This window comes from Larus michahellis, chromosome 30 (assembly GCF_964199755.1).
Source record: "Larus michahellis chromosome 30, bLarMic1.1, whole genome shotgun sequence".
Lineage (NCBI taxonomy): Eukaryota > Metazoa > Chordata > Aves > Charadriiformes > Laridae > Larus > Larus michahellis.
In genome coordinates, this window is record NC_133925.1 from 895,030 (window position 1) to 1,030,770 (window position 135,741).

The window sequence follows — 135,741 nt, forward strand, 5'->3', positions numbered from 1 at the left end:
CGGCTCAGGATTGGTAGATCGGGGGGGCGGGGCCCCGGGGGGGCGTGGCTCCAAACCACCTCCTGCAGCTGGAAGGGGATTGGGGATTGGGGGGGGGGGGTGTGGGCGGGGCCTAACCCAGGCCACGCCCCCCTTGGCGCGCAGCCCCGCCCTCTCCCTAAGCCCCGCCCCCCTCCCCCCGGGGCTTTTTCCCACGCTCTCCATTCACGCTTCCCCCTGGGATATGGGGGGGGGGGGGAAGGGATGGATTAAGCCCCGCCCCTCCTCCCCCCCCGGGCCCCGCCCGCTCCGGGGCCACGCCCATCCCCCCCCAGGCCCCGCCCACCTGGCGCAGGTCGGGGGGGGGCAGGGCGCTCTCCAGCCGCTCCAGGCACTCGTGGAAGAGCCGCTCCAGCGCCTCCAGGAACGGCTCCCCGTACTCCTCCCGCACCGGGCCCTGCGCGGACTGGGAGCTACTGGGAGGCACTGGGAAGGGGGGGGGGGGGGGGGAACTGGGAGGGAGGGACTGGGGAGCACTGGGAGGGACGGGGAGGGGATTGGGGGGCACTGGGAGGGATTTAGGGGGTGGGAAGGGCGACTGGGAGGGGACTGGTGCGCACTGGGAGGGACTGGGAGGGACTGGGAGGGACTGGGAGGGGATTGGAGGGGACTGGGAGGGACTGGGAGGAGTGGAGGGGCAACTGGGAGGGATTTAGGAGGTGGGAGGGGCAACTGGGAGGGACTGGGAGGGATTTAGGAGGCGGGAAGGAGAACTGGGAGGGGACTGGTGCGCACTGGGAGGGACTTGGAGGGGACTGGGAGGGGACTGGGAGGGACTGGGAGGAGTGGAGGGGCAACCAGGAAGGATTTAGGGCGTGGGAGGGGCAACTGGGAGGGACTTGAGGCAACTGGGAGGGACTGGGAGTTTACTGGTGTGTACTGGGATGGGACTGGGAGGGGACGGGTGGGCACCGGGACACGCTGGGAGGACCTGGGAGGGAACTGGGAGGGACTGGGATGCACTGGGAGACGTTCCCCAAGGAAGCCCGGACCCGTCGAGAGGGACTGGGGGTCCAGGGGGGTACTGGGAGGCACTGGGAGGCACTGGGATGGACTGGGAGAGCACTGGGAGGCCCTGGTCCATATGGGGAGGGCACTGGGGGCACTGGGAGGGGACTGGGATGGACTGGGAGGACACCGGGAGGCCCTGGTCTGTACTGGGCTGTACTGGGAGGGCACTGGGGACACTGGGAGGGGACTGGGCTGTACTGGGAGAGCACTGGGAGGCACTGGGAGGGGACTGGGATGTACTGGGAGAGCACCGGGAGGCCCTGGTCCGTACTGGGAGGGCACTGGGGGCACTGGGAGGGGACTGGGTTGTACTGGGAGGGCACTGGGGGGCCTTGGTCTGTGCTGGGATGTACTGGAAGACCACTGGGATGGCACTGGGAGGCCATGGTCCGTACTGGAATGTACTGGGAGGCACTGGGAGGGAACTGGGATGTACTGGGAGGGCACCGGGAGGCCCTGGTCCATACTGGGAGGGCACTGGGAGGGCACTGGGCTGTACTGGGAGGGCACTGGGGGGCTCTGGTCTGTACTGGTCTGTACTGGGAGGCCATTGGGGGGCTCTGGTCTGTACTGGGCTGTACTGGGAGGGCACTGAGGGGTTCTGGGCTGTACTGGGCTGTACTGGGAGGGCACTGAGGGGTTCTGGGCTGTACTGGGCTGTACTGACAGGCCACTGTGGATACTGGGAGGAGACTGGGCTGTACTGGGAGGGCACGGGGAGGCTGTGGTCCGTACTGGGCTATACTGGGAGGGCACTGGGCACACTGGGAGGGGACTGGGCTGTACTGGGAGGGCACTGGGAGGCCCTGGGAGGGGACTGGACTGCACTGGGAGAGCACTGGAGACACTGGGAGTGGACTGGGCTGTACTGGGAGAGCACTGGGGACACTGGGAGAGGACTGGGCTGTACTGGGAGGGCATTGGAGATACTGGGAGGGGACTGGGCTGTACTGGGAGGGCAGCGGGGATACTGGGAGGGGACTGGTCCGTACTGGGAGGGGACTGGGCTGTACTGGGAGGGCAGCGGGGATACTGGGAGGGGACCGGTCCATACTGGGAGGGCACTGGGAGGGGACTGGGTTGTACTGGGAGGGCAGCGGGGATACTGGGAGGGGACTGGGCTGTACTGGGAGGGCACTGAAGGGCTCTGGTCCATGCTGGGCTATACTGGGAGCACACTGGGGACACTGGGAGGGGACTGAGCTGTACTGGGAGGGCAGCGGGGATACTGGGAGGGGACTGGTCTGTACTGGGAGGGCACTGGGAGGAGACTGGGCTGTACTGGGAGAGCACTGGGGACACTGGGAGGGGACTGGGCTGTACTGGGAGGGCACTGGGGACACTGGGAGGGGACTGGGCTGTACTGGGAGAGCATGGGGAGGCCCTGGTCCATACTGGGAGGGCACTGGGAGGGGACTGGGCTGTACTGGGAGGCGCTGGGAGGGGACTGGGCTGTACTGGGAGGGCACTGGGGACACTGGGAGGGGACTGGGCTGTACTGGGAGAGCACTGAGGGGCTCTGGTCCGTACTGGGCTGTACTGGGAGAGCACTGGGAGGCACTGGGAGTGGACTGGGCTGTACTGGGAGAGCACTGGGAGGCACTGGGAGGGGACCAGGCTGTACTGGGAGGGCACTGAAGGGCTCTGGTCCATGCTGGGCTATACTGGGAGCACACTGGGGACACTGGAAGGGGACTGGGCTGTACTGGGAGAGCACTGGGGACACTGGGAGGGGACTGGGCTGTACTGGGAGGGCACTAGAGATACTGGGAGGGGACTGGGCTGTACTGGGAGGGCAGCGGGGATACCGGGAGGGGACCGGTCCGTACTGGGAGGGCACTGGGAGGTACTGGGGCGGTACCTGCAGGTAGGCGTCCCGCCGGCGGGGGTCGGCCAACAGCCCCAGCACCATCTCGCGGAAGCTCTCCTGCGCCTCCCCCACCATGGCCAGGTCCCGGGGGCTCTGCCGAGGGGGGAGGGGGGAGGGGAGGGAGGCGTGAGGCCACCCCTGGGACCCCCCCCCCCCGCCCCCCCCCCACCCACACCCCCCCCAACGAGGTCACTCACGGCCGGGCCGTGGCCGCCCCCCGCCGCCACCTCCTCCTCGGGGAAGAAGGTGTCGATGGCGTCCAGGATCTTCCCGGCGGGCCGGGCCTCCTGCAGCATGTGCACCACCACCTGCCGGCAAAGATGGCCGCCGGCCCCGGGGGATGATGGGAAGATGGCTGCCAGCGCGGGGAACCTCGGCAAGATGGCCGCCGGCCCCGGGGGATCATGGGAACATGGCTGCCAGCGCGGGGAACCTCGGCAAGATGGCCACCGGCCCCGGGGGATCATGGGAAGGTGGCTGCCAGGCCCGACAAGATGGCCGCCAGCCCCGGGGGATCATGGGAAGATGGCTGCCAGCGCGGGGAACCTGGGCAAGATGGCCGCCGGTCCCGGGGGATGATGGGAAGGGGGGGAACGGCCACCTTGGGCATGTCAGGGCGGGCGGGGCCATCTTGGGTGCGGCAGGGGCGGGGTGGCGGCCATCTTGGGACACCAAGGCGGGGCAGGGCGGGGCGGCGGCCATCTTGGGAGGGACAGGGGCTGCCCGGCGGCCATCTTAGGACACCAACGTGGGGCGGGGCGGGGTGGCGGCCATCTTGGGAAGGACAAGGGCTGCCCGGCGGCCATCTTAGGACACCAAGGCGGGGCGGGATGAGGCGGCGGCCATCTTGGGAGAGACAGGGGCTGCCCGGCGGCCATCTTGGGACACCAAGGCGGGGCAGGGCGGGGCGGCGGCCATCTTGGGAGAGGCAGGGGCTGCCCGGCGGTCATCTTGGGACACCAAGGCGGGGCGGCGGCCATCTTGGGAGGGACAGGGGCTGCCCGGCGGCCATCTTGGGACACCAAGGCGGGGCGGCGGCCATCTTGGGAGGGACAGGGGCTGCCCGGCGGCCATCTTGTGCCGCCAGGGTGCTGGGGGGGGGAGGGGGGCGTTACTCACGGCGGCCTGCAGGCCCAGGCGCAGGCGGGCGGCGTGGCGGAAGTGGAGGGCGCCGGGGGCCGCCCGCCCCACGGCCTCCAGCAGCGCCAGCACCCGGGGGAACCGGGCCGGGCTGCGCCCCCGCACCACCCGCCAGGCGGCCGCCATCGACAGGCGCAGGGCCACCGCCGGGCTGCGGGGGGGGGGGGGGGCGGGGTCAGGGCCAGGCTCCGCCCCCCGGGGCACTAAACCCCGCCCACAGCCCCGTAGCCCCGCCCACAGCCTCTTCCCCATAGCCTTAGCCCCGCCCACAACCCCTTAGCCCCACCCACGGACCCACCCCACCGCCTTAGCCCCGCCCACAGAGCCGTAGCCCCGCCCACAGACACACCCCACAGCCGTAGCCCCGCCCACAGCCTCCTCCCCATAGCCTTAGCCCCGCCCACAGCCCTTTAGCCCCGCCCACAGACCTGTAGCCCCGCCCACAGACTCGTAGCCCCGCCCACAGCCTCCTCCCCATGGCCTTAGCCCCGCCCACAACCCCACAGCCCCGCCCACAGACCCGTAGCCCCGCCCACGGACCCACCCCACAGCCTTAGCCCCACCCACAGCCCTTTAGCCCCGCCCACAGCCCCGTAGCCCCGCCCACAGCCTCCTCCCCATGGCCTTAGCCCCGCCCACAACCCCTTAGCTCCACCCACGGACCCACCCCACCGCCTTAGCCCCGCCCACAGCCCTGTAGCCCCGCCCACAGAGCCTTAGCCCCGCCCACATACACACCCCACAGCCGTAGCCCCGCCCACAGCCCCGTAGCCCCGCCCACAGCCTCCTCCCCATAACCTTAGCCCCGCCCACAACCCCACAGCCCCGCCCACAGACCCGTAGCCCCGCCCACGGACCCACCCCACAGACTTAGCCCCGCCCACAACCCCATAGCCCCGCCCACAGCCCTGTAGCCCCGCCCACGGACCCACCCCACAGCCCCGTAGCCCCGCCCACAGCCTCCTCCCCATAGCCTTAGCCCCGCCCACAGCCCCTTAGCCCCGCCCCCGAGGCTTTTAGCCCCGCCCCCGCTCCGTAGCCCCCGCCCACCCCTCCGTAGCCCCGCCCCCTGCCTGTGACCCCGCCCCCCGGGGTCCGTAGCCCCGCCCCCCCTCCCGCCCTCCTCCCCCCCCGCGGCCCCTCCCGCGCCGCTCACCTCACGTCCTTTCCGGCCATGTCGCGGTGGCGTCACTTCCGGGGCGACGGGGAGGTAGGCCCGCCCCGCCCCCCCCCCCCAGCCCCGCGCGAGGCCGCACCGGGAACCCGCCGGCGCCCGCCGCGCGCCCGCCGCGCCGGAAGCGACGTCAGCGCGCACACGCGCGGGCCTGGGACCCGCCCCCCCCCCCCACACCCCGCCGCTCTCCCCCATTGGCCGCCGCGCGCCCCTTCGTGACGCCGCTTCCGGTGTCGCCGTTCCCCGCCCTCCCCCCCCCCCCGCCTTCCTTCTTCGCGCCTTTTATTGACGTCACGGAGGCGGCGTTTCGTCACGGCGGTTTTATTGAGAACGAGGTGCCGGGGGTGGGGGGGGAGAGGGTCGGTGACGTCGTCGGGGAGGGGGTTTGGGGCGGAAAAGGGGGGAAATTGGGAGCGGGGGGGGGAGGGGCGGGGGGCGGGGCCCGCCCAGTGCTCCCAGTAACGCCCCAGCGCTCCCAGTGCCCCCCAGTCCCCCTCCCAGTGCTCCCAGTAACGCCCCAGTGCTCCCAGTAACCCACACCAGTGCTCCCAGTAACCTCCCAGTGCTCCCAGTAACACACCCCAGTGCTCCCAGTAACACCCCAGCGCTCCCAGTGCCCCCCAGTCCCCCTCCCAGTGCTCCCAGTAACGCCCCAGTGCTCCCAGTAACACCCCAGTGCTCCCAGTAACCCACACCAGTGCTCCCAGTAACCTCCCAGTGCTCCCAGTAACACACCCCAGTGCTCCCAGTAACACCCCAGCGCTCCCAGTGCCCCCCAGTCCCCCTCCCAGTGCTCCCAGTAACGCCCCAGTGCTCCCAGTCCCCCTCCCAGTGCTCCCAGTGACCTCCCAGTGCTCCCATTCTCCCTCCCAGTCCCCTCCCAGTGCTCCCAGTGCTCCCAGTTCCCCTCCCAGTGCCCCCAATCCCCCTCCCAGTGCTCCCAGTAACCTCCCAGTGCTCCCATTCTCCCTCCCAGTCCCCTCCCAGTGCTCCCAGTGCCCTCCCAGTGCTCCCAGTCCCCCTCCCAGTGCTCCCAGTGCCCTCCCAGTGCCCTCCCAGTGCCCCCAGTTCCCCTCCCAGTGCTCCCAGTCCCCCTCCCAGTGTCCCCAATCCCCCTCCCAGTGCTCCCAGTGCCCTCCCAGTGCTCCCAGTCCCCCTCCCAGTCCTCCCGGTGCCCTCCCAGTGCCCCCAGTCCCCCTCCCAGTCCCCTCCCAGCGCTCCCAGCGCCCTCCCAGTGCCCTCCCGGCGCTGCCAGCGCCCCCCCGGTCACCCCCCGGTGCTGCCGGCGGGGGGCGCCGCTCTCCTCCGTGCTCTGCGCGGCCTCCGGGGGGGGCTCCCGCCGCTGCGGGCGCCGGGGGCGGCCTCGGCGGGGGCGGCGTCGAACTGGAGGGAGCCGTGGAGGGGCCCCAGGCGGGGACTCTCCAGCGCCGCCACCAGCCGCCGCCGCCCGGCCCGCAGCGGCACCACGGCCTGCCGCAGCCGCACCGTCTGCCCCGCCCCCACCGACCTGTCGCGACAGGGGACACACACTCACACCCCCCCATTCACGACGGGGCACTCCCCCATCGCGATAGGGCGCCCCCCGGTCGCGATAGGGCACCCCCCGGTGCGACACGGCACCCCCCCATCGCGATAGGGCACCCCCCCCATTGTGATAGGGCACCCCCCCGTCGCGATAGGGCACCCCCTGGTGCGACACGGCACCCCCCCATCGCGATAGGGCACCCCCCCATTGTGATAGGGCACCCCCCCGTCGCGATAGGGCACCCCCTGGTGTGACACGGCACCCCCCCATCGTGATAGGGCACCCCCCCATCGCGATAGGGCGCCACCCGGGGCGACACGGCACCCCCCCATCGTGATAGGGCACCCCCCCATCGCGATAGGGCACCCCCCCATTGTGATAGGGCACCCCCAGTCGTGACATGGCACTGCCCCATCGCGATAGGGCGCCCCCCGGTCGCGATAGGGCACCCCCCCATCATGACAGGGCCCCCCCCCCCGGTGGCGACACAGCACCCCCCCATCGCGACAGGCACCCCCCCCCCGTCGTGACACGACACCCCCTCCCCCCCCCCCCCAAGGATTTTGGGTGCCAACCCTGGGATTTCGGGTGCCCTCCCCCGGGGGGTTGCGGGTCCCCCCCCTCGAACTCCCAGCTCCCCCCCTCCCCCCCCCGAGGTGGCCCGCGGGCTACTGACCCCAAGGAGAAGGGCTTGGGGCAGGAGAGACCGGCCCCCTCCATGCGCAGGGTGGCCCCGCTCAGGGCCTCGGGCAGCGGGTTCTGGAAGACCACCTGGACCGGCACCTCCTGGCCCACCACCGCCGGGGCCAGCAGCTGCGGGGGGACGGGAGTCACGGGGGGGGGAGGGGACAGGAGCCCAACCCCAGCCCGGAGAAGCCGGGTCGCCCCCCCGCCCGGCCCTGCCCAAGCCATGGAGGACCACGATCTCCTGGAGGAGGACCACGATCTCCTGGAGGAGGACCCAAGAGTCCTGGAGGACCGTGGTCTCCTGGAGGACCCAGGTCTCCTGAAGGACCATGATCTCCTGGAGGAGGACCATGATCTCCTGAGAAGGACCCAAGTGGCCTGGAGGACCGTGGTCTCCTGGAGGACCCAGGTCTCCTGAAGGACCATGATCTCCTGGAGGAGGACCATGATCTCCTGGAGGAGGACCATGATCTCCTGAGAAGGACCCAAGTGGCCTGGAGGACCACAGTCTCCTGGAGGAGGACCCAAGCGTCCTGAGGAGGACCCAGGTCTCCTGGAGAAGGACCCACGTGTCCTGGAAGACCCAGGTCTCCTGGAGGACCCAGGTCTCCTGGAGGAGGACCACGATCTCCTGGAGGAGAACCATGATCTCCTGAGAAGGACCCAAGTGGCCTGGAGGACCCAGGTCTCCTGGAGGACCCAGGTCTCCTGGAGGAGGACCATGATCTCCTGAGAAGGACCCAGGTCTCCTGAGAAGGACCCACGTGTCCTGGAGGACCATGGTCTCATGGAGGACCGTGGTCTCCTGGAGGAGAACCCAAGTGTCCTGGAGGACCGTGGTCTCCTGGAGGAGGACCCAGGTCTCCTGGAGGACTGTGGTCTCCTGAGAAGGACCCAAGTGTCCTGGAGGACCACGGTCTCCTGGAGGAGGCCCCAGGTGTCCCAGAGGACCCAGGTCTCCTGGAGGACCATGGTCTCCTGGAGGACCATGATCTGCTGGACGAGGACCATGATCTCCTGAGAAGGACCCATGTGTCCTGGAGGACCGTGGTCTCCTGGAGGACCATGATGTCCTGAGAAGGACCCACATGTCCTGGAGGACCATGGTCTCATGGAGGACCCAGGTCTCCTGAAGGAGGACCATGATCTCCTGAGAAGGACCCAAGTGTCCTGGAGGCCCATGGTCTCCTGGAGGAGGACCCAGGTCTCCTGGAGGACCGTGGTCTCCTGAGAAGGACCCAAGTGTCCTGCAAGACCCAGGTCTCCTGAAGGAGGACCCAAGTGTCCTGGAGGACCCAGGTCTCCTGGAGGAGGACCATGATCTCCTGAGAAGGACCCACGTGTCCTGGAGGCCCGTGGTCTCCTGGAGGAGAACCCAAGTGTCCCAGAGGACCCAGGTCTCGTGGAGGACCATGGTCTCCTGGAGGACCCAGGTCTCCTGAAGGAGGACCCAAGTGTCCTGAGGAGGACCCAGGTCTCCTGGAGAAGGACCCACGTGTCCCAGAGGACCCAGGTCTCCTGGAGGAGGACCCACGTGTCCCAGAGGACCCAGGTCTCCTGGAGGAGGACCACGATCTCCTGAGAAGGACCCACGTGTCCTGGAGGACCATGGTCTCATGGAGGACCCAGGTCTCCTGAGAAGGACCATGATCTCCTGAGAAGGACCCAAGTGGCCTGGAGGAGGACCATGGTCTCCTGGAGGAGGACCATGATCTGCTGAGAAGGACCCAAGTGGCCTGGAGGACCACGGTCTCCTGGAGGAGGACCCAAGTGTCCTGAGAAGGACCCACGTGTCCTGGAGAAGGACCCACATGTCCTGGAAGACCCAGGTCTCATGGAGGACCCAGGTCTCCTGGAGGAGGACCATGATCTCCTGAGAAGGACCCAAGTATCCTGGAGGACCCAGGTCTCCTGAGAAGGAGCCACGTGTCCTAGAGGAGGACCCATGTGTCCTGGAGGACCATGGTCTCCTGGAGGAGAACCATGATCTCCTGGAGAAGGCCCCAGGTTGCCCGGAGAAGGCCCCAGGTTGCCCGGAGAAGGCCCCAGGTCTCCTGAAGGCCCGTGATCTCCTGGAGAAGGCCCCAGGTCTCCTGAAGGCCCATGATCTCCTGGAGAAGGCCCCAGGTGGCCCAGAGAAGACCCCAGGTTGCCCGGAGAAGACCCCAGGTTGCCCGGAGAAGGCCCCAGGTTGCCCGGAGGAGGCCCCAGGTCTCCTGAAGGCCCGTGATCTCCTGGAGAAGGCCCCAGGTGACCCAGAGAAGACCCCAGGTTGCCCGGAGAAGACCCCAGGTTGCCCGGGGTCGCCCCTCACCGTCAGGGTGAGCTCGGGGGTGTGGAGCCGGACCCTCAGCTCTTTGGCCACCACTTGCCCCGTCTCTTCCACCACCCCGGCCGCCGTCAGCTTCAGGGCGTCCTGTTCCCCGACGTGGGGCCCGTACTCCTCGTAGGCCACCGTCATCGTCACCGTCTCCTCTGGGGGGGGGGGGGGGAGGGGGTGTCACCGTGGGGGTCGGGGGTCGCCGTGGGGTGGGGTTGGGGGTCGCGGAGGGGGGGGGTCTCACCTTGCCCCGGCGGGAGGACGCGTCGATGCTGTTCCTGCCGGAAGGGGGCGCCGGCCACCCCCGTGTACCGGACGGCCCCCAGGGCCAGGCGGAGGCGGAGGGTGCGAGGTTCCGCCCCCCCGTTCCCCACCGTCGCCCGTAATTCCAGCTCCGCCCCCGCCACCGCCGGCCCCGCCCCCACCCGCACCGTCACCTCCCCCGCTGAGGGCGACCCCCCCCCGGCGCGGGGGCGGGAACCGTGGGAGGTGGCGGTGGAGACGGCCCGGCGTTCCTCCTCCGAGCCTGCCGAAGGGGGGGTCAAAGGTCAAGGGGTGAGGGGGCGGGGGGGTCAAAGGTCAAGGGGCGAGGGGGCGGGGGTCATGGGGGGGGTCAAAGGTCTTGGGTTTGGGGGGGGTCGATGGCCATGGGTTGGGTCAACGGTCAAGGGCTGACGGGTTGTAGGCCTCGGGAGGCCCGAGGGCGGGGGTTACGGGGTCGGGGGTCAAAGGTCAGAGGTCAGGGGTCAAGGGTCAGGGGTGGGGGTCAAGGGTCGGGGTCATGGGGTCAAAGGTCATGAGTTGGGGGGGCGCGGGGTGTCAACGGCCATGGGTTGGGTCAAGGGCTGACGGGTTGTAGGCCTCAGGAGGCCCAAGGGTGGGGGTTACGGGGTCGGGGGTCAAAGGTCAAGGGTCAGTGGGTCAAGGGTCAGGGGTGGGGGTCAAGGGTCGGGGTCATGGGGTCAAAGGTCATGAGTTGGGGGGGGCGGGGGGGTGTCGATGGCCATGGGTTGGGTCAACGGGTCAACGGCTGACGGGTTGTAGGCCTCGGGAGGCCCGAGGGCAGGGGGGTTCCGGGGTCGGGGGTCAAAGGTGAAAGGTCGGGGGGGCGTGGCCTCGCTCTGACCCTCGGGGTGCTTGTATTGGTGGGTGATGTCGAGGCGGGCGCCGGAGCCCGCCCCCAGGGTGCTGATGCGCCGCCCGATGGCCCCTTCCTCCACGTGCACCACGGCGAAGGCGCCGCCCGCCTGCCGCTGCCAGTACACCTTGTCGCTGTTCACCTGCGTCGGGCGGCTGACGTCACCCCCCACGGCCACGCCCTGGCCACGCCCGCCCCGGCCACACCCACCCCGGCCACGCCCGCCCCGCCGGCCCCCACCTCGGCGAAGACGAAGGGGGTGTCGTACTTGAGGAAGACCTCGCCGTTCTTCACCGCCGTCACCGAGCACGGCCCGCAGCAGAACAGGCCTGGGGGGGGGGGAGGAGGGGGACGGGTCACCAGTACGGACCAGTACAAACCAGTATAGACCAGTACCAACCAGTATAGACCAGTAGGAACCAGTATAGTCCAGTATAGACCGGTACGGGGTTGGTAACGGGCTACTGGGAGACGCCGAGCCCCTTTGGCGGCTCGTCCCTCCCCCACCAACCACCCGCCCCCAGGGACCCCCTCCCAGTATAAACCAGTATAGACCAGTAGGAACCAGTACAGACCAGTACAGACCAGTATAGACCAGTACGGGGTCGGTAACGGGCTACTGGGAGACATTGAGCCCCTTTGGCGGCTCGCCCTCCCCCACCAACCGCCTGCCCCCAGGGACGCCCTCCCAGTATAAACTAGTATAGACCAGTAGGAACCAGTACGGACCAGTATGGACCAGTACGGACCAGTATAGACCAGTACGGGGTCGATAACGGGCTACTGGGAGACGTTGAGCCCCTTTGGCGGCTCTTCCCCCCCCTTCAAAGGCCACCAACTGCCCCCAGGGACCCCCCCCCCCCTCCCAGCGCCCCCCCCAGTATAAACCAGTATAGACCAGTAGAAACCAGTTACCGCTGCTGGTCTCCTGCGGGGTGGCGTCGACGACCTGCCAGCCGTCGTAGCCCTCGGGGAGGTCAGGGCGCTTCATCCAGCAGTCGTTCCACACGTGGAAGTTCCTGCGGCAGCCCAGTATAAACCAGTATAGACCAGTATAGACCAGTACGCGGCAGAATGGCCGCGGACGGGCCCCCCTTTTCCCCCGCTTTTCACCCAAACCGCCTCCCGCCGCCTCTTGCCCGGTCCCCCCCCGCCCGGTCCCCACCCCGCCCCGGTGCAAACCAGTCCAAACCAGTCCAAACCAGTATAAACCAGTATAAACCAGTACCAGACGGAGTCGGTGTTGAGGCGCTCCAGGGGCCGCATGTTCTCGTCGAAGTAGATGTCGGTGGTGAGGGAGACGTCGGTGTCGTGGGCCGAGTTGTAGTTGGTGACGGTGCGGGTGGGGAGGCCCAGGCACCGCAGCACTGGGCGGGACACCAGTATAAACCAGTATAAACCAGTACAAACCGGTGCCGCCCCAGTGCCGTCCCAGTACAAACCCCACCACTTCACCCCCCATTTCCCAGTTTTCCCGTGACTCCACCCGCGTTTTCCCGCTGCCGGCACCCCCCGCCGCCCTCCCCGGCCCCCTCCGAGCCCACCCCAGTATAAACCAGTACAAACCAGTGCCGTCCCAGTACAAACCAGTGCCGTCCCAGTACAAACCACTACAAAACCCACCACCTTACCCATAATTTCCCAGTTTTTCTGTGACTCCACCCGCGTTTTCCCACTGCCGGGACCCCCCGCCGCCCTCCCCAGCCCCCTCCGAGCCCACCCCAGTATAAACCAGTACAAACCAGTGCTGTCCCAGTACAAACCAGTGCTGTCCCAGTACAAACCAGTACAAAACCCACCACCTTACCCATAATTTCCCAGTTTTTCTGTGACTCCACCCGCGTTTTCCCGCTGCTGGGACCCCCCGCCGCCCTCCCCGGCCCCCTCCGAGCCCACCCCAGTATAAACCAGTACAAACTAGTGCCGTCCCAGTACAAACCAGTGCCGTCCCAGTACAAACCAGTGCCGTCCCAGTACAAACCTCACCACCTTACCCCCAATTTCCCAGTTTTCCCGTGACTCCACCTCTGTTTTCCCGCTGCCGGGACCCCCCGCCGCCCTCCCCGGCCCCCTCCGAGCCCACCCCAGTATAAACCAGTACAAACCAGTGCCGTCCCAGTACAAACCAGTGCCGTCCCAGTACAAACCACTACAAAACCCACCACCTTACACCTAATTTCCCAGTTTTTCTGTGACTCCACCCGCGTTTTCCTGCTGCTGGGACCCCCCGCCGCCCTCCCCGGCCCCCTCCGAGCCCACCCCAGTATAAACCAGTACAAACCAGTGCCGTCCCAGTACAAACCAGTGCCGTCCCAGTACAAACTTCACCACCTTACCCCCAATTTCCCAGTTTTCCCGTGACTCCACCCGCGTTTTCCCGCTGCCGGGACCCCCCGCTGCCCTCCCCGGCCCCCTCCAAGCCCCCCCCCAGTACAAACCAGTATAAACCAGTACCCGTGGTCATGACGCCGGCGAAGACCCAGCACTGGCCGTAGCGCACGGGGCCGGTGCGGTGGAAGGCCCGCAGGATGGCCACCGAGCCGGCCCAGGCCGAGGGGTTGGTGCCTTGCCCGTAGTCCCCCGTCCAGTTGCCCACCAGTACCCCGTTGTCGTCCAGCGAGTTCACCTGCCGGCGACGCCCGCCTTACTGGGAGCCCCAGCGCCCCAGACTGGGAGCCCCCCGGGCCCAGACTGGGAGCCCCCCCCCCGGGCCCCCGCACTGGGGACCCCCCAAAAACGGCACCGGGAGGCCCAAAAACGGCACCGGGAGGCCCGAATCCTTACTGGGAGGCCCAAAGTCCTAACTGGGAGGCTCAAATCCTTACTGGGAGGCCCAAATCCTTACTGGGAGGCCCCAAAGGTGGCACTGGGGACCCAAAAATGGCACTGGGAGCCACCAAATCCTTACTGGGAGGCCCAAAGTCCTAACTGGGAGGCTCAAATCCTTACTGGGAGGCCCAAATCCTTACTGGGAGGCCCAAAAACGGCACCGGGAGGCCCAAAATCCTTACTGGGAGGCCCCAAAGGTGGCACTGGGGACCCCAAAATGGCACCAGGAGCCCCAAAGTCCTTACTGGGAGGGCCAAATACTTACTGGGAGGCCCAAATCCGTACTGGGAGGCCCAAAATCCTTACTGGGAGTCCCAAATCCTTACTGGGAGGCCCAAAATCCTTACTGGGAGGCCCAAAATCCTTACTGGGAGGCCCAAAATCCTTACTGGGAGGCCCAAAACGTGGCACTGGGGACCCAAAAATGGCACCGGGAGCCCCAAAATCCTTACTGGGAGGCCCAAAGTCCTTACTGGGAGGCTCAAATCCTTACTGGGAGGCCCAGAATCCTTACTGGGAGGCCCCAAAGGTGGCACTGGGGACCCAAAAATGGCACCGGGAGCCACCAAATCCTTACTGGGAGGCCCAAAGTCCTTACTGGGAGGTTCAAATCCTTACTGGGAGGCCCAAAATCCTTACTGGGAGGCCCAAAAACGGCACCGGGAGGCCCAAAAACGGCACCGGGAGGCCCAAATCCTTACTGGGAGCCCAGAATCCTTACTGGGAGGTCCAAAATCCTTACTGGGAGCCCAGAATCCTTACTGGGAGCCCCAAAAATCCTTACTGGGAGTCCAGAATCCTTACTGGGAGGCCCAAATCCTTACTGGGAGGCCCCAAAACGGCACCGGGAGGCCCAAAAATGGCACCGGGAGCCACCAAATCCTTACTGGGAGGCCCAAAGTCCTTACTGGGAGGCCCAGAATCCTTACTGGGAGGCCCAAAATCCTTACTGGGAGGCCCAAAATCCTTACTGGGAGCCCCCAAAGGTGGCACTGGGGACCCAAGAATGGCACCGGGAGCCCCAAAAATCCTTACTGGGAGTCCCGAATACTTACTGGGAGGCCCAAAATCCTTACTGGGAGGCCCAAAAACAGCACCGGGAGGCCCAAATCCTTACTGGGACTCCCGAATCCTTACTGGGAGGCCCAAAATCCTTACTAGGAGGCCCAAAAACGGCACTGGGGACCCAAAAGTGGCACCGAGAGCCACCAAATCCTTACTGGGAGGCCCAAATCCTCACTGGGAGGCCCCAAAGGTGGCACTGGGGACCCAAAAATGGCACTGGGAGCCCCAAAAATCCGTACTGGGAGTCCAGAATCCTTACTGGGAGGCCCAAATCCTCACTGGGAGGCCCGAATCCTTACTGGGAGCCCCCAAAGGTGGCACTGGGGACCCAAAAATGGCACTGGGAGCCCCAAAAATCCTTACTGGGAGTCCAGAATCCTTACTGGGAGGCCCAAATCCTCACTGGGAGGCCCAAAATCCTTACTGGGAGGCCCCAAAGGTGGCACTGGGGACCCAAAAATGGCACCGGGAGCCCCAAAATCCTTACTGGGAACCCCAGAAACCCTACTGGGAGCCCCCCAAAATGTCACTGGGGAGCCCAAAAAACGTACTGGGAACCCAAAAATGGCACTGGGAGCCCCAAAATCCTTACTGGGGAGCCCCCAAGACGCCACTGGGGACCCCAAAAATGGCACTGGGGACCCCAAAATCCTTACTGGGGAGCCCAAAAAACGTACTGGGACCCCCAAAATATCACTGGGGACCCCCAAAATCCTTACTGGGAGCCCGGAATCCTTACTGGGAGGCCCAAAATCCTTACTGGGGACCCCCAGAAAACCCCCGAACCCCCCCCCAACCCCCGCCCCATGACTCGCCCCCCTCCCCCCACCCCAGTCCCCCCGCCCCGGCGGACGCACCATGGCGGAGACGACGCGGGACACCATGACGGGGTCCCCCCGGGCGCTGTGGGGCATCCCCCGGCGGTCCAGGATGTACAGACAGGCCTCCAGCACCCCCGCGTCGAACTGGGGGGGGCAGGACGGGGGCCCCCACGTCAGGGGAGCCCCAAATCCCCCCCCAAAATCCACCCCCAAACCCCCAAAAATGCCCCCGAAGCCAAAAAAGCGGTTTCGAGGACCCCCAAAAAGCCAAAAAGCGGTTTCGAGGACCCCCAAAAAAGCCTGAAAGCGGTTTCGAGGGCCCCCAAAAAGCCAAAAAGCGGCTTCGAGGACCCCCAAAAAAGCCTGAAAGTGGCTTCAAGGCCCCCCCGAAAAGCGGTTTCAAGGTCCCTCCAAAAAGCCAAAAAGCGGTTTCAAGGCCCCACAAAAAGAAGCCAAAAAGCGGCTTCGAGGACCCCCCAAAAAAGCCTGAAAGCGGTTTTGAGGCCCCACAAAAAGCCAAAAAGCGGCTTCGAAGACCCCCAAAAAAGCCTGAAAGCGACTTCAAGGACCCACAAAAAGCGGTTTCGAGGCCCCACAAAAAAAAGCCAAAAAGCGGCTTCGAGGACCCCCAAAAAGCCAAAAAGTGGTTTCGAAGCCCCACAAAAAGCCAAAAAGCGGCTTCGAGGACCCCCAAAAAAGCCTGAAAGCGGTTTCGAGGCCCCTCCAAAAAAGCCAAAAAGTGGTTTCAAGCCCCCCCCCCAAAAAAAAGCGGTTTCAAGGCCCCTCCAAGCCCCCCCCCGCCCCCCAAAAAAGCGGTTTCAAGGCCCACCCCAAAGACAAAACGCGGTTTCCCCGGGAGCCGCGAAACAGCCGAATTTCACCCCAAGGAGCCCCCCCCAAAAACCGCCCAACTTCACCCCGGGGAGCCTCGAAACTGCCATTTTTTGGGGGTTTTTTTTTCCCTCCCCCCGCCCCGGGGAGCCCCGAAACCGCCGGGTTTGGGGGTACCTGCCCGTAGTTCCAGGAGCGCTCGGCGATCTGGTCCTCGGTGCCGTAGAAGATGCGCCCCGTCTCGTTAAGGACGTACTCGTTAAGGTCGCTCGTTTTCTCCATGTAGACGTGGTCATCTGCGGGGGGGGGGGGGGGGGCACCCCGAAATCGAGGGGGGTGTCCCCAAACCCAATCCCCGCCCCCAAATTGAGGGCGGGGAGCCCCGAAACCGCGAAATTTCGCCCCGGGGAGCCCCGGAAAGCCCGAATTTCACCCCGGGGAGCCTTGAAACGGCCAAATTTCTCCCCCGGGGAACCCCGAAACCGCCACGTTTTGCCCCGGGGAGCCCCGAAACCGCCGGATTTCGCCCCGGGGAGCCCCGAAACCGCCGGATTTCGCCCCGGGGAGCCCCAAACCCACCCAATTTCGCCCCCGGGGAGCCCTGAAACTGCCGAATTTGGCTTAGGGGAGCCCCGAAACCGCCACATTTTACCTAAGGGAGTCCCGAAACCGCCCAATTTCACCCCAGGGAGCCCCGAAACCGCCCAATTTCACCCCGGGGAGCCACGAAACTGCCAAATCCCCCCTAGGGGAGCCCCGAAACTGCCAATGTTATTCCCGGGAGAGCCCCGAAACCGCCCAATTTTACCAAAGGGAGCCCGGAAACCGCCGAATTTCACCCCGGGGAGCCCCGAAACTACCGAATCTCACCCCGGGGAGCCCCGAAACTGCCAAATCTCACCCCGGGGAGCCCCGAAACTGCCAAACCTGACATAAGGGGTCCTGAAACTGCCAATGTTATTCCCAGGGGAGCCCCGAAACCGCCCAATTTTACCAAAGGGAGCCCGGAAACCGCCGAATTTCACCCCGGGGAGCCCCGAAACTGCCGAATCTCACCCCGGGGAGCCCCGAAACCGCCGAATCTCGTCCTGGGGGAGCCCCGAAACCGCCCGAATTGGGGGGGGGGAGGGGGGGGGGGACGACGACGACTCACCGGGGCACCAGGGGTTGAAGAGGAGGAAGAAGTCGTTGGCGTCGTCGAAGGGGGGGGCGTAGTCCCCCGCCCCCGTGCGGGTCTTGACGCTCAGGCAGTAGCGGCCAATGGGGGCGTCGGGCGGGGCCGCCACCCGGAGGCTGAGGGCGGGGCCGGCGGGAGGCTCCGCCCCTTCCCCCTCCTCCACCTCCGCCGTCCAGCCGGTGGCCGAGGTCTCGCCCAACGGGATGAGGACGTGGGTGCCCTTGGCCACCTGCGGGTTGGGGCCTGGGCGGGGGGAGGGGTGTGACGTCATCGCCGGGGGGAGGGGGGGGTGGTGACATCATCGCCTGGGCGGGGCTGACATCATCGTGCCCCCCCCCCCCCTCCGCTTCCAGCCCCCCAGGCCCCAATTACCCCCCCAATGAACCCCCCCGCCCCGCCCCTAATTCCCCCTCCCCCGGCCCTAATTAACCCCCGCCCCTTAATTAACCCCCCCCCAAGCCTTAATTAACCCCCCCCCCCCCCCCCCACCGAGGGTGAGCTCCACGCAGAGGGCGTCGTCGTCGGGGTCGAAGGGCCGGGGCAGGAGGACGCGGAGGCCGAAGGGCTGCCCCCTCCTCAGCACCGGCCGGGGGGCCTGGAAGTCGGCGGTGTGGTGGGCTACCCGATCGGCCGGGGAGGCCACCACCAGCCCCCGGGGAGCCAACAGGCCTGCGGGGGGGGCGAGGGGGGGGGCGGGACGGTGAAAACCCCGCGCGAATCGGACCCCCCGAAGCCCCAAAAACCAATAAAAAAAGGATGGGGGGGGGGGGCCTCGAAACCGTCATTTCTGCCTGCAAACGGCCCCAAAACGGCGCTTTCCCGCCCAAAATGGGGAGTAGGGGAGAGAAGGGAGGGGGCAAACGGTGAGGACACCCCCCCCCCCCCCGCAATCTGCCTGTGGGGGGAGCCCCGAAACCGCCCTTTTTTCTCCTGGGGAGCCCCGAAACTGCCCTTTTTCCCCCTTTTTCGTCTCGAGGAGCCCCGAAACCGCCCTTTTTCCGAACGGGGAGCCCCGAAACCGCCCTTTTTCCTAATGGGGAGCCCCAAAACCGCCCTTTTTCCGAACAGGGAGCCCCGAAACCGCCCTTTTTCCTAATGGGGAGCCCCGAAACTGCCCTTTTTCATCTCGAGGAGCCCCGAAACCGCCCTTTTTCCTAATGGGGAGCCCCGAAACCGCCCTTTTTCCGAACGGGGAGCCCCGAAACCGCCCTTTTTCCTAATGGGGAGCCCCAAAACCGCCCTTTTTCCGAACAGGGAGCCCCGAAACCGCCCTTTTTCCTAATGGGGAGCCCCGAAACTGCCCTTTTTCATCTCGAGGAGCCCCGAAACCGCCCTTTTTCCTAATGGGGAGCCCCGAAACCGCCCTTTTTCCGAACGGGGAGCCCCGAAACCGCCCTTTTTCCGAACGGGGAGCCCCGAAACCGCCCTTTTTCCTAATGGGGAGCCCCGAAACCGCCCTTTTTCCGAACGGGGAGCCCCGAAACCGCCCTTTTTCCGAACAGGGAGCCCCGAAACCGCCCTTTTTCCTAATGGGGAGCCCCGAAACTGCCCTTTTTCATCTGGAGGAGCCCCGAAACCGCCTTTTTTCCTAACAGGGAGCCCCGAAACCGCCCTTTTTCCTCTCGAGGAGCCCCGAAACCGCCCTTTTTCCTAACAGGGAGCCCCGAAACCGCCCTTTTTCCTCCCGGGGAGCCCCGAAACTGCCCTTTTTCCTAATGGGGAGCCCCGAAACCGCCCTTTTTCCGAACGGGGATCCCTGAAACCACCCTTTTTCGTCTCAAGGAGCCCCGAAACCGCCCTTTTTCCTAACGGGGAGCCCCGAAACCGCCCTTTTTCCTAACGGGGAGCCCTGAAACTGCCCTTTTTCATCTGGAGGAGCCCCGAAACCGCCTTTTTTCCTAATGGGGAGCCCCAAAACCACCCTTTTTCCTCCTGGGGATCCCTGAAACCGCCCTTTTTCCTCCCGGGGAGCCCCGAAACCGCCGCCGCTCCCCTCCCCTCCCCCCGCCCCATCACTCACCGGGCCGCAGGGGCTGGGGGGGCCGTCGGCCCGGCACCTCCCCGGGGGGGGGCTCCCAGTCCTCGTTGCCGCGGCGACAGCAGCCGCAGCAGCCGCAGCAGCCGCCCAGGCGGCGCCAGAAGCCCCGGCGGGGGCGGGGGGCGGCGGTTTCGGGGTCCCCCCCCCGCGCCCGGAAGCTGGCGGCCGCCCAGCGGCCCGGGTCCAGGCGGGGGTCGGCGTCCGGCATCGCCTGCGGGGCACCGGCGAGACCAGTTGGCACCAGTACGGCCCAGTAGGAAGCCACCAGAGACCAGTAAGGTCTTCCGGAGCGGCCCATTGGTGCCTCCAGACCCTTCCCAGTATGACCAGTACGGACCAGTACAGTCCACTAAAGACCAGTACGGCCCCGTAAAGACTAGTATGGACCAGTACGGCCCACTAAAGACCAGTATGGACCCATAAAGACCAGTACAGCCCAGTAAAAGAGCAGAACCCAAGAGGAACCGCCAGGAACTGGCAACACCTTCCAGAACGGCCCTTCCCAGTAAGACCAGTATGGCCCAGTATGGTTCATTCAAGACCAGTACGGACCAGTACGGCCCACTAAAGACCAGTACGGCCCCGTAAAGACCAGCGCAGACCAGTAAAAGACAGCGGAAACCAGTAGGAACCACCACCAACTGGTCGTACCTTCCAGAACGGCCCGTTAATGCCTCCAGACCCTTCCCAGTTAAGACCAGTATGGCCCAGTACAGTTCACAGCAGACCAGTACGGGCCCGTAAAGACCAGTACGGCCCAGTACAGTTCACTGAAGACCAGTAGGGACCCATAACGACCAGTATGGACCAGTAGAAGGCAGCAGGAACCAGGAGGTGCCACCACGGACTGGCAACACCTTCTAGAATGGCCCATTGATGCCTCCAGACCCTTCCCAGTAAGACCAGTAAGACCAGTATGGACCATTACAGCCCATGAAAGGCCAGCACGGGCTCGCAAAGACCAGTATGGACCAGTAAAAGAGACAGGAAACCAGTAGGAGCCACCACGAAGTGATAAGAGCTTCCGGAGCGACCCGCTAATGCCTCCAAACCCTTCCCAGTACGACCAGTAAGACCAGTATGGACCAGTATGGACCAGTAGAGCTCATTAAAGGCCAGCACGGGCTCGCGAAGACCAGTATGGACCAGTAGAAGACACCAGAAACCAGTAGGGACCAGTAAGACCTTCCAGAACGGGCCACTAAAGCCTCTAGGCCCTTCCCAGTACAGCCCAGGTCCCCCAGTCCCTCCCAGTATGGCCCAGTAACCCCCTCCCAGCCTCCCAGTAGGGCCCAGTTAAACCACGCCAGGCCCCCAGTATGGCCCAGTAACCCCCCCGTCCTCCCCAGTACAGCCCAGTAACCTGTCCCAGGCTCCCAGTATGGCCCGGTTAACCCCTTCCAGCCTCCCAGTATGCCCCAGTAACCCCCCCGTCCTTCCCAGTACAGCCCAGTGACCCCTTCCAGCCTCCCAGTATGCCCCAGTAACCCCCAAATCCTTCCCAGTACAGCCCAGTAACCTGTCCCAGGCTCCCAGTATGGCCCGGTTAACCCCTTCCAGCCTCCCAGTATGCCCCAGTAACCCCCCCGTCCTTCCCAGTACAGCCCAGTGACCCCTTCCAGCCTCCCAGTATGCCCCAGTAACCCCCAAATCCTTCCCAGTACAGCCCAGTAACCTGTCCCAGGCTCCCAGTATATCCCGGTTAACCCCTTCCAGCCTCCCAGTATGCCCCAGTAACCCCCCCGTCCTTCCCAGTAGAGCCCAGTGACCCTCCCAGCCTCCCAGTACGCCCCAGTAACCCCCAAATCCTTCCCAGTACAGCCCAGTAACCCGTCCCGGGCTCCCAGTATGCCCCAGTAACCGCCAAATCCTTCCCAGTACAGCCCAGTGACCCTCCCAGCCTCCCAGTATGCCCCAGTAACCCCCCCGTCCTTCCCAGTACAGCCCAGTGACCCCTTCCAGCCTCCCAGTATGGCCCAGTAACCCCCAAATCCTTCCCAGTAAAGCCCAGTGACCCCCTCCCAGCCTCCCAGTACGCCCCAGTAACCCCCCCGTCCTTCCCAGTAGAGCCCAATAACCTGTCCCAGGCTCCCAGTATGGCCCAGTAACCCCCAAATCCTTCCCAGTACAGCCCAGTAACCCGTCTCAGGCTCCCAGTACGCCCCAGTAACCCCCCCGTCCTTCCCAGTACAGCCCAGTGACCCCCTCCAGGCTTCCCAGTATGGCCCAGTAACCCCCAAATCCTTCCCAGTACAGCCCAGTAACCTGTCCCAGGCTCCCAGTACGCCCCAGTAACGCCCCCGTCCTTCCCAGTACAGCCCAGTGACCCCTTCCAGCCTCCCAGTATGCCCCAGTAACCCCCCCGTCCTTCCCAGTAGAGCCCAGTGACCCCTCCCAGCCTCCCAGTATGCCCCAGTAACCCCCAAATCCTTCCCAGTAAAGCCCAGTGACCCCCTCCCAGCCTCCCAGTACGCCCCAGTAACCCCCCCGTCCTTCCCAGTAGAGCCCAGTGACCCCTCCCAGCCTCCCAGTATGGCCCAGTAACCCCCAAATCCTTCCCAGTACAGCCCAGTGACCCGTCCCAGGCTCCCAGTAGGGCCCAGTAACCCCCCCGTCCTTCCCAGTAGAGCCCAGTGACCCCTCCCAGCCTCCCAGTATGGCCCAGTAACCCCCAAATCCTTCCCAGTACAGCCCAGTGACCCGTCCCAGGCTCCCAGTAGGGCCCAGTAACCCCCCCGTCCTTCCCAGTACAGCCCAGTGACCCCTCCCAGCCTCCCAGTATGGCCCAGTAACCCCCAAATCCTTCCCAGTAAAGCCCAGTGACCCCCTCCCAGCCTCCCAGTACGCCCCAGTAACCCCCCCGTCCTTCCCAGTACAGCCCAGTAACCTGTCCCAGGCTCCCAGTATGGCCCAGTAACCCCCAAATCCTTCCCAGTACAGCCCAGTGACCCGTCCCAGGCTCCCAGTACGGCCCGGTTAACCCCTTCCAGCCTCTCCCAGTACGGCCCAGTTCCCTCCCAGTGCCCCGCCCGGCGCCGGAGGGACGCAGGCGTCTGGGCCTGCCCGAGCAGCTCCCCCCCCCCCGCCCCCCCCCGCCCCCCCCAGTCCCGTCCGGGAACGCTCCCAGTCCAACCAGTTCCCCCAGTTCGCCCAGTTCCCCCCCCCCCCAAACCGCTTCCCGTAGCCCCCCCCCCCCCCCAACAGCCCTCCCAGTAACCCCCCCCAGCGCTCCCAGTAAGCCCAGTTTACCCCTTCCCGGGGCTCTCGGTAACCACAGGTGCTCCCAGTTGGCCCCTCCCAGAGCTCCCAGTAACCCCAGTTACGCCCTCCCAGCACTTCCAGTAACTCCAGTGCTCCCAGTGACCCACCCCCCCACTCCCAGTGCTCCCAGTAACCCCCTCGGAGTCTTCCCAGTGAGCCCTTCCCAGTGCTCCCAGTAACACCCCCCCCCCGGCCCTGGCCTGTGTCCTCCCAGTAACCCTACTAACCCCTCCCAGTGCTCCCAGTTTGCCCAGTAACCCCCTCCCCGTGCTCCCAGTAGCTCCAGTTAACCCTTCCCAGCGCTCCCAGTACCCCCCCAGTCCTCCCAGTATCCCCCCCCGGCTCTTCAGTAACCCCGCTAACCCCTCCCAGTGCCCCCAGTTTGCCCAGTAACCCCCTCCCCTTGCTCCCAGTAGCTCCAGTTAACCCTTCCCAGCCATCCCAGTGCCCCCCCCCCGTACCTCCCAGTAGCTCCCAGTGCTCCCAGTGCCCCGCACTCCCTGGCGGGGGGTAGACCAAGGGAAAGGGGCGTGGCCCTGGGAGGAAGGGGCGGGGCCAAAGCAGACCACGCCCCCTTATTGCCCCACACTTGGGGGGCGGGGGGGAACCCTGGCGTCTGGGCGCTCCCTCGGCCCCTCCCGGGATCACTATGTGGCAGGGGGGGGCCTATGGGTTGGGCAATGGCTCACTATGTGGCGGGGGGGGCCTATGGGTGGGGCAATGGCTCACTATGTGGCGGGGGGGGCCTATGGGTGGGGCAATGGCTCACTATGTGGCAGGGGCGGGGTCCATTGAATGTCATAATGGCTCACTATGTGTCGGGGGGGGCCTATGGGGCAGGGCGATGGCTCACTATGTGGCAAGGGTGGGGTCCATTGAAGGTCATAATGGCTCACTATGTGGCAGGGGGACCCTATGGGGGGGGGGCAATGGCTCACTATGTGGCAGGGGTCCCTATGGGGGGGGGGCAATGGCTCACTATGTGGCAAGGGTGGGGTCCATTGAAGGTCATAATGGCTCACTATGTGGCAGGGGGACCCTGTGGGGTGTGGCAATGGCTCACTATGTGGCAGGGGGACCCTATGGGGCAGGGCAATGGCTCACTATGTGGCAGGGGTGGGACCCATAGAAGATCATAATGGCTCACTATGTGGCAAGGGTGGGGTCCATTGAAGGTCATAATGGCTCACTATGTGGCAGGGGGACCCTATGGGGGGGGCAATGGCTCACTATATGGCAGGGGTGGGACCCATAGAAGGTCATAATGGCTCACTATGTGGCAGGGGGACCCTATGGGGTGTGGCAATAGCTCACTATGTGGCAGGGGGACCCTATGGGGGGGGCAATGGCTCACTATATGGCAGGGGTCCCTATGGGGGGGGGGGCAATGGCTCACTATGTGGCAGGGGTGGGACCCACAGAAGGTCATAATGGCTCACTATGTGGCAGGGGGACCCTATGGGGTGTGGCAATAGCTCACTATGTGGCAGGGGGACCCTATGGGGGGGGGCAATGGCTCACTATATGGCAGGGGTCCCTATGGGGCAGGGCGATGGCTCACTATGTGGCAAGGGTGGGGTCCATTGAAGGTCAAAATGGCTCACTATGTGGCAGGGGGACCCTATGGGGTGTGGCAATAGCTCACTATGTGGCAGGGGGACCCTATGGCGGGGGGGCAATGGCTCACTATGTGGCAAGGGTGGGACCCATTGAATGTCATAATGGCTCACTATGTGGCAGGGGTCCCTATGGGGGGGGTAATGGCTCACTATGTGGCAGGGGGACCCTATGGGGGGGGTAATGGCTCAATATGTGGCAGGGGTCCCTATGGGGGGGGACAATGGCTCACTATGTGGCAGGGGGACCCTATGGCGGGGGGGCAATGGCTCACTATGTGGCAAGGGTGGGACCCATTGAATGTCATAATGGCTCACTATGTGGCAGGGGCACCCTATGGGGGGGGCAATGGCTCACTATGTGGCAAACTTGTCCTGTGGGGCGGGGCGCTGGCTCACTATTTGGCACGGGGCCGCTATGGGGCTGGGGGGGGGGGGGGGAGGTCAGCGCCGGGTGAACTATGGGGCAGGGCCGGCGGCTCACTATTTGGCAAGGGGGGGCCTTAGGGCACGGTGCCTGTCGTGCTCCCCCTGGGGGGCGGGGAGGGCTCACTATTTGGCAAGGGGCTGAGGAACGGGTCCTGCCGCTGCCCCGCCCCGCCCGGCCATGGGGCAACCGGGGTGTGGGGCCGGTGAAGCAACCGGGGAATTGAGGAACTGGGAGGGACTGGGGGGGGCACAGAGCTGTACTGGGAGGGACTGGGGGGGACTGGGAGGGACTGGGGGGGCACAGAGCTGTACTGGGAGGGACTGGGGGGGCACAGAGCTGTACTGGGAGGGACTGGGGGGGACTGGGGGGATACAGAGCTATACTGGGAGGGACTGGGGGGGCACAGAGCTGTACTGGGAGGGACTGGGGGGGCACAGATTTATACTGGGGGGGACTGGGAGGGACTGGGGGGGGCACAGAGCTATACTGGGAGGGACTGGGGGGGCACAGAGCCGTATTGGGAGGGACTGGGGGGGCACAGAGCCGTACTGGGAGGGACTGGGAGGGACTGGGGGGGCACAGAGCTGTACTGGGAGGGACTGGGGGGGCACAGAGCCGTACTGGGAGGGACTGGGGGGGACTGGGGGGGCACAGAGCCGTACTGGGAGGGACTGGGGGGGCACAGAGCCGTATTGGGAGGGACTGGGGGGGCACAGAGCCATACTGGGAGGGACTGGGAGGGACTGGGGGGGGCACAGAGTCATACTGGGAGGGACTGGGGGGGCACAGAGCTGTACTGGGGGGGACTGGGAGGGACTGGGGACCCCCCCCTCCCTCCCCAAGCCCCTCCCCCACTGCCAAGCCCCGCCTTTATGACATCACTTTATTGGAGGACACCCCCCCTTTAAAGGGCGGGGCCGGGGGAGAAGGGGCGGGGCACCATCCTCTGTGGGGGTGGGGTGGGGGCGGGGCGGAGCTCGGCGCGCCGGCCAATCAGGCGAGGGCGACCTCGACGTGGGGGAGGAGCCGGGCCAGCTGGGCGGCGGCTTCGGGGGCGGCGGCCAAGGGGGTGTCGGCCAATCGCAGGCGAGCCAGGCGGGGGCAGGCGGCCAATGGGGCGAGGGCGGAGGCGTGGCTTATGGCTGCGGGGAAAGGGGGGGGGGCGGAGTCAAGGAGAAGCCCCTCCCACCTCCCCTTAGGCCACGCCCCCTTCCCCGGCCCGCTATTGGCTACCACAAGCCCCGCCCATTCGCCCCAGACCACACCCCCCCGCCCCCAGGCCCCGCCCCCGCCTCGAAGCCACGCCCCCCGTACCGCAAGCCCCGCCCCTTCCCATAAGCCACGCCCCCGTCCTTTAAGCCACGCCCCCTTCCTTTAAGCTGCCGGCCAAGCCCCGCCCCAGACCAAGCCCCGCCCCCTTCCCCCTAAGCCCCGCCCCCGCTCCAAGCCCCGCCCCTTCCCCTAAGCCCCGCCCCTGCTCCAAGCCCCGCCCCCTTCCCCCTAAGCCCCGCCCCCGCTCCAAGCCCCGCCCTTCCCCAGCCCCAACCCCCCCCGGCCCCTTCCCCTAAGCCCCGCCCCTGCTCCAAACCCCGCCCCCTTCCCCCTAAGCCCCGCCCTCAGGCCAGGCCCCGCCCCTTCCCCTAAGCCCCACCCTTTCCCCCAAGCCCCGCCCCTGCCCCAAACCCCGCCCCTCCCCAGCCCCAACCCCCCCCGGCCCCTTCCCCTAAGCCCCGCCCCCAGGCCAGGCCCCGCCCCCACAAGCCCCGCCCCTGCTCCAAACCCCGCCCCCTTTCCCCCAAGCCCCGCCCTCAGGTCAGGCCCCGCCCCTTTCCCTAAGCCCCGCCCCTTCCCCAGGCCCCGCCCCCACTCCAAGACCCCGCCCCCTTCCCCCTAAGCCCCACCCCCGCTCCAAGCCCCCGCCCCTCCCCAGCCCCACTCCCCCGCCCCTTCCCCTAAGCCCCGCCCCCAGCCCCGCCCCTTCCCCAAGCCCCGCCCCCGCTCCAAACCCCGCCCCTCCCCAGCCCCCCCCGGCCCCTTCCCCTAAGCCCCGCCCCCAGGCCAGGCCCCGCCCCCACAAGCCCCGCCCCTTCCCCTAAGCCCCGCCCCCCCCGGGCCCTACGGTTGCCCTCGAGGCGCAGCTCCTCCAGGCGGGGGAGGGGCGGGAACCCCCCCAGGGTCGCGACCTCGTTACGTGACAGGTCCAGCACCTGCAGGGGAGGGGGAGGGGCGAGCCCGCCCCATAGATGTGGGTCCCGGACGCCGGGGTCCCACCCCCCGCCCCATAGATGGGGGTCCCGGAGGCCCGGGTGGCCCTTAAACACCTGGGTTCCCTCCCCCTGCCCCATAGATGTGGGTCCCAGGCGCCGGGGTCCCACCCCCCGCCCCATAGATGCGGGTCCCGGATGCCTTGGTTCCCCCCCCGCCCCATAGATGGGGGTCCCGGAGGCCCGGGTGGCCCTTGAACACCTGGGTTCCCTCCCACTGCCCCATAGATGTGGGTCCCGGGCGCCAGGGTCCCACCCCCCACCCCATAGATGCGGGTCCCGGATGCCTTGGTTCCCCCCCCGCCCCATAGATGGGGGTCCCGGAGGCCCGGGTGGCCCTTAAACACCTGGGTTCCCTCCCCCTGCCCCATAGATGTGCGTCCCGGACGCCTGGGTCCCCTATAGATGTGGGTCCCACACACCCGGGTGTCACCCTCGCCGCACCCCGCCTCCCGCCGACCCATAGATGTGGGTCCCGGACACCTGGGGCCCACCCTCTGCCCCATAGAAGTGGGTCCCGGAGGCCTGGGTGTCCCTTAAACGTCGGGGTTCCCTCTCCCTGCCCCATAGATGTAGGTCCTGGATGCCTTGGTTCCCCCCCTGCCCCATAGATGTGGGTCCCGGACGCCTGGGTCCCTTATAGATGTGGGTCCCACACACCGGGGTGTCATCCCCCCCCCCACCCCGCCGCCCCATAGATGTGGGTCGCGGATGCCGGGGTCCTCGTCCCGTTCCCCCCCTGCCCCCCCTACCTCCCCCTTCCCGCCAGCCCCATAGATGTGGGTCCCACCTGCAGGCGCCGCAGCCCCCCGATGGCGGGGGGGAGCCCCCCCAGGCCGTTCCCCCCCAGCTCCAGCCGCGTCACCAGCACCAGCCGCTCCAGCAGCGGCAGCGACCGCAGCGCCTGGGGGCGGGGCCTCAGCCAGACCACGCCCCCTCCCCGGGACACACCCCCCCAAGCCCCTCACACCCCCTCCAGGCCCCTCCCACCCCTTCAAGCCCCTCCCACCCCCTCCCACCCCTTTAAGCCCCTCCCACCACCTCCAAGCCCCTCCCACCCCCTCCAGGCCCCTCCCACCCTCTTTGAGCCCCTCCCACCCCCTCCAAGCCCCTCCCATCCCTCCAAGCCCCTCCCACCCCCCAAGCCCCTCCCACCCCCTCCAGGCCCCTCCCACCCCCTCCCAGCCCTTTAAGACCCTCCCATCCCTTTAAGCCCCTCCCACCCCCTCCAGGCCCCTCCCACCCCCTCCAGGCCCCTCCCACCCCCTCCAAGCCCCTCCCACCCCCCAAGCCCCTCCCACCCCCTCCGAGCCCCTCCCACCCTCTTTGAGCCCCTCCCACCCCCCCAAGCCCCTCCCACCCTCTTTGAGCCCCTCCCACCCCCTCCAAGCCCCTCCCCACTCCCTTTAAGCCCCTCCCACCCCTTTAAGCCCCTCCCATCCCTCCAGGCCCCTCCCACCCCCTCCAAGCCCCTCCCACCCCGTTTAAGCCCCTCCCACCCCGTTTAAGCCCCTCCCACCCCTCCAGGTCCCTCCCACCCCTCCAAGCCCCTCCCACCCCCTCCAAGCCCCTCCCACCCCTTTAAGCCCCTCCCACCCCTTTAAGCCCCTCCCACCCCCTCCAAGCCCCTCCCACCCCTCCAAGCCCCTCCCACCTCTCCAAGCCCCTCCCACCCCTTCAAGCCCCTCCCACCCCTTCAAGCTCCTCCCACCCCTCCAGGCCCCTCCCTCCCCCTCAAGCCCCTCCCATCCCTCCAGGCCCCGCCCCTTCCCACGAGGCCCCGCCCCCTTTCCCCCCCGGCCCCCGCCCCCTCCTTTACCTTCTCGGGGAGGCGGAGCGTGAGGTCATCGCCGGGCCCCGCCCCCATCCGGGCCACGCCCAGCACCAGCTCCGCCCGCGAGGCCATGTCGGCCAGGAAGCCGCGGCGCAGGGGGTCCACCTCCTGGGGGGGGGGACGGGGGGGCCACGTCAGGCCACGCCCCCCCCAAGCCACACCCCCCCCCTCCGTTAAGCCCCACCCACCTGGAGGTCCCGCAGGTAGCCCCGGATCTCGTCCTCGTAGCCCAGCGGGTCCAGGGCCGACAGCAGCAGCACCAGCGTCAGCAGGCACCCTGGGGGGGGGGAGGGGGGGAGAAACGGGGGAACCCCCCCCAGAACCCCCCAAAATACCTCAGCACCCCCCCCAAAACCGCCCCCCGCAGGGCACCCGGGACCCAAAAACCCCCAAACCCCCTAAAACCGCCCCAAAACCCCCCCAATACCCCACATAGCCCCCCAAAACCGCCCCCCAAAGGGGACCCAGGAGCCCGGGGGGACCCGAAACCCATCAAACCCCCTAAAAACCCCCCAAAACCACCCCCCAAAGGGGACCCACGCGCCCGGGGGGACTCAAAACCCCCCCAAACCCCCTAAAACCGCCCCCCAAAGGGGACCCAGGCGTCCGGGGGGACCCGAACCCCCCCCAAACCCCCTTAAAACCCCTAAAACCGCCCCCCAAAGGAGAACCAGGCGCCCGGGGGGACCCGAAACCCCCCCAAACCCCCTAAAAACCCCCTAAAACCGCCCCCCAAAGGGGACCCAGGCGTCCGGGGGGGACCCGAAACCCCCCCAAAAGGTGTCCCGGGGGGGGGGGGGTGTGTGGGGTGTGGGGTTGGGGGGGGGGGGGTCTCACCCCGGCTGCGGGGCTCCAGCTCCAGCAGCTCCCGGCAAGTGGCCGCCTGCCCCTCCAGCACCGAGGCCTCGGCCACGCCCACTTCCGGCCTGGGCGGGGGGGGGGGAGAGGGGGCGTGGTCAAAAGGGGGGGCGGGGCTTAGCCCGAGGAGGAGGAGCCCCGGCCCTTTTATGGCTTGAAATGAGGATTGGGGGGGCGTGGCTTAACCAAAGGGGGCGTGGTTTATGCAGGGAGGCATGGCTTGGCCAAAGGGGGCGTGGCTTCGGCGCAGTGGGAGGGGCCCGGTTCCTTTTATGGCTCTCAATGAGGTTCCCGGGGGGGCGTGGCTTGGCCAAAGGGGGCGTGGCTTCGGCGCAGTGGGAGGGGCCCGGTTCCTTTTATGGCTCTCAATGAGGTTCCCGGGGGGGCGTGGCTTGGCCAAAGGGGGCGTGGCTTCGGCGCAGTGGGAGGGGCCCAGTTCCTTTTATGGCTCTCAATGAGGTTCCCGGGGGGGCGTGGCTTTAGGTCAAGGGGGCGTGGCCTACCGGGGTGTGGGGGGGGCGCTTAAAGGGCCGGCGGCTCAGTGCTTATTGGGGGGGGGGGGGGGGGCAGCGAGGGGGCGGGGCTTGGGGGCGAATGGGCGGGGCTTCTGGGTATCGGGCGGGGCTTGGGGTGGTGGGCGGGGCTTGGGGAGGTGGGCGGGGCTTACCAGAAGAGCTCGCGGGCGACGATTGGCTCCTGCCACCAGGCCTCGTTCTCATCTAGGAGGAAAGGGCGTGGTCACGGGTGGGCGGGCCTTAAAAGGGCGTGGCCGGGGGGGGCGTGGCTCCTTACCTGGGCCGAGCGTCACCTCGCGGTGGGCGGGGTCACCCTCCCACGTGACCCGGAAGTGGAGGCGGGGCCGGGCGGGGGGGAGGGGTAGGTCGCAGAGCTGGGCGGGGCCCGGTCAAGGAACCGGGCGTGGGGGAGAAGGGGGACACGCCCTTGCCCCGCCCCCCCCCCCCCACAACCCCCCCCCTCCCCCGCCGCTGCTGTTGGATACCCAGGTGTGGCCGGGGCGGGGCCGCCCCGCCCCCGAGCGCCACGCCCCTTCCAGGGCGGAGCCGTCCAGCGTCGCCAACAGCACGGGGTGCCCCTCCCCCACCTGCGGGACCCCAACGTCTGGGTCGGGGGGGGGCCAAACCCCCCCCCACGACCCCCCCGAAACCGCCCCCCAAAGGGGAACCCAAAACCCCCCTATAGCCCCCCAAAACCTCCCCACGGCCCCCCCCAAAACTGCCCCCCAAAGGGGTCCCAGGCCTCCGGGGGGGGACCCCAACCCCCCCACGGCCCCCCCAAACCCCCCCATAGCCCTCCAAAACCCCCCAAAGGCCCCCCCCAAATGGGACCCAGGCCTCCGGGGGGGACACCAAACCCCCCCACAGCCCCCCCAAAACTGCCCCCAAAGGGGATCCAAGCCGCCGGGGGGGACCCCAACCCCCCCAGAGACCCCCAAAACCCCCCCCAAAGGGGACCCAGGCCTCCAGGGGGGACCCCAAACCCCCCCAGAGCCCCCCCAAACTGCCCCCAAAGGGGACCCAGGCCTCCAGGGGGGGACCCCAACCCCCCCATAGCCCCCCCAAACCCCCCCAGAGCCCCCCCAAACTGCCCCCAAAGGGGACCCAGGCCTCCGGGGAGGGACCCAAACCCCCCCATAGCCCCCCCAAAACTGCCCCCAAAGGCGATCCAAGCCTCTGGGGGGGACCCCAAACCCCCTCAGAGCCCCCCCAAACCCCCCCAGAGCCCCCCCAAACTGCCCCCAAAGGGGACCCAGGCCTCCAGGGGGGGACCCCAACCCCCCCAGAGCCCCCCCAAACTGCCCCCAAAGGGGACCCAGGTCTCCAGGGGGGGACCCCAACCCCCCCAGAGCCCCCACAAAACCCCCCAGAGACCCCCAAAACCCCCCCCAAAGGGGACCCAGGCCTCCAGGGGGGACCCCAACCCCCCCATAGCCCCCCCAAACTGCCCCCAAAGGGGACCCAGGCCTCCGGGGAGGGACCCAAACCCCCCCATAGCCCCCCCAAAACTGCCCCCAAAGGCGATCCAAGCCTCTGGGGGGGACCCCAAACCCCCTCAGAGCCCCCCCAAACCCCCCCAGAGCCCCCCAAAACCCCCCAAAGCCCCCCCCCAAAGGGGACCCAGGCCTCTGGGGGGGAACCCCAACCCCCCCATACCCCCCCCCCCCGTAGCCCCCCCCCAAAGGGGCTCACCACGACGGGGCGGGAGAAGGTGACGGCCAAGGTGGCGTCCTCCCGGTCGACGTAGACGCAGATGATCCTCGGCGGGGGGGTGGCTGTTTTTTTTTGGGGGGGACGGGGACGGACACACACGGACACCCCCCCAGGGCGTTGAAAGAAGCCCGGGGGGGGGGGGGGGACACCCGGGGGGGGGACAGAGGGGGGTGGGGGGAGGCGTTACCCCGGGAGAGGACGCAGCGCAGGTAGACCCAGGCGCTCTGGTCGGTGGGGTCGGTGAAGACGGCGTTTTGGACCAGCTCCAGCTCTGCGGGGGGGGGTCGGGGGGGTCGGGGGGGGGTCGGGGGGGGGGGACACGGACAGCCAGGGGGACCCAGGCGGCCGGGGGGGCACCCAAAAGCCTTATAAGCCCCCCAAAACCCCCGTAGCCCCTTCAAACCCCCCCCCCAAAGGGGACCCGGGTGTCCGGGGGGGCCCCAAAACCCCCCCCATAGCCCCCCCCCCCCAAAACTGACCCCAAAGGTAACCCGGGGGGGGACCCAAAATCCCCCATAACCCCCCCATAGCCCCCCCAAAGGGGACCCGGGCGTCCGGGGGGGGACCCAAAACCCCCCATAACCCCCCAAAACCCCCCCATAGCCCCCCCAAAGGGGACCCGGGCGTCCGGGGGGGGCCCAAAACCCCCCCCATAGCCCCCCCCCCCCCAAACTGACCCCAAAAGTAACCCGGGGGGGGGGCCAAAATCCCCCATAACCCCCCAAAACCCCCCCATAGCCCCCCCAAAGGGGACCCGGGCGTTGGGGGGGGGGGGACACAAAACCCTCCCATAACCCCCCCCCCAAAACTGACCCCAAAAGGGGACCCAAAACCCCCCATAATGCCCCAAACCCCCCCCATAGTCCCCCCAAAGGGGACCCGGGCGTCCGGGGGGGGCCCCATAACCCCCCGAACCCCCCCATAACCCCCCCCGAAACCCTCCCAGTACCCCCTAGAACACCCCCCCCCCCCCCCCCCAAAAAAAGGGGACCCCCCCCCGAAATAGGGACCCAGGCCCTCGGTGGGGTTGGGGCACCCCCATAAGCGGGGTTTTGGGGGGGGATGGAGGGTTTTTGGGGGGCAGGGGGGGGCCGGGGAGGGGGGGGGGGGCCGGACTGACCGGTGGGGAGGCGCTGGGGGGGCACCCCCCCTCCGCCGGGGGGGGTCAGCAGACGCAGCCGATGGTGCCAGGCGGAAAAGTTGGAAAAGTCGCGGCTGAGCAGGGCCCCGGCGAAGGCCAGCTCCGCTTCGGGGTCTTCCTCGGCCGCCAGCGCCCGCCGGTGCTCCCAGGCGTGGACTAGGAGGGGGGGGGACACACACCAGTAAGGACCAGTAAGCACTGGGGGGGTCCCCCGCCCAGCCCCGAACCCGCTTTGTCCCGTTCTGGCAATTCCCAGTATAAACCAGTAAGGTTTAGCACCCAAAAGCCCCTCCCAGTACGGTCTGAGACCCCCCGGGTCGCCTTCCGCCAGCTCCCAGTATAAACCAGTAACCTCCGCCGCCCCCAAACCCCCTCCCAGTATGGTCTGAGACCCCCTGGGCCGCCTTCCGCCAGCTCCCAGTATAAACCAGTAACCTCCGCCGCCCCCAAACCCCCTCCCAGTATGGTCTGAGACCCCCTGGGCCGCCTTCCGCCACCTCCCAGTATAAACCAGTAACCTCCGCCGCCCCCAAACCCCCTCCCAGTATGGTCTGAGACCCCCCGGGCCGCCTTCTGCCACCTCCCAGTATAAACCAGTAACCTCCACCACCCCCAAACCCCCTCCCAGTATGGTCTGAGACCCCCCAGGCTGCCTTCCGCCAGCTCCCAGTATAAACCAGTAACCTCCGCCGCCCCCAAACCCCCTCCCAGTATGCTCTGAGACCCCCCGGGCTGCCTTCCACTGCCTCCCAGTATAAACCAGTAACCTCCACCGCACCCAAACCCCCTCCCAGTACGCTCTGAGACCCCCCGGGCCGCCTTCCGCCACCTCCCAGTATAAACCAGTAACCTTCACTGCGCCCAAACCCCCTCCCAGTATGGTCTGAGACCCCCCCGGCTGCCTTCCGCCAGCTCCCAGTATAAACCAATAACCTTCACTGCGCCCAAACCCCCTCCCAGTATGGTCTAGAGACCCCCCCGGCTGCCTTCCACCAGCTCCCAGTATAAACCAGTATGCGTTGTCTGCCCAAAACCCCCTCCCAGTATGGTCTGAGACGCCCCCGGCTGCCTTCCACCAGCTCCCAGTATAAACCAGTACGCGTTGTCTGCCCAAAACCCTCTCCCAGTATGCTCTGAGACCCCCTGGGCCGCCTTCCGCCAGCTCCCAGTATAAACCAGTAACCTCCACTACCCCCAAACCCCCTCCCAGTATGGTCTGAGACCTCCCGGGCCGCCTTCCGCCAGCTCCCAGTATAAACCAGTAACCTTCACTGCGCCCAAAGCCCCTCCCAGTATGGTCTGAGACCCCCCGGGCTGCCTTCCACCAGCTCCCAGTATAAACCAGTACGCGTTGTCTGCCCAAAACCCTCTCCCAGTATGGTCTGAGACCCCCCGGGCCGCCTTCTGCCACCTCCCAGTATAAACCAGTAACCTCCGCCACCCCCAAACCCCCTCCCAGTATGGTCTGAGACCCCCCCGGCTGCCTTCCACCAGCTCCCAGTATAAACCAGTACGCGTTGTCTGCCCAAAACCCCCTCCCAGTATGCTCTGAGACCCCCCAGGCCGCCTTCCGCCAGCTCCCAGTATAAACCAGTAACCTCCGCCGCCCCCAAACCCCCTCCCAGTATGCTCTGAGACCCCCTGGGCTGCCTTCCACCAGCTCCCAGTATAAACCAGTAACCTCCAGCGCACCCAAACCCCCTCCCAGTATGGTCTAGAGACCACCCCGGCTGCCTTCCACCAGCTCCCAGTATAAACCAGTACGCGTTGTCTGCCCAAAACCCTCTCCCAGTATGGTCTGAGACCCCCCGGGCCGCCTTCTGCCACCTCCCAGTATAAACCAGTAACCTCCGCCACCCCCAAACCCCCTCCCAGTATGGTCTGAGACCCCCCCGGCTGCCTTCCACCAGCTCCCAGTATAAACCAGTACGCGTTGTCTGCCCAAAACCCCCTCCCAGTATGCTCTGAGACCCCCCAGGCCGCCTTCCGCCAGCTCCCAGTATAAACCAGTAACCTCCGCCGCCCCCAAACCCCCTCCCAGTATGCTCTGAGACCCCCTGGGCTGCCTTCCACCAGCTCCCAGTATAAACCAGTAACCTCCAGCGCACCCAAACCCCCTCCCAGTATGGTCTAGAGACCACCCCGGCTGCCTTCCACCAGCTCCCAGTATAAACCAGTAAGCTCTACCGCCCCCAAACCCCCTCCCAGTACGCTCTGAGACCTCCCTGGCTGCCTTCCACCAGCTCCCAGTATAAACCAGTACGCTTTGTCTGCCCAAAAGCCCCTCCCAGTATGCTCTGAGACCCCCCCGGGCCGCCTCCCAGTACAAACCAGTATAAACCAGTAGGCCTTCCCTCCCCCAAACGGCCCCTGGCTCCAACCCGGCGGCTTCTAAGGGGGGGGTTAAACGCCCCCCCCCCGCGGGGGCCCACAACGCCCTCAACTCCCCCCCCCCCCCCCTTCCCCCCCTCTCCCAGTTGCTCCCAGTATAAACCAGTGGGGCTCACAGTTGCGGGGGTCGGTGGCCAGCAGGCGGTCGCAGAGGGCTCTCTCGGCGGTGGCCGCGGGGGGGGGTCGGTGGCCGGGGGGGGCCGGGGGGGGCCGGTGCCGCAGCACCCAGCCCCGGTGGTGCCAGGCCCCGTAGGATTTGGGGTTCACCCCCAGGCACCCCCCCACGAAGGCCAGCTCCCCCGGCACCCTGCCCCCCCCGAAACCAGTACGGACCAGTCAGGCACTGGGGAGGGACTGGGAGTGACGCACCCCCGCTCCCAGTGCACCCCCCCAGGGCCCCCCCCAGGGCCCCCAAATCCCCCCCCAGTCCCCTCCCAGTGCCCCCCGATCCCCTCCCAGTCCCTCCCAGTTCCTCCCAGTCCCTCCCAGTGCCCCCCAGTCCCCTCCCAGTGCCCCCAAATCCCCTCCCAGTCCCTCCCAGTCCCCTCCCAGTTCCCTCCCAGTACCCCCCAGTGCCCCCCAGTGCCCTCCCAATCCCTCCCAGTGTCCCCAAATCCCCTCCCAGTGCCCCCCAGTCCCCTCCCAGTCCCTCCCAGTGCCCCCCAGTCCCCTCCCAGTGCCCCCCAGTTCCCCCCCACTCCCCCAAACCCCCTCCCAGTGCCCCCAAATTGCCTCCCAGTGCCCCCCAGTCCCCTCCCAGTCCCTCCCAGTTCCTTCCCAGTACCCCCCAATCCCCTCCCAGTGCCCCCAAATCCCCTCCCAGTCCCTCCCAGTTCCCTCCCAGTTCCCTCCCAGTACCCCCCAGTGCCCCCCAATCCCCTCCCAGTGCCCCCCAGTCCCCTCCCAGTCCCTCCCAGTTCCTTCCCAGTACCCCCCAATCCCCTCCCAGTGCCCCCAAATCCCCTCCCAGTGCCCCCCAGTTCCCTCCCAGTGCCCCCCAGTCCCCTCCCAGTGCCCCCAAATTGCCTCCCAGTGCCCCCCAGTCCCCTCCCAGTCCCTCCCAGTGCCCCCCAGTCCCCTCCCAGTCCCTCCCAGTTCCTCCCAGTACCTCCAAATCTTCTCCCAGTGCCCCCCAGTCCTTCCCAGTGCCCCCAAATCCCCTCCCAGTCCCTCCCAGTTCCCCCCCACTGCCCCCAACCCCCCTCCCAGTGCCCCCCCAGCCCCTCCCAGTGCCCCCAAACCCCCTCCCAGTGCCCCCCAGTCCCCTCCCAGTTTCCTCCCAGTGTCCTCCAGCCCCTCCCAGTGCCCCCCAATCCCCTCCCAGTGCCCCCCCAGTCCCTCCCAGTACCCCCAAATCCCCTCCCAGTGCCCACCAGTGCCCTCCCAGTCCCTCCCAGTGCCCCCAAATCCCCTCCCAGTCCCTCCCAGTGCCCTCCAGTCCCCCCAAATCCCCTTCCAGTGCTCCCCAGCTCCCCCAAATCTCCTCCCAGTCCCTCCCAGTGGCCCCCAGTCCTTCCCAGTGTCCCCAAATCCCCTCCCAGTGCCCCCCAGTCCCTCCCAGTACCCCCAAATCCCCTCCCAGTGTCCCCCAATCCCCTCCCAGTCCCTCCCAGTGCCCCCCAATCCCCTCCCAGTGCCCCCAAATCCCCTCCCAGTCCCTCCCAGTGCCCTCCCAGTCCCCCCAAATCCCCTTCCAGTGCTCCCCAGCTCCCCCAAATCTCCTCCCAGTCCCTCCCAGTGCCCCCCCAGTGCCCCCCAGTCCTTCCCAGTGCCCCCAAATCCCCTCCCAGTGCCCCCCAGTGCCCCCCAATCCCCTCCCAGTCCCCCCAAATCCCCTCCCAGTGCCCCCCAATCCCCTCCCAGTCGCTCCCACTGTCCCCAAATCCCCTCCCAGTGCCCTCCCAGTGCCCCCCCAATCCCCTCCCAGTCCCTCCCAGTGCCCCGCAGTCCTTCCCAGTGTCCCCAAATCCCCTCCCAGTGCCCCCCCAGTCCCTCCCAGTGCCCCCAAATTGCCTCCCAGTGCCCCCCAGTCCCCTCCCAGTCCCCCCAAATCCCCTCCCAGTGCCCTCCCAGTGCCCCCCAGTGCCCCCAAATCCACTCCCAGTGCCCTCCCAGTCCCCCCCCAGACCCTCCCAGTGCCCCCCAATCCCCTCCCAGTCCCCCCAAATCCCCCCAGTGCCCACCAGTGCCCCCCAGTCCCCTCCCAGTGCCCCCAAATCCCCTCCCAGTCCGTCCCAGTGCCCTCCCAGTCCCCCCAAATCCCCTTCCAGTGCTCCCCAGCTCCCCCAAATCTCCTCCCAGTCCCTCCCAGTGGCCCCCAGTCCTTCCCAGTGTCCCCAAATCCCCTCCCAGTGCCCCCCAGTCCCTCCCAGTACCCCCAAATCCCCTCCCAGTGTCCCCCAATCCCCTCCCAGTCCCTCCCAGTGCCCCCCAATCCCCTCCCAGTGCCCCCAAATCCCCTCCCAGTCCCTCCCAGTGCCCTCCCAGTCCCCCCAAATCCCCTTCCAGTGCTCCCCAGCTCCCCCAAATCTCCTCCCAGTCCCTCCCAGTGCCCCCCCAGTGCCCCCCAGTCCTTCCCAGTGCCCCCAAATCCCCTCCCAGTGCCCCCCAGTGCCCCCCAATCCCCTCCCAGTCCCCCCAAATCCCCTCCCAGTGCCCCCCAATCCCCTCCCAGTCGCTCCCACTGTCCCCAAATCCCCTCCCAGTGCCCTCCCAGTGCCCCCCCAATCCCCTCCCAGTCCCTCCCAGTGCCCCGCAGTCCTTCCCAGTGTCCCCAAATCCCCTCCCAGTGCCCCCCCAGTCCCTCCCAGTGCCCCCAAATTGCCTCCCAGTGCCCCCCAGTCCCCTCCCAGTCCCCCCAAATCCCCTCCCAGTGCCCTCCCAGTGCCCCCCAGTGCCCCCAAATCCACTCCCAGTGCCCTCCCAGTCCCCCCCCAGACCCTCCCAGTGCCCCCCAATCCCCTCCCAGTCCCCCCAAATCCCCCCAGTGCCCACCAGTGCCCCCCAGTCCCCTCCCAGTGCCCCCAAATCCCCTCCCAGTCCGTCCCAGTGCCCTCCCAGTCCCCCCAAATCCCCTTCCAGTGCTCCCCAGCTCCCTCAAATCTCCTCCCAGTCCCTCCCAGTGCCCCCCCAGTGCCCCCCAGTCCTTCCCAGTGTCCCCAAATCCCCTCCCAGTGCCCCCCAGTCCCCTCCCAGTCCCTCCCAGTGCCCCCCAGTCCCCTCCCAGTGCCCTCCCAGTGCCCCCAGTGCCCCCCAATCCCCTCCCAGTGCCCTCCCAGTGCCCCCCAATCCCCTCCCAGTCCCTCCCAGTGCCCCCCCAGTCCCTCCCAGTCCCTCCCAGTCCCTCCCAGTGCCCTCCCAGTGCCCCCCCAGTCCCCCCCAGTCCCTCCCAGTGCCCCCAGTTCCCTCCCAGTCCCTCCCAGTGCCCCCCAATCCCCTCCCAGTGCCCCCCAATCCCCTCCCAGTGCCCTCCCAGTGCCCCCCCAGTCCCTCCCAGTGCCCCCCCAGCGCCCACCAGTCCTGGGGGGGCCCGCGGAGGGCGCAGCGGCGCAGGTTCCAGCAGGTGCCCACGTCGGGGTTGGCCGCCAGCACCGCCCCCGTCAGGGCCAGCACCTCCCCGTCCAGCTGGCCCCGCGCCCGCTGGCCCCCGGGGGGGGGGGGGGGGGACACAGAGGTCACGCGGGGTCACGCGGGGTCATGTGGGGGTCATGCGAGGTCACGCGGGGGTCACACGAGGTCACGGACCACACACACACCACCCCCCCCCCCCTCCCCGGGGGCCTGATGCGGGGTCACGTGTCCCGCGGCGGGGGTGGGAGGTCGGGGGTCAGAGGTCAGGGGTCAGGGGTCACCTTCTCCAGCAGGGTGTCCATGGCGGAGCGGTAGAGGCGGAGCTTCTCCTCCCGCTGCCGGCGGCGGGCGGCGTCCGGGGGGCGGAGCTTCAGGCGGCCGTGCTGCAACGGCAACGGGGGGCGCTGGGGGGGACTGGGGGGGGACTGGGGAGCACTGGGAGGGACTGGAGGTTAACTGGGAGGCATTGGGAGGTGACTGGGAGGGACTGGGAGGGCCTGGCGCATGACTGGGAGGGACTGGAGGGTGACTGGGAGGGACTGGAGGGTGACTGGGAGGGACTGGAGGGTGACTGGGAGGCATTGGGAGGTGACTGGGAGGGACTGGGAGGGCCTGGCAGGTGACTGGGGGGGACTGGTGGGTGACTGGGAGGGACTGGGGAGCACTGAGAGGGACTAGTGGGTGACTGGGAGGGACTGGGGGGTGACTGGGGGGCACTGGGAGGGACTAGAGGTTAACTGGGAGGCACTGGGAGGGACTGGAGTTTAACTGGGGGGCACTGGGAGGGACTGGGGGGCACTGGGAGGGCCTGGCGGGTGACTGGGAGGGACTGAAATGGACTGGGAGGCACTGGGAGGTGACTGGGAGACACTGGTGAGTGACTGGGAGGCACTGGGAGGGACTGGGGGGTGACTGGGAGGGACTGGAGGTTAACTGGGAGGCACTGGGAGGGACTGGAGTTTAACTGGGGGGCACTGGGAGGGACTGGGGGGTGACTGGGAGGGACTAGGGGGCACTAGAAGTTAACTGGGAGGCAGTGGGAGGGACTGGAGTTTAACTGGGAGGGACTGGGGCGTGACTGGGGGGGACTGGGGGGCACTGGGAGGGACTGACAGGTGACTGGGAGGGACTGGAGGTTAACTGGGGGACACCTGGGGGGACAGGGAGGGACTGGTGGGTGACTGGGAGGCACTGGGAGGGACTGGAGGTTAACTGGGAGGGACTGAAGTTCAACTAGGGAGCACTGGGAGGGACGGGCGGGTGACTGGGAGGGACTGGGGAGCACTGGGAGGGACTGGGAGGCTCTAGAAAGTGACTGGGAGGGATTGGAGGTTAACTGGGAGGGACTGGGAGGTGACTGGGAGGGACTGGGAGGGACTGGAGGTTAACTGGGAGCGACTGGGAGGGACTGGGAGGTGACTGGGAGGCACTGGGAGGGACTGCCCCGTAACTGGGAGCTACTGGGATGCCCCAGTGCATCCCCGGGGGGGACACCGCGGTGGATTATGGGATGGGGGGGGGGGGGGGCGCTCCCTCACCATGGCGACGGCTCCGGTTGGGGGCGGGGGGGTGAGGCCTGGTCCGGCACCTGCGGGAGAGAGCGAGAGTCGGGAGGGGGGGGGTCCAGGCGTCCGGGGGGGACCCCCCAACCGTCCGGGAGAGGAGACCCGGGCGTCCGGGGGGGGATCCCGACACCCCCCACCCCTCGGTCAAGGCCCAGCGGGAACGAACCGGAACCGGCGGCTGCAGGAGGGTCCGGGACGGCGCAATGGCTGCCGGGGAGAAGGGGCGGAACCGGAAGCCCGCCGCAAAGCACTCTGGGATACACCGGGGCAAAGGGGCGGGGCCGTTTTGCCCCGTTTGGCAGGGCGGGGCCGCGGGGCACGCTGGGATACAGCGAGGCGGTCCGGCGGCGCCATTTTACCCCCCTGCTTGGGCCGCGGGGTATGCTGGGATACAACGGGGCAGCCGGGTGCCGCCATTTTGCTGTCTCTCAGGCGGGGCCGCGGGGCGTGCCGGGATACAGCGAGGCAAAAGGTGGGCCCGCCGCCGCCGCCATATTGCCCACGGGGAGAGAACGCCGGGGGTTGGCGCCGCCATGGGGGTGCGGAGGGGACCCCGCAACGAAGCCGGGCCCCGGTCGGGCCCGCGGCTGGATCCCGACACCGCTGGGTATTTCCGACGGGCCCTGGAGACGCTGCAGGAGGGGCTGAGCCCGGAGGAGCTCGGTGAGGGGGACGGGGGGGTGTCCCTGAGGGGTTTGGGCGGCATGGTGAGGGGCTTTGGGGGCTCCCTGAGGGGGGGTTGGGGTCTCCGAGCGGATTTGGGGGTTTTCTGAGGGTTTTTGGGGTCTCGCTGAGGGGGTTTTGGGGTCTCCGAGCAGACTTGGGGGTTTTCTGAGGGGGTTTTGGGGTCCCCGAGCAGATTTGGGGGTTTTCTGAGGGGGTTTTGGGGTCTCACTGAGGAGGTTTTGGGGTGTCCGAGCACATTTGGGGGTTCTCTGGGAGGGTTTTGGGGTGTCTGAGCAGATTTGTGACTCCCTGAGGGGATTTGGGGGGGTCTCTGAGTAGTTTTGGGTCTCCCTGAGGGGATTTGGGCGTTCTCTGAGGGGGTTTGGGGGATCTGTGAGCGAATTTGGGGTCTCCCTGAGGGGATTTGGGGGTCTCTGAGTAGTTTTGGGTCTCCCTGAGGGGATTTGAGGGTTCTCTGAGGAGATTTGGGGGGGTCTCTGAGTAGATTTGGGGTTCTCTGAGGGGATTTTGGGGTCCTCGAGCAGATTTGGGCGTTCTCTGACGGGATTTGGGGGATCTGTGAGTGAATTTGGGGTCTCCCTGAGGGGATTTGGGGGTCTCTGAGTAGTTTTGGTTTTCCCTGAGGGGATTTTGGGGGTCTCTGAGTAGATTTGGGGCTCCCTGAGGAGGTTTTGGGGGTCTCTGAGCACATTTGGGTGTCCCTGAGGGGATTTTGGGGGGTCTCTGAGGAGATTTGGGGGTTCTCTGAGGGGATTTTGGGGTCTCCCTGAGGGATTTGGGGCTCCCTGAGGAGGTTTTGGGGCTCCCTGAGCAGATTGGGGTCTCGCCAAGGGGCTTTTGGGGGCCTCTGAGCAGCTTTTGGGGGTCTCTGAGCACATTTGGGTCTCCCTGAGGGGATTTGGGGGGTCTCTGAGGGGATTTTGGGGTCTCCCTGAGGGATTTGGGGGTTCTCTGAGCAGATTCGGGTCTCGCTGAGGAGGTTCGGGTTGGGTTTTGTCGGCTTTCAGCCGCGTCCACGCGCTTTGCGGCCGATAACGGATTTTTTTTTTAAATTTTTTTCATTTTTTTTTTAATTTTTTTGCTCTTTTCTGCAGCCCTTTTTGCCCCCAACGTGCTGGCGGAGGCGGCGGCGGCGGGGACCGGGGTGGCCCTGGACCCGGGGGGGTCGCGGGTGCTGCAAGCCCTGCTACCCCAAGCCCCCCTGGGGACGTTGGGGCGACTGTTGCCCCTTTTGGTCCTGGGGGGGCTGGGGGGACCGGCCGGGCACCCGCTGGGGGCTCGAGTGCTGGAAGCCGCCCTGGGGCGGGTGCTGGTCGCCCTGGGGGGGGCGGTGGGGCGGGAGGAAGGTGTGGGGCAGGTGGAGGAAGCCGTGGGGCAGCTGGCGACGACGGTGAAGGAGGATTTGGTGGCTTTCGCCCGGCACCCGGCCGGCAGCTTCGTGCTGCGGGGGCTCCTGAGGCTGCTGGGGGGTGAGAAGATTGGCGGGGGGGGGGTCCGAGGGGCGTTTGGGGGGGTCCGAGGGGCGTTTGGGGGGGTCCGAGGGGCGTTTGGGAGGCTCTGGGGGTCCATTGGGGGGGGGTCTGGGGGGTTGGAGGGGTATTCGGGTGGGTCTGGGGCAGGGTTGGGGGGTTTGGGGGGGTCTGGGGGGGCAATCGGGGGTGGTTCGGGGGGGGGGATTGGGTTTGGGGGGAGTTGGGGGGTCTGGGGGGGCAATCGGGGGTGGGTCTGGGGGGGGATTGGGTTTTGGGGGGGTAATTGGTGCGGTTGGGGGGAGTTAGGGGGTCTGGAGGGCGATCGGGGGTGGGTCTGGGGGGGGGGGATTGGGTTTGGGGGGAGTTGGGGGGTCTGGGGGGCAATCGGGGGTGGGTCTGAGGGGGGGGGGATTGGGTTTGGGGGGCGTTGGGGGATAACTGGTACGGTCTGGGGGATCTGGGGGGCAATTGCGGGGGGCTGGGGCAGGTTTGAGGGGGTCTGGGGGGGGCCCAAGGGGCATTTGGGGGGGGGGGCGATTGGGGTTTGGGGGCAGTTTTGGGGGGGCCCGAGGGGCAATCAGGGGGGTCTGGGGGGGCAATCGGGGGGGGCTGGGGGCTCTGCAGGGGCAGGTGGGGGTGGGCCGTGGGGGGTAATTAATTGTGGGGTCCATGGGGGGGGTAATTAATTGCCCCCGTTCCCCCCCCCCCCCCCCATTCTGTGCCCCTTTGCCCCCCAGGAGTGCCCCAGCTGCCCCCCGGAGGGGCGGAGCCAAGGGAGAAGGGGGCGGAGCCTCTGATGGAGGGGGCGGAGCCTCTGGCCGAGGGGGCGGGGCCAGTGGCAAAGGGGGCGGGGCTTCCCCCCTCCTTCCCGCCCCTCCTGGGGCAATTAGCAGAGGCCTTCGAGGAGCATCTGCCCTGTGAGTGCCCCCGGGGGGGGGGCAAATACCCCTCAACGACCCCCTAATTACCCGCCTGTGCCCCTAATTAACGCCTGGGTCGCTAATTACCCCCTCCCGACTCTTAATTGCGCTCTCTGCCTTCCTAATCGCCCCCCCCCCCAATTACCCCACTAATTACCCCTCCGAGACCCTTAATTGTCCCACTGCCCCCCTAATTACCCCCCCTGCCCATTGCCACTAATTGCCCCCGCCCCTTGAATTACGCACAGCCCCTCTAATTACCCACCCCAGACCTCTAATTGCCCCCCCGACTCCTAATCGCCCCCCTGCCCCCCCAATTACCCATTGCCCCCCTAATGACCCACCCCAGACCTCTAATTGCCCCCCTAATTACCCCCCTGACTCCTAATCGCCCCCCTAATTAGCCATTGCCTCCCTAATTACCTTCCTAATTACCTCTGCTCCCCCCTACCTCCCTAATTATCTGCCTCGTGCCCTGCTAATTACCCTGCCCTAATCCCTAATTACTTGATTGTCGCCCCCCTAATTATTCTGCTCCACTAATTACATTGTTCTGATCCCTAATTATCTGTTTTTTGCCGCGCTAATTACCCTGCCGGGAGCCTTGTTTACCTTTGTCTTGTCCCCCCTAATTAGTCTGCCCTGCTAATTACCTTGCGCTGCTTCCTAATTACCTCTGTTTTGCCCCCCTTGATCGCTGTGCCGTACTAATTAGTCTGCCCGGATGCCTAATTACCTCTCTTTTGTCCTCTTAATTAGTCTTTTTCACTTAATTATGCTGCCCTGATTGCTAATTGATTGTGTTGTGCCCTGTTAATTAGTCTGCCGTGTTTATTAATTGGGCTGGTTTTTTAATTATTCTCGTGTAATCCTTAGTTTTTTCTTTCTCTACCCCCTAATTATCTTTTCTGGACCCCTAATTACCCCCCCCCACCCCCTGCCACCCCTAATTACCCCCGCTAATTGCCCCCCCTTTCTCTCCCCCCCCCCCCCAGCGCTGCTCTCCCCGGCCTGCGCCAGCCTCTGCCTGCAGGTGGCGCTGCAGGTGCTGCACCGCAGCCAATCGCCCGCCTGCGCCCGCCTCCGCGACGCCCTCATTGGCCGCCTGGCCCCGCCCGGCGAGAGGTCGGTCCCCATTGGCTGGGAGGGCGGGGATGGGGCGGGGCGGGGCTGGGGGGTGCTGATTGGCTGCCTGGCTCTGAAAGTGCCTCCCCCCCCCCTCCATCGGGGGGGGGGTGGTGGTTTCTGATTGGCTGGTGGGGAGGGGGGGTGTGTCCCGGGTGCCCTGTGCTGATTGGCCGGCTCGCCGTCGTTTCCCCTCCCCCATTGGCTGGCGTTCCTGGGGGTTCGCGGCCCCGCTTTCCCATTGGCTGCTTCGTCTTTAAAGGCTCTTTGCGATTGGCTGCGGGTTTCAGGGGGCTGTTTCCTGATTGGCCGGGAGGCCCCGGGCGCCGTTCAACGATTGGCCGGGGGTGGGGGAGGGGTGGATTTTCACCCCGTTTCCTATTGGTCGCTGTTTTCTGGAGGCACGCCTCTGATTGGCCGCCCGCCCGCCAGGCCCTTCCCCATTGGTTAAGGCCCTGCCGGTGCCGCCTGCTGATTGGCCGAAGGGTTTCCCGTCGTTCGGTGGGGGCGGGCGGGGGGTTAACCTCATTGGCCGGGGGGAAAGGGGGCGGGGCGGCGCCCGCCCGTTGCTGATTGGCTGCCGGCAGCGGGCTGGTGCGGGGGCTGCAGGACGCCGAGCGGGGCCGGCTACTGGAGGCGGCCATGACGGTGGCCGGCCCCGGGCGACTGCGGCAGCTTTTTCGGGAGGAGCTGAAGGGTCGCCTGAGGGGCGTGGCCACCCACCGGCTGGCCAATCACGGCCTGCAGCGCCTGCTGGACCACGCCCCCCCCGACGTGGTAGGCGGGGCTTGAGGGGGCGGGGGCCTGCGGGGTGGGGGGGGGGGGTGGGGCGTAAAGGGGAGGGGCTTTGGAGTGATGGGGGGGTTAAAGGGGGTGTGGCCAGAAGGGGAGGGGCTTAAGAGGGTGTGGCATAAAGGGGAGGGGCTTAAGAGGGTGTGGCATAAAGGGGAGGGGCTTAAGCGGGTGGGGTTTAAGGGGCGGGGCTTGTGTGGGGCGTGAAGGGGAGGGGCTTAAGGAGGGCGGGGGGGAAGGGGCGGGGCTTAAGGCGGGCGTGGCCCAACGGGGAGGGGCTTGAAGGGGGAGGGGCTTCAGGGGAAGGTGACGCCCGTTGGGTGGGCGAGGGGGGGCGGGGCTGGGCGGGGGGAGCGGGTGGGGTCCCCCGGGGTGGGGGTGGGGGGGGGGGGGGGGGAAGGGTGTGGCTGACGCTCGGCCCCGCCCCCCCGCAGGTGGGGGAGGTGCTGTCGGAGCTGGGCCCCGCCCTGGCTGAGCCTTTGGCCAGCGGCCACCCCGGGGTACTGGCCGCCCTGGCGGCCGCCTGCCGCCGCCACCCCCCCCTCCAGCAGGAGGGGCTGCGCTGCCTCTTCCAGGTAAGCCCCGCCCCCTTTCCGCCTAGGCCACGCCCCCTTCCTTATAAGCCCCGCCCACCCCCCCTAAGAAGGGCCCCATTGAGGGATTCGGGTCCCCATTGAGGGATTCAGGTCCCCATTGAGGAGGGGGGGAGGCCAAGCCCCGCCCCCTCGGGCAGGCCACGCCCCCCCCGGATCAAGCCCCGCCCCCCAAAAAAAGCCCCGCCCCCCCCTTTTGCAGGCTCCCTATTGGCTGGGGCAAAAGGGCGGGGCCTCTTCAAACCGTTTGCCCTTTTAAGGATGTGGGGGGGAGGGTGGGGGGGGTGTCTTGAGGAGGCCACGCCCCTTTGGGGAAGCCCCGCCCACCTCCCTCCCCGCCCCCTCCTGCTCCTCCCCTTGGTCCTAGTGCCCCCCCTCCCTCTTTAACCCCCGCCCCTTTCGGGCTCAAGCCCCGCCCCTTCCCCCACCCAGGCCCCGCCCCCCCCAGAGGCCCCTCCCTAAGCCCCGCCCCTTCCTCCTTTCTCCACCAATAGGCTTTCGGCTGCTGGGAGCCGCCCGAGCGCCGGCGGGGCTGCGTGGGGCTCCTGGTCGGGCTCCGCCCTTTCGAGGGCGGGGACGAGGGGGCGGAGCCAGAGGTGAGGGGCGTGGGGGGTGGGGGGAGTGGGCGGGGCTTCCTCCCCCTCCCCTGGTCCCCCCCCCCCCCCCGGTTGCCTCCGCTCCCCTCTAACTTGCCCCCTCTCCCCCCCCCCCCCCTTAACAACTTTTTAAACCGCCCTAAACCCAATATTTAACCTTTTCGCACAATTATTTGCCCCCCCCGACCCCGCTAATTGCCCCCCGACCCCGCTAATTGCCCCCCGACCCCGCTAATTGCCCCCCCCCACCCCGCAAATTGCCCCCCCACCCCGCTAATTGCCCCCAGCCCCTTTAATTACCCCCGAACCCTCTCCCCCGCCCCCTTTTTTTACCCCCCAGCCCCCTTTTTTCTCTCTCTGCCCCCCCCCCAAACCAGGGGTGGGGTTTTGGGGGGGCCCCCCCTTGACTCCTCCTCTTGCCCCCCCCCCCGCGTCCCCCCCGCAGCCCCCCTCGCTGGGCGCCGTCACCCTCCACGGCTCCCTCCTGCTCCAGCACCTCCTGCATTTCGGGGACCCGACGCCGGTGCTGGGGGGGTTGGAGGCTTTGCCCCCCCCGGCTTTGGTGGCCTTGGCCCGTAGCCCCCCCGGCAGCCGGGTCTGGGACGCCCTCTTGACCTCCCCCACCGTCCCCCCCCGCGCCCGGCGCCGCCTCCTGCGCAAGCTCAAGGTAAAGCTTTTTTTTTTTTTATTTTGGGGGGGGGTTGGGCGGGGTTTGGGGGGGGGGGGAGGGGGCCGGTGACGTCACTTCCGGCGTTGCCCCCCCCCCCCCCCCCGCAGGGTCGCTTCCTCTCGCTGGCCTGTCACCGCAACGGCAGCCGCGTCCTCGACGCCGTCTGGGCCTCGGCCTCCGCCCCGGCCCGCGCCGCCATCGCCGAGGAGCTGGGTGAGCCCCTGGGGGGGGGGGGGGGGAAGGGGGGGGCGGGGAGGAGGGGGGGGAGCCCGGCGGCCACGCCCTAACCCCCCTTCCCTCCCCTCCCCCCGCAGCGTCCCAGCGCCACGCCCTGCAGAGCGACCCCCACGGCCGGGGGGTGGCCCGGAGCCTGGAGCTCGACCTTTTCCTGCGAGGGCGGCGAGCGTGGCAACGGCTACAGGCGGCCCCCGGCCACCGCCGCCGCCTCCTGGGACCCCTCCTGCAGGAATGACACCCCCCCCCCCACCCCCTCCCCCACCCCCAGGGCCGGGGGCGGGGGGGGGAGAGAAAGAGAGAGGTGCCGCGACGGAGAGGCGCCCTCTCGGAGGACTACGGGATACAAAGATGGGGGACGGAGAGAGAGAGCGGCGCCTTGGAGGACCGTGGGGCACAGAGACGGGGGACGGAGAGAGAGAGCGGCTCCTTGGAGGACCGTGGGGCACAGAGACGGGGGACAGAGAGAGAGAGCGGCGCCTTGGAGGACCGTGGGGCACAGAGACGGGGGACGGAGAGAGAGAGCGGCTCCTTGGAGGACCGTGGGGCACAGAGACATGGGACGGAGAGAGAGAGCGGCTCCTTGGAGGACCGTGGGGCACAGAGACGGGGCACGGAGAGAGAGAGCGGCGCCTTGGAGGACCGTGGGGCACAAAGAAGAGGGACGGAGAGAGAGAGCGGCGCCTTGGAGGACTGTGGGGCACAGAGACGGGGGACGGAGAGAGAGAGCGGCGCCTTGGAGGACTGTGGGGCACAGAGACGGGGCACGGAGAGAGAGAGCGGCGCCTTGGAGGACTGTGGGGCACAGAGACGGGGCACGGAGAGAGAGAGCGGCTCCTTGGAGGACCGTGGGGCACAGAGACATGGGATGGAGAGAGAGAGCGGCGCCTTGGAGGACTGTGGGGCACAGAGACGGGGCATGGAGAGGGGGGCCGCTCTGGTACGTCATCCCAGCTCTCGTCTGCTCCCGCCCTCCCCCGACCCCCTTATTTTTTAACTCAATCGAGGGTTTTTTTGGGGTTTTTTTCACCTTTTTCTTTCTTTTTTGTTGTTTTTTTTCTTTCCGTGGGGCAGAGGCGGAGCTCGGTCCCTCCCCCTAGAGCTGTCTGTCCCCCCCCCCCCCCCCCCCGCCCCCCACCGGCGGCCATGTTGTCCCCACGGCAGAGGAGGGGGGAGGGGCTCCGCTTCTCGCCGCCGTTTATTGGGAAAACGGAAAAATTTGGGAATCGGGGCGGGGGGGAGGGGAGGGGGGGGAAGGGGCGTGGTCAGGAGGCGGGGCTTAGCGGGCGTAGGTCACGCTCTGGGGCGGAGCCCCGTCCAGGAGGCGGCGGAGAGGGTCAGGAGGCTCTGCCCCACGGCGCGTGTCATGGCCGCCAGCAGCCGCAGCAGCTCCCTTTGGGGGGGGGGGGACGACACAAGAAAAGGGGGGGCTCGGGGCTGCCCCATGGGGCTCCCCCAGCCTCCCCCCCCCACCCCCGCCCACGGGGTGTCCGTGGGGCAGATACCGACGCTATGGGGCGGGAGAAGTCGCCGTGGGGCAAGACCTTCTCCTGCCCCACCTGAACCCCGGTGGGGAGAAGGGTCAACGGGGCCAACCCCCCCGCCAACGGGGCTTTCTGTGGGGCAGGAGGAGACCCTATGGGGCTGATACCGACTCTATGGGGCTGGGGAAGACTCCGTGGGGCAAGACCTTCTCCTGCCCCACCTGAACCCCAGTGGGGAGAAGGGTCAACGGGGCCAACCCCCCCGCCAACGGGGCTTTCTGTGGGGCAGGAGGAGACCCTATGGGGCTGATACCGACTCTATGGGGCTGGGGAAGACTCCGTGGGACAAGACCTTCTCCTGCCCCACCTGAACCCCGGTGGGGAGAAGGGTCAACGGGGCCAACCCCCCTGCCAACGGGGCTTTCTGTGGGGCAGGAGACTCTGTGGGGCCGTAGAAGACCCTGTGGGGCCCACGTTGGCCCTTATGGGGCAGGAGAAGCTCTTGCCCCACGGGCTTTTCTCCCGCCCCACCTGAACCCTTGTGGGGAGAAGAGTCAACGGGGCCAACCCCCCCGCCAACGGGGCTTTCTGTGGGGCAGGAGGAGACCCTATGGGGCTGATACCGACTCTATGGGGCTGGGGAAGACTCCGTGGGGCAAGACCTTCTCCTGCCCCACCTGAACCCCAGTGGGGAGAAGAGTCAACGGGGCCAACCCCCCCGCCAACGGGGCTTTCTGTGGGGCAGGAGACTCTATGGGGCCATAGAAGACCCCGCGGGGCCCACATTGGCCCTTATGGGGCAGGAGAAGCTCTTGCCCCACGGGCTTTTCTCCCGCCCCACCTGAACCCTTGTGGGGAGAAGAGTCAACGGGGCCAACCCCCCCGCCAACGGGGCTTTCTGTGGGGCAGGAGAAGACCCTATGGGGGCAGATACCGACTCTATGGGGCTGGGGAAGACTCCGTGGGGCAAGACCTTCTCCTGCCCCACCTGAACCCCAGTGGGGAGAAGGGTCAACGGGGCCAACCCCCCCCCCAACGGGGCTTTCTGTGGGGCAGGAGAAGACCCTATGGGGCAGATACCGACTCTATGGGGCTGGGGAAGACTCCGTGGGGCAAGACCTTCTCCTGCCCCACCTGAACCCCGGTGGGGAGAAGAGTCAATGGGGCCAACCCCCCTGCCAACGGGGCTTTCTGTGGGGCAGGAGGAGACCCTATGGGGCTGATACCGACTCTATGGGGCTGGGGAAGACTCCGTGGGGCAAGACCTTCTCCTGCCCCACCTGAACCCCAGTGGGGAGAAGAGTCAACGGGGCCAACCCCCCCGCCAACGGGGCTTTCTGTGGGGCAGGAGACTCTATGGGGCCATAGAAGACCCCGCGGGGCCCACATTGGCCCTTATGGGGCAGGAGAAGCTCTTGCCCCACGGGCTTTTCTCCCGCCCCACCTGAACCCTTGTGGGGAGAAGAGTCAACGGGGCCAACCCCCCCGCCAACGGGGCTTTCTGTGGGGCAGGAGAAGACCCTATGGGGGCAGATACCGACTCTATGGGGCTGGGGAAGACTCCGTGGGGCAAGACCTTCTCCTGCCCCACCTGAACCCCAGTGGGGAGAAGAGTCAACGGGGCCAACCCCCCCGCCAACGGGGCTTTCTGTGGGGCAGGAGAAGACCCTATGGGGCAGATACCGACTCTATGGGGCTGGGGAAGACTCCGTGGGGCAAGACCTTCTCCTGCCCCACCTGAACCCCGGTGGGGAGAAGAGTCAATGGGGCCAACCCCCCTGCCAACGGGGCTTTCTGTGGGGCAGGAGACTCTATGGGGCCATAGAAGACCCCGCGGGGCCCACGTTGGCCCTTATGGGGCAGGAGAAGCTCTTGCCCCACGGCGACTTCTCCCGCCCCACCTGAACCCCGGTGGGGAGGAGCCTCGATGGTGGCCCCCCCCCCCCAAAGTGGGTCTCCCCGTGGGTCAGGGCCCCCCCCCACCCCCCCCCCCGGCCCCATACCTGAGGAGGCGTTCGGGGCCCAGCCCCCCCGAGGTCGCAGCGCAGCCCCCTGACGGGGGGGGATTTGGGGGGGGTGGGGGGGCAATTAGGGATTCCCCGGGGGGGGGCAATTAGGGGGGTCTGGGGGGGAAATTAGGGGGTCCAGAGGGGCAATTGGGGGGTCTGGGGGGGTAATTAGGGGTCCCCGGGGGGGCAATTAGGGGGTCCGAGGGGTAATTAGAGGGTCCGGGGGGCAATTAGGGGGTGTGGGGGGCAATTAGGGGGTCCAGAGGGGCAATTAGGGGGTCTGGGGGGCAATTAGGGGGGTCTGGGGGGGAAATTAGGGGGTCCAGAGGGGCAATTGGGGGGTCTGGGGGGCAATTAGGGGTCCCCAGGGGGGCAATTAATTGTCCCTGGGGGGCAATTACGGGTCCCCAGGGGGTATCTGGGGTTCTGGGGGGCAATTAGGGGTCCCAAGGGGGCAATTAGGGGGTCCAGAGGGGTAATTGGGGGGCCCGAGGGGCAACTGGGGGGTCTGGGGGGCAATTAGGGGTCCCCAGGGGAAAATTAGGGGGTCCGAGGGGTAATTAGGGGGTCCGAGGGGTAATTAGAGGGTCTGGGGGGCAATTAGGGGTCCCCAGGGGGGCAATTAGGGGGTCTGGGGGGTGTGGGGGGCAATTGGGGGTCCCAATGGGGGCAATTAGGGGGTCCAGAGGGGTAATTGGGGGGTCTGGGGGGCAATTAGGGGTCCCCAGGGGGGGCAATTAAGGGTCCCTGGGGGGCAATTAGGGGGTCTGGGGGGCAATTACGGGTCCCCAGGGGGTATCTGGGGTTCTGGGGGGCAATTAGGGGTCCCCAGGGGGGCAATTAGGGGGTCCAGAGGGGTAATCGGGGGACCCGAGGGGCAACTGGGGGGTCTGGGGGGCAATTAGGGGGTCCAGAGGGGCAATTAGGTGTCCCAAGGGGGGGCAATTGGGGGGTCTGGGGGACGGGGGGGCGGGGGGGACGGGACACAGTGGGCGAGTGAAAGGGGCTGCCGGCCTCCCTGGGCCACCCCCGCCCCCCCCCCCCCCCCCCCGCTGGGGCCACCGCGGCCAAAGTGGTGGCCCCAAATCCAACATGGCGGCCCCCGGCGACCCCCCCCCCCCAAAACCCCCCCCCCCCCAGACTCATGGGGCCCCTATTTTGCGCCCCCCCCACCCCACCCCACCCCCGGGGACTCCATTTCCCATCATCCCTCAGCGCCCGGCGGAAGCCGCGCCCCCTCCCTTCCTCTCCCCCCCCCTCCATTCATCTCCCCGCGCGGCTCCGCCCCCTTCGTCCATTCATCTCCCGGCGGCCGCCGCCGCGCCCCCCCTCCGACCAATCAGCGCTTTTCCCCCCGTGAGGCCACGCCCCCCGCCCCCCTCCCCCAGGTCCGCCTCCTTCCCGTCGTGCCCCGCGCGGGGCCCCGCCCTCCTCCTCCTTCCCGTCAGCCCCCGCGGCGCCGCCATGTTCCTCCAGTGCTACAGCGACGAGCGCGGCGAGCGCGTCTACACCCTCAAGGTAACGGGGGGACAAACGGGGCGGGACGCCGGGGGTGGGGGGGGGGAAAACGGGACACGAAGCGACGCCCTTCCGTCTTCTTTGTCCTTTCCCCCCGCAGAAGGTGTCCCCGGCCGGCCAACCCACCCGCTCGGCCCACCCGGCCCGCTTCTCCCCCGACGACAAGTTCTCCCGCCACCGCCTGGCCCTCAAACGCCGCTTCGGCCTCCTGCCGGCCCAGGGGCCGCGGCCCCTCCTCTGACACAGCCCGCAAGGGCTCGGGGGGCGGTTTTTTGGGGGGGCTGGGGGGGGGGGGACGGGGGGATGAACACACCCCCCCCACGACCGGGCCCTTCCCCCCCCCGCCTCACGGAATAAAGCGATAAAATGGCGGCGGCTCCGCGTGGTGAATTGGGGGGGGCGGGGCCGAGCGGGGACACGCCCCCTCCCCCCACCCCCCCCTTCCCCCCCCCAAGCCCTTTTCCCCGCCAAAAAAGGCCTTTTCTTCCCCCAAAATAGCCCACCCCCCCCCAAATGGCCCCTTTACCTGCCAAAAACAGCTCTTTCGCCGATGAAATGGCTGGTTTTTCCCCAAAAATGCCCTTTTTCCCCTGCCAAAAATATCTATTTTTACCCCAAAATGGTTGTTTCCCCCCAAAATGCCCTTTTTCGCCTGCCAAAAATATCTATTTTTACCCCAAAATGGTTGTTTCCCCCCAAAATGCCCTTTTTCCCCTGCCAAAAATATCTATTTTTGCCCCAAAATGGTTGTTTCCCCCCAAAATGCCCTTTTTCCCCTGCCAAAAATATCTATTTTTGCCCCAAAATGGTTGTTTCCCCCCCAAAATGCCCTTTTTCCCCTGCCAAAAATATCTATTTTTGCCCCAAAATGGTTGTTTCCCCCCAAAATGCCCCTTTTCCCCTGCCAAAAATATCTGTTTTTGCCCCGGAATGGCTGTTTTTCCCCAAAATGCCCTTTTTCCCCTGCCAAAAGTAACTATTTTTACCCCCAAATGGCTGTTTTCCCCTCAAAAAGCCCTTTTCCCTGCCAAAACGTGCTTATTTTTCCCCCGGAACGGCTGTTTTTCCCCCAAAATGCCCTTCGCCCTGCCAAAAAATAACAGGTTTGACCCCAAAATGGTTGTTTCCCCTCCGAAATGTCCTTATTTCTTGCAGAAAAGGCCTATTTTTACCCCAAAATGGCTGTTTTCCCCCTCAAAAAGCCACTTTGCCTGCCAAAAAAATGCCTATTTTTGCCCCAGAATGGCTCTTCTCCCCCCAAAGTACCCCCTTTCCAGGCAAAAAAGTCTCAATTTTTACACCAAAACGGTTGGTTCCCCCCAAAATGTCCTCATTTCTTGCAGAAAAGGCCTATTTTTACCCCAAAATGGCTGTTTTCCCCCCCGATTTCCCTTCTCCCTGCCGAAAATATCTATTTTTGCCCCGGAATTGCCGTTTTCCCGCCAAAGTACCCCTTTTGCAGGAAAAGAAAAGTCAATATTTACCCAAAAATGGTTGTTTCCCTCCAAAAATATCCTTATTTCTGGCAGAAAAGGCCTATTTTTACCCCCACATGGCTGTTTTCCCCCCAAAATGCCCTCTTTCCCTGCCAAAAATAACTATTTTTACCCCAGAATGGCTGTTTTCCCAAAAAAAGCCCCTTTTCACTGCCAAAAATGCCAGTTTCTACCCCAGAATGGCTGTTTTCCCCCCAAAGTACTCCTTTTCCGGGCAAAAAAAAAGACAATTTTTACCCCAAAATGGTTGTTTCCCCCCCAAAATGTCCTCATTTCTTGCAGAAAAAGGAATATTTTTACCCCAGAGCGGTTGTTTTCCCCCGAAAAAGCCCTTTTCCCTGCCAAAAAATGCCTATTTTTACCCCAAAATGGCTGTTTTCCCCCAAAAAGCCCTTTTCCCCTGCCAAAAAAATGCCTATTTTTGCCCCAGAATGGCCGGTTTTCCCCCCCCAAAGTACCCCTTTTCCAGGCAAAAGGGTCAAGTTTTACCCCAAAAAGAGCCGGTTCCGCCCCAAAACGTCCCTCTCTGCGCCGGCAGGGGCCGCCTAAGCCCCGCCCCCCGCGCCCGAGGCCCCGCCCCCTGTGTGACCACGCCCCCTTTTGCGTGGCCACGCCCCCCCCGTGCGTGGCCCCCGCCCCTTCCGCTGCCGCAGGGGGCGTGGCCACAGGCGGGCGCGGTCACTCCCCCCCCTCCAGGTAAGGCCTTTGGTGTGGGGGGGGGGGGAGCCTGGTTTTGAACCGATTTGAAGGTTTTTAGACCCAAAATGGGGGGGTGGGGGTGGGTGGATGGGGGGGAGCCGGAAGGGGGTGGGGGGGTGGGGGAGGGTGCTGGTAGTGGACGGAAAAAGGGTGTTTTGGCCCCAAAATGGGGGGGGGTGGGGGGGGGGTGTGTGTGACCACCCCTAAAAGAGCCTGATTTCAACCCAAACCAGCCCTTGCCACCCCGGGGGGGGGGGGGGGGGGGTCCTGCCCCCCAAGCGGACCTTTCCCCTGCCAAAAAAAATGACCAAAAATGACCAAAACCATCTATTTCCCTGAGAATGGCTGTTTCCCCCCCCCCCCCAAAATGCCCTTTCCCCTGTCAAAAAATGACCATTTTTACCTCAGAATGGTTCCATTCCTCCCAAAAAGCCCTTTTTTCCCTGCCGAAACATGCCTTTTTTGCCCCAAAACGGTTGGTTTTCCCCCAAAATACCCTTTTCCCTGCCCCAAAAATGACGAATTTTACCCCCAAGTGGTTCTTTTCCCCCCAAAATGCCCTGTTTCCCTGTCCAAAAATGCCCTTTTTTGCCCCGGAATGGCTGTTTCCCCCCCAAAATACCCTTTTTCCTTCATAAGATGTCAATTTTTACCTCAAAATGGTTGTTTTCCCCACACAACGACCATTTCCAGACAAAAAAAAAGGTCAATTTTTACGCCAAAATGGTGGTTTCCCCCAAATGTCCTTATTTCTGTCAAAAAATGACCATTTTCTCCCCAGAATGGCTGTTTTCCCCCCAAAATGCCCTTTTCCCCTGCCAAAATCCTCTATTTTCCTGAGAACGGCTGTTTTCTGCCCAAAATGCCCTTTCCCCTGTCAAAAAATGACCATTTTTACCTCAGAATGTTTCCATTCCTCCCAAAAAGCCCTTTTTTCCCTGCCGAAACATGCCTTTTTTGCCCCAGAATGGCTGTTTTTCCCCCAAAAATGCCCTTTTTCCTTCATAAAATGTCAATTTTTACCTCAAAATGGTTGTTTTCCCCCCAAAGTGCCCCGTTTCCCTGTCAAAAAATGCCTCTTTTTGCCCCGGAATGGCTGTTTCCCCCCCAAAATGTCCTTTTTCCTTCATAAAATGTCAATTTTTACTTCAAAATGGTTGTTTTCCTCACAAAATGACCATTTCCAGGCAAAAAAAAAGTCAATTTTTACGCCAAAATGGTGGTTTCCCCCAAAAAATGTCCTTATTTCTGCCAAAAAATGCCTATTTTTCCCCCAGAATGGCCGTTTTCTTCCCCAAATGCCCTTTTTCCCTGCCAAAAATGTCCATTTTCCCAGGAATGGCTGTTTTCCCCCAAAAAATGCCCTTTTTCCCCTGTCAAAAAATGACCATTTTCCCCCCCAGAATGGCTGTTTTCCCCCCCAAAATGTCCTTTTTCCTTCAGAAAATGTCAAGTTTTACCTCAAAATGGTTCTTTTCCTCACAAAATGACCATTTCCAGGCAAAAAAAAAGGTCAATTTTTACGCCAAAATGGTGGTTCCCCCCAAATGTCCTTATTTCTGCCAAAAAATGCCTCTTTTAACCCCAGAATGGCTGTTTCCCCCCCGAAATGTCCTTTTTCCTTCAGAAAATGTCAATTTTTACCTCAAAATGGCTGTTTTCCTCACAAAATGACCATTTCCAGGCAAAAAAAAAGGTCAATTTTTACGCCAAAATGGTGGTTTCCCCCAAATGTCCTTATTTCTGTCAAAAAATGACCATTTTCTCCCCAGAATGGCTGTTTTCCCCCCAAAATGCCCTTTTCCCCTGCCAAAATCCTCTATTTTCCTGAGAACGGCTGTTTTCTGCCCAAAATGCCCTTTCCCCTGTCAAAAAATGACCATTTTTACCTCAGAATGTTTCCATTCCTCCCAAAAAGCCCTTTTTTCCCTGCCGAAACATGCCTTTTTTGCCCCAGAATGGCTGTTTTTCCCCCAAAAATGCCCTTTTTCCTTCATAAAATGTCAATTTTTACCTCAAAATGGTTGTTTTCCCCCCAAAGTGCCCCGTTTCCCTGTCAAAAAATGCCTCTTTTTGCCCCGGAATGGCTGTTTCCCCCCCAAAATGCCCTTTTTCCTCCTTCATAAGATGTCAATTTTTACACTCAAAATGGTTGTTTTCCCCACACAACGACCATTTCCAGGACAAAAAAAAAGGTCAATTTTTACGCCAAAATGGTGGTTTCCCCCAAATGTCCTTATTTCTGTCAAAAAATGACCATTTTTCTCCCCAGAATGGCTGTTTCCCCCCCAAAATGCCCTTTTTCCTTCAGAAATGTCAATTTTTACCTCAAAATGGTTGTTTTCCCCCCAAAGTGCCCCGTTTCCTGTCAAAAAATGCCTCTTTTTGCCCCGGAATGGCTCTTTCCCCCCAAAAAGCCCTTTTTCCCCTGTCAAAAACCGACCATTTTTCCCCCCCCGAGGGGTTTATTTTCCCCCCAAAATGCCCATTTGCGGCCAACAAAGAAAAAAAAAAAGTCATTTTTTCCCCCAAAATGCCTGTTTCCCCCCCCAAAAAAATGCCTCTTCCCCCCCCCCCCCCCCCCCCCCCCCCCCCAGGTTTTTCCCCCAAACTGCCCGAATTTCCCCCAAAACACCACCCCCCCCCCCCCGCCTCCTCCTCCTCCCTCCCTCCTCTCTCCTTTCCCCCAGGGCCCGCTGATGTCACCGCTGACGTCATCGCTGACCTCGGGGGCGGGCTCGGGGGCGGAGCCTTCGGAGAGCAGCCCCGAGCCCCCCCCTCCCCCTCCAGCTCCAGGCCCCGCCCCTCCGACGCCAGCCCCTCCCCCAGCGACGTCACCACGCCCCCTTCCCTCAGCCACGCCCCCTCCTTCCCAGGCCACGCCTCCCCCCGCCGTGGCCACGCCCCCCCTCCCCCAGGCCACGCCCCCTCCTGCGGCCTGGCGCTCTTCGAGGTCAGTGTCGTCCCCCCCCCCCCGCCCCGTTAATTAGGGGCTCCCTAATTAACCGGCGGCCTCGTTAGCGCTGTGTTTCCCCCCTCCCCCCCCCCCGCCAAATCCTGCCCCGTAGGAGGAACCGGCCGCCCCCCCCCGCGTCCCCTCCCGGCGCCGCCGCCCCCCCGGGTCCTACCAGCCTCAGCCCCGACAGCGAGGAGGGGCGGCCCCTGGTGAGGGGGCGGGGGGGGGGGCTGTGGATTTTTGGGGGGGGGGGGGAGTTTGGGAAATAGGGGACCGGAGGGTGAGGGTGCGGGAGCCCCCCCAAAAGGGGTCGCGGGTGTCTGGGGGGGGGGGGGGGGGGGAATAGGGGACCCGGGTGTCTGAGACCCCCCCAAAAGGGGTCCCAGGGGTCGGGGGCGGGGGGGGGGGAATAGTGGTCCCAGGTGTCTGGGAGCCCCCAGAACCCCCCCAAAAGGGGTCCTGGGTGTCATTGGGCCCCCCAGAACCCCCCCAAAAGGGGTCCCGGGTGTCATTGAGCCCCCCATAACCCCCCAAAAGGGGTCCTGGGTGTCATAGGGCCCCCCAAATCCCCCCATAACCCCCCCAAAAGGGGTCCTGGGTGTCTGGGGGGGGACCCAGGGCTCGCGGGGGGGAGGGATAGTGGTCCCAGGTGTCTGGGAGCCCCCCAAATCCCCCCATAGCCCCCCCAAAAGGGGTCTTGGGTGTCATTGGGCCCCCCATAACCCCCCCAAAAGCGGTCCTGGGTGTCATTGGGCCCCCCAAGTCCCCCCATAACCCCCCAAAAGGGGTCCCGGGTGTCATTGAGACCCCCAAACCCCCCCATAACCCCCCCAAAAGGGGTCCTGGGTGTCATCGGGCCCCCCACATCCCCCCATAACCCCCCAAAAGGGGTCCTGGGTGTCATCGGGCCCCCCAAGTCTCCCCATAACCCCCCCAAAAGGGGTCCTGGGTGTCATCGGGCCCCCCAAGTCTCCCCATAACCCCCCCAAAAGGGGTCCCGGGTGTCACTGAGCCCCCCAAATCCCCACATAACCCCCCCAAAAGGGGTCTTGGGTGTCATTGGGCCCCCCAAACCCCACCATAACCCCCCCAAAAGGGGTCCCGGGTGTCTGGGGGGGGACCCAGGGCTCGGGGGGCGGGGAATAGGGGTCCCAGGTGTCCGGGAGCCCCCCAAATCCCCCCATAACCCCCCCAAAAGGGGTCCTGGGTGTCATTGGGCCCCCCAAAAGGGGTCTCGGGTGTCTGGGGGGGGACCCAGGGGTCTATGGGGGGGAGAAATAGGGGTCCCGGGTGTCATCGAGCCCCCCCGTAACCCCCCCAAAAGGGGGTCCCAGCCCTTCGGGGAAGGGGGGGGGGTAGCTCCCCGGTGCCAGACGTGTGTGTGTGTGTCCCCCCCGTCCGTCGTCCGTCCCCCCCCCCAAAGGGCCGCCCCCTGGGGACGCTGCGGGGGGTGGCGGCCCCCGCGCTGCAGACGCTGCTGGGGCTGGTGCTGGTGCTGCGCCTGCCCTGGCTGGTGGGCACCGGGGGGGTCCTGCAGGCCGCCGCCATCGCCCTCCTGCTGGGCGCCTGCGTGAGTGGGGGGCGCGGGGGGGGGGGGTGCGGGGGGTCAGGGGTCGGGGGGCGCGGCCTGGGGGTCAGGGGAGGGCGCGGGGGGTCACGGCTGGGGGATGAGGGGGGGGCTCCGGGGTCACGTTTGGGGTCAGGGGTGAAGGTCGTGGTGTGGGGGGGTCACGTGGGGTCACGGTCAGGGGTCAGGGGTCAAGGTCAGGGGGTGGGGGGGGTGACGGCCTGGGGGTCAGGGGTCACGTGGGGTCACGGTCGGGGGTGAGGGGTCAAGGTCTGGGGTCAGGGGTCACGGCCCGGGGGTCAGGGGTCACGTGGGGTCATGGTCAGGGGGTCAGGGGTCAAGGTCAGGGGGTGGGGGGGTCACGGCCAGGGGTCAGGGGTCAAGGTCAGGGGGTGGGGTGGGGGGTGACGGCCTGGGGGTCAGGGGTCATGGCCATGGGGTCAGGGGTCACGGCCAGGGGTCAGGGGGTCACATGTGGGGTCACGGCCTGGGGTCAGGGGTCATTGTCAGGGGGTCAGGGGTCACGGCCAGGGGTCAGGGGGTCACATGTGGGGTCACGGCCTGGGGTCAGGGGTCATTGTCAGGGGGTCGGGGGTCACGGCCTGGGGTCAGGGGTCAAGGTCAGGGGGTCTGGGTCACGGCCTGGGGTCAGGGGTCACGGTCGGGGGTCAGGGGTCACATGTGGGGTCGCGGCCTGGGGTCAGGGGTCACCTGGGGTCACGGCCAGGGGTCACGGTGGGGGGGTCAGGGGTCAAGGTGGGGTCAATGCCTGGTGGTACCGGGGGGGGGGGGTATTCGGGGGGTCAGAGGGGGGGTCAAAGAGGGGTCAGGGGTCACGGGGGGGTCAAAGGTCACGCCCCCTCCCCCCCCCCAGACGGTGCTGACGTCGGTGTCGCTGAGCGCCATCGCCACCAACGGCCTCGACCCCAGTGAGTGCCGGGGGGGGGGCGGGGGGTGGGGGGGGGTGTCCCCCTTGGCCCCGCCCTGCCCCCGTGCTGACGTCACCGTTGGGCGTGGCAGGGGGCGGCGCCCTGGGCCTGCTGACGGGGGGGCTGGGCCCGGCGGCGGGGGGGGCCGTGGGCCTCTGCGCCTTCCTCAGCGCCGCCTTCGCCGCCGCCGCCGCCGCCCTGGGGGCGGCCGAGATCCTGCTGGTAACGGGGACGCGGGCCCTTTAAAACGGGGGCGGGGCCGCCGCGGGAGGGAGGGGGCGGGGCCGCCGCGGGAGGGGGCGGGGCCACGGCGGGAGGGGGCGCAGGGAGGCTGCGGGGCCCCGGGGGTGGGGGCGTGGCCAGAGGGAGGAGGGGGCGGGGCTTGAGGGAGGAGGGGGCGGGGCTTGGCGTGGCGGTGGGGGGAGGGGGCGTGGCCAGAGGGAGGAGGGGCGGGGGCCGGGGGCGTGGCCAGAGGGGGGGCGTGGCCACGGAGGGAGGGGGCGGGGCTTGGGGTGGCGGTGCAGGGAGGGGGCGGGGCCAGATGGAGGAGGGGGCGGGGCTTGAGGGGCGTGGCCAGAGGGAGGAGGGGCGGGGCTTGAGGGAGGAGGGGGCGGGGCCACGGAGGGAGGGGGCGTGGCTTGGGGGGTGCGCGGTGCAGGGAGGGGGCGGGGCCAGAGGAAGGAGGGGGCGGGGCTTGAGGGAGGGGGCGTGGCGAGGGGGAGGAGGGGCGGGGCCACGGGGGGGCGGGGCTTGGGGGGTGCGTGGTGCAGGGAGGGGGCGGGGCCACGGAGGGAGTGGGGCGTGGCTCGGCAGGGGGCGTGGTCAGAGGGAGGAGGGGCGGGGTTCGGCGGGAAAGGGGCGGGGCTTGAGGGAGGGGCGGGGCCGCGAGGGGAGGTGGGAAGAGTCCGGGGGGGCGTGGTCTCCGCGAGGGGGCGGGGCCGCCTTAAAAGGGGCTTTGGGAGGGTAGGGGGGGCGTCTTAAAGGGGCAACGCCATTTTTCTCCCCCCCCCCCCCAGGAATACGTCACGCCGTGGGCGGGGCTCCTTCCGGGGCGGGGCAACAACGGGCGTGGCCTGGGGGCGGGGCTGCTGGGGCTGTTGGGGGCGGGGGCCGCCGCCCCCCCCTTCCCCCCCCCCCTCTCCCGCCTCCTGCCCCCCCTGGGCCCCGCCGGGCTCCTGCTGGCCCTGCTGGGGCTGGGGGCGGGGGCCCTGCGCCCCGCCCCCCCGCGTGGAGTCCCCTCCCCTCCCCTTTGCCTCGTTTGCATGCTAATGAGATGCTAATGAGATGCTAAGGAGGACACGCCCCCCCCCCTTCCCTTCTCCTCCCCCCCCCCCCCCCCCCCCGCAGGCTCTGTCTCCCGGCCCAGCCCGGCGGCCCCCTCCGGCCCTGCCCCACGGCGCAGCCCCACGGCGCCGGGGCCAACGGCAGCCATGGGGCACGGCCCGCCCTGCCCGGGCCCAGCGCTCGCCTGCTGGCCCGTGAGTTGGGGGGCGGCCGTGGGGCGGCCAATTATGGGGCGCGGGATGGTGTGGGGCGGCTGCGGGGCACATATGGGGCAGGTGTGGGGCAATTATGGGGCACAGGATGGTGCGGGGCGGCTGTGGGGCACATATGGGGCGGCTACGGGGCAGCTGTGGGGCGGCTGTGGGGCACAGGGGGCTGTGGGGCGGCTGCGGGGGAATTATGGGGCACGGGATGGTGTGGGGCAGCTGTGGGGTGGCTGTGGGGCAGAGGAGGGCTATAGGGCAGCTGCGGGGCACATATGGGGCGCCTGTGTGGTGGCTGTGGGGCAATTATGGGGCACAGGATGGTGTGGGGCGGGTGTGGGGCACATGTGGGGCAGCTGGGGGGCGGCTGCGGGGCACATATGGGGCGGCCGGGGAGCAATTATGGGGCATGGGATGGTGTGGGGAGGGTGTGGGGCACATGTGGGGCAGCTGTGGGGCAGAGGAGGGCTGTGGGGCACATATGGGGCGGCTGTGGGGCAATTATGGGGCATGAGATGGTGTGGGGGAGGTGTGGGGCACATATGGGGCAGCTGTGGGGCGGCTGCGGGGCAGTTAGGGGGCACAGGGTGGTGTGGGGCGGGTGTGGGGCGCATGTGGGGCAGCGGTGGGGCAGAGGAGCGCTGTGGGGCACATGTGGGGCGGGTGTCGGGCACGTGTGGGGTGGCTATGGGGCGGCTGTGGGGCACAGGGGGCCGTGGGGCACACGTGGGGCGGCTATGGGGCAGCCGTGGGGCGGCTGCGGGGCAATTATGGGGCGCAGGATGGTGTGGGGCAGGGGCTGCCGGGGGGGGGGGGTACTTGTGGGGCAGCTGTGGGGCAGAGGGGGGTGTGGGGCAGCCGGGGGGCACGTGTGGGGCAGGGTGTGGGGCACGATGTGGGGCGGGGGCTGTGGGGGGGGGGGTCCACACCTCCCTCCCCCCCCCCCAAGGGAACCTGTGGCCACACCCCCCCGGGGCGGGGCTGGGCGGGGCCGATGACGTCAGCGATGACGACGCCTCCTTCGGGGTCCTGCTGGGGCTGAGCCTCCCGGCGGCCTCGGGTGAGGGGGGGGGACGGCACCCAGGTGTCCGCGACCCACATCTATGGGGCGGGGGAGGGACCTGGGTCTCTGGGACCCACATCTATGGGGCTGAGGGTGGAACCCAGCGGTCCAGGACCCACATCTATGGGGCAGAGAGAGGGAACCCAGGCCTTTAAGGGGAATCCCGGTGTCCAGGACCCACATCTATGGGGTGGGGGAGGGACTCAGGCCTCCGCGACCCACATCTATGGGGCAGAGGCTGGAACCCAGGCCTCCGGGACCCCCATCTATGGGGCAGAGGGTGGAACCCAGGCCTCCGGGACCCACATCTATGGGGCAGGGGAGGGACTCGGGCCTTTAAGAGGAACCCTGGTGTCTGGGACCCACATCTATGGGGCAGAGGGTGGGACCCAGGTGTCCACGACCCACATCTATGGGGTGGGGGAGGGACTCAGGCCTCCGGGACCCACATCTATGGGGCGGGGGGTGGGATTCTCGTATGGGGGAGCCACATCTATGGGGCGGGGGAGGGACTCAGGTGTCCAGGACCCACATCTATGGGGCAGAGGGTGGAACCCAGGTGTCCGGGACCCCCATCTATGGGGCGGGGGGTGGGATTCTGGGATGGGGGACCCACATCTATGGGGAGGGACTCAGGTGTCCAGGACCCCCATCTATGGGGCAGGGGAGGGACTCGGGCCTCCACAATCCACATCTATGGGGCAGGGGAGGGACCTGGGTCTCCGGGACCCACATCTATGAGGCAGAGGGTGGAACCCAGGGGTCCAAGACCCCCATCTATGGGGCAGAGGGTGGAACCCAGGCCTCCGGGACCCACATCTATGGGGCAGGGGGAGGGAACCCAGGCCTTTAAGGGGAATCCCGGTGTCCAGGACCCACATCTATGGGGCGGGGGAGGGACTCAGGCCTCCGCGACCCACATCTGTGGGGCAGGGAAGGGACTCAGGTGTCCAGGACCCCCATCTATGGGGCGGGGGAGGGACTCGGGCCTCTACGACCCACATCTATGGGGTGGGGGAGGGACTCAGGCCTCCGTGACCCCCATCTATGGGGCAGACGGTGGAACCCAGGGGTCCAGGACCCCCATCTATGGGGCAGAGGGTGGGACCCAGGTGTCTGGGACCCACATCTATGGGGCAGGGGAGGGACTCGGGCCTCCACAATCCACATCTATGGGGCAGGGGAGGGACCTGGGTCTCTGGGACCCACATCTATGGGGCAGAGGGTGGAACCCAGGGGTCCAAGACCCCCATCTATGGGGCAGAGGGTGGAACCCAGGCCTCCGGGACCCACATCTGTGGGGCAGAGAGAGGGAACCCAGCCCTTTAAGGGAAACCCAGGCCTCCGGGCCCCCCATCTATGGGGCAGAGGGGGGGACCCCGGCCTCCGCGACCCCCATCTATGGGGCGGGGGGGGGGGGTCATTCACGCTCTCCCCCCCGCCCCATGGCAGGGCCGCTGTGGGGCTGCAGCCGCTGTGGGGAGCTGAGGGACGTCGCCGGCTCCGTCCCCGCCGGGAGCCTGGGGGCCGCCATGGCCACGGCGCTGGGCTGCATCCGCCGGGGGGGGGCACCCGAAAATGGGGGGGGACCCCAAAAATGGGGGGGGGTCCCAAAAATGGGGGGGGGGCTGAAAGTGGGGGGGGGGCTGAAAGTGGGGGGGACCCCAAAAGTGGGGGGGGGGGGCCGAAAACGGGGGGGGAGACCCCAAAAATGGGGGGGGGACGACCCCGAAATTGGGGGGGGGGGCTGAAAGTGGGGGGGGAACCCAAAAGGGATGGGGGTGGGGGTGGGGGGGGCCGGAAACGGGGGTGGACACCCCAAAAGGGGGGGGGGGGGGGCTGAAAGGGGGGGGGACCCCAAAATGGGGGGTGAAAAGGGGGGGGGGGGCAAGATTAGGGGGGGGACACCCCGAAATTGGGGGGGGGGGGGGGGGTGTAAAAGGGGGGGGGGGGATGTTTTTGGGGCGGCAAAGGCGGGGTCCGGTCCGCTTTGGTCCGTTCCGGTTGGTTCCGGTCCGGTGGTTCCGGTCCGTTCCGGTTTGGTCCGGTCCGTTCCGGTGCCGTTGGTTCCGGTGCGGTTGGTTCCGGTCCGGTCCGGTTTGGTCCGGTCCGTTCCGGTGCGGTCGGTTCCGGTGCGGTTGGTTCCGGTGCGGTTGGTTCCGGTCCGTTCCGGTGCGGTCGGTTCCGGTCCGTTCCGGTTTGGTCCGGTGCGGTCGGTTCCGGTGCGGTCGGTGCCGTTGGTTCCGTTGCGTTCCTTGACGCGGGCCCGGACCTGGGGGCGGCGCTGCTGCTGGGGGCGTCCGTGGAGGGAGCGCTGCTGCGGGACAAGTGCGGGGGGGGGGGGAGATGGGGGGGGGAGAGATGGGGGGGGGGGGGAGAGAGGGGGAGGGGGGGAATGGGAGGGGAGGGGGGCGATGGAGGGGGGGGGATGGGGGGGGGAGGGAGATGGAGGGGGATGGGGGGGATGGGGGATGGGGGGGGAGGGGGGCGATGGGGGAGGGGGAGGGGGGAGGGGAATGATGGGGGGAGGGAGATGGAGGGGGATGGGGGGGGATGGGGGGAGGGAGAGTGGGGGGGGAGGGGGGAGGAGAATCAAGGGGGGGAGGGGGCGAGGGAATGGAGGGGGGGAGGGGGATGGGGGGGGATGGAGATGGAGGGGGAGGGGGGGATGGACGGGGGGGAGGGGGGGGAGGAGGGGTGGGAGTGGGGGAGGGGGATTGGGGGGGGAGGGGAATGGAGATGGGGGGGATGGAGGGGGAGGGGGGGAGGGGGATGATGGGGGGGGATTGGGGGGGTGAGGAGGAGGGGGGGGAGGGGGATGGAAATGGAGGGGGAGGGGGGGATTGGGGGGGGGAATGAAGGGGGGGGGAGGGGGATGGGGGAGGGGGGGAATTGGGGGGGGATGGACGGGGGGGGATTGGGGAGGGAGATGGGGGAGGGGGGAGGGGGGGAGGGAGATGGACGGGGGGGAGGGAGAGTGGGGGGGGAGGGGGGGGGGGAGGGGGGGAGGGGGCGGGGAATGGAGGGGGGGGGGGGGATGGGGGATGGGGGAGGTGGATGGAGGGGGGAGGGGGAGGGGAGGGGGGGGATGGGGGAGGGGGATTGGGGGGGAGGGGGAGGGGATGGACGGGGGGGGGATGGAGGGGGGGGAGGGGGAGAGAGGGGGAGGGGGGGGATGGAGATGGGGGAGGGGGGGAGGGGCACGATGGGGGGAGGGGGGGAGGGGGTTCCCGATGTCCCCCGGGGGGTCCCCAAGGCGGGGGGGGGGGGTGCGTTTTGGGGGTGTTTTGGGGGGTGTGTGGGGGAGGGGTGTTCGCGGGGGGGTCCCGCCGCTGACGGGGGGGGGTCTCGTCTCCCCGGGCGCAGGTTCGGGGGGTCGCTGCGGGGGACGCCGGTGGCGGGAGCGGCCTCTTGGCCCGGGCCGGGGGTGGCGGCGGCCGCGGGGCTGCTGTCGGCGGGGGGGGCGGGGCTGGAGGCGCTGCGGGCCGGGAGCCGCCTCCTGCGGGGGCTCGTGCGGGCCCGCGCCCTGCCCCTGCCCCGGGTGAGACCCCACCCCCCCCCCCCCCGCCGTGGGGCGCCCCACACATCCCCGGGGGGGACCCACGCGTCCCTATGGGGAGCCCCACACATCCCCGGGGGGGTTCGGTGGGTCCCGCGTCCCCCCATGGGGTGCCCCATAGGTCCCCGGAGAGATCCCCGCACCCCACACGTCGCCATGGGGTGCCCCACAGCTCCCCATGGGGTGCCCCATAGCTCCCGGGAGGGGGTTCAGTGGGTCCCGCGTCCCCCCATGGGGTGCCCCATAGGTCCCCGGAGAGATCCCCGCGCCCCACATGTCCCCCATGGGGTGCCCCACACATCCCCAGGGGGGGCCCCACACGTCCCCATGGGGAGCCCCACACGTCCCTATAGGGAGCCCCACACGTCCCCATGGGGAGCCCCACACATCCCTATAGGGAGCCCCACACGTCCCTATGGGGTGACCCACACGTCCCTATGGGGAGCCCCACACATCCCCATGGGGAGCCCCACGCGTCCCCGGGGGGGTTCGGTGGGTCCCGCGTCCCCCCAGGGGGTGCCCCATAGCTCCCTTGGAGCTCCCCGTGCCCCACACGTCTCCATGGGGTGACCCACAGCTCCCTATGGGGTGCCCCATAGCTCCCTTGGAGCACACAGTGGCCCACACATCCCCCATGGGGTGACCCATAGCTCCCCATAGAGGTCCCCGCGCCCCACACATCCCCATGGGGGGCCCCACACGTCCCTATGGGGAGCCCCACACATCCCCATGGGGAGCCCCACACATCCCTATGGGGCGCCCCACACATCCCCATGGGGAGCCCCACACATCCCTATGGGGTGACCCATAGCTCCCCATAGAGCTCCCCGCGCGCCACACCTCCCTATGGGGTGCCCCACAGCTCCCTATGGAGCTCCCCGCGCCCCACACATCCCCCCACAGGGTGCCCCACAGCTCCCTATGGAGCTCCCCGCGCCCCACACCTCCCTATGGGGCGCCCCACAGCTCCCTATGGAGCTCCCCGCGCCCCACACCTCCCTATGGGGTGCCCCATAGCTCGCGGGAGGGGGTTCAGTGGGTCCCACGTCCCTCCATGGGGGCGCCCCATAGGTCCCCGGAGAGCTCCCCGTGCCCCACATGTCCCCCATGGGGTGCCCCACACCTCCCTATGGGGTGCCCCATAGCCCCCTTGGAGCACACAGTGGCCCACACATCCCCCATGGGGTGACCCATAGCTCCCCATAGAGGTCCCCGCGCCCCACACATCCCCATGGGGGGCCCCACACGTCCCTATGGGGGCCCCACACGTCCCTATGGGGAGCCCCACACGTCCCCATGGGGTGACCCACACATCCCTATGGGGAGCCCCACACGTCCCCATGGGGCGCCCCACACGTCCCTATGGGGAGCCCCACACGTCCCCATGGGGTGACCCACACATCCCTATGGGGAGCCCCCACACGTCCCCATGGGGTGACCCACACATCCCTATGGGGAGCCCCACACATCCCCAGGGGGTGACCCACACGTCCCTATGGGGAGCCCCACGTGTCCCTATGGGGAGCCCCACACATCCCCATGGGGGGCCCCACACATCCCCTATGGGGTGCCCCACAGCTCCCTATGGAGCTCCCTGTGCCCCACACCTCCCTATGGGGCGCCCCACAGCTCCCTATGGAGCTCCCGCGCCCCACACCTCCCTATGGGGCGCCCCATAGCTCCCCATAGAGCTCCCCGCGCCCCACACATCCCCACGGGACGCCCCACACCTCCCTATGGGGCGCCCCACAGCTCCCTATGGAGCTCCCCGCGCCCCACACATCCCCACGGGACGCCCCACACCTCCCTATGGGGCGCCCCACAGCTCCCCATAGAGCTCCCCGCGCCCCACACATCCCCACGGGACGCCCCACACCTCCCTATGGGGCGCCCCACAGCTCCCCATAGAGCTCCCCGCGCCCCACACCTCCCTATGGGGCGCCCCACACCTCCCTATGGAGCTCCCCGTGCCCCACACCTCCCTATGGGGCGCCCCACAGCTCCCTATGGAGCTCCCCGCGCCCCACACCTCCCTATGGGGCGCCCCACACCTCCCTATGGGGCGCCCCACACCTCCCTATGGGGCGCCCCACAGCTCCCTATGGAGCTCCCCGCGCCCCACACATCCCCACGGGACGCCCCACACCTCCCTATGGGGCGCCCCACAGCTCCCTATGGAGCTCCCCGTGCCCCACACATCCCCACGGGACGCCCCACACCTCCCTATGGGGCGCCCCACAGCTCCCGGGGGGAGGGAATTCAGTGGGTCCCACGCCTCCCCCTAGGTCTCCCCTCGCCCCACACCCCCCCCACACCCCCCCCCCCCGTCCCCTCGGTGGGGCTGACCCCCATCTCCCCACACCCCCCCCAGGCGCTGGGCCGGGGCCGGCTGCGGCCGCTGGTGGCCACGGGCTCGGTGGCCGCCCTGGGGGTGCTGCTGGGCTCCCTGGACCTGCTGGCGCCCGTCCTCTCCGTGTGAGCTTCTCCTTCCCCCTCCCCCCCCTCTGACGTCACCGTGACGTCACGCCCCGCCCCCGCGTGACGTCACACCCCCCCCCTGCCCCACAGGTTCTGGCTGACGTCGTACCTGGGGCTGAACCTGGGCTGCGCCCTCCAGGGGCTGCTGCCCCCCCCCGGCTGGAGCCCCCGCTGCCGCCTCTACCACTGGTGGGGGGCTGCCCCATAGCGACACCCCCCCCCCGACCCATAGGAACCACCCCCCGACCCATAGGGAGCCGCCCCGACCCACAGGAACCACCCCCCGACCCATAGAAACCACACTCTGACCCATAGGAACCCCACTCTGAGCCATGGACATCGCACTCTGACCCATAGAAACCTCCCTCTGACCCATAGAGACCCCGCCTGACCCATAGACACCCGACTCTGAGCCATGCACATCGCACTCTGACCCATAGAAACCTCCCTCTGACCCATAGAAAGCCCACCCCGACCCATAGGGACCCCCCCGGACCCATAGGGACCCTACTCTGACCCATAGGAACCCGCCCCGACCCATAGAAACCCCGCCTGACCCATAGGGACCCCACTCTGACCCGTAGAAACCTCCCTCTGACCCATAGAAACCCCACCCCGACCCATAGGAACCCCACTCTGACCCATAGGAAGCCGCCCCAACCCATAGGGACCCACCCTGACCCATAGGAACCCGCCCCGACCCATAGACACCCCACTCTGAGCCATAGACACCACACTCTGACCCATAGAAATCCCACCCCGACCCATAGAAACCCCGCCTGACCCATAGACACCCGACTCTGAGCCATGGACATCGCACTCTGACCCATAGAAACCTCGCTCTGACCCATAGAAAGCCCACCCCGACCCATAGAAACCCCACTCTGACCCATAGGAACCCCACTCTGACCCATAGGGACCCGCCCAGACCCATAGGAACCCGCCCCGACCCATAGACACCCCACTCTGAGCCGTAGGAACCTGCCTCTGACCCATAGAAATCCCACCCCGACCCATAGGAACCCCACTCTGACCCATAGAAAACCCACTCTGACCCATAGGGACCCCACTCTGACCCATAGGAACCCGCCCCGACCCATAGACACCCCACTCTGAGCCATAGACACCACACTCTGACCCATAGAAATCCCACCCCGACCCATAGAAACCCCGCCTGACCCATAGGGACCCGCCCCGACCCATAGACACCCCACTCTGACCCATAGGAACCCCCCCCGACCCATAGAAACCCCGCCTGACCCATAGGGACCCACCCCAACCCATAGGGACCCCACTCTGCCCCATAGAAATCCCACCCAGACCCATAGAAACCCCGCCTGAGCCATAGAAACCCCACTCCTCTGACCCATAGGAACCCACCCCGACCCATAGACACCCCACTCTGACCCATAGGGACCCGCCCTGACCCATAGGAACCGCACTCTGACCCATAGAAACCTGCCTCTGACCCATAGAAATCCCACCCCGACCCATAGACATCCCCACCCGACCCACAGACACAGCCCCCTGCCCCATAGACACCCCACCCCGACCCATAGACACCCTCCCCTGCCCCATAGACACCCCCCCCGCCCCGTTGACACCCCACCCCGACCCATAGACACCCTGCTCTGACCCATAGAAACCCTCCCCTGCCCCATAGAGACACCCGCTGAGCCATAGAAACTGCGCTCCGACCCATAGAAATGCCGCTCTGACCCATAGAAACCCTCCCCTGCCCCATAGAAACCTCCCCCGACCCATAGACATCCCCCCCGACCCATAGACACCCCCGCTCTGACCCATAGAGCCCCTCCTGCCCCATAGAGCCCCCAGAGAGCCCCACACCCCCATAGAGCCCCCTGCCCCATAGAGCCCCACACCCCCCAAATCCCCCCTAGCCCCATAGAGCCCCCAGAGAGCCCCACACCCCCATAGAGCCCCCTGCCCCATAGAGCCCCACACCCCCCAAATCCCCCCTAGCCCCATAGAGCCCCCAGAGAGCCCCCAGCCCCATAGAGCCCCAGCCCCATAGAGCCCCACACCCCCCATAGAGCCCCCAGCCCCATAGAGACCCCATAGAGCCCCCAGCCCCATAGAGCTCCCCCGCCCCACACCCCCCCAAATCCCCCCAGCCCCATAGAGCCCCCCCAGCCCCATAGAGCCCCCATAGAGCCCCACATCCCCCATAGAGCCCCCTGCCCCATAGAGCCCACCCGCCCCATAGAGCCCCCATAGAGCCCCACACCCCCCCTAGAGCCCCCTGCCCCATAGAGACCCCCAGCCCCATAGAGCCCCCATAGAGCCCCACACCCCCCAAATCCCCCCCAGCCCCATAGAGCCCCCATAGAGCCCCACACCCCCCCTAGAGCCCCCTGCCCCATAGAGACCCCCAGCCCCTTAGAGCCCCCCTAGAGCCCCACACCCCCATAGAGCTCCCTGCCCCATAGAGCCCCTGAGCCCCACACCCCCCAAATCCCCCCCAGCCCCATAGAGCCCCCAGCCCCATAGAGCCCCCATAGAGCCCCACACCCCCCCTAGAGCCCCCTGCCCCATAGAGCCCCACACCCCCCAAATCCCCCCCAACCCCATAGAGCCCCCATGGAGCCCCACACCCCCCAAATCCCCCCCAGCCCCATAGAGCCCCCAGCCCCATAGATCCCCCATAGAGCCCCACATCCCCCATAGAGCCCCACATTCCCCATAGAGCCCCCTGCCCCATGGAGCCCCCAGCCCCATAGAGCCCCCATAGAGCCCCACACCCCCCAAATCCCCCCCAGCCCCATAGAGCCCCCATAGAGCCCCACATCCCCCCTAGAGCCCCCTGCCCCATAGAGCCCCCCGCCCCATAGAGCCCCCATAGAGCCCCACACCCCCCCTAGAGCCCCCTGCCCCATAGAGCCCCCAGCCCCATAGAGCCCCCATAGAGCCCCACACCCCCCAAATCCCCCCAGCCCCATAGAGCCCCCATAGAGCCCCACATCCCCCCTAGAGCCCCCTGCCCCATAGAGCCCCCAGCCCCATAGAGCCCCCATAGAGCCCCACACCCCCCAAATCCCCCCAGCCCCATAGAGCCCCCAGCCCCATAGAGCCCCCATAGAGCCCCACACCCCCCCTAGACCCCCCTGCCCCATGGAGCCCCCAGCCCCATAGAGCCCCCATAGAGCCCCACACCCCCATAGAGCCCCACATCCCCCATAGAGCCCCCTGCCCCATAGAGCCCCCCCAGCCCCATAGAGCCCCCAGCCCCATAGAGCCCCCATAGAGCCCCACACCCCCCAAATCCCCCCCAGCCCCATAGAGCCCCCATAGAGCCCCACACCCCCCAAATCCCCCCCAGCCCCATAGAGTCCCCATAGAGCCCCACACCCCCCCTAGAGCCCCCTGCCCCATAGAGACCCCATAGAGCCCCCCCCTCCCCAAATCCCCCCCCCCCCCCGCCGGCCCCAGAGAGCCCCCCCCCGCAGCCGCCCTGCCCCACAGCTCGCCCCACTGCCTGCCCCACAGGGGGGTGTCGCTGGCGGGGGCCGGGCTGTGCCTGGGGCTGATGCTGGTCACCTGCTGGCCCTGCGCCATCGGCGCCGTCGCCATCGGGGCCACCGCGCACCAGTACCTGCAGCTGCGCGGGTGAGCGCCGCCGTGGGGCTGGGGGGGTCGGTGTGGGGCTGGGGGGGTCGGTGTGGGGCTGGGGGGGTCGGTGTGGGGCTGGGACACGCCACTGTGGGGCTGCAGGGGGTCAGTGTGGGGCTGGAGGGGGTCGGTGTGGGTCTGGGGGTCCCGGTGTGGGTCGGGAGGGGGTCGGTGTGGGGCTGGGGAGGGTTGGTGTGGGGCTGGGGGAGTCGGAGTGGGGCTGGAGGGGGTCGGTGTGGGGCGGGAGGGGGTCGGTGTGGGGCTGGAGGGGGTCGGTGTGGGGCGGGAGGGGGTCGGTGTGGGGCTGGAGGGGGTCAGTGTGGGGCTGGGGGTCGGGGTGGGGCTGGGACACGCTGCTGTGGGGCTGGAGGGGGTCGGTGTGGGGCGGGAGGGGGTCGGTGTGGGGCTGGAGGGGGTTGGTGTGGGGCGGGAGGGGGTCGGTGTGGGGCTGGGGGTGTCCTGGTGTGGGGCTGGGACACGCTGCTGTGGGGCTGGGGGGGTCAGTGTGGGGCTGGAGGGCACAGTGTGGGGCTGGGACATGCCGCTGTGGGGCTGGGGGGGGTCGGTGTGGGGCTGGGGGGCGTCGGTGTGGGGCTGGGGGAGGTCGGTGTGGGGCGGGAGGGGGTCGGTGTGGGGCTGGGGGAGTCGGTGTGGGGCTGGGGGGGTCGGTGTGGGGCTGGGGGGGGTCAGTGTGGGGCTGGGGGGGCCGGGGTGGGGCTGGAGGGGGTTGGTGTGGGGCTGGGGGGTCCCAGTGTGGGGCTGCAGGGGGTCAGCGTGGGGCTGGGGGGGTCGGCGTGGGGCTGGGGGTGTCGGTGTGGGGCTGCGGGGGGTCAGTGTGGGGCTGGGGGTGTCCTGGTGTGGGGCTGGGACAGACTGCTGTGGGGCTGGGGGGGTCAGTGTGGGGCTGGGACACGCTGCTGTGGGGCTGGAGGGGGTCAGTGTGGGGCTGGAGGGGGTCGGTGTGGGGCGGGAGGGGTCGGTGTGGGGCTGGGGGGGTCGGTGTGGGGCTGGGGGTGTCCTGGTGTGGGGCTGGGACACGCCGCTGTGGGGCTGGGGGGCCGGGGTGGGGCTGGGGGGGTCAGTGTGGGGCTGGAGGGGGTCGGTGTGGGGCTGGGGGAGTCGGTGTGGGGCTGGAGGGGGTCAGTGTGGGGCTGGGGGGGGTTGGTGTGGGGCTGGAGGGGGTCGGTGTGGGGCGGGAGGGGTCGGTGTGGGGCTGGGGGTGTCAGTGTGGGGCTGGGACACACTGCTGTGGGGCTGGGGGGGTCAGTGTGGGGCTGGAGGGATCGGTGTGGGGCTGGGGGGTCACTATGGGTCGCAGTGGGTCACAGTGGGGCGCTGTGGGGTGCTGTGGGTCGCGGTGGGTCACTGGGGGGTCGCTGTGGGGTCACTGTGGGTCACTGTGGGTTTGGGTTATGGGTCGCAGTGGGTTGCTGTGGGGTCACTGTGCATCACCGGGGGGTCGCAGTGGGTTGCCGTGGGTCGCTGTGGGTCGCAGTGGGTCGCCGTGGGTCGCAGTGGGGCGCAGTGGGTCACTGTGGGTTTGGGCTATGGGTCGCGGTGGGTCACTGTGGGGTCACTATGGGTCACAGTGGGGTCACTGTGGGATCCGTGGGGGCTCGCTATGGGTCTCCGTGGGTCACCGTGGGTCGCCGTGGGGTGCAGTGGGGCGCTGTGGGTCACAGTGGGTCACTGTGGGTTCGGGCTATGGGTCGCGGTGGGTCGCTGTGGGGTCACTATGGGTCACAGTGGGGTCACTGTGGGATCCGTGGGGGCTCGCTATGGGTCGCAGTGGGTCGCAGTGGGGCGCTGTGGGTCGCAATGGGGTGCTGTGGGTCACTGTGGGTTCGGGCTACGGGTCACGGTGGGTCACTGGGGGGTTGCTGTGGGGTCACTGTGGATCAGTGGGGGCTCGCTATGGGGCGCCGTGGGTCGCTGTGGGTCGCAGTGGGGCGCTGTGGGTCACTGTGGGTTTGGGCTATGGGTTGCAGTGGGTCACTGGGGGGTCGCTGTGGGGTCACTATGGGTCACTGTGGATCACTGGGGGGTCGCTGTGGGCTGCTGTGGGTCGCCGTGGGGCGCAGTGGGGCACTGTGGGTCGCAGTGGGGCGCTGTGGGTCACTGTGGGTCACTGTTGGTTCGGGCTACGGGTCACGGTGGGTCGCTGTGGGGTCACTATGGGTCACAGTGGGGTCACTGTGGGATCCGTGGGGGCTCGCTGTGGGTCGCCGTGGGTCGCCGTGGGGCGCTGACCCCCCGCCCCCCGCAGGGCGCAGAGCGAGTGGGGGGAGGGGCTGCGGGGGCTGCTGCTCGGCGCCGCCCGCTGGGCCCTGCTGCGCCTGGAGGAGGGGCAGCCCCACGGCCGCAGCTGGAGGTGAGCGACCCACGGCGGGGGGGGGGGGGGCACGCCGTGGGGCACGCTATGGGTCACACCATGGGTCGTTCTGCGGGTCGCTCCGTGGGTCACACTATGGGTTGTTCCGTGGGTCCGTCCGTGGGTCCTTCTATGGGTCACGCTATGGGTCGCTCCGGGGGTCATTCTGTGGGTCATTCCGTGGGTCACACCGTGGGTCACACTGTGGGTCACTCCATGGGTCTTCTATGGGTCACGCCATGGGTCACGCTATGGGTCGCTCCGTGGGTCTTCCATGGGTCCTTCTATGGGTCACGCCATGGGTCGTTCTATGGGTCGCTCCGTGGGTCATTCTATGGGTCACACTGTGGGTCTTCTATGGGTCACGCTATGGGTCCTTCCGTGGGTCTCACCATGGGTCACACTATGGGTCACACTATGGGTCACTCTATGGGTCTTCTATGGGTCACACCGTGGGTCACACTATGGGTCCTTCCATGGGTCACACTATGGGTCACACTGTGGGTCTTCCATGGGTCATTCTATGGGTCACACCACGGGTCATTCTATGGGTCACTCCGTGGGTCACACTATGGGTCCCTCTGTGGGTCTTCCATGGGTCCTTCCATGGGTCTTTCTATGGGTCACACCACGGGTCATTCTATGGGTCGCTCCGTGGGTCGCCCCGTGACTCGTTCTATGGGTCGCGCCGTGGGTCGCGCCGTGGGTCAGGCCGGCCGTGGGTCGCCCGCAGGCCGCAGCTGCTGGTGCTGGTGAAGCTGGACGCGGGGCTCGCCGTGGGGCAGCCCCACTTGCTGGCGCTGGGGGCCCAGCTGCAGGGGGGGAAGGGGCTGCTGGTGGCCGGGACCGTCATCCCCGGGGGGCTGCCCCACAACCAGCCCCACGCCCGCCTGGCCGAGGCCGTGAGTGGGGCCGGGGGGAGATGTGGGGCTGGGGGGGGTGGGGGGAGATGGGGGGAGATGTGGGGCTGGGGGGGGAGATGGGGCCGGGGGGAGATGTGGGGCTGGGGGGGTGTGGGGAGATGGGGGGAGATGTGGGGCTGGGGGGGGAGATGGGGCCGGGGGGAGATGTGGGGCTGGGGGGGTGTGGGGAGATGGGGGGAGATGTGGGGCTGGGGGGGGAGATGGGGCCGGGGGGAGATGTGGGGCTGGGGGGGGTGTGGGGAGATGGGGGGAGATGTGGGGCTGGAGGGGGCTGGGGGAGATGGGGGGAGATGTGGGGCTGGGGGGGGAGATGGGGCCGGGGGGAGATGTGGGGCTGGGGGGGTGTGGGGAGATGGGGGGAGATGTGGGGCTGGGGGGGGTGGGGGGAGATGGGGGGAGATGGGAAACAGGGAGGTGTGGGGCTGGGGGGAGATGTGGGGCTGGAGGGGGGTGTGGGGAGATGGGGGGAGATGTGGGGCTGGGGGATGTGGGGAGATGTGGGGAGATGGGAAACAGGGGAGATGTGGGGCTGGGGGAGATGGGGGAGATGTGGGGCTGGGGGAGATGTGGGGCTGGGGGGGAGATGTGGGGCTGGGGGAGATGGGGGGCTGGGGGGAGATGGGGGGAGATGTGGGGCTGGGGGAGATGGGGGAGATGTGGGGCTGGGGGACTCCTATGGGGCTGGGGGGAGGGGCAGATGTGGGGCTGGGGGTCCCTGTGGGGCTGGGGGGGGCTCCTATGGGTCCGGGGAGGGGGAGATGTGGGGCTGGTCCCCTCCGCTATGGGTCCGCCCCCCGCGTGTCCCCCCCGCTATGTGTCCGCCTCACCGTGTGTCCCCTCTCTATGGTTCCGGCCCCCCGTGTGTCCCCTCGCTATGGTTCCGCCTCACCGTGTGTCCCCTTCTCTATGGTTCCGGCCCCCCGCGTGTCCCCTCCTCTATGGGTCCGCCCCCCCGCGTGTCCCCTCGCTATGGTTCCGGCCCCCCGCGTGTCCCCCCGCTATGGTTCCGCCTCACCGTGTGTCCCCTCCTTTATGGTTCCGTCCCCCCGCGGGTCCCCCGCTATGGGTCCGCCTCACCGTGTGTCCCCTCCCTTTATGGTTCCGTCCCCCCGCGGGTCCCCCCGCTATGGTTCCGCCTCACCGTGTGTCCCCTCTCTATGGTTCCGTCCCCCCGCGTGTCCCCTCGCTATGGTTCCGCCTCACCGTGTGTCCCCTCACTATGGTTCCGGCCCCCCGCGGGTCCCCCCGCTATGGGTCCGCCCCACGGCGTGTCCCCCCAGGCGCTGCGGGGGGCGCTGGCGGCCGCGGGGGCGCGGGGCTTCGTGCAGGTGCTGGTGGCGGGGCCGCGGGGGCCGGCGCTTGTGGGGCTGGTGCAGAGCTGTGGGGTGGGGGCGCTGCGCCCCGACACGCTCCTGCTGGGCTGGCCCCGGGCATGGAGGAGGCGCCCGGCGGCGGCCGCGGCCTTCCTGGGTACGGGGGGGGAGGTGTGGGGCTGGGGGGGGGTGTGGGGAGATGGGACATGGGGGGAGATGTGGGGCTGGGGGGGGTGTGTGGGGCTGGGGGGAGGTGGGGGGAGATGGGACATGGGGGAGATGTGGGGCTGGGGGGGTGGGGGGGCTGGGGGGAGGTGGGGGGAGATGGGGGGAGATGGGACATGGGGGAGGTGTGGGGCTGGGGGGGGGGTGTGGGGCTGGGGGGGTGGGGGGGGGTGGGGGGAGATGGGAAATGGGGGGAGATGTGGGGCTGGGGGGGAGGTGTGGGGCTGGGGGGGGTGTGGGGCTGGGGGGGTTGGGGGGAGATGGGAGACGGGGGAGATGTGGGGCTGGGGGGGTGTGTGGGGCTGGGGGGGGTGGGGGGAGATGGGGGGTGATGAGACATGGGGGCGGTGTGGGGCTGGGGGGGGTTGGGGGGAGATGGGGGGCTGTGGGGAGGCGGGACATGGGGGGAGATGGGGGGAGGTGTGGGGCTGGGGGGGGTGTGGGGAGATGGGACATGGGGGAGGTGTGGGGCTGGGGGGGGGGTGGGGCTGGGGGGAGGTGGGGGGAGATGGGACATGGGGGGAGATGTGGGGCTGGGGGGGGGGTGGGGCTGGGGGGAGATGGGGGGAGATGGGACATGGGGGAGGTGTGGGGCTGGCGGGGGTGGGGGGGTGGGGGGAGATGGGGGGAGATGGGAGACAGGGGAGATGTGGGGCTGGGGGGGTGTGTGGGGCTGGGGGGGGTGGGGGGAGATGGGGGGCTGTGGGGAGGCGGGACATGGGGGGAGATGGGGGGAGATGTGGGGCTGGGGGGGTGTGGGGGTGTGGGGAGATGGGGGGTGATGGGGAGAGATGGAATGGGGGGAGATGTGGGGCTGGGGGGCTGGGGGGGGGATGGGACATGGGGGGAGATGTGGGGCTGGGGGGGGGGGCGCGTGTGTGTGTGTGTGTCTGACCCCCATATGTGGGTCCGGGGGGGGGTGTGTGTGTGTCTGACCCCCACCTGTGGGTCCGGGGGGGGGGTGTGTGGGTCTGAGCCCTCTCCCCTCCCCCCCCCAGAGGTGCTGCGGGCGGCGGGGGCCGGTGGCCGGGGCTGCTGGTGGCCAAGGGCCCGCTGGGGGCGGGGGGCCCGGGGGGGACCATGGACGTCTGGTGGGTGACGGGGGAGGGGCGGCTGCTCACGCTGCTGCCGCTGCTGCTGCGCCGCCACCCGGTCTGTGGGGCTGGGGGGGGCGGTGTGGGGCGGGGGGGGGATGTGGGGCTGGGGGGGGGTGGGGGGAGATGGGGGGTGATGAGACATGGGGGCGGTGTGGGGCTTGGGGGGGGGATATGGGGCTGTGGGGGGCTGGAGGGGGTGTGGGGGGTGTGGGGCTGGGGGGGCTATGGGGGCTGTGGGGCAGGGGGAGCGGTGTGGGGCTGGGGGGGGATATGGGGCTATGGGGGGAGATGTGGGGCTGGGGGGGGTGGGGGGAGATGGGGGGTGATGAGACATGGGGGCGGTGTGGGGCTGGGGGGGGCTATGGGGCTATGGGGGGTGTGGGGCTCGGGGGGTGATGGGGGGCTGTGGGGGGGGTGGGGCTGTGGGGGGGATATGGGGCTGGGGGGGGTGTGGGGGGCTCGGGGGGTGATGGGGGCTATGGGGGGCTGGGGGGGCTGGGGGGGAATGGGGGGCTATGGGGGGTGTGGGGGGTGTGGGGCTGGGGGGGGATATGGGGCTGTGGGGGGAGATGTGGGGCTGGGGGGTTGTGTGGGGTGGGGGGGGTGGGGGGAAGATGGGGGGTGATGAGACATGGGGGCGGTGTGGGGCTGGGGGGGGGATATGGGGGCTGGGGGGTGTGGGGCTGGGGGGGGTGGGGCTATGGGGGGTGTGGGGGGTGGGGCTGGGGGGGATATGGGGCTGGGGGGGGTGTGGGGGGCTTGGGGGGTGATGGGGGTTATGGGGGGGTGTGGGGCTGGGGGTGAATGGGGGGCTATGGGGGGGTGTGGGGCTCGGGGGGTGATGGGGGGGTGGGGGGTGTGGGGCTGGGGGGAGCTATGGGGTGTGGGGGGGGTGTGGGGCTGGGGGGGGATATTGGGGGGTGGGGGGGGTGTGGGGCTGGGGGGGGATATGGGGCTATGGGGGGAGATGTGGGGCTGGGGGGTTGTGTGGGGTTGGGGGGCGTGGGGGGAGATGGGGGGTGATGAGACATGGGGGCGGTGTGGGGCTTGGGGGGGGGATATGGGGCTATGGGGGGGTGTGGGGGGTGTGGGGCTGGGGGGGATATGGGGGGTGTGGGGCGGGGGGGCGGTGTGGGGCTATGGGGGGTGTGGGGCTTGGGGGGTGATGAGACATGGGGGCGGTGTGGGGCTGGGGGGGGGATATGGGGCTGGGGGGCTGGGGGGCTTGGGGGGTGATGGGGGGTGATGGGGGGTGTGGGGGGTGTGGGGCTGGGGGGGGATATTGGGGGGTGGGGGGGGTGTGGGGCTGGGGTGTGGTGTGGGGCTGGGGGGGATATGGGGCTATGGGGGGAGATGTGGGGCTGGGGGGGTGTGTGGGGCTGGGGGGGGCGGGGGGAGATGGGGGGTGATGAGACATGGGGGCGGTGTGGGGCTGGGGGGGGGATATGGGGCTATGGGGGGTGTGGGGCTGGGGGCGGATATGGGGCTATGGGGGGGTGTGGGGGGTGTGGGGCTGGGGGGGATATGGGGGGTGTGGGGCGGGGGGGCGGTGTGGGGCTGGGGGGGGGATATGGGGCTGGGGGGTGTGGGGCTTGGGGGGTGATGGGGGGTGTGGGGGGTGTGGGGCTGGGGGGGGATATTGGGGGGTGGGGGGGGTGTGGGGCTGGGGGGGCGGTGTGGGGCTGGGGGGGGGATATGGGGCTATGGGGGGAGATGTGGGGCTGGGGGGGCGGGGTGGGGCTGGGGGGGGTGTGGGGCTGGGGGGAGCTATGGGGGGTGTGGGGGGTGTGGGGCTGGGGGAGCGGTGTGGGGCCGGGGGGGGATATGGGGCTATGGGGGGTGTGGGGCTGGGGGGGGTGATGGGGGGCTATGGGGGGGCTATGGGGGCTGTGGGGGGGTTATGTGGGGCTGGGGGGGGCTATAGGGCGTGGGAGCGGTATGGGGGGCTATGGGGGGTGTGGGGGGGGTGTGGGGCTGGGGGGGGGATATGGGGCTATGGGGGGGGTGTGGGGGGGGTGTGGGGCCGGGGGGGGGGTGATGGGGGTCTATGGGGCTGGGGCTGTGTGGGGGGGGGGCTGTGTGGGTTATGGGGGGTGTGGGGCCGGGGGGGGGTGGTGTGTGTGTGTCTATGGGGGGTGTGGGTGTGGCCGCCGTAGCCCCTCCCCCCGGTGACGTCACCCCCCCCCCCCCCAGCACTGGGCCGGCTGCCGCGTGCGTCTCTTCGCCGTCAGCGCCGGGGGGCGGAGCCCGGCGGGGGCGGGGCCGGGGGGGGGCCGGGGGCTGGGGGGGCCCCCCCGCCTCGTGCGCCTCGTGAGTGACCCCCCCCCTCCCTTAAACCCCCCCCCCCACCCCTTTTTTTGGGGAGTTTTGGGGGTTTTTTGGGGGGGGTTTTGTGCCTCCCCCCCCCCCCCCCCGCCTCTCCGCCGGGGTCTCACCCTCGCTTCCGCAGGACGTCGGTGACGTCAGCACGTACACGTACGAGCGCACGCTGATGATGGAGCAGCGCGCGCAGATGCTGCGGCAGCTGCGGCAGCGGGCGCAGGTGACGTCAGCGCCGCGCGACACCCCCCCCCCCCACCACCCCCCCCCCCACCCCAGCTTCCCGCCCCCGCGTGACGCTGCCGGTGACGTCGCAGGGAAGCCCCGCCCACAGCGCGTGGGAGGAGGAGGAGGAGGAGGAGGAGGAGGAAGGGGCGGGGGGCGGCGCCCCCCGGCAGGGCCCCAACCCGTGAGTGGCGCTGGGGGGGACTGGGAGGGACTGGGAGGGACTGGGATATACTGGGATGTACTGGGAGGGGACTGAGATGTACTGGGAGGGACTGGGGTATACTGGGAGGGACTGGGAGGGGAGTGGGAGGGACTGGGAGGGACTGGGAGGGGACTGGGATATACTGGGATGTACTGGGAGGGGACTGGGAGGGACTGGAATATACTGAGAGGGGCTGGGAGGGACTGGGAGAGCACTGGGAGGGGACTGGGATATACTGGGATGTACTGGGAGGGGACTGGGAGGGGACTGGAATATACTGGGAGGGGACTGAGATATACTGGGAGGGCACTGGGAGGGGACTGGGATATACTGGGAGGGACTGGGAGGGGACTGGGAGGGGAGTGGGAGGGACTGGGATGTACTGGGATGTACTGGGATGTACTGGGAGGGGACTGGGAGGGACTGGGAAGGAACTGGGAGGGACTGGGAGGGACTGGGATATACTGGGATGTACTGGGAGGGGCGGGGATATACTGGGAGGGGACTGGGGTATACTGGGAGGGACTGGGAGGGGAGTGGGATGTACTGGGATGTACTGGGATGTACTGGGAGGGGACTGGGAGGGACTGGGAAGGAACTGGGAGGGACTGGGAGGGGACTGGGGGGGACTGGGATATACTGGGATGTACTGGGAGGGGCGGGGATATACTGGGAGGGGACTGGGGTATACTGGGAGGGACTGGGAGGGGACTGGGAGGGACCGGTCTATACCGGGAGAGAGAAGCAGGTGCTCTGGGCTGGGCCGGGGGGGGGGGAGGGGCTCGTATACTGGTCTGTACTGGTCCGTACTGGTCCGTACTGGTCCGTACTGGTCCGTACTGGTGCGTACTGGTGCGTACTGGTCCGTGCTGGGCAGGGCCAACGTGCGGCGCATGGCGGCTGCGGAGCGGCTGAACGAGGCGCTGGGCGAGCGCTCGGGGGGGGCCCGGCTGGTGCTGCTCGACCTGCCCCCCCCGCCCCCCCCCCCGCGCGGCGCGGCCCCCCGAGAGCTGGATCCCGGAAGCGGGCGGAAGTGGGGCGGAAATGGGGCGGAAATGGGGCGGAAGTGGGGAGAAATGGGGGGGAATGGGGCGGAAGGGGGGCGGAAGTGGGCGGAAGTGGGGCGGAAATGGGGCGGAAATGGGGCGGAAGTGGGGAGAAATGGGGGGGAATGGGGCGGAAGGGGGGCGGAAGTGGGGAGAAATGGGGTGGGAGTGGGGAGAAATGGGGCGGAAGTGGGGAGAAATGGGGCGGAAGTGGGGCGGAAGTGGGGGGAAGTGAACGGAAGTGGGGAGAAATGGGGCGGAAGTGGGGCGGGAGTGGGGAGAAATGGGGCGGAAGGGGGGAGAAATGGGGCGGAAGTGGGGAGAAATGGGCAGAAGGGGGACAGAAGTGGGGAGAAATAGGTGAAGTGGGGAGAAATGGGGCGGAAGTGGGGCGGAAGTGGGGGAAGTGAACGGAAGTGGGGAGAAATAGGCGGAAGTGGGGAGAAATGGGGCGGAAGTGGGCGGAAGTGGGGCGGAAGTGGGGAGAAATGGGGCGGAAGTGGGCGGAAATGGGGCGGAAATGGGGCGGAAGGGGGGAGAAATGGGGCGGAAGTGGGGAGAAATGGGGCGGAAGGGGGGAGAAATGGGCGGAAGTGGGGCGGGAGTGGGGAGAAATGGGGTGGGAGTGGGGAGAAATGGGGCGGAAGTGGGGAGAAATGGGGCGGAAGGGGGGAGAAATGGGCGGAAGTGGGCGGAAATGGGGCGGAAGTGGGGCGGAAGTGGGGCGGAAGTGGGCGGAAATGGGCGGAAGTGGGGAGAAATAGGCAGAAGGGGGGCGGAAGCGGGGAGAAATAGGCGAAGTGGGGAGAAATGGGGCGGAAGTGGGGAGAAATAGGCGGAAGTGGGGAGAAATGGGGCGGAAGTGGGCGGAAATGGGGCGGAAGTGGGGCGGAAGTGGGGAGAAATGCGGGGAAATGGGGCGGAAGGGGGGCGGAAGTGGGGAGAAATGGGCGGAAGGGGGGCGGAAGTGGGGAGAAATGGGGCGGGAGTGGGCGGAAATGGGGCGGAAGTGGGGAGAAATGGGGCGGAAGTGGGCGGAAATGGGGCGGAAGTGGGGAGAAATAGGCGGAAGTGGGGAGAAATGGGCAGAAGGGGGGCGGAAGCGGGGAGAAATAGGCGAAGTGGGGAGAAATGGGGCGGAAGTGGGGAGAAATAGGCGGAAGTGGGGAGAAATGGGGCGGAAGTGGGGCGGAAGTGGGGGGAAGTGAATAGAAGTGGGGAGAAATGTGGCGGAAGTGGCCGGAAGTGGGGAGAAATGGGGCGGAAGTGGGCGGAAGTGGGGCGGGAGTGGGGAGAAATGGGGCGGAAGTGGGGCGGAAGTGGGCGGAAATGGGGAGAAATGGGCGGAAATGGGGTGGAAATGGGAGAAATGGGGCATAAATTGAGCGGAAGTGGGGAGAAATGAGGCGGAAATGGGGAGAGATGGTGGGAAATGGGGAGAAATGGGACGGGACTGGGGAGAAATGGGCGGAAGTGGGGAGAAATGGGCGGAAGGGGGGCGGGAGTGGGGAGAAATGGGCGGAAATGGGGCGGAAGTGGGGAAAAATGGGGGGGAATGGGCGGAAGGGGGGCCGGAAGTGGGGGGAAATGGGGCGGAAATGGGGGGAAGTGGACGGAAGTGGGGAGAAATGGGGCGGAAGTGGGGGGAAATAGGCGGAAGTGGGGAGAAATGGGTCGGAAGTGGGGGAAAATGGGGCGGGAGTGGGGAGAAATGGGCGGGAGTGGGGAGAAATGGGGGGAATGGGCGGAAAATGGGCGGAAGTCGGGCGGAAGTGGTGCGGAAGTGGGGAGAAATGGGGCGGAAATGGGGAGAAATGGGGCGGAAGTGGGTAGAAATGAGGAGAAATGGGGGAATGGGCGGAAATGGGGCGGAATTGGGGAGAAATGGGGCGGAAGTGGGGCGGTAGGGGGGAGAAATGGGGCAGAAGTGGGGAGAAATGGGGCGGAATGGGGCGGAAGTGGGGAGAAATGGGGGGCAAATGGGACGGAAGTGGGCGGAAATGGGGAGAAGTGGGGCGGAAGTGGGGAGAAATAGGCGGAAATGGGGTGGAGATGGGAGAAATGGGGCGGACGTGGGGAGAAATGGGGCATAAATTGAGCGGAAGTGGGGAGAAATGGGGCGGAAATGGGGAGAAATGGTGGGAAATGGGGAGAAATGGGGCAGAAGTGGGGAGAAATGGGGCGGACGTGGGGAGAAATGGGCGGAAATGGGGCGGAAGTGGGGAGAAATGGGGCAGAAGGGGGGATAAATGGGGCGGAAGTGGGGAGAAATGGGGAGAAGTGGGGCAGAAGGGGGGAGAAATGGGAAATAGGAGGAAAAAAGGAGGAAAATGGGGGGAAATGGGGCTAAATGGGCAGAAATGGGGCGGAAGTGGGGCAGGAATGGGGAGAAATGGGGAAACGGGGGGAAGTGGGGCCGCAGTGGGGCAGAAATGGGGCAATGGGGGGGAAATGGGGAGAAACGGGGGGGAAAGGGGGGGAAACGGGGGGAAAGGGGGCGGGGATGGGGGAAGTGGGGCGGAAGCGGGGCAGGCGCGGGCCCAGTTGTGGGGCAGGGCCTTGACGTGGGTCAGACCTGGAGTTCGTGGAGGTGCTGACGGAGGGGCTGGGGCCGGTGCTGCTGGTGCGGGGGGGCGACGAGGACCCCCCCAGCCCCTGAGCGCACCAGTATGGACCAGTACGGACCAGTACGGACCAGGACGCCGCCGGGCTGCCCCACAGCTCTTCCCACACCGCCCCACCACGGGCCCAGTGCTCCCAGTACGGGCCCCACGACGCTCCCAGTAAGACGCCGCTCTGGCTCCCGCCTCTGCGCGAGCCATCCCAGTATAACACCAGTATAACACCAGTATAACACCAGTACAACCCCGGTGCTTCCAGCACGGTCCTCGCAGGGGCTGCCCCGCTCCCAGTATGGCCCCAGCGCTCCCAGTACGGCCCCAGTGCTCCCAGTACAGCACCAGCCCGGGCTGCAGCTGCCCGTGTACAATCCCAGTATGGGCCCAGTGCTCCCAGTATGGACCCTGAGGCTCCCAGTGCCGCCAGTACGGCTCCCAGCGCTCCCAGTAGCGGCCCCAGCGCTCCCAGTATGGATCCTGAGGCTCCCAGTGCCGCCAGTATGACTCCGAGCGCTCCCAGTAGCGGCCCCAGCGCTCCCAGTATGGGCCCTGAGGCTCCCAGTGCTCCCAGTAGCGGCCCCAGCACTCCCAGTATGGACCCCGACGTGGGGCCCCGGCCTCGTGCACATCAATGAATAAACATTTCCCGGCCCCCTGGGTGTTTCGGTTCCGTGGGGCTGAGGGAGGAGGGGGGGGGTGTGTGCTCCGTGGGGCTCGGGGGGGGCTCCGTGGGGCTGGGGGGGGGGGCGGGGCCGGGGCAGCCTTTTGGGGTCAGACTCCCCCTTTTTGGGGCTCCCAGTTGCCTTTTCCCGCCGCTCTCCACTTTATCAATGGGTTTTCCCGCCACTCTCCCATTCATCAATGGGTTTTCCCGCCGCTCTCCAGTTCATCAATTGGTTTTCCCGCCGCTCTCCCATTCGTCAATGGGATTTCCCGCCACTCTCCAGTTTCTCAATGGGTTTTCCCGCCCCTCTCCCATTCATCAATGGGTTTTCCCACCGTTCTCCAGTTTATCAATGGGTTTTCCCACCACTCTCCAGTTCATCAATGGGATTTCCCGCCCCTCTCCCATTCATCAATGGGTTTTCCCGCCACTCTCCAGTTTCTCAATGGGATTTCCCGCCACTCTCCCATTCATCAATGGGTTTTCCTGCCCCTCTCCAGTTTATCAATGGGTTTTCCCACCCCTCTCCCATTCATCAATGGGTTTTCCCACTGCTCTCCAGTTTCTCAATGGGTTTTCCCGCCCCTCTCCCATTCATCAATGGGATTTCCCGCCACTCTCCCATTCATTGATGGATTTTCCCGCTGCTCTCCAGTTTCTCAATGGGTTTTCCCACCACTCTCCCATTCATCAATTGGTTTTCCCGCCGCTCTCCAGTTTCTCAATGGGTTTTCCCGCCCCTCTCCAGTTTCTCAATGGGATTTCCCGCCCCTCTCCCATTCATCAATGGGATTTCCTGCCCCTCTCCCATTCATCAATGGGTTTTCCCGCCGTTCTCCAGTTCATCAATGGGATTTCCCACCCCTCTCCCATTCATCAATGGGATTTCCCGCCACTCTCCAGTTCATCAATGGGATTTCCCGCCCCTCTCCCATTCATCAATGGGATTTCCCGCCACTCTCCAGTTCATCAATGGGATTTCCCGCCCCTCTCCCATTCATCAATGGGATTTCCCGCCACTCTCCAGTTTCTCAATGGGTTTTCCCACCACTCTCCCATTCATCAATGGATTTTCCCGCCACTCTCCAGTTTATCAATGGGATTTCCCGCCCCTCTCCCATTCATCAATGGGATTCCCCCCCCCCCGGGCCTGTTCTCGCCCCCCAACAGCCCCAGTATCCCCCAGTCCTTCCAGTATCCCCCCCAGTGCCTCCCAGTACCCCCCCGTTATCCCCCAGTGTCCCCCAGTGTCCCCAGTACCCCCAGTTTCCCCCCGCACCCCCCCGTTACTCCCAGTCTCCCCCTTGCCCCTCGCGCCCCCAGTTTCTCCAGTATCCCCCAGTACGCCCCAGTGCCCCTCCTTACTCCCAGTATTCCTCAGTGCTCCCATTCCCCCCCCCCCAGTGCTCCCAGTGCCCCCAGTAACCCCCAGTATCCCCCCAGTAACCCCCCCCCGCAGTGCTCCCAGTATCCCCCAGTACCCCCCGGTGCTCCCAGTACCCCCAATGCCCCCCCCACTATCCCTCCCCAGTACCCCCAGTACCTCTCCCAGTACCCCCAGTAGCCCCCCAGCACCCCCAGTATCCCCCCCCAGTAACCCCCAGTTCCCCCAGTGCCCCCCCCAGTGCCCCCAGTATCCCCCCAGTACCTCTCCCAGTACCCCCAGTAGCCCCCCAGCACTCCCAGTATCCCCCCCAGTAACCCCCAGTTCCCCCAGTGCCCCCCCCAGTGCCCCCAGTAGCCCCCCAGTACCTCTCCCAGTACCCCCAGTAGCCCCCCAGCACCCCCAGTATCCCCCCCAGTAACCCCCAGTTCCCCCAGTGCCCCCCCCAGTACCCCCAGTATCCCCCCCAGTAACCCCCGGTTCCCCCAGTGCCCCCCCCAGTACCCACAGTATCCCCCCAGCACTCCCAGTATCCCCCCTAGTAACCCCCAGTGCCCCCCCCAGTGCCCCCAGTATCCCCCCAGTACCTCTCCCAGTACCCCCAGTAGCCCCCCAGCACCCCCAGTATCCCCCCCAGTAACCCCCAGTTCCCCCAGTGCCCCCCCCAGTACCCCCAGTATCCCCCCCAGTAACCCCCGGTTCCCCCAGTGCCCCCCCCAGTACCCACAGTATCCCCCCAGCACTCCCAGTATCCCCCCCAGTAACCCCCAGTGCCCCCCCAGTGCCCCAGTATCCCCCCAGTACCTCTCCCAGTACCCCCAGTACATCCCAGTACTGGATATGGGGCACACCAGGTGTGGGGCACACTGGCCATGGGGGGCACTGGGGGGGAGGTCCAGGCCTGGGGTGGGGGGGGGACGGACACTGGGGACGTTGGGGTGCCCCCAGGAGACGTGGACGGGTCCAGGAGAACCCTCAGGTGTCCAGAAGGTCCATGTGACCGTGGGGGGAGGGTCACGGAGGGGACTTATGGGGTCTGTGGGGCAGAGCCAAGTGCCCGGGAAGGTTCTAGATGCCCAGGAGAACCTCAAGTGTCCTGGAGAACCTCAAGAACCCTGAAGAACCCAAAGTCCAGGAGAACCTCAAGTGTCCAGAAGAACCTCAGGTGTCCAGAAGGTCCATGTGACCATGGGGGGAGGGTCATGGAAGGGACTTATGGGGTCTGTGGGGCGGAGCCAAGTGCCCGGGAAGGTTCTAGATGCCCAGGAGAACCTCAAGTGTCCTGGAGAACTTCAAGAACCCTGAAGAACCCAAAGTCCAGGAGAACCCTCAGGTGTCCAGGAGAACCTCAGGTGTCCAGAAGGTCCATGTGACCATGGGGGGAGGGTCACGGAGGGGACTTATGGGGTCTGTGGGGTGGAGCCAGGCGCCCGGGAAGGTTCTAGATGCCCAGGAGAACCTCGACTGTCCTGGAGAACCCAAGAATCCTGAAGAAACCAAGGTCCAGGAGAACCTCAGGTGTCCAGAAGGTCCATGTGACCGTGGGGGGAGGGTCACGGAGGGGACTTATGGGGTCTGTGGGGCGGAGCCAGGCACCCGGGAAGGTTCTAGATGTCCAGGAGAACCTCAAGTGTCCTGGAGAACCTCAAGAACCCTGGAGGAACCATTTTGGGTCAAATTAAGTTGGAAATGGGGGCGGGGGGGGGGGCGGGTTCCTCCCCCCCTTTTTGGGGGGCGATGGAGGTTCTCGAGGTCCAATCAGGAGAGAGCGAGGGGGAGGTCCCTGCGCCGCCATTGGCCGAGAGACCGGGGCCCCCCCCTTGGCCGCCAGGGGGCGTCCCAGCGCCGTGGGGGGAGGCGGGGGGGGGGGGGGGAGGGGACACGACACCCACGGTCATTTTGGGGTAAAATCCCGCCATTGAGGGGATTTTTTTTTTTTTTGGGGGGGCCCCGAGTTAAATCGGGTGGAAAAACGCAAATTTTGGGGGCGGGCGGGGCCGCGGTTGAGCAACGGGGCGGAACGGGGCGGAAAAGGGCGGTTTTGGTATCAAAATAGCAAAAAATGGTGGGTTTTGGCGCGGGGCGGCGAAGGTGGGGGGGAGGAAACGGGCAAATGGGGGATTTGGGCCAAAAAACGGGGTTTTTGGGTCTTTTCATGTGTGGAAATGGTTTTTTTTTTTTTTTTTTTCGCAAAGCAGGCGATTTTTGCCCCAAAGTGAGGGTTTTTCGGGCGGAGAAATGGCGTTTTTTTGGAGACAGAAGCGGAGATTTTGGGGCGCAAAAGCGGAGGGTTTTTTTGAGCAGAAAAGTCACGAGTTTGGGGGCGTAAAAGGGAAGAGTTTTGAGGACGAAACCGAAGATTTTTCGCAGGCCCCAAAAATCAAGGGTTTTGGGGGTTTTTTTGGGGTGAAAACGCCGAGATTTGCGGAGGGGAAAAGTCAGGATTTTGGGGGGGGCCACGAAAGCGATGATTTTTGGAGCAAGTGAAGGATTTTTGGGTGGAAACGTCGGTATTTTTGAGGACAGGAAAATGAAGGCATTTTTCGACCGAAGAGTCGCGATTTGGGGGTAAAAATGTGAAGATTTGGGGCAAAACGAAAAAGCCAAGATTTTTTTGGACACAAACTTCCAGGTTTTGGGGCGAAAAAGGCAAGATTTGCGAATTTTTGTTGGATTCCTCGGCAAAAAAAGGCAAGTTTTGGGGGTCAAGGGGGGGAATTTGTGGCAAATTTCGTGGGTTTTTTGGGCAAAAATCCGACATTTTTGCCTTTTTTGTGGAAAAAAAAGGGAGTTTGGGTTCAGGGTGAAGGTGGAAATGGCATTTTTTTTGCGGAACGGGGCCTGGTTTGGGGGAAAAAAGGAGGATTTTGGGTTTAAAATGTTGAGAAAAGAAGAAAATGTGGGTTTTTTTCCTATAAAATGTGTGGGTTTTGCCTTAAAATGTGTGGGTTTTGCCTTAAAATGTGTGCGCTTGCTGAAAAATGTGTATTTTTTTTTCGCAAAAGGTGTCTTTTTGCCTGAAAATGTGTGTTTTTAGCGGAAAAATGGGTGGTTTTGCCGTAAAATGGGGGGGAGGGGGGGTTGTGACAAAAGGTGGGGTTTGGCCCAAAAAATGCGTCTTTTTTTGTGCCATAAAACGCCTTTTTTTCTTTTTTTTTGCCTCTAAGAGTGGTTCTTTTGCCGTAAATTGGTGGGTTTTGCCTTAAAACGGGGTGGGGTTTTTTTGCCCCCCCCCAAAAAAAAAAAAGGGGGTTTTTTGGCCATAAAACGGGGGTGTGTTTTTGCCGTAAAATGAGGAAGTTTTTGCCCTAAAATACGGCTTCTAAAAATTAAGGTTTTTTTAACTTAAAATTAGGACGCGCTTTTGCCTCAAAAGGAGGCGGTTTTTGCCTCAAAACCGGGGTCTTTTTTGGTCCTAAAAATGAAGGTTTTTTTTCTTTTGAAACAAAGGCTTTTTTTGCCCATAAAAAGAGGGGTTTTTTTCAACCTTAAAACGAGGGCGGTTTTTTTTTCCCAAAAATTGAGGATTTTTTTTAACCTTAAAATGAGGGCCTTTTTTCCCAAAATCGAGGATTTTAAACCTGGAAATGATGTTTTTTTAACCTTCAAGTGCAGACTTTTTAACCATAAAATTAAGCGTTTTTTTACCGTGCCATAAAAATCCCTCTTTCGCCCTATTTTTTTGCCGTAAAACGTGCGGGTTTTGCCCTAAAATGAGGACATTTTTAGCCTGAAAATGACATTTTTTCCCCATAGGGGTTTTATTTTACCCTAAACTCAGGTTTTTTTACCATAAAACGCGTGGGTTTTACCTTAAAATTCATATTATTTTGCCCTAAAACGAGGAGACTTTTTCACCATAAAATGCTTGTTTTGCCATGTTTATTTTTGCCACAAAATTGCGGTTTTTTTCACAAAAATTAGGTTTTTTACATAAAAAGAGGGTTTTTTCCCATAAAAAAAGTTTTTTTTTCCCATAAAATGTGGATTTTTTTCCCCCATAAAATCTGGGGGGGGGGGGTGTCTAAAAAAATGTGCTTTTTTTCGAGCCGGAAAATACACGTTTTTCACCGAAAATACTCCTTTTCCCCCCGTTCTTTTTGGGCGATAAAATTAAGAAGGTTTTTGCCGTAAAATGGGGAATTTTGGCCAAAAAATGGGGTGGGTTTTGGAGGTAAAAATGGGGATTTCCCCCCCCCCCCGGTAATTTGATGGGTTTTAAACCATAAAATAAGGATTATTTTTTTTTTTAACCATAAAATTAGGACTTTTTTTGCCATAAAATAAATGTTTTTTCCCTTAAAACAAGGTTGTTTGGGGTTTTTTTTGCCTTAAAAGGCAGGTTTTTTTAACCATAAAATGAGTATTTTTTAAACCTTAAAATCGGGTCAATTTTTGCCCCCGCAAATGAGGAATTTTTGCCTGAAAACGAAGAATGATTTTTTGCCTTAAAAACCAGGATTTTTTTTACCATGAAACGATGATTTTTTTTTTTTAACCTTCAAATGAGGTTTTTTTAACTTAAAATTAAGGTATTTTAAGGGGGGGGAGGGGTGTTGCCATAAAAAGGGCTTTCCCCCCCCCCTATAAAACGGGCATTTTCTTTGCCGTAAAATGAGTTTTTTCCCCCCACAAAACGACGGTTTTTCTCTTTGCCATAAAACGATGGATTTTCAACCATAAAAATGAAGTTTTTTTACCTTAAAACGAGGGCTTTTTTTTTTTTTCTTTTGGCCGCAAAACGAAGGCGTTTTTCCCCCTTAAAACGAGCATTTTTTTTCTTTGCCGTAAAACGAGACTTTTTTTTTTCTTTTTTGCCATAAAACCGCTTCTTTTTCCCTCTTTATTTTGTCAGAAAAACAAAAAAAAGTGAGGTTTTTTTTTCACCCTAAAAGAAGGAAATTTATTTTTTTTTTTTTTTTTTTGGCCGTAAACCGGAATGTTTTTGCCACAAATCGGCGCGTTTCCCCCCGGAAATTCAGAGACATTTGCCCCAAAATGCCTTTAACCCCCCCCCCCGCCCCCCCCCCCCCCCCCCCAAAACCCGCGATTTTTTTTGGCGCGTGAGGCGACGGAGCAGCTTTTGGGGACAAAAGTCCCGAATTTTTGGGGGGGGGGGGGGGGGGTGGAGGGGGAAAGGGCAAAAATAGCGATTTTTCGCAGCGGGCGGCAGAAACGAGGCGGAAAAAGGGGATTTTTAGGGCCGGAGTCGGCGGAAACGGAGGTGGGGGGAGGGGGCGGGTTGCCCGGAGGCAAATAATGGTCGAATGTGGTGGGTTTGCTCTAAATCGGCGGGTTTTGGGGGAGAAAAGGGGTAGCCCCACCCAGTAGACCTGGTGGCCACTTCCCCAGGGTAGACCCGGTGGCCGTCGCCATGGATCTGGTGGCCAGTTGCCCTGGGTAGACCCGGTGGCCATCGCCATGGACCCGGTGGTCCCCTGGGTAGACCTGGTGGCCATCGCCATGGACCTGGTGGTCCCCTGGGTAGACCTGGTGGCCACCTCCTCCGTGGGTAGACCTGGTGGCCAGGTCCCCCTGGGTAGACCCGGTGGCCATCTCCATGGACCTGGTGGTCCCCTGGGTAGACCTGGTGGCCATCTCCTCCATGGGTAGACCTGGTGGCCAGTTCCCCCTGGGTAGACCCGGTGGCCATCTCCACGGATCTGGTGGCCACTTCCCCTGGGTAGCCCTGGTGGCCATTTCCATGGACCTGGCGGCCACTTCCCTGGGTAGACCTGGTGGCCATCTCCTCCATGGGTAGACCTGGTGGCCACTTCCCCTGGGTAGACCCGGTGGCCATCAACATGGACCTGGTGGCCAGTTGCCCTGGGTAGACCTGGTGGCCATCTCCGTGAACCTGGTGGTCCCCTGGGTAGACCTGGTGGCCACCTCCTCTATGGGTAGACCTGGTGGCCAGGTCCCCCTGGGTAGACCCGGTGGCCATCTCCATGGACCTGGTGGCCAGTTCCCCCGGGTAGACCTGGTGGCCAGTTCCCCCTGGGTAGACCTGGTGGCCATCTCCACGGATCTGGTGGCCACTTCCCCTGGGTAGCCCTGGTGGCCATTTCTATGGACCTGGCGGCCACTTCCCTGGGTAGACCTGGTGGCCATCTCCTCCATGGGTAGACCTGGTGGCCAGTTCCCCCTGGGTAGACCTGGTGGCCATCTCCGTGAACCTGGTGGTCCCCTGGGTAGACCTGGTGGCCACCTCCTCCAGGGGTAGACCTGGTGGCCAACCCTTCCCTGGGTAGACCCAGTGGCCAACCCTTCCCTGGGTAGACCCAGTGGCCAGCGCCACCCCCCCCACCCCCCCAGGTTGCCCTGCTGGCTCGTTCCCCCCCTCCCCACCCCCCATCCACCCCCCCCACCCCTCCAAGTGGCCCTGGTGGCCCATCCCCCCACCCTGTCACCCCGGTGGCTCCTCTTGGGTCACACCCCCCCCCCCCTTTCCCACCCCACCCCCACCCACCTGGGGGTGCCACCCGCCCCGGGCGCTATCTTGAGGCCCCGCGTGACGTCCCATGGGGCCGGGGGGGGGTGGTGGGGGTGTGTGGGATGTGTGGGGCAGGGACAGGAAACATCTGCCACCTCCACCCCCACCCCCCAACCATCTGCCGGCGCCTCGGTGTCCTCTCCGGCCAAGCGTGTGCCCCGTGCACGCGTGTGATCCGCGTAACGGCCTCCCCGTGGACAGGTGGACCCTGTTCTCCTCCTCGGACACGTGTGGATCCATGTAACATCCTCCCCATGGACACGTGGACCCTGTTCTCCACCCCCGGACACGTGTGGATCCATGTAACGTCCTCCCCATGGACACGTGGACCCTGTTCTCCTCCTCGGACACGTGTGGATCCATGTAACGTCCTCACCATACGCGTGTAGACCCTGTTCTCCTCCCTGGACACACGTTGATCCATGTAATGTCCTCCCCGGACACGCGTGGATCCATGTAACGTCCTCACCAAACACACGTGGACCCTGTTCTCCACCCCCGGACACGCGTGGATCCGTGTAACGTCCTCCCCATGGACACGTGGACCCTGTTCTCCTCCCCCGGACACATGTGGATCCGTGTAATGTCCTCCCCATGGACACGTGGACCCTGTTCTCCACCCCCGGACACGTGTGGATCCATGTAACGTCCTCCGCGGACATGCGTGGATCCATGTAACGTCCTCATCATGGACACGTGGACCCTGTTCTCCTCCCCGGACGCACGTGGATCCATGTAACGTCCTCACCAAACACACGTGGACCTTGTTCTCCACTCCCGGACACGCGTGGATCCGTGTAACGTCCTCCCCATGGACACGTGTAGACCCTGTTCTCCTCCTTGGACACACGTTGATCCATGTAATGTCCTCCCCGGACACGCGTGGATCCATGTAACGTCCTGCCCATGGACACGTGGACCCTCTTCTCCACCCCCGGACACACGTGGATCCGTGTAACGGGCTCCCCATGGACACGTGGACCCTCTTCTCCTCCCCCGGCCACGCGCGGATCCGTGTAACGTCCTCCCCGCGCACACGCTCCCTCCCCACCCCCCACCCCCCCCTCCCCCCGCCCCGTTTCCCCCTCCCCCACTCCCCCGGGGAGGGGGGGGGGGGGGGGGGAGGGTGTGTGTCGTTGTGTCACCTCGAGGTGGAGGCGGGGGGCGGGGGGGGGTGGGGGAGGGGGCCACGGGGCCACGTCCCCTTAGGCCACGCGCTGGATGACGTTCTTGTAGTCGGGGGCGGGGCCTTGCTTGAGCTGGATGACGGTGGAGAGGAGCCACTTGACCTGCAGGTGGGGTGGGGGGAGGGGGGGAGGGGGGGGAGGGGACACGGGGTGGGGGACACACACGCGGTCAAGGGCGTGGCACCTCAGGGGCCACCTGAGGGGTGGTGGCCGCCCAGCCGACGTCCAGCCGCCTCCTCAACCCTCCATCCCATGGGGCCTCCCCCGTCTCCATCCCCCTGCTCCAGCCATGGGTCCACCCCCTCCAGCCGTGGGGCCTCCACGTCTCCATCCATGGGGCCTCCACGTCTCCATCCATGGGGCCTCCCCACCTCCTTCCTCCCCCTCCATCCATGGGTCCTACAGATCTCCTCCTCCTCCTCCATCCATGGGGCCTCCAGATCTCCATCCATGGGGCCTCTACATCTCCATCCATGGGGCCTCTACATCTCCTTCCTCCTCCTCCATCCATGGGTCCTACAGATCTCCTCCTCCTCCTCCATCCATGGGGCCTCCAGATCTCCATCTATGGGGCCTCCCCACCTCCTTCCTCCCCCTCCGTCCATGGGTCCTACAGATCTCCTCCTCCTCCTCCATCCATGGGGCCTCCAGATCTCCATCCATGGGGCCTCCACATCTCCTTCCTCCCCCTCCATCCATGGGTCCTACAGATCTCCTCCTCCCCCTCCTCCATCCATGGGTCCTTCCCATCGCCATCCATGGGGCCTCCAGATCTCCATCCATGGGGCCTCCACATCTCCTTCCTCCTCCTCCATCCATGGGTCCTACAGCTCTCCTCTTCCATCCATGGGGCCTCCACATCTCCATCCATGGGGCCTCCACATCTCCTTCCTCCCCCTCCATCCATGGGTCCTACAGCTCTCCTCCTCCTCCTCCATCCATGGGGCCTCTCCACCTCCTTTCTCCCCCTCCAGCCATGGGGCCTCCAACATCTCCATCCATGGGGCCTCCACACCTCCATCCATGGGGCCCCCAGCTTTCCTTCCCCCCGGTCCCACCATCCCCGCGGAAGCCCACCTTGAAGAGGGTGACGGTGGCGCTGTAGCAGACGCTGAGGAGGAAGAGGGTGATGAAGACGGCGATGGTGTCCCAGGGCCCGTTGGACTTCTCGGGGTCCACGTGGCAGAAGTCCTCAGGGAGGCTGAACTCTGGGGCAGGGGGGAGGAGAGAGAGGAGGAAGAGGGTCAGATTCTGTCCCGCTGCCCATCCTGGTGTCTTCTCCATCCATCTCCATCCACCTCCATCCATCTCCATCCATCTGGTGTCTCCCCATCCATCCATCCATCCATCCATCCATCCATCCATCCATCCATCTCCATCCATCTCCATCCATCTGTCCATCTCCATCCACCTCCATCCACCTCCATGCATCCATCCATCCATCCATCCATCTCCATCCATCTCCATCCATCTCCATCCACCTCCATCCATCCGTCCATCTCCATCCATCCGTCCACCTCCATCCACCTCCATCCATCCATCCATCCATCCATCCATCCATCCATCTCCATCCATCTCCATCCATCTCCATCCATCTCCATCCATCTGGTGTCTCCCCATCCATCCATCTCCATCTATCTCCATCCATCCATCCATCTCCATCCATCCATCCATCTCCATCCATTTCCATCCATCTCCATCCATCTCCATCCATCCATCCATCTCCATCCATCTCCATCCATCTCCATCCATCTGGTGTCTCCCCATCCATCCATCTCCATCTATCTCCATCCATCCATCCATCTCCATCCATTTCCATCCATCTCCATCCATCCATCCATCTCCATCTATCTCCATCCATCCATCCATCCATCCATCCATCTCCATCCATCTCCATCCATCCATCCATCTCCATCCATCTCCATCCATCTCCATCCATCCACCTCCATCCACCTCCATCCATCCATCCATCTCCATCCATCTCCATCCATCTCCATCCATCTCCATCCATCTGGTGTCTCCCCATCCATCCATCTCCATCCATCTCCATCCATCCATCCATCCATCCATCTCCATCCATCTCCATCCACCTCCATCCATCTCCATCCACCTCCATCCATCTCCATCCATCCATCCATCTCCATCCACCTCCATCCATCTCCATCCACCTCCATCCATCTGGTGTCTCCCCATCCATCCATCTCCATCTACCTCCATCCATCCATCCATCTCCATCCATCCATCCATCTCCATCCACCTCCATCCACCTCCATCCATCCATCCATCTCCGTCCACCTCCATCCATCTCCGTCCACCTCCATCCATCCATCTCCATCCACCTCCATCCATCCATCTCCATCCACCTCCACCCATCCATCCATCTCCATCCATCCATCTCCATCCACCTCCATCCATCCATCTCCATCCATCCATCCATCCATCCATCTCCATCCATCCATCCCCATCCATCCATCTCCATCCATCCATCCCCATCCATCCATCTCCATCCATCCATCCATCTCCCCCTATCCGTCCCACGTCTCCATCTCCTGTGGGTTCTCCTCCCACCTGTTGCCCCCGAGGATGAGGAGGAACCTCCCCTTCCTCTCCATCCATCCATCCATCCATCCATCCATCCATCCATCCATCCATCTGTCTATCCGTGCCTGCATCCGTCCATCCCTCATCTGGTGTCTCCCCATCCAACCATCCATCATCCATCCATCCATCTGTCCGTCATCCATCCATCCATCCATCCAACCGACCTTGGGATGTCTCCCCATCCATCCATGCCTGGTGTCCACCCAGCCATCTGGTGTCTCTCCATCCATCCATCCATCTGGTGTCTCCCCATCCATCCATCCATCCATCCATCCATCCATCCATCCATCCATCATCTATCCAACCATCTGATATCTCCCCATCCATCCATCTCCACCCATCCATCCATCCGGTGTCTCCCCATCCATCCATCCATCTCCATCCCTCCATCCATCCCTCCATCCATCTCTGTAGACTTCAACAAACCTTCTGTTCATCCCTCCATCCACCCAACCATCTCCTCATGCATCCATCCATCCCTCCATCCATCCATCCCTCTATCCATCATTTGGTGTCTCCCCATCCATCCTTCCTTCCATCCATCCCTCCATCCATCATCTGGTGTCTCCCCATCCGTCCGTCCACCATGTTTGGTGTCTCTCCATCCATCCATCCGTCCATCCGTCCATCCATCCATCCATCCATCCATTCATCATCTGGTGTCTCCCCATCCATCCATCCATCCACCCACCCACCCACCATGTTTGGTGTCTCTCCATCCATCCAACCATCCCTCCATCCATCATCTGGTGTCTCCCCATCCATCCATCCATCCATCCATCCATCCATCCATCCATCCGTCCGGTGTCTCCCCATCCATCCGTCCACCATCATTGATGTCTCCATCCATCCACCATCTTTGATGTCTCCCCATCCATCCACCCATCCATCCATCCATCCATCCATCCATCCATCCATCCAACCATCTTTGATGTCTCCCCATCCATCCATCCATCCATCCATCCATCCATCCATCCATCCATCCACCATCTTTGATGTCTCCCCATCCATCCACCCATCCATCCATCCATCCATCCATCCATCCATCCACCATCTTTGATGTCTCCCCATCCATCCACCCATCCATCCATCCATCCATCCATCCATCCATCCATCCATCCATCCATCCATCCATCCATCCATCCAACCATCTTTGATGTCTCCCCATCCATCCATCCATCCATCCATCCATCCATCCATCCATCCGGTGTCTCCCCATCCATCCGTCCACCATCATTGATGTCTCCATCCATCCAACCATCTTTGATGTCTCCCCATCCATCCATCCATCCATCCACCACGTTTGATGTCTCCCCATCCATCCATCCATCCATCCATCCATCCATCCATCCATCCAACCATCTTTGATGTCTCCCCATCCATCCATCCATCCATCCATCCATCCATCCATCCATCCATCCATCCATCCACCATCTTTGATGTCTCCCCATCCATCCATCCATCCATCCATCCATCCATCCATCCATCCATCCAACCACCTTTGATGTCTCCCCATCCATCCGTCCGTCCATCCGTCATCTCCCCCCCGCCCCCAACACCTCGCCCACCCCACGGCGCTCAGAGGCAGACGCCAGCCTGACTTCTTCTCCTTTATTCGCCCCCACCCACCCACCAACGCTGGGGGGTGAGGTGGGGGTGGCGGGGGCGGGGCGTGGGGAAGGACCGAGCCGAAGCCGGGGCTGATGCCGCCGCCGCCTCCGCCTCATTTTTTACCCGGGTTCTTGTTGATGCTACGTTGGATGAACTTCATGGGCAGACCTTCGTGGACCACCATGCAGACGTAGGTGGTGCCCCGGTTCCAGTCCTCCCTCTTGACGGCCAAGCGGCTGTAGAGGAAGTAGGAGGCGTCGCCCGTCTTCTCCTTGACCGGGGGGACGATGTCGTAGGTGCTGGGCTCCAAGGTCTCCTGGTTCTTCTGCCACTCCACCGAGATGTCCTCGGGGTAGAAGCCCCTCACCATGCAGGTCAGGCTGAGGGTGTCCCGGTTGCCGCTCACCTCCTCGGCGGGGGGACCCATCAGGTAGACGCTGGGGGTCAGGCGCTTGCCTATGGGGAGATGGGGGGGGGGGGTGTGTGAGTGAGGTGGGGGGGGGGGTGAGGAAGTGGGGGGAAAACGGGGTTGGGGGGGGAAGAAATGGGGGGGAAATGGGGTAAGAGGGGAGGAAATGGGGCGGGGAGGGGAAGAAATGGGGGGAAATGGGGCAGGGAGGGGAGGAAATGGGGGGAAATGGGGTGGGGAGGGGAAGAAATGGGGGGGAAATGGGGTAAGGGGAGGAAATAGGGGGAAAATGGGGTGGGGGGAAGAAATGGGGGGAAATGGGGCGGGGAGGGGAGGAAATGGGGGGAAATGGGGTAGGGAGGGGAAGAAATGGGGCGGGGAGGGGAGGAAATGGGGCGGGGAGGGGAGGAAATGGGGGGAAACGGGGCGGGGAGGGGAAGAAATGGGGCGGGGAGGGGAAGAAATGGGGCGGGGAGGGGAGGAAATGGGGGGAAATGGGGCGGGGAGGGGAAGAAATGGGGCGGGGAGGGGAAGAAATGGGGTGAGAGGGGAGGAAATGGGGGGGAAATGGGGCGGGGAGGGGAAGAAATGGGGCGGGGAGGGGGGGGGGTAAATATGGGGCGGAGGGTGGGGGGAAAGGGTTGGGGGGGGGAGGGGAAGTGGGGCAGGAGAGAAGGAAAGGCCGGGGCCGGCTGTTGGGTGGGTGGTGGGGGGTGTCGGAGAGGAGGACAAGGGGTGGGGCCGAAAAAGGGGGTGGGAGGGCTGGGGATGCAAATGAGATGCAAATGAGGCGGGGGGGGAGGGGGAGGGGGCCCCTACCGGGTCTCTTGCTGGTGCTGCGGCTGACGGGGGAGGGGAGCTCGTGGTGGTGGACGGTGCAGGTGAAGGTCTCGCCGCTCTCCCAGTCGCGGGTGGAGATGGGGACCTCGCTGGTGGCCGAGAAGGTGCCGTTGAACTGGGCGCGGAGGTGGAGGGGGCGGGGCCGGAGGGTCCCCCCCAACTTGCGGGTCCAAGTGACCACCAAGTCGTCGCTGGGCAAACTGGTGGCCAGGCAGCGGAGGACGGGGTTCTGGGAGACGTAGAGCTCGGCGGGGGAAGGGGGCAGGACGAAGACGCGGATGTTGGTGGCGTCGGCGGGGGCGCCTGGGTTGGGGGGGGGGGGAGGTGAGGCGGGAGGAGGGGGTCGCCGGCCCCACGGCAACTCGGGGCGCGCCCCCAGGGAGGAGCCGCCGCCCCCAGAGATGCGTGGGGGCAACCCCGTGGAGGTGGCACCACCCCAAAGCAACGTGGGGTGAACCCCATGGAGGTGCCACCACCCCAAAGCAACGTGGGGTGAACCCCATGGAGGTGCCACCACCCCCAGGGCCACGTGGGGTCAAGCCAAGGTGGGGTGGAGACCCCCAGAGACACGTGGGGTGAACCCCATGGAGATGCCACCACCCCAAAGCAACGTGGGGTGAACCCCATGGAGGTGCCACCACCCTCAAAGCCACGTGGGGTGAACCCCATGGAGGTGGCACCACCCCCAGGGCCACGTGGGGTGAACCCCATGGAGGTGCCACCACCCCCAGGGCCACGTGGGGTCAAGCCAAGGTGGGGTGGAGACCCCCAGAGACACGTGGGGTGAACCCCATGGAGATGCCACCACCCCAAAGCAACGTGGGGTGAACCCCATGGAGGTGCCACCACCCTCAAAGCCACGTGGGGTGAACCCCATGGAGGTGGCACCACCCCCAGGGCCACGTGGGGTCAAGCCAAGGTGGGGTGGAGACCCCCAGAGACACGTGGGGTGAACCCCATGGAGATGCCACCACCCCAAAGCCACGTGGGGTGAACCCCATGGAGGTGCCACCACCCCAAAGCAACGTGGGGTGAACCCCATGGAGGTGCCACCACCCCCAGGGCCACGTGGGGTCAAGCCAAGGTGGGGTGGAGACCCCCAGAGACACGTGGGGTGAACCCCATGGAGGTGCCACCATCCAAAGCCACGTGGGGTCAACCCCATGGAGATGCCACCACCCCAAAGCAACGTGGGGTGAACCCCATGGAGGTGCCACCACCCCCAGGGCCACGTGGGGTCAAGCCAAGGTGGGGTGGAGACCCCCAGAGACACGTGGGGTGAACCCCATGGAGGTGCCACCATCCAAAGCCACGTGGGGTCAACCCCATGGAGATGCCACCACCCCAAAGCAACGTGGGGTGAACCCCATGGAGGTGCCACCACCCTCAAATCCACACGGGGGGAACCCATGGAGATGCCACCACCCTCAAAGCCACGTGGGGTCAACCCCATGGAGGTGCCACCACCCAAAGCCACATGGAGTCAACCCCATGGAGATGCCACCACCCAAATCAACGTGGGGTGAACCCCATGGATGTGCCACCACCCCAAATCAACATGGGGTGAACCCCATGGAGGTGCCACCACCCAAATCAATGAGGAGGGGGAACCCCATGGAGATGCCACCACCCTCAAAGCCACACGGGGGGAACCCTATAGAGATGCCACCACCCAAAGCCACACGGGAGGAACCCATGGAGATGCCACCACCCAAAGCCACGTGGGGTCAACCCCATGGAGATGCCACCCCCCCCCCCCCCCCGCGGCCACCCCGCCCCAACTCACTGAAGCACTTGTGAGCGGTGACCTCCTGCCTGCTGCCGGAGGCGGCGTGGGTGACCTTGCAGGTGTAGGTCTTCTCCTGCCAGTCCTCCAAGGTGACGTTGAGGTGGGAGCTGGTGCGGAAGGTGCCGCCGGTGGCTTCGGGTGCCACGGGGTCCACGGCGGGGGGCGGGGACAGGGCTTGGCCGTCCGCCAGCCACTCCAAGGTCACCTCGGCCGGGGAGAAGGCGGTGACCAGGCAGACGAGGTGGACGCCGTTGGGGTCACAGGCGTGGAGGACGTCGACCACGGGGCGTTTGGGTGCTGGGGGAGGGGACAACGGTGACGCGGGGGGCGGGGGGGGACGGACAAAGGGGACGATGTCCCACCACGATGTCCCCACCGCGATGTCCCCGCCACCGGGGTGCCACCACGTCCCCACCATGATGTCCCCGCCACCATCATGACCCCACCATGATGTCCCCGCCACCATCGTGACCCTGCCACCATGGTGCCACCACGGTCACCCCACCACCATCGTGTCCCTGCCCCCGTGTCCCCACCGCGATGTCCCCATCACCATCGCGACCCTGCCACCATCATGCCACCATGGTGCCACCACGGTGACCCCGTCACCATCGCGACCCTGCCACCGGCGTGCCACCACGATGCCACCATGGTGTCACCACCATCAAGTCCCCACCCCCGTGTCCCCACCACCCTCGCGACCCTGCCACCGGGGTGCCACCATGGTGCCACCATGTCCCCACCACCATGTCCCCGCCACCCTCGCGTCCCTGCCACCAGGGTGCCACCAGGGTGCCACCACGGCGACCCCGCCACCCTCGCGACCCTGCCACCGGGGTGCCACCGGGGTGCCACCACGGTGCCACCACGGTGTCCCCACCATCATGTCCCCACCACGATGTCCCCACCACAATGTCCCCGCCACCCTCGCGTCCCTGCCACCAGGGTGCCACCATGGTGCCACCACGGTGACCTTGTCACCATCGTGACCCTGCCACCGGAGTGCCACCGGGGTGCCACCATGGTGCCACCATGGTGTCCCCACCATCACGTCCCCACCACGATGTCCCCACCACCCTCGCGTCCCTGCCACCAGGGTGCCACCAGGGTGCCACCACGGCGACCCCGCCACCCTTGCGACCCTGCCACCGGGGTGCCACCGGGGTGCCACCACGGTGCCACCATGGTGTCCCCACCATCATGTCCCCACCACGATGTCCCCACCACAATGTCCCCGCCACCCTCGCGTCCCTGCCACCGGGGTGCCACCATGGTGCCACCACGGTGACCTCGTCACCATTGTGACCCTGCCACCGGGGTGCCACCGGGGTGCCACCATGGTGCCACCACGGTGTCCCCACCATCACGTCCCCACCATGATGTCCCCACCACAATGTCCCCGCCACCCTCGCGTCCCTGCCACCATCATGCCACCATGGTGCCACCACGGCGACCCCGCCACCCTCGCGACCCTGCCACCGGGGTGCCACCACGGTGTCCCCACCATCACGTCCCCACCACCACGTCCCCACCGCCGTCGTGTCCCCACCCATGTCCCCACCACCACGTCCCCACCACCCTCGCGTCCCCGCTCCCGTGTCCCCACCCATGTCCCCACCACCACGTCCCCACCACCCTCGCGTCCCCGCCCCCGTGTCCCCACCACCACGTCCCCACCACCACGTCCCCACCACCACGTCCCCACCGCCGTCGTGTCCCCACCCATGTCCCCACCACCACGTCCCCACCACCCTCGCGTCCCCGCTCCCGTGTCCCCACCCACCTCCCCACCGCCACGGTGACCCCGCCACCATGGTGACCCCACCGTGACGTCCCCGCTCCCTCCGTGTCCCCACCCCACCCCACCCCGGGGTGTCCCCTTACGCTGGGGGATGGTGACGGTGACGGTCTTGCGGAAGGAGGAGGGCGGGTGGTGGACGGTGCAGCGCAGGGGACCGGGGCCGGGGCGGGTGACGCGGAGCTGGCTGCTGAGGGCGTAGAGTCCCGTGGTTTTCCGGACGGCCGGGAAGGTGACGCCGGGGCCGTCGCCGTTCTCCCACGTCACCGTCACCGGTTCGGGCAAGTAACCGTCGGCCAAACAAGCCACCGGAGGGAAGGGGGAGGGGGCGGCCCCGCCCGAGCAGGCCACCAAGGGGAAGACCTTGGGCGACGTCACCCCGGCTGTGAGGGGGGGGGGGGGAGGGGGAGGAGAAAAGGGTGAGGGTGGCCAGGGGGCACCCGACGGCACCCCGAGGTGTCCCCAGGGCACCCCGAGGACCCCAACGGCACCTCGAGGTCCCCCAAGAGCACCCAAAGGTCCCCCAAGAGCACCTCGAGGTCCCCCAAGAGCACCCCAAGGACCCAAGGGCACCTCGAGGTGCTCCAAGAGAACCCCAAGGGCACCCCAAGGGCACCCCAAGGACCCAAGAGCACCTCGAGGTCCCCCAAGAGCACCCAAAGGTGTCCCAAGAGCACCCCAAGGACCCAACAGCACCTCAAGGTGCTCCAAGAGAACCCCAAGGGCACCCCAAGGGCACCCCAAGGACCCCAACGGCAACTCGAGGTGCCCCAAGAGCACCCAATGGTGTCCCTAGAGCACCCCAAGGACCCAAGAGCACCTCGAGGTGCCCCAAGAGCACCCAAAGGTGTCCCAAGAGCACCTCGAGGTCCCCCAAGAGCACCCCAAGGACCCAAAAGCACCTCAAGGTGCTCCAAGAGCACCCCAAGGGCACCCCAAGGGCACCCCAAGGACCCAAGAGCACCTCGAGGTCCCCCAAGAGCACCCAAAGGTGTCCCAAGAGCACCTCGAGGTGCCCCAAGAGAACCCCAAGGGCACCCCAAGGGCACCCCAAGGACCCCAACGGCACCTCGAGGTCCCCCAAGAGCACCCCAAGGACCCAAGGGCACCTCGAGGTGCTCCAAGAGAACCCCAAGGGCACCCCAAGGGCACCCCAAGGACCCAAGAGCACCTCGAGGTGCCCCAAGAGCAACCAAAGGTGTCCCAAGAGCACCCCGAGGACCCAAGAGCACCCCGAGGACCCACTGGCACCCCAAGGTGTCTCAAGAGCACCCAAAGGTGTCCCAAGAGCACCCCAAGGGCACCCCAAGGACCCAAGGGCACCTCGAGGTGCCCCAAGAGCACCCCAAGGGCACCCCAAGGACCCCAACGGCACCCAAAGGTCCCCCAAGAGCACCCCAAGGGCACCCCAAGAGCACCCCAAGGACCCAACGGCACCCAAAGGTGTCCCAAGGGCACCCCAAGGGCACCCCAAGGACCCAACGGCACCTCGAGGTCCCCCAAGAGCACCCAAAGGTGTCCCAAGAGTACCTCGAGGTCCCCCAAGAGCACCCCAAGGACCCAAAAGCACCTCAAGGTGCTCCAAGAGAACCCCAAGGGCACCCCAAGAGCACCTCAAGGACCCCAACGGCACCCAAAGGTGTCCCAAGAGCACCCCAAGGACCCAAGGGCACCTCAAGGTGCTCCAAGAGAACCCCAAGGGCACCCCAAGGGCACCCCAAGGACCCCAACGGCACCTCGAGGTCCCCCAAGAGCACCCCAAGGACCCCACAGCACCTCAAGGTGCTCCAAGGGCACCCCAAGGAGCCAACGGCACCCAAAGGTGTCCCAAGAGCACCCCAAGGGCACCCCAAGGACCCAACAGCACCTCAAGGTCCCCCAAGAGCACCCCAAGGTGTCCCTAGAGCACCCCTGTGCACCCTCATTGACTCCTGCCCCATAGGGACCCCCTGCCCCACCTACGCTACCCCCTGCCCCATAGGTAGCTCCCTGCCCCATAGGGACCCCACACTACAGCTCAGCTACCCCCTGCCCCATAGGGACCCCCTGCCCCACCTCAGCTACCTCCTGCCCCATAGGTGGCTTCCTGCCCCATAGGGACCCTACACTGCAGCTCAGCTACCTCCTGCCCCATAGGTGGCTCCCTGCCCCATAGGGACCCCTGCCCCACCTACGCTACCCCCTGCCCCATAGGGACCCCTTACTGCAGCTCAGCTACCTCCTGCCCCATAGGGACCCCTGCCCCACCTCAGCTACCTCCTGCCCCATAGGTGGCTCCCTGCCCCATAGGGACCCTACACTACAGCTCAGCTACCCCCTGCCCCATAGGGACCCCCTGCCCCATAGGGACCCCCTGCCCCACCTACGCTACCTCCTGCCCCATAGGGGCCCCTTACTGCAGCTCAGCTACCTCCTGCCCCATAGGTGGCTCCCTGCCCCATAGGGACCCCTGCCCCACCTACGCTACCACCTGCCCCATAGGGGCCCCTTACTGCAGATCAGCTACCTCCTGCCCCATAGGTGGCTCCCTGCCCCATAGGGACCCCACACTACAGTTCAGCTACCCCCTGCCCCATAGCGACCCCCTGCCCCACCTCAGCTACCTCCTGCCCCATAGGGACCCCTTACTACAGCTCAGCTACCTCCTGCCCCATAGGGACCCCTGCCCCACCTCAGCTACCCCCTGCCCCATAGGTGGCTCCCTGCCCCATAGGGACCCCCTGCCCCACCTCAGCTACCCCCTGCCCCATAGAGATCCCTACCCCGTAGGGACCCCCTGCCCCACCTCAGCTACTTCCTGCCCCATAGGTGGCTCCCTGCCCCATAGGGACCCTACACTACAGCTCAGCTACCCCCTGCCCCATAGGGACCCCTGCCCCATAGGGACCCCCTGCCCCACCTACGCTACCCCCTGCCCCATAGGGACCCCTTACTGCAGCTCAGCTACCTCCTGCCCCATAGGGACCCCTGCCCCACCTCAGGTACCCCCTGCCCCATAGGGACACCTGCCCCATAGGGACCCCTTACTGCAGCTCAGCTACCTCCTGCCCCATAGGTGGCTCCCTGCCCCATAGGGACCCCACACTACAGCTCAGCTACCCCCTGCCCCACCTACGCTACCCCCTGCCCCATAGGGACCCCTTACTGCAGCTCAGCTACCTCCTGCCCCATAGGTAGCTCCCTGCCCCATAGGGACCCTACACTACAGCTCAGCTACCTCCTGCCCCATAGGGACCCCTGCCCCATAGGGACCCCTGCCCCACCTACGCTACCTCCTGCCCCATAGGGAGCCCCTGCTCCACCTCAGCTACCTCCTGCCCCATAGGTGGCTCCCTGCCCCATAGGGACCCCTTACTGCAGCTCAGCTACCTCCTGCCCCATAGGGAACCCCTGCCCCACCTCAGCTACCTCCTGCCCCATAGGTGGCTCCCTGCCCCATAGGGACCCCACACTACAGCTCAGCTACCCCCTGCCCCACCTACGCTACCCCCTGCCCCATAGGGACCCCTTACTGCAGCTCAGCTACCTCCTGCCCCATAGGTAGCTCCCTGCCCCATAGGGACCCTACACTACAGCTCAGCTACCCCCTGCCCCATAGGGACCCCTGCCCCATAGGGACCCCTGCCCCACCTACGCTACCTCCTGCCCCATAGGGAGCCCCTGCTCCACCTCAGCTACCCCCTGCCCCATAGCGACCCCCTGCCCCACCTCAGCTACCTCCTGCCCCATAGGGACCCCTTACTACAGCTCAGCTACCTCCTGCCCCATAGGGACCCCCTGCCCCACCTACGCTACCTCCTGCCCTATAGGGACCCCTTACTACAGCTCAGCTCCTCCTGCCCTATAGGGACCCCCTGCCCCATAGGAACCCCCTGCCCCACCCCTACCCTATAGAACCCCCCCCTTTCCTGCCCCATAGGGAGCCCATATTCCACCTCTGCCCCATAGGGATCCCCCCTGCCCCATAGGGACCCTCCTGCCCCATAATGAGCCCATCTCCCACCTCTGCCCCATAGGGGACCGCCTTGCCCCATAGAACCCCCCTCCTGCCCCACACCTCCCAGCCCCATAGCAAAGAGGACCCAGGCCCTACCTGGGCGGATGCGTCTCCAGGCCCTCTGCCCCACGGCGACCCCTCTCCTGCCCCATAGCCGCGGCGTGGAGCCCTCGCTCTCTCTGCCCCACGGCGACCCCTCTCCTGCCCCATAGCCGCGGCGTGGAGCCCTCGCTCTCTCTGCCCCATGGCTCCCTGGGAGATGATGCAATCGGGCCCCACCCCCACCCCCCAACTTCCCCTTCCCCGCCCCATAGCGCCCAGGGGAGCGCCCAGCCCCCTCAGCAGCCCCAGAGCGCCCCACAGAGCCCCACAGCGCCCCACAGCAACTCATTGCCCCCCCATAGTGCCCTGCACCCCATAGCACCCCATAGCGCCCCATAGCACCTCATGGTCCCCCACAGTGCCCCATAGCACCCTGTAGAGCCCCATAGCGTCCCGTTGACCCCCATAGCAGCCTGCACCCCATAGCACCCCATGGTGCCCCACAGCGCCCCATAGCACCCCATGGCACCCTGTACCCCATAGAGCCCCATCGCGCCCCATCGACCCCCATAGCAACGCCCCATAGCACCCTGCACCCCATAGCGCCCCATAGCACCTCATGGCCCCCCATAGCGCCCTATAGGACCCCCTAGGGCTCCACTGCGCCCCATAGCGCCCCATAGCGCCCCGCGCCCCGCCGCACCCGACAGGACCCCCTAGCGCCCCACTGCACCCCACAGCGCCCCACAGCTCCCCACAGCCCCCTGCGCCCCATAGCGCCCCGCTGTGCCCCACAGCGCCCCACGGAACCCTTACGGCGCCCCACAGCGCCCCACAGCAGAACACAGGCCGAGTCGCCGGGGGGCGGAGGCCGAGGGGTTTATTGCGGGGGGAGATGTGGGGCCGCCCCACATTATTGTGGGGTGAAAAAGGGGGTTTTGGGGGGGCAGAGGGCGGTGGGGGGGGGGCCCTACACCCCCATCCCGGGGCCCTCCCGTGGGGCGGAGCCTCGGCGGAGGTGGAGGACGGTGGAGAAGAGCCACTTGACCTGGGGTGGGGACAAGGTGGGGGACACGGGTGACGCCGGGGTGGTGGCATCTCCCCAGGGTTCCTCCTCCACCCCCCAAGTGACGCCGGGGTGGTGGCATCTCCCCAGGGTTCCTCCAAAGGAGAAGGTCCCCATGGAAGGCCACCTCGAAGGGGGTGACACCGGGGTGGTGGCATCTCCCCAGGGTTCCTCCTCCACCCCCCAAGTGACACCGGGGTGGTGGCATCTCCCCAGGGTTCCTCCAAAGGAGAAGGTCCCCATGGAAGGCCACCTCAAAGGGGGTGACGCCGGGGTGGTGGCATCTCCCCAGGGTTCCTCCTCCACCCCCAAGTGACACCGGGGTGGTGGCATCTCCCCAGGGTTCCTCCAAAGGAGAAGGTCCCCATGGAAGGCCACCTCGAAGGGGGTGACACCGGGGTGGTGGCATCTCCCCAGGGTTCCTCAACCTCCCCCCAAGTGACGCCGGGGTGGTGGCATCTCCCCAGGGTTCCTCCTCCACCCCCAAGTGACACCGGGGTGGTGGCATCTCCCCAGGGTTCCTCCAAAGGAGAAGGTCCCCATGGAAGGCCACCTCGAAGGGGGTGAGACCGGGGTGGTGGCATCTCCCCAGGGTTCCTCCTCCACCCCCCAAGTGACGCCGGGGTGGTGGCATCTCCCCAGGGTTCCTCCAAAGGAGAAGGTCCCCATGGAAGGCCACCTCGAAGGGGGTGACGCCGGGGTGGTGGCATCTCCCCAGGGTTCCTCAACCTCCCCCCAAGTGACACCGGGGTGGTGGCATCTCCCCAGGGTTCCTCCTCCACCCCCAAGTGACACCGGGGTGGTGGCATCTCCCCAGGGTTCCTCCAAAGGAGAAGGTCCCCATGGAAGGCCACCTCGAAGGGGGTGACACCGGGGTGGTGGCATCTCCCCAGGGTTCCTCCTCCACCCCCCAAGTGACGCCGAGGTGGTGGCATCTCCCCAGGGTTCCTCCAAAGGAGAAGGTCCCCATGGAAGGCCACCTCGAAGGGGGTGACACCGGGGTGGTGGCATCTCCCCAGGGTTCCTCCTCCACCCCCCAAGTGACACCGGGGTGGTGGCATCTCCCCAGGGTTCCTCCAAAGGAGAAGGTCCCCATGGAAGGCCACCTCGAAGGGGGTGAGACCGGGGTGGTGGCATCTCCCCAGGGTTCCTCAACCTCCCCCCAAGTGACACCGGGGTGGTGGCATCTCCCCAGGGTTCCTCCAAAGGAGAAGGTCCCCATGGAAGGCCACCTCGAAGGGGGTGACGCCGGGGTGGTGGCATCTCCCCAGGGTTCCTCAACCTCCCCCCAAGTGACACCGGGGTGGTGGCATCTCCCCAGGGTTCCTCCAAAGGAGAAGGTCCCCATGGAAGGCCACCTCGAAGGGGGTGACACCGGGGTGGTGGCATCTCCCCAGGGTTCCTCCAAAGGAGAGCGTCCCCATGGAAGGTCCACCTCGAAGAGGGTGAGACCGGGGTGGTGGCATCTCCCCAGGGTTCCTCCTCCACCCCCAAGTGACGCTGGGGTGGTGGCATCTCCCCGGGGTTCCTCCCCACCCCGAAACGGGGGACGTCCCCATGGAAGCCCACCTTGAAGAGGGTGACGGTGGCGCTGTAGCAGACGCTGAGGAGGAAGAGGGTGACGAAGATGGCGATGGTGGCCCAGAGACCTTCCAGCTCCTTGTCATCGTCCTCCCAGTAGGTCTCGGCCGAGAGGTCCAGCCCTGGGGCAGGAGAAAGAAGGAGGGAGGGTCAGGTGGTGGCTGGTGGGTCCTCCTCGGCTTCTGGAGAACTTCAGCCTCCCTCCATCTGTCCACCCCGGTGGTCTCCGTCCCACCGCCCGTGTGGTCTCCATCCATCCCACCATCCATCCATCCATCCATCCGTCCCACCATCTTCTGGAGACCTCATCCGACCTTCTCTCCATCCATCCCACCATCTCTGGAGACCTCAACCGACCTTCTCTCCATCCACCCATCCCACCCAATTGTCCATCCAACCATCCATCCATCCGTCCATCTCTGGAGACCTCATCCGACCTTCTCTCCATCCATCCCACCATCTCTGGAGACCTCAACCAACCATCTCCTCATCCATCCCACCATCTCACCATCTCTGGAGACCTCAACCGACCTTCTCTCCATCCATCCCACCATCCATCCATCCATCTCTGGAGACCTCATCCAACCTTCTCTCCATCCATCCCACCACCTCTGTGGACCTCAACCAACCATCTCCTCATCCATCCCACCATCTCTGGAGACCTCAGCCGACCTTCTCTCCATCCATCCCACCATCCCACCCAATTGTCCATCCAACCCTCCATCCACCTCTGGAGGCTTCATCCAACCATGTCTCCATCCATCCCACCATCTCTGGAGACCTCAACCGACCTTCTCTCCATCCATCCCACCATCTCTGGAGACCTCAACCGACCTTCTCTCCATCCATCCCACCATCTCTGGAGACCTCAACCGACCTTCTCTCCATCCATCCCACCATCTCTGGAGACCTCAACCGACCATCTCCTCATCCATCCCACCATCCATCCGTCTCTGTAGACCTCATCCGACCTTCTCCTCGTCCATCCCACCATCTCTGGAGACCTCAACCAACCATCTCCTCGTCCATCCAACCATCTCTGTAGGCTTCAACCAACCTTCTCTCCATCCATCCATCCATCCATGCCACCACCCATCCATCCATCCCTGTCTTCTCCATCCATCCCACCATCTCTCTAGACCACCACCAGTGGGGGTGGACCACCACCACCTTCACCCCACCCCAAAGGGTGGAGACCACCCAGTGCCTTCAACCTCCAAGGACGCCTGACCCCCTCCCCCCCCACCCCATGGAGAAGAGGCCACCATCGGTCCTACGGAAAGCTTGGGAGATGGTCCTCAAACCCTGGGGAGACCCTCCTGGAGATGGTTGGTTGGATGGTGGGACGAGGAGATAGACGGAGACATGAGGAGACGGACGGAGACACCAAGAGATGGAGCGACCAGGAGATGATGGAGATGGAGGGACCAGGAGATGGAGATGGAGGGACCAGGAGACGGAGATGGAGGGACCAGGAGACGGAGATGGAGATGATGGAGATGGAGGGACGAAGAGGTGGGGATGGAGATGGAGAGACTGTGGAGATGGAGATGGAAGGACCAGGAGATGCAGACGGAAGGACCAAGAGGTGGAGATGGAGAGACCATGGAGATAGAGGTGGAAGGACCAGGAGATGGAGGTGGAAGGACCATGGAGATGGAGGTGGAAGGACCAAGAGGTGGAGATGGAGATACCATGGAGATGGAAGGACCAGGAGATGGAGATGGAAGGACCAGGAGATGGAGGTGGAAGGACCAGGAGATGGAGGTGGAAGGACCATGGAGATGGAGGTGGAAGGACCATGGAGATGGAGGTGGAAGGACCATGGAGATGGAGGTGGAAGGACCAAGAGATGGAGATGGAGATACCATGGAGATGGAAGGACCAGGAGATGGAGATGGAAGGACCAGGAGGTGGAGATGGAAGGACCAGGAGGTGGAGGTGGAAGAACCAGGAGATGGAGATGGAAGGACCAGGAGATGGAGGTGGAAGGACCAGGAGATGGAGGTGGAAGGACCATGGAGATGGAGGTGGAAGGACCAGGAGATGGAGATGGAAGGACCAAGAGGTGGAGATGGAAGGACCAGAAGATGGAAGTGGAAGGACCAGGAGATGGAGATGGAAGGACCAAAAGGTGGAGGTGGAGAGACCATGGAGATGGAAGTGGAAGGACCAGGAGATGGAAGTGGAAGGACCAGGAGATGGAGATGGAAGGACCAAGAGGTGGAGGTGGAGAGACCATGGAGATGGAGATGGAAGGACCATGAGATGGAAGTGGAAGGACCAGGAGATGGAGATGAAGGGACCAAGAGATGGAGATGGAGAGACCATGGAGATGGAGACGGAAGGACCAAGAGATGGAGACGGAAGGACCAAGAGATGGAGACGGAAGGACCAAGAGATGGAGATGGAAGGACCAGGAGATGAAGGTGGAAGGACCAGAAGATGGAGATGGAAGGACCAAGAGGTGGAGATGGAGAGACCAGGAGATGGAGATGGAAGGACCATGGAGATGGAGATGGAGAGACCATGGAGATGGACACGGAAGAACCAGGAGATGGAGATGGAAGGACCAGGAGATGGAGACGGAAGGACCAGGAGATGGAAGTGGAAGGACCAAGAGGTGGAGACGGAGAGACCATGGAGATGGAGGTGGAAGGACCAGGAGATGGAGGTGGAAGGACCAGGAGCTGGAGGTGGAAGGACCAGGAGCTGGAGATGGAAGGACCAAGAGGTGGAGGTGGAGAGACCATGGAGATGGAGGTGGAAGGACCAGGAGCTGGAGGTGGGCAGCTGGATGGTGGGACGAGGCCGCCGAGGGTTGGCCCCGGCTGGACCAAGTCCTTGGAGACCCACCACCCGCCCCCACCCATGGTCGCCTTGGACCCCTCTCGTCGCCGCACGGTCGGGAGATGCCTCCACCCTCCCCTTTGGCGCCGCCGCCTCCTCCGACCTTCTCCAACCTTCTCCTCCCGGTTGTCCCCACCCCGTCCCACCCCGCCCCGCCCCGCCCCGCCTCGGTGGCCACCCCAAGACACCACGCCGTGGAGACCCTCGGCTGCGAGACCAGCCCACTCGGCTTTATTAGAAGGTCAGAAGGTCTTCTCGGCCCCGAGAGGTCTTCTCCGAAAAGCGGTGGGGTGGGCTTGAAGACCACGGGGGGGGGGGGTGGGGTGGGGTTGGTGGGGGAGGGGACCATTGTCCCCCCCTCCCCCCCCCCTTTCTTTATTTACCGGGGACCTTCTGGATCTGCCGTTGGGTGAACTTCATGGGCAAGCCTTGGTGGACCACCATGCAGGTGTAGGTGTCCCCGGCCAACCAGCTGCTCTTGAGGAACGTCAACTTGCTGTAGAGGAAGAAGGTGGCCTCCCGGGGACCTTCTTTGAGGGGGGGGGTGGTGACGAAGGTCTCCTCCGGCAGGTCCACGTGGTTCTTCAACCAGCGGACCTGCAGGTCGGAAGGTTGGAAGCCGTGGACCAAGCAGGTGAGGGTCACCTTGCTTTGGGTCATCTCCTCGGCGTGGGGGGGGAAGAGGAAGATGAGAGGTGGGGTGACCTTGCCTAGAAGAAGAAGAAGGAGAAGGAGAAGGTGGTTGGTGGCACCTAAAGATGACCACGGCGGTGGCAGGGTGGGGTTTGGAGGAGAAGACGGCTCACCAGAAGCCTTGGAGATGCTGCGGTTGAGGGGCACCTGAAGGTCGTGGTGGTTGACGGCGCAGGTGAACCTTTCTCCGGCTTCCCAAGCTTGGGTGGAGATGGTCAAAGAGCTGGTGGCCGTGAAGGTCCCGTTGAACTCTTCGCGAAGGTCCAAGACGTCCGGGTTGAGGACCCCCGGGGTCTCCTTCCACCAGGAGAGTTGGAAACCCGAGTCGCTGGGCAAGTTGGTGGCCAAACATCTCAGCTTGGGGACGCGGGTGACGTAGAGGTCCAAGGGGTCGGGGGGGAGGACGTAGAGGACGATGTTGTTGACGTTGGGGTTCTCCAGGCCTGGAGAGGTGGAGGGGGGAGGGGGGGGGAAGGGGTCGGTCACGGGAAGGGGTGGGACCTTCCGGAAGGTCCTGCGTGGGTGGCACGGGTGGAAGCCGGGGAGGTCATCAAACCTGCTCCACTGGTGACAGCACCGTGGTCACGAGACCTCCACTGGTGCCACCACCACGGTCATGAGACCTTCTCCCCTGGTGCCACCACCATGGTCCTGCAATGTCCTTCAACCTACCATGGTCCCTCAACCTTCTCCACTGGTGTCACCACCATCGTCCTTCAACCTTCTCCCCTGGTGCCACCACCATAGTCACGAGACCTCTACTGGTGCCACCACCACGGTCATGAGACCTTCTCCACACTGGTGCCACCACCACGGTCATGAGACCTTCTCCACTGGTGCCACCACCACGGTCCTGGGACCTTCTCCCCTGGTGACACCCACCATAGTCACGAGACCTCTACTGGTGCCACCACCATGGTCATGAGACCTTCTCCACTGGTGCCACCACCACGGTCCTGGGACCTTCTCCACTGGTGCCACCACCATGGTCCTGCAATGTCCTTCAACCTACCATGGTCCCTCAACCTTCTCCCCTGGTGTCACCACCATCGTCCTTCAACCTTCTCCCCTGGTGCCACCACCATAGTCACGAGACCTCTACTGGTGCCACCACCACGGTCATGAGACCTTCTCCACACTGGTGCCACCACCACGGTCATGAGACCTTCTCCACTGGTGCCACCACCATAGTCATGAGACCTCTACTGGTGCCACCACCACGGTCACAAGACCTTCTCCCCTGGTGCCACCACCAGCATCCTTCAACCTTCTCCACTGGTGCCACCACCACGGTCTTGAGACCTTCTCCCCTGGTGCCACCACCACGGTCCTTCAACCTTCTCCACTGGTGCCGCCACCATAGTCACAAGACCTCTACTGGTGCCACCACCATGGTCCTTCGACCTTCTCTATTGGTGCCACCACCATGGTCCTGCAACCTCCTCCCCTGGTGCCACCACCATGGTCATGAGACCTCCACTGGTGCCACCACCACGGTCCTGTGACCTTCTCTATTGGTGCCACCACCATGGTCCTGTGACCTCCTCCACTGGTGCCACCATCATGGTCCTTCGACCTTCTCTATTGGTGCCACCACCATGGTCCTGGGACCTTCTCCACTGGTGCCACCACCATGGTCCTGGGACGTTCTCCCCTGGTGCCACCACCATCGTCCTTCAACCTTCTCCCCTGGTGCCACCACCATAGTCACGAGACCTCTACTGGTGCCACCACCACGGTCATGAGACCTTCTCCCCTGGTGCCACCACCACGGTCCTTCGACCTTCTCTATTGGTGCCACCACCATGGTCCTGGGACCTCCTCCCCTGGTGCCACCACCATGGTCATGAGACCTCTACTGGTGCCACCACCACGGTCCTGTGACCTTCTCTATTGGTGCCACCACCATGGTCCTGTGACCTCCTCCACTGGTGCCACCATCATGGTCCTTCGACCTTCTCTATTGGTGCCACCACCATGGTCCTGGGACCTTCTCCCCTGGTGCCACCACCATCGTCCTTCAACCTTCTCCACTGGTGCCACCACCATAGTCACGAGACCTCTACTGGTGCCACCACCATGGTCACGAGACCTTCTCCATCGGTGTCACCTTCTCCACCGGTTCCACCACCATGGTCCTGGGACCTCTTCCACTGGTGCCACCACCATGGTCATGAGACCTCCACTGGTGCCACCACCATGGTCCTGTGACCTCCTCCCCTGGTGCCACCACCATGGTCATGAGACCTCCACTGGTGCCACCACCATGGTCCTGGGACGTTCTCCCCTGGTGCCACCACCAAAGTCACGAAGCCTCTAGTGGTGCCACCACCGTGGTCCTTCAACCTTCTCCGTGGGTGCCACCACCACCACGGTCCTGGGACCTTCTCCCCTGGTGCCACCTCCTCCCCTGCTGTCCCCTCCCCTCACCTGAGCAGAGCCGGATGTGGTCCTGGGTGACGGTGCCGGTGGCCGCGTGCCGGACCCGGCAGGTGAAGGTCTTCCCTTCCAACCAATCGGCGTGGGTGACGTTGGTCCTGCTGCTGGCCCGGAAGGTGGTGGCCCCTTCTTCTCGTCGAGGTGCCGTCTGGGTGGCCGGCAGGAGACCCGTCACCCCGTCCACCAACCAGTCCACCTCCACGGGGGCCGGGGAGAAGCCGGAGATGAGGCAGAGGAGCTCCACCGACTCTTCGTTCATGGTGGGTCTGCAGGAGGAGGTGGAGAGGACCTGGACCACCGGAGGAACGGGCGTGGCGGGACCTTGACACACTGGGGGAGGAAGGGGAGGATGAAGAAGTTATGGGGTCAGGAGAAGACCTTCCATGCTCCCAGGGGGCTTGGAGGAGGTCCCACCCCACGGCAGAGGTTCTGGAGATCTTGAGGACATCTCAAGAACATTGAGATGGTGGGGGAAGGGGGGGTGCGAGGGGGCTTGGAGGAGGTCCCACCCCACGGCAGAAGTTCTGGAGATGGTGGAGGACCTTCCACGGTCCGAGGGGGCTTGAGGACCTCCCATATCAAGAGCTATGGGGCCAGGAGAGGACCTTGGACGAGTTATGGGGCCGGGAGAAGACCTCGGGCCACCAAGGGGTCTTGGGGACCTCCCACCCCATTGCAGGAGTTATGGGGCCAGCAGAGGACCTTGGACGAGTTATGGGGCCGGGAGAAGACCTCGGGCCACCAAGAGGTCTTGGGGACCTCCCACCCCACTGCAGGAGTTATGGGGCCAGGAGAGGACCTTGGACCACCACGGGGTCTTGGGGACCTCCCACCCCACTGCAGGAGTTATGGGGCCAGGAGAAGACCTTGGACCACCAAGAGGTCTTGGGGACCTCCCACCCCACTGCAGGAGTTATGGGGCCAGGAGAGGACCTTGGACCACCAAGGGGTCTTGAGGACCTCCCACCCCACTGCAGGAGTTATGGGGCCGGGAGGGGGCCTTGGACGAGTTATGGGGCCAGGAGAAGACCTCGGGCCACCAAGAGGTCTTGAGGACCTCCCACCCCACTGCAGGAGTTATGGGGCCAGGAGAGGACCGTGGACCACCAAGGGGTCTTGGGGACCTCCCACCCCATTGCAGGAGTTATGGGGCCAGGAGGGGACCTTGGACCACCAAGAGGTCTTGAGGACCTCCTACCCCATTGCAGTAGTTATGGGGCCGGGAGAGGACCTTGGACGAGTTATGGGTCCGGGAGAAGGCCTCGGGCCACCAAGGGGTCTTGAGGACCTCCCACCCCACTGCAGGAGTTATGGGGCCGGGAGAGGACCTTGCACCACCAAGAGGTCTTGAGGACCTCCCACCCCACTGCAGGAGTTATGGGGCCAGGAGAGGACCTTGGACGAGTTATGGGGCCGGGAGAAGACCTTGGGCCACCAAGAGGTCTTGAGGACCTCCCACCCCACTGCAGGAGTTATGGGGCCAGGAGAAGACCTTGGACGAGTTATGGGGCCGGGAGAAGACCTTGGACCACCAAGAGATCTTGAGGACCTCCCACCCCACTGCAGGAGTTATGGGGCCAGGAGAGGACCTTGGACGAGTTATGGGGCCGGGAGAAGACCTTGGGCCACCAAGAGGTCTTGAGGACCTCCCACCCCACTGCAGGAGTTATGGGGCCGGGAGAGGACCTTGCACCACCAAGAGGTCTTGAGGACCTCCCACCCCACTGCAGGAGTTATGGGGCCAGGAGAGGACCTTGGACGAGTTATGGGGCCGGGAGAAGACCTTGGGCCACCAAGAGGTCTTGAGGACCTCCCACCCCACTGCAGGAGTTATGGGGCCAGGAGAAGACCTTGGACGAGTTATGGGGCCGGGAGAAGACCTTGGACCACCAAGAGATCTTGAGGACCTCCCACCCCACTGCAGGAGTTATGGGGCCAGGAGAGGACCTTGGACGAGTTATGGGGCCGGGAGAAGACCTTGGGCCACCAAGAGGTCTTGAGGACCTCCCACCCCACTGCAGGAGTTATGGGGCCGGGAGAGGACCTTGGACCACCAAGAGGTCTTGAGGACCTCCCACCCCATTGCAGGAGTTATGGGGCCAGGAGAGGACCTTGGACCACCAAGAGGTCTTGGGGACCTCCCACCCCGCTGCAGGAGTTATGGGGCCAGGAGAGGACCTTGGACGAGTTATGGGGCCAGGAGAGGACCTTGGACGAGTTATGGGTCTGGGAGAAGACCTCGGGCCACCAAGGGGTCTTGGGGACCTCCCACCCCACTGCAGGAGTTATGGGGCCAGGAGAAGACCTTGGACGAGTTATGGGGCCGGGAGAAGACCTCGGGCCACCAAGAGGTCTTGGGGACCTCCCACCCCACTGCAGGAGTTATGGGGCCAGGAGAGGACCTTGGACCACCAAGGGGTCTTGGGGACCTCCCACCCCACTGCAGGAGTTATGGGGCCGGGAGGGGGCCTTGGACGAGTTATGGGGCCAGGAGAAGACCTCGGGCCACCAAGGGGTCTTGGGGACCTCCCACCCCACTGCAGGAGTTATGGGGCCAGGAGGGGACCTTGGACCACCAAGAGGTCTTGAGGACCTCCCACCCCACTGCAGGAGTTATGGGGCCGGGAGAGGACCTTGGACGAGTTATGGGTCTGGGAGAAGATCTCGGGCCACCAAGGGGTCTTGGGGACCTCCCACCCCATTGCAGGAGTTATGGGGCCAGGAGAGGACCTTGGACGAGTTATGGGGCCAGGAGAAGACCTCGGGCCACCAAGAGGTCTTGAGGACCTCCCACCCCATTGCAGGAGTTATGGGGCCAGGAGAAGACCTTGGACCACCAAGAGGTCTTGAGGACCTCCCACCCCACTGCAGGAGTTATGGGGCCGGGAGGGGGCCTTGGACGAGTTATGGGGCCAGGAGAAGACCTCGGGCCACCAAGGGGTCTTGGGGACCTCCCACCCCATTGCAGGAGTTATGGGGCCGGGAGAGGACCTAGGACCACCAAGAGGTCTTGAGGACCTCCCACCCCACTGCAGGAGTTATGGGGCCAGGAGAGGACCTCGGGCCACCAAGAGGTCTTGAGGACCTCCCACCCCACTGCAGGAGTTATGGGGCCAGGAGGGGACCTTGGAGAAGTTATGGGGCCAGGAGAAGACCTCGGGCCACCAAGGGGTCTTGGGGACCTCCCACCCCCCACCCTCCCCCCCCAACTTAGTCCCCTCTGACCTTTGACCTCCTCGGTGACGATGGTGCTTGTGGGGCGGTGGCTGACGCTGCAGGTGTAGGTCTCCTTGTGGGTCCCGTGGGGCAGGCGGAGTCGGCTGACGAGGCCGTGGCGGGTGGCCGGGAAGGTGGTGATGTCATCGGCGGTGACGTCATCGCCCCAGGTGACCTCGACGTCCGGGGGGTGGTGACCCCTCACCAGACAGGCCACGGCCACGGGGTCGGCGTCCGCCCCACAGCAGGCGGCCAGGGGGAGGAGGGTGGGAGGGGAGGCGGCGGCTGTGGGGCGGGGGAGATGGGGGCGGGGTCAGGCCAGCCCCACACACGGCCAGGTGTGGGGCGGGAGGGTCTCCTGCCCCACAGGAATACGGGGGGGGGGGGACGACACACGCACACGCGATCTCCTGCCCCATAGGAAGGGGGAGGTGGTGAGACACCAAGCCAAGGGGTATCTCCAGCCCCACGGTGGTCCCCAGCCCCACAAGTCTCCCTGACCCACAGATATCTCAGCCCCACGGATGCCCCTGCCCCACATCTCGCCCTGACCCACAGATATCCCAGCCCCACGACTGCCCCTGACCCACAGATATCCCAGCCCCACGACTGGTTCTGACCCACATCTCTCCCTGACCCACAGATATCCCAGCCCCACGGCTGCCCCTGCCCCACATCTCTCCCTGACCCACAGATATCCCAGCCCCACGGCTGCCCCTGACCCACAGATATCCCTGACCCACAGATATCCCAGCCCCATGACTGGTTCTGCCCCACAGGTCTCCCTGACCCGCAGCTTTCCCCAGCCCCACGGCTGTCCCCGACCCACAGCTGTGACCCACAGCTATCCCTGCCCCACAGCTCTCCCTGCCCCATAGCTATCCCCAACTCACAGCTACCCCAGCCCCACAGCTGTGACCCACAGCTCTCCCCAACCCCACAGCTATCCCTGCCCTATAGCTCTCCCTGCCCCACAGCTAACCGTGACCCATAGCTATCCCTGACCCACAGCTCTCCCCAACCCACAGTTCTCCCTGACCCATAGCTCCCTGTGCCCCATAGCTACCCCTGCCCCACAGCTCTCCCTGATCCATAGCTCCCTGTGCCCCATAGCTACCCCTGCCCCACAGCTCTCCCAGACCCACAGCTCTCCTGCCCCACAGCTGTGACCCACAGCTATCCCGACCCACAGCTCTCCACTACCCATGGCGATCCCTGCCCCACAGCTCTCCCTGCCCCATAGCTATCCCCGACCCACAGCTATCCCTGCCCTACAGCTCTCCCTGCCCCACAGCTAACCGTGACCCACAGCTAACTGTGACCCACAGCTCTCCCTGACCCACAGCTGTCCCAGCCCCACAGCTGTGACCCACAGCTCTCCCTGACCCATAGCTCTCCTGCCCCATAGCTCTCCTGCCCCACAGCTACCCTGGCCCCACAGCTCTCCCCGACCCATAGCTCTCCTGCCCCACAGCTCTCCCCAACCCACAGCTGTGACCCACAGCTCTCCCTGCCCCACAGCTATCCCTGCCCCACAGCTATCCCCGACCCACAGACCTCCTGCCCCACAGCTCTCCCTGCTCCACAGGTCTCCTGACCCATAGCTATCCCCAACCCACAGCTATCCCAGCCCCACACCTGTGCCCCACAGCTATCCCCGACCCACAGCTCTCCCTGCCCCACAGCTCTCCTGACCCACAGCTCTCCCCGACCCACAGCTCTCCCAGCCCCACAGCTGTGACCCACAGCTCTCCCTGCCCCACAGCTCTCCCCAACCCACAGCTCTCCCAGCCCCACAGCTGTGACCCACAGCTCTCCCTGCCCCACAGCTCTCCCCAACCCACAGCTCTCCCTGCCCCACAGCTGTGACCTATAGCTCTCCCTACCCCACAGCTTTCCGTGCCCCACAGCTGTGACCCACAGCTCTCCCTGCCCCACAGCTAACTGTGACCCACAGCTCTCCCTGCCCCACAGCTCTCCCCAACCTACGGACCTCCTGCCCCACAGCTCTCCCTGCCCCACAGCTGTGACCCACAGCTCTCCCTGCCCCACAGCTATCCCTGCCCCACAGCTATCCCCGACCCACAGACCTCCTGCCCCACAGCTCTCCTGACCCATAGCTATCCCCAACCCACAGCTATCCCAGCCCCACACCTGTGCCCCACAGCTATCCCCGACCCACAGCTCTCCCTGCCCCACACCTGTGCCCCACAGCTATCCCCGACCCACAGCTCTCCCTGCCCCACAGCTCTCCTGCCCCACAGCTCTCCCCGCCCCACAGCTGTGACCCACAGCTCTCCCTGCCCCACAGCTAACCGTGACCTATAGCTCTCCCTGCCCCACAGCTTTCCGTGCCCCACCGCTGTGACCCACAGCTCTCCCTGCCCCACAGCTAACCGTGACCTATAGCTCTCCCTGCCCCACAGCTGTGACCCACAGCTCTCCCCGCCCCACAGCTAACCGTGACCTATAGCTCTCCCTACCCCACAGCTTTCCGTGACCCACAGCTCTCCCTGCCCCACAGCTAACTGTGACCCATAGCTCTCCCCAACCCACAGCTCTCCCTGCCCCACAGCTAACCGTGACCTATAGCTCTCCCTGCCCCACAGCTTTCCGTGCCCCACAGCTGTGACCCACAGCTCTCCCTGCCCCACAGCTAACCGTGACCTATAGCTCTCCCTGCCCCACAGCTGTGACCCACAGCTCTCCCTGCCCCACAGCTAACTGTGACCCATAGCTCTCCCCAACCCACAGCTAACCGTGACCTACAGCTCTCCCCGACCCACAGCTCTCCCTGCCCCATAGCTCTCCCCAACCCACAGCTCTCCCTGCCCCACAGCTAACCGTGACCTATAGCTCTCCCTGCCCCACAGCTTTCCGTGCCCCACAGCTGCGACCCACAGCTCTCCCTGCCCCACAGCTAACCGTGACCTATAGCTCTCCCTGCCCCACAGCTGTGACCCACAGCTCTCCCCAACCCACAGCTCTCCCTGCCCCACAGCTCTCCTGACCCACAGCTCTCCCCGACCCACAGCTCTCCCTGCCCCACAGCTCTCCTGCCCCATAGCTCTCCCCGACCCACAGCTCTCCCTGCCCCACAGCTCCTCCGCCCCATTCCTGGAGCCCCGCCGGAGATTTTGGGCTCAATTCTGGCCATTTTGGGGCCGGGGCCGAGGCCTCGGGGCCCCGCCGGGATTTTGGGGCCGTACCGGAGAATTTTGTGGGTCCCTCCTGGAATTTTTGGGTCCAAAGGGGCGATTTTTGGGTCCATCCCGAAGCTTTTCGAGCCGCGTTGGAATTTTGGGGCCAATTCCGCAGGTTTGGGGTCAATTCCGGAGCCCTTCAATCCACGACGCAGCGTTTGGGGCCGCCAGGAAGATTTTTGGGTCAAAACCGGAGATTTTTGGGTCCGTGCTGGAATTCTGGATCCTTAATGGAGATTTTTTTGGGGGTCAAAACCGGAGATTTTGGGGTCCATAAGGACGATTTTGGGGTCAAAAATGAAGATTTTTGGGGTCCAGATGAAATTCTGGGTCCATAACGGAGATTTTTGGGGTCCATAGTGAGGATTTTTGGGGTCAAAAATGGAGATTTTTGGGGTCTGTGCTGGAGTTCTGGCTCCATAATGACGATTTTTGGGTCAAAAATGAAGATTTTTGGGGTCCATAATGATGATTTTGGGGTCAAAAATGGAGATTTTGGGGTCCAGATGAAGTTCTGGGTCCATAACGAAGATTTTTGGGTCCATAATGACGATTTTTGGGTCAAAAATGAAGATTTTTGGGGTCCAGATGAAATTCTGGGTCCATAACGAAGATTTTTGGGTCCATAATGAGGATTTTTTGGGTCAAAAATGGAGATTTTGGGGTCCATTCTGGAGTTCCGGGTCCATAACGAAGATTTTTGGGTCCATAATGATGATTTTGGGGTCAAAAATGGAGATTTTGGGGTCCAGGTGAAGTTCTGGGTCCATAACGAAGATTTTTGGGTCCATAATGAGGATTTTTTGGGTCAAAAATGGCGATTTTTGGGTCCATTGTGGCGTTCCGGGTCCATAACGAAGATTTTTGGGTCCATAATGATGATTTTTGGGGTCAAAAATGCAGATTTTGGGGTCCGGATGAAACTCTGGGTCCATAACGAAGATTTTTTTGGGTCCATAACGAAGATTTTGGGGGTGAAAAATGGCGATTTTGGGGTCCATTCTGGAGTTCCGGGTCCATATCGAAGATTTTGGGATCCATAATGAAGATTTTTGGGGTCAAAAATGGCGCTTTTTGGGGGGGGGGTGGGGGGGGGTGTCCATAATGAGCGTTTTGAGGATTTAGGGGTGGAAAAAAAGAAAAAAACCAAACAAACCCCAAAAAATGAAGATTTTGGGGGCTCCGGAACGAAGATCTTCGGCGCCCGGGTGAAGTTCTGGGGCCGGAATGAAGATTTTTGGGTGCGGAACGATGATTTTTGGGTGTTTTTTTTTTTTTCTTTTCGGTGGCTCAACCTCCTCCCGAGCCCAAGGAAAAACTACAAAAAAACCCAAAAACCAAACCCGTGAAACCCCGAAATAACGATGAATTCACCAAAAAAAACTCCCTCGTCGAGGGAGCCACCCCCGGGTGGAAAAAGGCGGCCGGGCGTCACCTCCCCCGCCCTGTCCCCGATTTGGGTGAATTTCTGCCGAAAACGGTGACGGCGGGGGGAGGGGGTGGGGGGGAGGGCGGGGCAGGCCCCGAAATCGCCGTTTCTGGCCCCGTTTTGCAGCTGGGGCCGCCCCTCCCCCCTCCTCCCCCCCCAACCTTCCTTTGTGGGGGGGGGGAGGGGGTGATTAATAACCGATCGGATCAATAAGGAATAGACGCGATAATTAACCGGAGCAGGAATTAATCGGATCAATAATCAATAGGATCGATAACCAATAGGGTCGATAATCAATAGGATCAATAATCAATAGGATCGATAACCAATAGGGTCGATAATCAATAGGATTGATAATTAACGGGGCCGATAACCAATAGGGTCGATAATCAATAGGATCAATAATCAATAGGATCGATAACCAATAGGGTCGATAATCAATAGGATTGATAATTAACGGGGCCGATAACCAATAGGGTCGATAATCAATAGGATCAATAATCAATAGGATCGATAATTGACAGCTCCGGTAACCCATAGGGTCAATAATCAATAGGATCAATAATTAACAGGTCCGATAACGGATCAATAGGCAATAGGATCAATAATTAACAGGTCTGATAACCAATAGGGTCGATAATCAATAGGATCAATAATCAATAGGACCAATAATTAACAGGTCCGATAACCAATAGGATCGATAATCAATAAGATCAATAATTAACAGGTCCGATAACGGATCAATAGGCAATAGGATCAATAATTAACAGGGCCGATAACCAATAGGGTCGATAATCGATAGGATCAATAATTAACGGGATGGAAAACCAATAGGGTCAATAACTCATCAGATCAATAACCGATAGCGTCGGCAATTGATAGGGTCAATAATCAATAGGATCAATAATTAACAGGACTGATAACCGATAGGGCTGATAACCGATAGGATCAATAACCGATAGGATCAATAACCGATAGGGCTGATAACCGATAGGATCAATAACCGATAGGATCAATAACCGATAGGATCAATAACCGATAGGGTCAATAACCGATAGAGCTGATAACCGATAGGGTCGATAACCGATAGGATCGATAACCGATAGGGTCAATAACCGATAGGGTCAATAACCGATAGGGTCGATAACCGATAGGGTCGATAACCGATAGGATCAATAACCGATAGGACTGATAATCAGTAGGGTCAGAATCCAATGGGATCAATAATCAATAACCAATAGGGTCTACGGCCCAATAGGATCAATAGCCAATAGGATCAATAATCAATAACCAATAGGGCCAATAGGATCAATAGCCAATAGCCAATAGGGCCAATAGCCAATAGGATCAATAACCAATAGCCAATAGGGCCAATAGCCAATAGCCAATAGGATCAATAGCCAATAGGGCCAATAGCCAATGGGATCAATAGCCAATAGGGCCAATAGCCAATAGGATCAATAACCAATAGCCAATAGGATCAATAGCCAATAGGGCCAATAGCCAACAGGGTCAATAACCAATAGGATCAATAACCAATAGCCAATAGGATCAATAGCCAATAGGATCAATAGCCAATAGGGTCAATAACCAATAGCCAATAGGATCAATAGCCAATAGGGCCAATAGCCAATAGGATCAATAGCCAATAGCCAATAGGGCCAATAGCCAATAGGGCCAATAGCCAATAGCCAATAGGATCAATAGCCAATAGGATCAATAACCAATAGCCAATAGGATCAATAGCCAATAGCCAATAGGGTCAATAGCCAATAGGGCCAATAGCCAACAGGGTCAATAGCCAATAGGATCAATAGCCAATAGGATCAATAACCAATAGCCAATAGGATCAATAGCCAATAGCCAATAGGATCAATAGCCAATAGGGCCAATAGCCAACAGGGTCAATAACCAATAGCCAATAGGGCCAATAGCCAATAGGGCCAATAGCCAATCGGATCAATAGCCCGCCAGGGCTTTACACTTTTGTGGCTCTAATGTGCCAGGCCACCGGTGTGGCCACCACCTCCGTCCCCTCGGCCACCTCCTCGGACCACCTCGGCCACCACCTCCGTCCCCTCGGCCACCACCTCCGTCCCCTTGGCCACCTCCTCGGACCACCTCGGCCACCACCTCCGTCCCCTTGGCCACCACCTCCGTCCCCTTGGCCACCTCCTCCGTCCCCTCGGCCACCCACTTGCCCTTTTCCCGGCCCTCGTTGCCCGTCGGCCATCGAGGGCGGATCCCGGCCCTTGGGATCCCTCGGCTTTGCCCCCGGGGGGGGGCGGGGTCCCAACTGGGATCGGGGGGATCCAAACTGGGATCGGGGGATGCAAACTGGGATCAGAGGATCCAAACTGGGATGATCCCAACCGGGATCAGGGAGACTGGGATGATCCCAACTGGGATCGGGGGGATCCAAACTGGGATGGGGAGGATCCAAACTGGGATCCCAACCGGGATGGGGACTGGGATGATCCCAACTGGGATCGGGGAGATCCAAACTGGGATCCCAACTGGGATCCGGGGGAACGAAACTGGGATCCCAACTGCGATCGGGGGGACTGGGATCGGGAGCGGGGGGGATCCCAACTGGGATCGGGGGGATCCAAACTGGGATGGGGACGATCCAAACTGGGATCCCAACCGGGATGGGGACTGGGATGATCCCAACTGGGATCGGGGAGATCCAAACTGGGATCCCAACTGGGATCCGGGGGAACGAAACTGGGATCCCAACTGGGATCGGGGGGACTGGGATCGGGAGCGGGGGGGATCCCAACTGGGATCGGGGGGATCCAAACTGGGATGGGGACGATCCAAACTGGGATCCCAACCAGGATTGGGATTGGGGGGATCCCAACTGGGATCGGTGGATCCAAACTGGGATCGTGGGGATCCAAACCGGGATCCCAACTGGGATCGATCAGGACTGGGGGGATCCCAACTGGGATCGGTGGGATCCAAACCGGGATCCCAACTGGGATGGGGACTGGGATGATCCCAACTGGGATCGGGGGGATCCAAACTGGGATGGGGAGGATCCAAACTGGGATCAGGGGATCCAAACTGGGATCCCAACCGGGATCAGGGAGACTGGGAGGATCCCAACTGGGATCGTGGGGATCCAAACTGGGATCGGGGGGACTGGGATGATCCCAACTGGGATCGGGGGGATCCAAACTGGGATGGGGAGGATCCAAACTGGGATCAGGGGATCCAAACTGGGATCCTAACCGGGATCAGGGAGACTGGGAGGATCCCAACTGGGATCGTGGGGATCCAAACTGGGATCCCAACTGCGATCGGGGGGACTGGGATGATCCCAACTGGGATCGGGGGGATTCAGGGATCCCAACTGGGATCAGGGGATCCAAACTGGGATGGGGACGATCCAAACTGGGATCCCAACTGGGATGGGGACTGGGATGATCCCAACTGGAATCGGGGAGATCCAAACTGGGATCCCAACTGGGATCCGGGGGAACGAAACTGGGATCCCAACTGGGATCGGGGGGACTGGGATCGGGAGCGGGGGGGATCCCAACTGGGATCGGGGGGATCCAAACTGGGATGGGGACGATCCAAACTGGGATCCCAACCAGGATTGGGATTGGGGGGATCCCAACTGGGATCGGTGGATCCAAACTGGGATCATGGGGATTCAAACCGGGATCCCAACTGGGATCGATCAGGACTGGTGGGATCCCAACTGGGATCGGTGGGATCCAAACCGGGATCCCAACTGGGATGGGGACTGGGATGATCCCAACTGGGATCAGGGGGATCCAAACTGGGATGGGGAGGATCCAAACTGGGATCAGGGGATCCAAACTGGGATCCCAACTGGGATCAGGGAGACTGGGATGATCCCAACTGGGATCGTGGGGATCCCAACTGGGATCGGGGGGACTGGGATGATCCCAACTGGGATCGGGGGGATTCAGGGATCCCAACTGGGATCGTGGCAATCCAAACTGGGATCATGGGGATCCAAACTGGGATCCCAACTGGGATTGGGGGGGATCCGAACTGGGGGGATCCCAACTGGGATCAGGGGATCCAAACTGGGATGGGGAGGATCCAAACTGGGATCGGGGGATGCAAACTGGGATCCCAACTGGGATGGGGACTGGGATGATCCCAACTGGGATCGGGGAGATCCAAACTGGGATCCCAACTGGGATCCGGGGGAATGAAACTGGGATCCCAACTGGGATCGGGGGGACTGGGATCGGGATCGGGGGGGATCCCAACTGGGATCAGGGGGATCCAAACTGGGATGGGGATGATCCAAACTGGGATCCCAACCAGGATTGGGATTGGGGGGATCCCAACTGGGATCGGTGGATCCAAACTGGGATCGTGGGGATCCAAACCGGGATCCCAACTGGGATCGATCAGGACTGGGGGGATCCCAACTGGGATCGGTGGGATCCAAACCGGGATCCCAACTGGGATGGGGACTGGGATGATCCCAACTGGGATCGGGGGGATCCAAACTGGGATGGGGAGGATCCAAACTGGGATCAGGGGATCCAAACTGGGATCCCAACCGGGATCAGGGAGACTGGGATGATCCCAACTGGGATCGTGGGGATCCAAACTGGGATCCCAACTGGGATCGGGGGGACTGGGATGATCCCAACTGGGATCGGGGGGATTCAGGGATCCCAACTGGGATCGGGGGGATCCGAACTGGGATCCCAACTGGGATTGGGGGGACTGGGATGATCCCAACTGGGATCGGGGGGATCCAAACTGGGATCAGGGGATCCAAACCGGGATCCCAACTGGGATCAGGGAGACTGGGATGATCCCAACTGGCATCGTGGGGATCCAAACTGGGATCCCAACTGGGATCGGGGGGACTGGGATGATCCCAACTGGGATCGGGGGGATCCAAACTGGGATCCCAACTGGGATCGGGGGGACTGGGATGATCCCAACTGGGATCGGGGGGATTCAGGGATCCCAACTGGGATCGTGGCAATCCAAACTGGGATCATGGGGATCCAAACTGGGATCCCAACTGGGATTGGGGGGGATCCGAACTGGGATGATCCCAACTGGGATCAGGGGATCCAAACTGGGATGGGGAGGATCCAAACTGGGATCGGGGGATGCAAACTGGGATCCCAACTGGGATGGGGACTGGGATGATCCCAACTGGGATCGGGGAGGATCCAAACTGGGATCCCAACCGGGACTGGGGGGAACGAAACTGGGATCGGGGGGACTGGGATCGGGAGCGGGGGGGATCCTAACTGGGATCAGGGGGGATCCAAACTGGGATGGGGACGATCCAAACTGGGATCCCAACCAGGATTGGGATTGGGGGGATCCCAACTGGGATCGGTGGATCCAAACTGGGATTGTGGGGATCCAAACCAGGATCCCAACTGGGATCGATCAGGACTGGGGGGATCCCAACTGGGATCGGTGGGATCCAAACCGGGATCCCAACTGGGATGGGGACTGGGATGATCCCAACTGGGATCGGGGGGATCCAAACTGGGATGGGGAGGATCCAAACTGGGATCAGGGGATCCAAACTGGGATCCCAACCGGGATCAGGGAGACTGGGATGATCCCAACTGGGATCGGGGGGATCCAAACTATGATCCCAACTGGGATCGGGGGGACTGGGATGATCCCAACTGGGATCGGGGGGATTCAGGGATCCCAACTGGGATCATGGGGATCCCAACTGGGATCGGGGGGACTGGGATGATCCCAACTGGGATCGGGGGGATTCAGGGATCCCAACTGGGATCAGGGAGACTGGGATGATCCCAACTGGGATCGTGGGGATCCCAACTGGGATCGGGGGGACTGGGATGATCCCAACTGGGATCGGGGGGATTCAGGGATCCCAACTGGGATCGTGGCAATCCAAACTGGGATCATGGGGATCCAAACTGGGATCCCAACTGGGATTGGGGGGGATCCGAACTGGGGGGATCCCAACTGGGATCAGGGGATCCAAACTGGGATGGGGAGGATCCAAACTGGGATCGGGGGATGCAAACTGGGATCCCAACTGGGATCGGGATCGGGGGGGATCCCAACTGGGATCAGGGGGATCCAAACTGGGATGGGGATGATCCAAACTGGGATCCCAACCAGGATTGGGATTGGGGGGATCCCAACTGGGATCGGTGGATCCAAACTGGGATCGTGGGGATCCAAACCGGGATCCCAACTGGGATCGATCAGGACTGGGGGGATCCCAACTGGGATCGGTGGGATCCAAACCGGGATCCCAACTGGGATGGGGACTGGGATGATCCCAACTGGGATCGGGGGGATCCAAACTGGGATGGGGAGGATCCAAACTGGGATCAGGGGATCCAAACTGGGATCCCAACCGGGATCAGGGAGACTGGGATGATCCCAACTGGGATCGTGGGGATCCAAACTGGGATCCCAACTGGGATCGGGGGGACTGGGATGATCCCAACTGGGATCGGGGGGATTCAGGGATCCCAACTGGGATCGGGGGGATCCGAACTGGGATCCCAACTGGGATTGGGGGGACTGGGATGATCCCAACTGGGATCGGGGGGATCCAAACTGGGATCAGGGGATCCAAACCGGGATCCCAACTGGGATCAGGGAGACTGGGATGATCCCAACTGGCATCGTGGGGATCCAAACTGGGATCCCAACTGGGATCGGGGGGACTGGGATGATCCCAACTGGGATCGGGGGGATCCAAACTGGGATCCCAACTGGGATCGGGGGGACTGGGATGATCCCAACTGGGATCGGGGGGATTCAGGGATCCCAACTGGGATCGTGGCAATCCAAACTGGGATCATGGGGATCCAAACTGGGATCCCAACTGGGATTGGGGGGGATCCGAACTGGGATGATCCCAACTGGGATCAGGGGATCCAAACTGGGATGGGGAGGATCCAAACTGGGATCGGGGGATGCAAACTGGGATCCCAACTGGGATGGGGACTGGGATGATCCCAACTGGGATCGGGGAGGATCCAAACTGGGATCCCAACCGGGACTGGGGGGAACGAAACTGGGATCGGGGGGACTGGGATCGGGAGCGGGGGGGATCCTAACTGGGATCAGGGGGGATCCAAACTGGGATGGGGACGATCCAAACTGGGATCCCAACCAGGATTGGGATTGGGGGGATCCCAACTGGGATCGGTGGATCCAAACTGGGATTGTGGGGATCCAAACCAGGATCCCAACTGGGATCGATCAGGACTGGTGGGATCCCAAGTGGGGTCGGGGGGATCCAAACCGGGATCCCAACTGGGATGGGGACTGGGATGATCCCAACTGGGATCGGGGGGATCCAAACTGGGATGGGGAGGATCCAAACTGGGATCAGGGGATCCAAACTGGGATCCCAACCGGGATCAGGGAGACTGGGATGATCCCAACTGGGATCGGGGGGATCCAAACTATGATCCCAACTGGGATCGGGGGGACTGGGATGATCCCAACTGGGATCGGGGGGATTCAGGGATCCCAACTGGGATCATGGGGATCCCAACTGGGATCAGGGGATCCAAACTGGGATGGGGAGGATCCAAACTGGGATCCCATCTGGGATGGGGACTGGGATGATCCCAACTGGGATCGGGGAGATCCAAACTGGGATCCCAACTGGGATCCGGGGGAACGAAATTGGGATCCCAACTGGGATCGGGGGGAACGAAACTGGGATCAGGATCGGGGGGGATCCCAACTGGGATCAGGGGGATCCAAACTGGGATGGGGACGATCCAAACTGGGATCCCAACCAGGATTGGGATTGGGGGGATCCCAACTGGGATCGGTGGATCCAAACTGGGATCGTGGGGATTCAAACCGGGATCCCAACTGGGATCGATCAGGACTGGTGGGATCCCAACTGGGGTCGGGGGGATCCAAACCGGGATCCCAACTGGGATGGGGACTGGGATGATCCCAACTGGGATTGGGGAGGATCCCAACTGGGATCAGGGGATCCCAACTGGGATGGGGAGGATTCAAACTGGGATCCCAACTGGGATGGGGAGGATTCAAACTGGGATCCCAACTGGGATGGGGAGGATCCAAACTGGGATCCCAACCGGGATCAGGGAGACTGGGATGATCCTAATTGGGATCAGGGAGACTGGGATGATCCCAATTGGGATCAAGGAGGATCCAAACTGGGATCGTGGGGATCCGAACTGGGATCCGAACTGGGATCAGGAGAACGAAACTGGGATCCCAACTGGGATGGGGACTGGGATGATCCCGACTGGGATCATGGGGATCCAAACTGGGATCCCAACTGGGATCGGGATTGGGATGATCCCAACTGGGACTGGGATGATCCCAACTGGGATTGGGGGATCCAAACTGGGATCCCAACCGGGATCAGGGAGACTGGGATGATCCCAACTGGGATTGGGGGGATCCGAACTGGGACCCCAACTGGGATCGAGGGGATTCAGGGATCCCAACTGGGATCGTGGCAATCCAAACTGGGATCATGGGGATCCCAACTGGGATCGAACAGGACTGGGGGGATCCCGACTGGGATGGGGAGGATCCAAACTGGGATCGGGGGATCCAAACTGGGATCCCAATCGGGATCGCGGGGACAGGGATCGGGATCCGGGGGATCCCAACTGGGATCGGGGGGGATCCAAACTGGGATCGGGGGGGATCCAAACTGGGATGATCCCAACTGGGATCGGGGAGGATCCAAACTGCGATCGGGGGGATTCCGACTGGGATCGGGGGGATTCCGGGGATTTGGGGAGCAAACCCCCCCCCCCGCCTTGGGATTGGGACCGGGGGGCTCGGGATCAGGAAAGCCACGCTGGGCTCCCACGGGGGCCAGAAAGCCCAGCTGGGAGCCCTGCTAGCCACGCTCGGAGCTCTGCTAGCCACGCCGGGCTCTAGCGCTAGCCACCAAAGCCCAGCTCAGAGCCGTGCTAGCCATGCCCAGAGCTGTGCTAGCCACGCTGGGCTCCAATAGTAGCCCCCAAACCCCAGCTCGGAGCCATGCTAGCCATGCCCAGAGCTGTGCTAGCCACACTGGCCTCCAATTTTGGCCAGAAAGAGCAGCTCAGAGCTGTGCTAGCCACGCTGGGCTCCAATAGTAGCCACCAAAGCCCAGCTCGGAGCCTTGCTAGCCATGCCCAGCACTGGTACTAGCCCCCAAAGCCCAGCTCAGAGCCGTGCTAGCCATGCTCAGAGCTGTGCTAGCCACGCTGGGCTCCAACAGTAGCCACCAAAGCCCAGCTCAGAGCCATGCTAGCCATTCTCAGAGCTGTGCTAGCCACTCTGGGCTACAATATGACCCAGAAAGCCCAGCTCAGAACCATGCTAGCCATGCTCGGAGCCGTGCTAGCCACGCTGGGCTCCCATATTAGTCAGAAAGCCCAGCTCAGAGCCGTGCTAGCCATGCTCGGAGCTGTGCTAGCCACACTGGGCTCCAATAGTAGCCCCCAAAGGTCAGCTCAGAGCTGTGCTAGCCATGCTCGGAGCTCTGCTAGCCACGCTGGGCTCCAGTATTAGTCAGAAAGCCCAGCTCAGAGCAGTGCTAGCCATTTTGGGCTCCAATTTTGGCCAGAAAGCCCAGCTCGGAGCCGTGCTAGCCATGCTCAGAGCCGTGCTAGCCGCACTGGGCTCCGATATTAGTCAGAAAGCCCAGCTCAGAGCAGTGCTAGCCCAGCTCGGAGCCATGCTAGCCATTCTCAGAGCAGTGCTAGCCATTTTGGGCTCCAATTTTGGCCAGAAAGCCCAGCTCAGAGCTGTGCTAGCCACGCTGGCCTCCAATATGAGCCAGAAAGCCCAGCGCAGAGCTGTGCTAGCCATGCTTGGAGCTGGGCTAGCCACACTGGCCTCCAATAGTAGCCCCCAAAGGTCAGCTCAGAGCTGTGCTAGCCATGCTCGGAGCCATGCTAGCCACAGTGGCCTCGAATTTTGGCCAGAAAGAGCAGCTCAGAGCTGTGCTAGCCACGCTGGGCTCCAATAGTAGCCACCAAAGCCCAGCTTGGAGCCTTGCTAGCCATGCTCAGAACTGATATTAGCCACCAAAGCCCATCTCAGAGCCGTGCTAGCCATGCTTGGAGCCGTGCTAGCCACGTTGGGCTCCAATATTAGCCCCCAAACCCCAGGTCAGAGCCGTGCTAGCCGTGCCCAGCACTGGTACTAGCCACCAAAGCCCAACTCAGAGCTGTGCTAGCCATTCTCAGAGCTGTGCTAGCCATGCTCGGAGCCTTGCTAGCCACACTGGGCTCCGATATTAGTCAGAAAGCCCAGCTCGGAGCTGTGCTAGCCATTCTCAGAGCAGTGCTAGCCATTCTCGGCTCCAATATGAGCCAGAAAGCCCAGCTCAGAGCCATGCTAGCCATGCTCGGAGCCATGCTAGCCACGTTGGGCTCCAATATTAGCCCCCAAACCCCAGGACAGAGCCGTGCTAGCCATGCTTGGAGCTGTGCTAGCCACGCTGGGCTCCGATATTAGTCAGAAAGCCCAGCTCAGAGCTGTGCTAGCCCAGCTCGGAGCCACGCTAGCCATTCTCAGAGCTGGGCTAGCCATTCTGGGCTCCAATCTGAGCCAGAAAGCCCAGCGCAGAGCTGTGCTAGCCCAGCTCGGAGCTGTGCTAGCCATTCTCAGAGCTGTGCTAGACATGCTCGGAGCCGTGCTAGCCACACTGGGCTCCGATATTAGTCAGAAAGCCCAGCTCCGGGCCATGCTAGCCATGCTCGGAGCTGTGCTAGCCACACTTGGATTCAATCTTAGCCCCCAGAGCCCAGTTCCGAGCCGTGCTAGCCAAACTCAGCTCTGAGGTGGTCCCGGAAAGCCCAGCTGCCTGTTGGGCAAGTGATTTCATCTTAAGGGCTTCTAGGAAAGCCCAGCCTTAAGTTTTGGTAGCCAAGCTCGGGTTTAAGCTCTTCTAAGCTAGCCCAGCCTTGAGAACTGGTAGCCACACTCACCATTAAGCTCTTGGAAGCTAGCCCAGCGTTGAGTTTTGGTAGCCAAGCTCGGGTTTAAGCTCTTCAGGATAGCCCAGTCTTGAGGTTTGGTAGCCAAGCTCAGCTTTAAGCTCTTCTAAGGCAGCCAAGCGTTGAGTTTTGGTAGCCACGCTTGGCTTCACACCTGTCTAGGAAAGCCCAGCATTGAGTTTTGGTAGCCAAGCTCAGATTAAAGCTCTTCAAGATAGCCCAGCGCTGAGTTTTGGTAGCCAAGCTCGGGTTTAAGCTCTTCTAAGGCAGCCAAGCGTTGAGTTTTGGTAGCCAAGGTCAGCTTTAAGCTCTTCTAAGGCAGCCAAGTGCTGAGTTTTGCTAGCCACACTTGGCTTCAC

General features: G+C 64.6%; 8 protein-coding genes and 3 gene segments (V, D, J or C); 6 read left to right on the top strand and 5 right to left on the bottom strand.

Moving 5' to 3' along the window:
- The window catches only part of LOC141735316 (ubiquitin-like protein NEDD8), an 8,123-nt gene extending 2,750 nt beyond the window's left edge, over positions 1-5,373 (bottom strand). For 3 of the 8 annotated variants that reach the window (XR_012584681.1, XR_012584683.1, XR_012584682.1), the window contains exons 1-6: positions 5,217-5,373; positions 4,040-4,211; positions 3,118-3,228; positions 2,912-3,013; positions 326-436; positions 1-68 (exon numbers count right to left, since the gene is read on the bottom strand). The exon at positions 1-68 is cut by the window's left edge and continues 32 nt beyond it. Coding sequence is in view for 3 of the 8 variants with exons in the window: in XM_074567956.1 (XP_074424057.1) it covers positions 558-815; positions 2,912-3,013; positions 3,118-3,228; positions 4,040-4,211; positions 5,217-5,236 (663 nt within the window). In the remaining 5 variants the exon portion in view is untranslated. Of the gene's footprint in view, positions 69-325; positions 437-465; positions 816-2,911; positions 3,014-3,117; positions 3,229-4,039; positions 4,212-5,216 lie in introns of those variants that run through there. The other 5 variants (XR_012584684.1, XM_074567955.1, XM_074567954.1 and 2 more) reach the window with 4 other exon arrangements.
- Positions 5,374-6,500: 1,127 nt separating this feature from the next.
- Positions 6,501-23,668, bottom strand: TGM1 (transglutaminase 1). Its single transcript, XM_074567891.1, has 15 exons — positions 23,388-23,668; positions 19,648-19,876; positions 18,117-18,296; positions 17,604-17,870; positions 16,628-16,746; positions 15,656-15,763; positions 13,359-13,530; positions 12,133-12,271; positions 11,820-11,923; positions 11,145-11,233; positions 10,893-11,046; positions 10,011-10,292; positions 9,761-9,921; positions 7,436-7,572; positions 6,501-6,741 (listed from the first exon to the last, which is right to left on the bottom strand). Exons 2-15 carry the CDS (start codon positions 19,871-19,873, stop codon positions 6,501-6,503), a joined length of 2,379 nt encoding a protein of 792 aa, XP_074423992.1. The 5' UTR covers positions 19,874-19,876; positions 23,388-23,668.
- Positions 23,669-25,838: 2,170 nt separating this feature from the next.
- RABGGTA (Rab geranylgeranyltransferase subunit alpha) lies at positions 25,839-41,529 on the bottom strand. Its single transcript, XM_074567892.1, has 18 exons — positions 41,183-41,529; positions 40,990-41,075; positions 40,797-40,846; positions 39,540-39,641; positions 39,203-39,327; positions 35,805-35,995; positions 33,277-33,453; positions 32,344-32,427; positions 32,136-32,218; positions 30,929-31,030; positions 30,721-30,817; positions 30,596-30,647; positions 29,908-29,996; positions 29,259-29,347; positions 29,056-29,178; positions 28,027-28,140; positions 27,092-27,179; positions 25,839-26,114 (listed from the first exon to the last, which is right to left on the bottom strand). The coding sequence occupies exons 1-18, from the start codon at positions 41,527-41,529 to the stop codon at positions 25,966-25,968; spliced, it is 2,148 nt and encodes a 715-aa protein (XP_074423993.1). The 3' UTR covers positions 25,839-25,965.
- NOP9 (NOP9 nucleolar protein) lies at positions 40,934-48,941 on the top strand. The gene is made up of 10 exons (XM_074567918.1): positions 40,934-41,486; positions 42,605-42,979; positions 43,720-43,899; positions 44,898-45,027; positions 45,615-45,804; positions 46,254-46,394; positions 46,907-47,008; positions 47,454-47,675; positions 47,786-47,891; positions 47,993-48,941. Exons 1-10 carry the CDS (start codon positions 41,027-41,029, stop codon positions 48,148-48,150), a joined length of 2,064 nt encoding a protein of 687 aa, XP_074424019.1. The 5' UTR covers positions 40,934-41,026; the 3' UTR covers positions 48,151-48,941.
- Positions 48,942-52,782: 3,841 nt separating this feature from the next.
- Positions 52,783-53,293, top strand: NOP10 (NOP10 ribonucleoprotein). Its single transcript, XM_074567896.1, has 2 exons — positions 52,783-52,923; positions 53,024-53,293. The coding sequence occupies exons 1-2, from the start codon at positions 52,870-52,872 to the stop codon at positions 53,162-53,164; spliced, it is 195 nt and encodes a 64-aa protein (XP_074423997.1). The 5' UTR covers positions 52,783-52,869; the 3' UTR covers positions 53,165-53,293.
- Positions 53,294-55,073: 1,780 nt separating this feature from the next.
- Positions 55,074-61,850, top strand: LOC141735283 (uncharacterized). Its single transcript, XM_074567893.1, has 8 exons — positions 55,074-55,115; positions 57,809-58,071; positions 58,187-58,283; positions 59,498-59,644; positions 60,516-60,570; positions 60,662-60,792; positions 61,587-61,762; positions 61,844-61,850. Exons 2-8 carry the CDS (start codon positions 57,818-57,820, stop codon positions 61,848-61,850), a joined length of 867 nt encoding a protein of 288 aa, XP_074423994.1. The 5' UTR covers positions 55,074-55,115; positions 57,809-57,817.
- A 60-nt stretch (positions 61,851-61,910) lies between these two features.
- LOC141735284 (solute carrier family 12 member 6-like) lies at positions 61,911-76,081 on the top strand (the record flags this gene model as incomplete). The annotated part of the gene is made up of 10 exons (XM_074567894.1): positions 61,911-62,048; positions 63,007-63,117; positions 64,573-64,671; positions 65,391-65,448; positions 66,487-66,661; positions 69,051-69,154; positions 69,248-69,346; positions 72,665-72,784; positions 75,054-75,158; positions 75,892-76,081. Coding segments are annotated over exons 3-10 (870 nt in total), but the record flags the coding sequence as incomplete, so codon positions are not given.
- A 2,618-nt stretch (positions 76,082-78,699) lies between these two features.
- LOC141735289 (uncharacterized) lies at positions 78,700-85,774 on the top strand. Its single transcript, XM_074567897.1, has 7 exons — positions 78,700-78,771; positions 80,910-81,026; positions 81,166-81,258; positions 81,353-81,444; positions 82,343-82,477; positions 85,085-85,294; positions 85,392-85,774. The coding sequence occupies exons 1-7, from the start codon at positions 78,700-78,702 to the stop codon at positions 85,762-85,764; spliced, it is 1,092 nt and encodes a 363-aa protein (XP_074423998.1). The 3' UTR covers positions 85,765-85,774.
- A 13,281-nt stretch (positions 85,775-99,055) lies between these two features.
- Positions 99,056-110,900, bottom strand: LOC141735285 (immunoglobulin heavy constant epsilon-like). The segment is given in 6 exon segments: positions 99,056-99,525; positions 100,298-100,621; positions 102,105-102,404; positions 103,992-104,697; positions 110,463-110,713; positions 110,882-110,900. Coding segments are annotated over 6 exon segments (1,944 nt in total).
- A 2,750-nt stretch (positions 110,901-113,650) lies between these two features.
- LOC141735286 (immunoglobulin heavy constant epsilon-like) lies at positions 113,651-120,996 on the bottom strand. The segment is given in 5 exon segments: positions 113,651-114,151; positions 114,248-114,577; positions 116,565-116,903; positions 119,799-120,074; positions 120,993-120,996. Coding segments are annotated over 5 exon segments (1,284 nt in total).
- A 12,912-nt stretch (positions 120,997-133,908) lies between these two features.
- The window catches only part of LOC141735287 (Ig alpha-1 chain C region-like), an 8,883-nt gene continuing 7,050 nt past the window's right edge, over positions 133,909-135,741 (top strand). Inside the window, 1 exon segment of the C gene segment in view lies at positions 133,909-134,297. Within this exon segment, the coding sequence occupies positions 133,909-134,297 (389 nt within the window).

Excerpts from the sequence above, each read along its gene's own strand:
- NOP9 (XM_074567918.1), top strand. The coding sequence starts at position 41,027 with ATGGCTGCCGGGGAGAAGGGGCGGAACCGGAAGCCCGCCGCAAAGCAC. Across the intron at positions 45,028-45,614 it reads CTGGCCCCGCCCGGCGAGAG|CGGGCTGGTGCGGGGGCTGC; the intron begins GTCGGTCCCCAT and ends GGCTGCCGGCAG. Across the intron at positions 47,676-47,785 it reads GCCTCCTGCGCAAGCTCAAG|GGTCGCTTCCTCTCGCTGGC; the intron begins GTAAAGCTTTTT and ends CCCCCCCCGCAG.
- LOC141735283 (XM_074567893.1), top strand. The coding sequence starts at position 57,818 with ATGTCACCGCTGACGTCATCGCTGACCTCGGGGGCGGGCTCGGGGGCG. Across the intron at positions 58,072-58,186 it reads GCGGCCTGGCGCTCTTCGAG|GAGGAACCGGCCGCCCCCCC; the intron begins GTCAGTGTCGTC and ends CCTGCCCCGTAG. Across the intron at positions 58,284-59,497 it reads GCGAGGAGGGGCGGCCCCTG|GGCCGCCCCCTGGGGACGCT; the intron begins GTGAGGGGGCGG and ends CCCCCCCCAAAG.
- TGM1 (XM_074567891.1), bottom strand. The coding sequence starts at position 19,873 with ATGCCGGACGCCGACCCCCGCCTGGACCCGGGCCGCTGGGCGGCCGCC. Across the intron at positions 18,297-19,647 it reads CCCCCAGCCCCTGCGGCCCG|GCCTGTTGGCTCCCCGGGGG; the intron begins GTGAGTGATGGG and ends CCCCCCCCGCAG. Across the intron at positions 17,871-18,116 it reads CTGCGTGGAGCTCACCCTCG|GCCCCAACCCGCAGGTGGCC; the intron begins GTGGGGGGGGGG and ends CCCCCCGCCCAG.
- RABGGTA (XM_074567892.1), bottom strand. The coding sequence starts at position 41,529 with ATGCCGCCCAAACCCCTCAGGGACACCCCCCCGTCCCCCTCACCGAGC. Across the intron at positions 30,648-30,720 it reads CGAGGTGACGCTCGGCCCAG|ATGAGAACGAGGCCTGGTGG; the intron begins GTAAGGAGCCAC and ends CTTTCCTCCTAG. Across the intron at positions 28,141-29,055 it reads CGCTCCGCCTCCCCGAGAAG|GCGCTGCGGTCGCTGCCGCT; the intron begins GTAAAGGAGGGG and ends CCCCGCCCCCAG.
- NOP10 (XM_074567896.1), top strand. The coding sequence starts at position 52,870 with ATGTTCCTCCAGTGCTACAGCGACGAGCGCGGCGAGCGCGTCTACACC. Across the intron at positions 52,924-53,023 it reads AGCGCGTCTACACCCTCAAG|AAGGTGTCCCCGGCCGGCCA; the intron begins GTAACGGGGGGA and ends TTCCCCCCGCAG.
- LOC141735289 (XM_074567897.1), top strand. The coding sequence starts at position 78,700 with ATGGACGTCTGGTGGGTGACGGGGGAGGGGCGGCTGCTCACGCTGCTG. Across the intron at positions 81,445-82,342 it reads CCCCGGCAGGGCCCCAACCC|GGCCAACGTGCGGCGCATGG; the intron begins GTGAGTGGCGCT and ends CGTGCTGGGCAG. Across the intron at positions 85,295-85,391 it reads CGGGCCCCACGACGCTCCCA|CACGGTCCTCGCAGGGGCTG; the intron begins GTAAGACGCCGC and ends CGGTGCTTCCAG.